We start from the raw sequence: 141,118 nt of genomic DNA, 5'->3' as shown, positions 1-141,118 counted from the left end.
AGGAGGAAAGAGAAGAGGCCACACAGTGAGTAGAACTCATATGAAACTGGTATGAGCTAAGACACACGGTCTTGCCCCGAGAGAGAAGACACAGCCACTTTTTGGAAAAGGTCTGAGGGAAGAGACATTGATCTTCTCTGAAAAGTAAGTTAGTGTGATGAGGAAATCATGATACTTCCCTGGGAGCTGTGACCGGAGGGGATATGTAGTCCTACTCTGAGGCCCCATTTATCAGGCTTCCCCAAGAGGGTCTGAGGCCATGAGCCTGGGTCCCAAGTCATCTTCACCTCTAGGGTACTAAGCTGTGGCACAAGCCTGCATATATTTGCAGGAAGCCAATGCCCAGACAATTCCATGGCCAGGACCCTAAATCACTCAGCATGGGCTTTCCCCATAGCTGGTGCTCAGAGTTGTCAAATGACTACATGAGAAAGGATTAGTCATTCATTCTGCTGTGTGTGCAGAGTTGGTGCACCTGCCTCCTCCCCTGAAGCCATCTTTTCCTATGTCTGGGTCTCTCACAAGTTGGGCTCAGCTCCATCCCAGGCTCTAGGACCAGCTGGACCCTCCCTGAAACAAGGGGGATTTAAGCAATTCCAGATCATCCATCTGGAGCTCCACCTCAAGTCACCCTAGCTCAGGGTATGACTGCATTTTTGATATCTGAGTTCTGGCCTCATTCCCTCAGAGCAGACTTCACCACATACCCTGATTATGATTGTGGCACTTGATCCTTATATGACAGACCTGAATCCCTGTCTGAGCTGCCCATCCAGCCAGTTACCCCTCTCTGGCCTCTGCATCTGGCCCTGAGCTTCCTAGGCCACCTACCCACACACTGAACTCTAAATGTTGTGTGTGAACACTCTGTTATCTCCCATGCGCAAGGCTGAGACCTGCCTTTGGGACTCTCTGCTCTCCTCAAATCTGACCTTCCAGTACCAATCACTTGGTCACCCCCAGCCAGACTCCACCCAGGGCTACTAGTTCCCCAGGCTGCACTCCTAAATCTAGTCCTCAGGCCTACATGCAGCCAAGTTCTTGTCCTCATGGGCCTTGTCGGCCTTGTGGTCCAGACAATCATGGCATGAGGTGGGCACAATGTTTCTCTGAGGCCAATCTCATTCTCAACCCCAATCAACTACAGCATTTGGCTGGAGGTTGGGAAGAATGAGATGGGAGGTGAGACCACAGAGGTATGTTGGATTTCTGTGGTTGGAGCTCCTGAGTCTGGTATAGCAGCCCCCTCAGATTTTCACCTCCACTCTGGTAGACAGCCCCACCGACTCCAAGTGCCCTGCCTCTTGCACAATGCCTGCCCTGGTTTGGGTTTCCAGAAGCAGAACCCGAGTCAAGGATTGGGTGCCATGATTTCCTGAGGGAGGGAAGCAGGATGCGGCCTTAGGGAAACTGTGTTCTTGGCCTGATCACAGGGAAGGCTCCGGAGCATACTGCACACTGCACTACAGTGTTGCCCCCACCCCCTTGAGGCAAGGAGGCCCCCATTTCAGTTGGCCATTGCATGTAGCTTGCTCAACTTCCATCAGCTGAGATCTCTTCTCTGGAGAAGGGGCAGCTGTGAGTCATGAGCTGCTGATGTCCACAGCTCACAGTTGTGTGCGTACACAGCCCGCCAAGGGGGATCTGGAGGAGTGCTACAACGACATCAACCATGGCACCTTTCTCTGTCTCTGAGTTTTTGAGCCTGGGTGCTCTTAGCCTGAGAGCAAGTACAGTCGGGATGTGAGCTGGGGGTTAACTCATTTGACAGCAACCCAGTGAAGGTAAGGAGACTGTCTCCTGTCTCCTGTCTCTCCAACAGACCAGTCTGGATGGTATTCTGTATAGTCCCCAGAGGTTCCAGCGGAATTGTTCCCGCTGCCTACAGAAGACGTTGAGAGCATCTTTAGGTAGCCTTCATGTTTCCCTGCTCCTCCCTCCTGTCTCTTGGAAATATCTCCTAAATACATGCCTTTGCTTAGGCATTGCACTCAAGGTGATCCAGACTAAAATGCCTGGGGCAGAAGTTTGGACTGACTTCTGAGGATAACAGAGACCTGTGGCAGGTGTTGTGCTGGGTCAGGGTGACTGAATCAGGTTTTTACTTTAGAACAGTCCTAAGGGACAGGGAGAAATGGATACTGTCACAGTGGGAGAGAGCGGTCAGCTGGTGAGTGTGAGGGGAAGAAGAGAACAGGAGTCACTGAGAAGGAGAGAGAGCAATAGGATTTGGTTCTGGTTGGAGGGGCATGGAGAGTCTAGAGCCCAAAGCCCTGGCAGCCAGGACCCGGGGCCTGGGGCAGGATAGGGCCATGGAGAGGCGGCACTGGTTTAGGGGCAGCAAACAGATCTGGTTTTCCCAGTGCCCTTCCTCTCAAAAGAAGCAACAATTAGATGAAATGTTCAGAATAGGCAAGTCTATAGAGACAGTTGGTAGATTAATAGCTGCCTAGAGCTGGTGGGAGGTAGGAGTGGGGCCCAGAAGGATTCGGAGTTGTGGGGTGCGGTGTTAATAGCTAAAAGCTATGCGTTTTCTTTTTAGAGTGATGAAATGTTTTAAAATTGACTGTGGAGATGACTACAACTCTGTGGATATACTAAAAACCATTGAATTATACACTTTATTTTTTTAAAATATATTTTTATTGATTTCAGAGAGGAAGGAAGAGAGATAGAGAAACATCAATGATGAGAGAGAATCATTGATCAGCTGCCTCCTGCACACCCCTTACTGGGGATCAAGTCCGCAACCCAGGCATATGCCCTTGACTGGGATCAAACCAGTGACCCTGCAGTCCGCAGGCCAACGCTCTATCCACTGAGCCAAGCTGGCCAGGGCTGAATTATACACTTTAAATGGGCAAATTATATGGTATGTGAATTATATCATAATAAAGCTGTTATATTTTAAAAAGCAATTAGTGCGAAGTTGTGCAAGGGATATGGGTTGGCTGTGGAGGGAAGTTTGCTGACCAATGGAAGGACTTCAAAAGTCCTGTTACTCACCCACCTTATTCACCAGTGGAGAACTGGGCCCTGGTCTTGCCCACGGGACAGGGTGAGTCAGGGGCTTGAACCCAAGTCTCTGAATTCCCTGGTCCATCGTTCCCCCCACCACCTCCAGCCACTTTGCCTGCAGTTTGCTCCCTCCTGGATCCCACTCCATTTGGCAACATTGCCTTCCCTTTGGCCGGTTGCCTGCTGAGAGGTGGGCGACAAATTGGATGAATGCCCTTTCTGCATTCTGCCCCCCACCCTGCCCTGCCTGATGAGTTGGGGAGACTGGCTGCCCCTTCACCCCCAGAGGTCTTCTTGCTGCCAAGGAGGTGGCCTGGGAGGACCTGGCTTGGGTGGAGGGAAAGATGTTTGGTTCTCTGAGCAAGAAGGGTCGGGAAATTGAGTCTGACACCTGGCAAGGCTCTCTCCCCGGGCAGCACGCTAGGGAGGCTGGCCCGCACCCTGGCCAGGCTCTTCCAGGCCAGCCCCTCGCTGGGGTCCTGGCAGAAGCCAGAAGTGGGTGCGCCGCGGGACTGTGCTCGGGGTGGAAGGTGGGCAGGCCGCCCGCCGGTAATGGAAAAGCTCAGACATTGGTCATGGCGGGCCTGCTGTGTTTGTGTATTGATGTCAACAATAGAAGAGGAATTTGTAACTTTTTGCCAAAGATGCTGAGATTCCCAGTGACCGCCTCAGAATGCGTGCTCGAACCACTCCTGGAACCTTCTTGTCACCATTGCCTCACCCTCGCTTCCAGCGAGCCCCGGGCCCCTCTGCCTCAGATACCTTCGTCAGACTCGCCGTTCTCACTCCTGACAGCGTTCTCCAGGTGCCCCTTCCACCTTTCCAGTGTCCCTCTCCGCAGACTCTGCCGGGCCCAGCCTCCCTGCCTGGATAGCTCCAGGCTGCTCCACACCCACCCGTAGAGCCTTTGCTGCCCTGCGTGAATGAGGCCAGGGCCTTGCTTCCTTGCTGGAAGAGGAGGGCCTTTCCCCAGTCCACATCCCAACTATCTGGTACCCCAGTCACTAGGCCTCTCCCTGAATTGGAAACCCCTACATTGTCAGTTGCCTAAGTCATGCCTGATACTTCACTTACATTAGTTAATGCCAGGGAGGCAACTGGGCCCCCTTCCTGTCCATTATCTTACCTGAAGCTAAATGCTCCTCAGTGACACTCACTAGTCAGAGGGGGCTTCTGTGACTGGAAGTCATGGCTGAAGGAGCTTCCATGTTTGCTGGAGGGGCTTGGGTCAAGAGCTGCTCTCAGCAACTCCTCTCTGGCTGTTATTTTCACCATCGCTGTTGCCTCCAGTTTCACTAGTCACAGCAGCATCCCTATCACCACCACCATCACCACCACCAATATCTCCATTGGCCCCATCACTTCCTCCTTCCTCACTATCAGTCTAATCCCATCCCCACCATCTTCAGCAGGTCTGCCATCATCACCACCATTGTCACTGCCAATGTCTCAATCATCTCTCTAATTTCTTCCACCCTCACCTCCAACCTCACCTCCATTCCCACCTCTACCTTCACCATCTCTACCATCACCACCACTGCCACCACTTAGCTCCCAGGTTGGACCTCTGACATCACTAGACATTTCTTAACAACTAGGCGTGTGTCTGGTTGGCGAGGTGACACCGGATGTGGGGGGCGCCAGACTGCAGGGCCTGGCTGTCTCATAGCCTATGTCTGCTCATGTGTTGGGACTCTGGCCGTGCACGGTGATGGTAGCCCAGTGGTGGAGTTCTGGGCTGACGGACTTGGCATCCATGCAGCCAATGCCTGAGAATCAGTGGGCAGCCCACAATCAGGCCCAGTTGGTTCATGTACTGTGGGGCTGAGAAGCTTTGTTGTTAGATGTGGTCTCAAAGAAATCAGAAAACCCAGGGGTGGGGGAGCAGCTTGAAGCAGGAGTCAGCCCCCTGGCTGTGCCATGGACTCGGTATGGCCTCTAAAGTCACTGCCTCTTTCCAGGCCTCCCTTTCTCATCTTAAAGTGGCAGTAGACGCAACCTCTTAAGATTGGCGTGAGGATTAACTAAGATCATCCGTGGAGAGCACTTAGTTCAAATTTTTACCTGTGAGCCAGGAATGCAGCGGTGGTGCCTCCCCACTTTACAGGGGGTGACACAGAGCTGGCGGGGGGGGGGGGGGCTGGAGTCAGTGGTGAGAATTGCCTGAGGTCACCCTGTTAGAAGTGACAGAGCAGGGATTGGAAGTCAGGCCACGAGCTTACTGGTTCCTTTTCTAAGTCCCATTGACTTACGAGCATGTGCCCAGACTTTGAGGGGCACACAGGGATGCTGAGGGCTAGCTCCTTCCCTGGAGCCCATGGTCTGAACCAGGGAGAGGAGAAGATTGGGCTCCTGGCCGCAGAGCTGGGCTGAGGAAGAATGTGCCGTCCAGGTCTGGCTGCGGGACTCAGTAAGAAGTACTTGGATTGCTCAGGGCCAAGGGTCTGGGAAAGGCTGGGCTGGGCGGGGGTGGGTGTTAGAGAACCAGCGGGGCTGGGAACACCAGAGAAGAAGATGAGCATTCCAGTCAAGGGAACCTGAGCAAGCAAGTGTTGCAGACTGAGGTCAAAGAGGGCAGATGCCCAGCCACTGGGTGTGAAGGACCTGCATCCTAAAAGCCAAGCGCTGAAAGGGTCCTTGGAGGCCGCCAGCACATCCAACTTGTTCAAATGACAGCTACAGCCAGAGAAAGGCCAGGCAAAGGCAAAACCAGAGCTGTAACTGGGCTCCCCACTGCCTCTGCCCTGAGCTGGTGGTGTTTCTCTGACCATCAGCAAAACTGTCCAGCATCATGAAGACCGGTGTCCAGGGTGGCTGTGAAGTCCTGGACTTTCCTCCTGTCTTGTCCTTCTTGTACAAGGCCCTACTTCAGAGGAGGCCTCAATGAGACAACAATCAAGAGAGGGATGGAACGTTAGGATTTCCGGCCACAGATCTACCGGGAGACTGTCTCTCCTGTGTAACAGTCATGTGGGGTTGCTGCCTGCTCCGCCGTCATTAGAGCTGCCCTTCGGCGAGTACCCACTAGAGACCAGGCACTGGATGTTAGTATCTCCATTTAAGTGGAGAAACTGCTTAGCTAGAGCAGAGCTGGGGTTGGATGCAAGGCCCGCCTGATGCTCCCTTGGACGACACACACTAAAGCCTAGTCTCTATCCACTTGACCAGGGACCGTAGGGGAAAGTGATGAGCTGGATGATGAGCTGGGGAGGAGTGGAAAACAAGATGAGCAGCTGCTGCCCCTGCCAGTTGCCTGCGGGCCAGGGCTCCCTGCCACCTACAGTCCAGCCTGTTCCCTGCCAGGGCCTGCTGCCTATTGCACTGAGGGTGGCTGGAACACCCAAGCTCCTGGGGCCATTACCCTCTCTCCTCATGGCCTGGCACAGCTCCCCATGCCAGTGGGCTTCGATGCTTGGAGCACTATCCACAGGCAAGCCCGGCCCTGTGGCCCACCACGGCCAGTCATGGGTCTGAGCATGGGGGCTAGGGTCTGCCAATGGGCACAGCCCCATTGAACAGGAGGTGTGAGGCCTCTGAGCCTGTCCTTCCTTCCTTCCTTCCTTCCTTCCTTCCTTCCTTCCTTCCTTCCTTCCTTCCTTCCTTCCATAATGTTGAGGTGTTCTTTGAAGGCTGGACAACATTCTCAAGCAGGACAGCCATTGGCAGCCACGCTCAAAATCGCAGGGTTTGGGGCAGCAGATGGGAGCTGGGAGGCAAGGAGAGGCATGGGTTATTGGTGTTCGATGGGGAAGCCCTTTCTGAGCCTACAATGACATTTTCCTCTAGGGTTTTGTAAGCAATGAGATGGTGCTGGGAAAGCATATAGCGGGCATTTGGTAGATGGTTATTCTTCCCGCCTTCCTTTTTCAGGGAGCTCTGTTCAACGTGGGTCACTTGGGACCCATCCTCAAGAAGCAGAGAGTTGGGATCCTGCAGCCCATACAAGCATCCTGATGTGGGAAGTGAGGGCAGCAGAGAGGTCCCGAGGTCTCTGCCCTGGGAGGTGGACTGCCTGAGTCGGGTGCACAGGGGTGCCTGTCTGTCCTTCCTGCTCATAAGCCAGCACAGGCCCCTTCCCCTGCACTCCTCACAGCCCAGCAGGGCCAGTATTGGGTGCGCCCAGTATTGGCTCTGCAGCCGGAGTTAGGGCCAACCCCATCATCGAGCGTGGCTCTGTGCCTCACATCCCTCTGGCATTGCCTGGGCACCGGCTTCCTGCAGGCGGATGCAGGCTTGTGCCCTGTGCTGGCAGGCCCTCCCCAGAGCCAAAGGGGCCTTCGAGCCAGACCCACACCCGCTGACCCACCCTGGGGAGACCTGATGAATGGGGACTTGTAAGAAAAGGGTCACATCTCCACTCAGGTCATAGCACCAGGGGCCTTTCCCCTGTGGCTGGGTCTTCTCAGAGGAGGCCTTGTACCCCACTCCGACTAGACCTTCTGGGCCAGGACTGTGTCTCCCACCTCAGACCCTTTCCAGAGCATGATTGTGTCTTTCCCCTCAGACTCGCTTACTTTTTATGGCAAGTCCATGTCTCCTCCTTCAGACCAGCTTCCTGGGGCAGAGCCATGACTCCCGCTCAGACTAGGGGAGGAGATGAGTTACAAGAACATTCTAGAAGCACCTGGTGGTGAGGAAATCATGGCGAAGTCAAGGCCCTAGCAAAGGTTTCCTCTGTGGGTGTCAAGTGGTAGAGGAGGGAAAATAATGGCTAAAGAGTGAGGAGCCAGGTGGGCCCTGTGGCACCCTAAGAATGGGCTTTTGTCCTGAAGATTATGGGGAACCAGGGAGGGGAGCAAGAAAGTCAGATGCATTCTCCCAGACCCCTCTGGCTGCTGTGCAGGCTGAGGGATGAAAGCCTGGCTGCCAAGTGGTGGTGGGAGGATGGGAGGGAACAGGTGAAGGAAGAATTGATGGGCCTGGGGGAGGGGGAAAGACAGGGGACTCAGGCCCAGCTCCCCGGTCTCTGGCTGAGGTAGTAAAGGTGGGTCCACAGAAGAAGGGGAGCCATGAAGAGGGCCTGCACCTGCTAGGTGCCCAGGGGCGTGGAGGTGGAAGTATCCAGAATGCAGCCCAGGGAGAAGGTTTGCATCAGAAGTAGAGTTGGAGGAGTGGGGTCAGCAGGTAGAATTGCTAGGCATGAGGTCACTTAGGGAAAGGGGGGACTCTGAGACTGGATTGGGGGGCACAGGAAGGAGGCACCGAAGAGAACCCCCTGACCTGCCTGTTTCCTTTTCTGGAAGAGGGGATAACACGTGCTGCTTGGCCTGTATCCCTGGTGGGGTGCGGGTCGGGGCCAAAGCAGCGGATGCCGGCTGGGTCTGTGGGCTCCCTGATGGCCCATCGGCCTGGGCTGGGGACTCCAGCCCCGCCCTCCAGCCTTTCCACTCGGTACAGAGCCCTTGCGCTCCTTTGGAATTTTCCAGGTGGAAATTCCCCTCAAAGGCCCTCTTTGGCTCCACATGCTCAATACATCTTGTCTCTGGTCCCACCACCCTGACCCCCAGCGGTCCTGGGCTCCAAGACTGAACCCCCTGGAGAGCTGAGCCCTCCTATTAGGGGGGGCAGCGGAGTGGCCAAGGAAGGAAACAGGTCCCCTGGTGACCCCCTCATACCTCTCCCCGCTCCCCACCAGTTCCAGACACATTTGCGATTTATCTTTCTCTGTTGTTTATTGTGTGGAGGCCAGGCCTTCCAGCCAACTCAGAGCTGGACCGGCCAGCCGCGGCCCGAGACAGCCGTCCCAGCCAAGCACAGAGCAGCCCCCGCCTGCCGTCCCCTCAGCCGCCCCTGAGCCAAGCAGGCCCTAAGCTCTGGCCTGGCTGGACGCTCGTTATGGAGCCCCAGGGCCTGTCTCCCCTATTGTCTGCCCATGTTTACAGCCTTGCTCATGTTTGCCTCATGATTTTATTCCGGGTGACGCCCCAGTCTGGATGCGGCCTGCGTGCCATCCTGCTGAGGCCTCTCTCATTGCCCAGGCCCTGGGCCCCTGGGCTCCTCATCCATCATTTCACTGAACAGCAGCGGTGGGAAGGGAACCTGTGCTCTTTCTGCTGCATGCTGAGTGGGCGTGTCCCCTCACGTGCATGTGTATGCATGTGTGTTTGTGCATACTCGTGTGTATACATACACCCATGTGTTTGTTCATGTGTGCATGTGTATGTGTATTGATGTGTGTGCTTGTGCAGACATGCTTGTGTGTATGCATATGCACACATGTATGCTTGTGTGTATACATACATGCTCATGCATGTGTGTCTGTGTATACATGTGCATGTATACTCTGTGTCCCTGTGTGTGCATGCATGTGTGTGCATTTTGGGATTTGAAGAGGTGCACGTGTACACACACACACACACACACACACACCCCAGAGCCTGTCAGTTTTTGCTTGGTCTCTGCTGAAGAGACGGAGCCTGGAGAGCTAAGCATCTGACCTCCAGGCCAGGCTTCCAGGCTGGTTCACACCTTCATAGATGTGTGACCTTGGACAAGTCATTCACCTCCCTGGGTTTCAGTTTCCTTTTGGGTAAAGGAAGGCTGTGCTGATGCTGGCCTCACAGCATCAGCACAGCCTTAGGGCATCTAGAAGGGCTGTGCTGGGCTCTGGCTACAGACCCAGGGCCTAGATTGTTTGATGACAAAAGTTGGTACCCCCATCTCTAGAAATTAGGGGGTTGGAGTGCTCTTGTATCGTGTGGTCCTGGGTGAGGTGGCCAGGGGAGACCACAGCCAGAGGGGCTTGATCTCTGGGGCAGGAAGAGGGAGTGTGGGTTAGGACACAGCCTGGCGGTGGAGCCGGGTGGTGTGTAAGATGGCAGGGGCTTTGTTGATCTTGCTCATTCTTTATGGTGTGCTGACAGCCAGGCAGTGCTGTACAACTCTTCCCAAGCACATCCTGTCCCTCGGGACTGGAGCTCCAGCAGCCGACAGTGACAGTCAGTTGACCACAGCTTGGGGCTCCCAAAGGCAGGTCTGGACGTTGTAAACTCCCTGTGGCATCAATTCCCCAGGGCCGCCTGCCTGGGATTCCTGCCCCAGGGTCTCCCTTCCTGAGAGCTGCAGCCTCTGTGCTCCTGTGGCCTCGGGGCTTCCCCTGGCACCAGGCGTGGTTAGGACCAACGCAGGAGTAGCTCAGGGGTGTCCTGGGAGGAAGAAGGGTCACCCCAAGGACATGGAGCCCCCTAGGAGGCAGCTCTCTTCTGGCCCTTCTGACCCTGACGAACCCATCACCACTGACCCAGGTAGGCAACTGCCTTCTCCAGGGACCCTCAGAGCCTGAGATGACCAGGCCCTGCTGGCCTCTGCCCCGCCCACCTCCTAAGGCTGCCTTGGACCCTGAGCAGCTTCCACCTGGTCCACACCAGTCGAGGGCATTTGAGGAGCTGGCACAGCATATTCCTGGATTGTGGGGGAAGGTACAGGGAGGGTAGGTGGCTCCCCAGTGGGTCAGGAAACCCTGCTCCCACAAATGAGCCGATCCCTCAGGGAGGCTGGAGGGGAGATGGTTCTCGTTTCTCCCTACAATAAAGCCTGGCACTCAGTAAAGCTCAAGTGTGCACGTGTGTGTGTGGTTGCACACTCGAAGCCTCAGAGTCTGTCCAGAGTCTGTAACCAGAATTAGACACGCCCCGTGACTCCGAGACAGGCCATGCGGCTACATCTGGGAGTCCGCAGTCCTGGCCAAGGACGGGCTCGCAGCCCACCCGGCCCCATCACACACAGAGGCCAACATCCCTCTCCAAAGGCCCCTTTCAGAGAACAGAGGATCAGGGGTTGAAGGTCTTGGGAGAGCCCATAAAAGTGCCGATAAATGCATTTATGTTTCTCCAAATGACACCACAACAAACCACACTAAAGAAAGAGACAGTGTTTCACGCATCTTAAATCATGGTCCTGGGGACGGTGCAATTAATTCCCATTTATCATCTTTCCTGTGCACGAGAGACGTCCCTGTCTCAGACCAGCCCCCATCGCTCACCCCGCCCGCGCACAGCTCCGTTTCAACCAGACGCTCATAAATCTGTTGTGCTTGTTCCACACGAGCTGCCTGGGAAAAGGCCCCATTTGCCGCGTCTGCTCCTCTGTCCAAACGTTCAACGCCTTCGATAGTTTATGGTTTCACGTTATTGACTTGGCTTCCCAGGTCCCCTGTGGTAGGCGGCTGTTTGAGAAAGCGGCGAGAGGCGTGGGGTGACCTCAGGTTCACCCCCCTTGCCTTGCCGGAGCAGGGAGAGCCATGCAAAAGCCCTGTAGTTGCCCAGGGGCCCCTGGCCTCCCGTGGCAGCTCCTGGGGGACCACAGACCCTGACCAGAGGCTGCCCTCGGTGCCCTGAGTTCACCCCGTCCTGTGGACCCAGGCTTGTTTATCAGCTTCCGGAACCTGCACCCCAACACCTCAGCTTCTGCTTCCCTCTCCTTCCCTCTCCAGCCCAGCCCTGCTTCTCCCAAGGACATCGCCTCCCACCGCCTCCAAGGGAACAGACATGAGGCCAGTGTGTCCTGGAAGCAAAATGTCCAGGTGGAGGGAAAGGTGTGCAGGGCAAGTGCCCAGGCTGGTGTACTCCTCACCGAGGACACAGATAAAGGCCAGGCTGATCTTCAGATGGCACGTCCTGGAGAGGGGATCTCGGTTGTTAAATGTTTTGACTGAGACCTGCCCTTGCCCGGAAGGAATTGCTGCCAGGAAACAGACAGGTAACTAGGTAACTATGATTCCAGTGGTCAGCGGTGTCAGCAGGACATGGGGCTCCGGGCATCACCTGCCTCTGTCCGAGGCTCCTGGAGAAGACACTATCTTAGTTAATCCCCGAAGGACTCACAAGAAACACCAAAAGTTTCCGGTGACAGTTGGGAGGGGAGCGGGGGTGGAACCTCCAGGCAGAAGGAACAGCATGTGCAAAACGGCTAGTGTTGTTCACGGAACAGGGGGATGGAGGCTGGATGTTGACTGGGGCCAGCTGTGGGCTTGAGGCATCTACCTTAGGGAGGTTGAGGTATGCCTTGAGGGTGGCACTTTAAGCCCAGGAGTGACATGGAAAGGTTTACATGTTTCCCAAAGCATCCTTTAGTGCGGAGAGTGGATTGGAGGAGGAGTAATATTGGTGGAAGTCACCCTCCCTCACACCATACACAAAAATTAATTCAACATAGATCTAGACCTACCTGTAAGAGCTAAAACTATGAAACTTCCAGAAGAAAACATAGGGGAAAAGCCTTAATTACCTTGGGTTTGGCAAATATTTCTGAAATACAAAAAGAACAAACAATAAAAGAAAAAAAATCAACAAATTGGATTTCATTAAAGTGAAAAACTTCAGCTCCTCGAAGACACTATTAAGAAAGTGATAAAGGGATGCCAGAACCGGTTTGGCTCAGTGGATGGAGCGTCGGCCTTCAGACTGAAGGGTCCCAGGTTCGATTCTGGTCAAGGGCATGTACCATGGTTGCGGGCACGTCCCCGGTGGGGGGTGTGCAGGAGGCAGCTAGCTGATCGGTGTTTCTCTCTCATCGATGTTTCTAACTCTCTATCCCTCTCCCTTCCTCTCTGTAAAAAGTCAATAAAAAAAAATATATATATATATAAAAAGAAAGTGATAAAGGGGGAGAAAATGGAAGATATCTGTAATATCAGCAATAAAAATATATTTTAAAAAAGAACATGATAAGGCAAGGCATAGACTGGAATTTTTGTAAAACACAAATCCAACAAAGGAATTGTATCTGGAATATATGAAGAAATTTTAGACCTAAAAAAAAAAAAAAAAGCAAAAACCGGAACTCTCAGTCACAGCTGGTGGAGTGTAAAATGGGGCAACCACTTTGGAAAACAGTGTGGCAGTTCCTTAAAATGCTACCACACCTACCACATGACCCAGCCATTCCACTTCTAGGTGCTGCCCAAACGAACTGAAAGTGTCTATCCACACACACAAAATGATGCGTGAATATTCATAGCATCTTTATTTGTAAGAGCTCAAAACTGAAAACAACCCAAATGTCCATCAGTGGGTGAATGGATAAACAAATTGAAGAATATCATACAGTGGACTATGATTCAGCGATAAAATAAAAAAAAAGAACCATTGATACATGTCACAGTATAGATGCATCTCAAAATAATCATTCTGAGTGAAAGAAGCCACCACCACCACCCCAAAAAAAAGTATATAAAATCCTAGAAAATGCAACGGATCTATAGTGAGTTGTTTGGGAGACATCATGGGAGGCCAGAGGGAGGGATTACCAAGAAGCAGGAGGAAACTTTTGGGGATGATGAATGATGTGTTCATTATCTTAAAAGTGATGATGATTTCCTGGGTGTATACACATGTCAAGACCTACCAAATTGTACATTTGAGATAATTGCTATTAATGTATTTCAATTGAACCTCAATAAATCTGTAAAAAACAAGCCAACATACAAATTACAGCAGGCAACCAGAGAGGCCTGGGGTGATTGATGTCCAAGACCATAGCTGAGAGATTAAATACATGATCATTTGTTCACTCACTCACTCCCACACCCACTGATCCTTTGCTAAATTGTAAGCCCCATAAAGGCAGCAGTGAGGTCTGTCTTGCTCACCCCTGTGTCCCTGATGCCCACCCAGCTTGTCGTAGGCCCTGGGTCAGAGAAAAGTGGATTATCTCAGGAAGAACTTGGCCAGATCTGAGAATGTGTGAGGAGGCTGAGGAACCAAAAATAACTCTGGTGTTTCCAGCTCAAGTATGTACTGCTGGGGTTCTGGTTTGGAAAGTAGGGACAGGTGGGGATGCTTCAGTCTTGGGGATGCTGAGTTTGTGGTACTGGGGGACAGAGTGTGGGGAAAGATGCTGGAGTGAAGAATTTGGGAGTCACCAGCATCTCTCCAAGTGGTTCTCAACATTGGCTGCATATTAGAATGAAAACTGAAAGTTTAAAAAAATACTGATGCTTGTGCCCCACCCCTAGACCAATAGAATCTCTGAGGATGCTTAGCTCTGGAATTTTTCTAAATCTCCCACGGCATTCTACCATGCAGACAGAGTTGATAAGCCTCACTATGGATGGTAATTGTCATCATGGGATGACAAGCCTCACTATGGATGGTAATTGTCAGCTGAGCTCCCCAGAGCAGGGAGTGGGGCATGAGAGAGAAGAGGATTTGGGACTAAACCTCAAGGAGCCCCAACTTTAGGAGATGGAAAAGGGAAAGTAGTGAGAGATTGGGAGTAGCTGGAGAGAGAGGCAGAAAATCAAGAGAGTGGTCATAGAATAAAAGGGAAAAGGGATTCGTGGAGTGGGAAGTTGAAACTAGTGTCAAGTACTGTAGCAAAATGGAATAAAAGGAAGAATATAAAGGATCCATTGGATTTACCAACAAAAAGGTATCAGGAACACGGAGGGAACTGTTTTGGTGGAAGAGGGATGACAGAAGCCAGACTGGAGGGGATGGTGGAGAAAGTGGGAGGTAAGGAGTGGAAACAGTGAACTCTTAAAACAACTTTGCTTTGAAGTGGAGCAAAGTGTGGAGTTAAGCCAGGGTTGGGGGTTGTCAGGCAGGGAGTGACTTAGCCATGTTTAATCGCCGATAGAAAGGAATCCAAATGGAATAGAATAGAGTCTAGAAACGGAAGTTGCCCATGCAAGTCACTCGATTTATGACAAAGGCACAGATACAATTCTATGCAATAAATGCTGGCACACAAACGTTAGTTCAAGATGGATTATAAAGCTACATATGAAAGCTAAAACTGTGAAGAAGTTGTAGGAGAATATCTTTATAACTTTGGGATAGGCGAAAATTTATACTTAAAAAACATGACACAAAAAGCACTAGCTACGAAAGAAAAAATAATAATTTCATAAAAATTAAATTGCATATCAAATGACACCACTGAAGACAAAATTATATCAGGGGTTCTGAGTAACTGGGAAAGGGCACCAGGGAACTTTCTGGAGTGATAGAAATGTTCTGTGTCCTGAGAGGGGTGAGGGTTACATAAGTGTATGCATTTTTCTTTTCTTTAAAAAAAGATTTTAAAATTTAAATCTATCTATAATAATAAAAGCGTAATATGCTAATTAGACTAGACAGCTGAACGACCTCCCGGACATCATTCTGGACATCCTTCTTGACAAAGCTGTGGTGGCAGGGGACCAAGGCAGAGGTTGTTAGGGGCAATCAGGCAGGCAGGCAGAGGGGTTAGGGGTGATCAAGCAGGCAGGCGAGTGGTTACGGACGATCAGGAAGGCAAGCAGAGTGGTTAGGGGCGATCAGGCATACAGGTGAGTGGTTAGGGACAATCAGGCAGGCAGGCGAGTGGTTAGAAGCCAGTGGTCCTGGATTGCGAGAGGGTGCAGGCCAGGTTGAGGGACCCCCCCTGCCCCCGCGTGAATTTCATGCCTCGGGCCTCTAGTTACACTATAACATCTTATAAATGTAAGGTGTATAACATGTTGATATGATACATGTATATATTGCAATATGATTGCCATTGTATGAATAGTTAGCGCCTCCATTACATCACATAATTATCATTTCTTTTTTGTGGTTGGAATATTAAGATCTAGATTCTTAGCAAGTTTGATGATTATAATACAATGCTGTTGTCTATATTCACTATGCTGTGCATTAGATCTCCTGAACCTATTTATTGTAAGTTTGTAACATATGCATTTTTCAAAACAAAGATTAAACTGTATAATTGAGATTTGTGCATTTAATTGTTTTCAATATAAAAAGATAGAAAAGAAGAAAAACACACCATTAAGAAAGCGAAAGGCAAGCCATAGTCCAGGAGAAGATATTTGCAATACATATATGTGATTTTTTAAAAACTTACATCAATTCTATATAATAAAAGCCTAATATGCAAATCGACCGAACTGCAGAACGACCAGTGGAATGACCAGTTGCTATGATGTGCACTGACCACCAGGGGGCAGACTGTCAATGCAGGAGCTGCCCCTAGCCCACAGGCCTTAGGCCAGCCGAGGCGGGTGCCAGTGGGGCCCCTGATCGCCCTGACAGTTGCCCCGCAGAGGGAGGCGACCGGTGGTGGCAGTGGGGGGCGGGGCCAGTGAGCAGGCGGCACCAAGCCAGCCTGTGCCAGTGGGGGCCTCCCAATCACCCTGCTGGGCACCATCCTGTGGTGGATTCTGTGTCAGGAGGGTCTTGACAGGAGGTCAGTGATACATCCAAAGGAATGAACAGAAGCGACTTTAAGGAAGGGAGTGTGTGCAGAAGCCGGGGAGGGGAGGCAAGGGAGGCAAGAAGAGGTGCTGAGGTCCAGCTGTGATCAGCCTGCCCCCAGGCCTGGAGGGGCACAGAAAAGGAAGGTGGTACCAGGGTCCAGCAAGAGGTGGGACCATGCAGCAGGACCCCCAACCCCACCACAGCAGCTGAGATCCTGAGGAACAGCCACTGGCAGACCTATGACGAGGCATGAAGAGAGCCGGGGATGAACACCCCATTTCTCCCTCCTGCCCTGCTCTCACGAGCACCTCATATGCATCCCTCGGTCATCATTCTTCATTTTTAGTCCATTTTATGAGGAAGGAAAGTGAAGGACAGCAGTGAGGGGACCTGCCCACAGCCACTGCACAGTTGGTAAGTGGCCAAGTCACTTGTCTGGGACCTTGACCTTGGCACTCAGGGCAAACCTCTAAGGCATTCCTTGCTCAGAGGATGCAGAAGGTGTGGCAGCCCCGGGTTGTGCATGGGCCGTGGTTAAAGCTAGCTCCGAGGACCCAGAGTTAGCAAGGTGATTCCCTCAGGATGGTGACCTCAGCCCTCTCCTGACTCTGAGCCAGGGCCCTGAATACCCAGGGCCCTGAATAGCGTCTGGACCCCCTCTGGCGGCTCCCCTCGAGGCCATGGCTGGACACCAGCCCATCACGTGGCCTGTGCTGACAGATGGGGTGTCTCTGGTGCGCCAGCGGCTGCCGCTAAGTGGCTTCCTGGCAGGGAGTCAGGGGTCACCTCATCGCTGCTCTGCTCAAACAGCACTGGCCTCTTTGGGGCGCCTCCCACGTCTGTCTGCTAGGATCGGGTGTGTTTAGTATCAACTCTGGGATCCAGTCTCTGCCTGGCAACTCTCTGGGGAGTGGCCTTAGGAACCTGTGGCCCCTGGGGCAGATGGACTGTTGGCTAGAGGGGCCCAGGGTGAAAGCCGGAGAGTCTTGCCCCCATGTTCATGGTGTACCCCACATACAGGGCCACTCTGTGTCCTGGGCTCCTATGTCCCCCACTCTGGCCAGTGGTATCCAGGCCCCTGGCTCTGAGCCTCTGCTCTGGACAAACCCTTGATCTCAGTATTTTTCTTTTTCTTTTTGCAATGTGACCCATCAAGGCCCATCTAGGGCCTGGGGACTGGGTGAGCCTGTGTCCAAGCCACTGTCCAAGACTACGGTCCCAGTCAGTGAGGCCACTGGTGCAGGCGGTGATCAGGGGTCAGTTCTAGGGCCAGCACCACCACCTCAGCTGAGGAATCCTGGGCAAGTCCATTCCCCTGCCTAGGGCTCCATTGTCTTTGGAAAAAGTGAGGAGAGAGCCGAGTACATAGCAGGATTTCGGCAGCCCCTGAGATATCTGAGTCTGGATGTGCGTGTCACTGCGAAGCTGCTCTGCCCTGCTCTCCCAGCAGCCCTTGGCTGGCCCCGTGCTGGGGGGTCACACACAGCCCAGCCAGGAGGGGAGGGAAGTTTGGTGCAGAGTGATGAATGCAACTAGAAGACATGTCCGGACGAAGGGGAAGCAGGGACAAGGTGGGGGTCAGGGAAGGAGTTTTGGAGTGACGTTGGAGCTGGTCCATGAGACGAGCAGGGATATCTCAGGTAGAAAGGAGGCCATTGAACAAGCATTCCAGATGGACGGACCAGCACACTGGACAGGGAGGGTTGTTGTGTGCTCGGGAAACAGCTGTGGCTCTCCAAGGTCAGAGCAAAGGGTGTACGGGGTCGGGTGGCAGAAAGTCTGCTGGAAAAGTGGGAGCCTGAGGACCAGGGAGCCAGCGTGGTGAGTGGAGCTCAGTAGGCAGTACAGAACATTCTGGAAACCAGGAGGGGATGGCTAACTGGGAAGGGACAGGAGTATCTTCTCTCTAGGTATAGCCTGGATCACCCGAGCAGCTGTTCAAATGCAGATTCCAGGCCTGTAGCTCCATAGCTGCAGCGGGTGGGCTGCGGAGAAATGGGGGGGAGGTGGGATACAGCCTGGTCAGGACCTGGGGAAGTTTGGGGGCCATTTGCAGAGAGCAGCTGAGCCCGGGGTGAGCCAGGCAGGCAGGCCCTGGGGGGGCCACCACAGGCCCCATTCTGTTAGGCTCCTGGCTCAGGGTACAGGTGGGCATCCTGCATGTTTCCCAGCAGGCAGAGGGCCCATTTACCTCCCCTTCTTCCTCCCAAGGTAAGGAAGGGACGGGTCTGAGTTTCTGGGGTCCCTGATCTGGGCTGGGGCCCTGAATCCCTTCAGTGAGAAGCTTGTCCCACAGCCGGTTGGCAGAGCCCTGTTCAGGTGACACTCGCTCTTTGTCTGCTTCTCAGCAGGGGAAGGTGCCTGGGTTGGTGTCCAGCTTGGTTGATATCCAAGCTGGGTCAGCAGTGCCAGCCACCCATCTGGGCCCAGAGACACGCCCAGAGTTCCAGGGCTCCTCTGAGAGAGGCCAGGATGGCCAAAGGCTCAGGGGCAAGGAGCTGGCACTGTGGTTGGCAGGGCCTTGGGAATAAATAGCTTGTCCACCTCTTGTAGGCAGAGGCTCATCTAATGTCCAGAGGTGTGGATGGGTTGTGCTGGGCCAAACCCAAGACCCAACTGAGCCAGGGTGGCAAACCCCATGCTGCTCCAGACAGTCAGGGGCTGGGTGACTTTGCATATGGAAATGAGGCGTTCCCCAGGTCACCCAGGCTTGGATTTGAAATAATCCCAGCGCATGGATGGCTGGGGGGCTGAGGAGGCCAAGGAGGAGGGTGGGGCGCAGGGACGGGACCCAGGGAGGGTCTGGGAGCTCTGAGAGGGGCTTGCATCCTGAGCCTGGGGATCAGCCAAAGCTTGGCCCCGACCTGAGCTCCCTGGGTGCCTGGCACCAGCTGAGGCTGGGGGGCCTGGCCTCTTCCAAAGCCCTCCTTGTCCACAGCGGGTGGGCGGGCGGGCGGGCCGGGGGGCTGGGCGCGGCAGCTCATATCTTCCCCGTTACTTCATTCATTTTGCTCCCACTGATCCCTTGTTTATCTCACTGGGAACGCAGCCGCGGTGGAAGCTGGGGCCAAGGGAAGGGCCTGAGCCTGGGCCACCTCCAAGAAAGGCCAGCCCCACTCACCCACCTCCCTTACCTGGGTCTCTGGGCTGACCATGCCCAGGGTCGGCCATCTCAGCACCAGTCCTACAGGGAGAGGCCAGCTCTGAGAACCCCTGACATGGAGCCCAGAGGCCACGTTCTGCACCAGGCCGAGAACTGACCATCTCTTTGCCTTGCTTTCTCTATCTGTGAGTTGAAGGTTGTTCTAAATGACCTTTGAAAATGCTCGTTGTCATCAGCAATAAAGCTCCCGTCTCATAAGCACCCACCCCTTGTCTAGCCTGTGCTGGCCTGGAGGTCCCTATTTTCACTTGAGGCTCACATGTCTCCATGGATTAGCAGGACCGCACCTTAGAGAGGAGACTGGATTCAGGGGGCATCCTTGGGTAGGGCTGAAGGTAGAGACCAGGCTGGGAGAAGACCCTGTGAGACGGGTGGGGGTACAGCAACATAAGAAGGCGGAGCTGCCATGGGCAGGGGTGTGAGAGCCAGCAGGGCCAGTATATGAAAATGATCTTCAAAAACTGGCCAGAAGTATATTCTAGGTCCCTACCATATGTTCCTGTTGCTGGTCTTGATCCCATCACCAAACCTGTCTGCCTCAGAAAATCACCCCCTCAGGTCAGTGGGTGGGCACTTGGGCTTCAAGCAGGCTGGTCTGAGCCCTTGTCCTTGGTCAATGATGCCCAAGGACACCACTGCCAGGCAGGGGCTGGTCAGATGTGAAAACTTAGGCCCAGAGAAGCTGATTGAGTGTTTAGGATACACAGCTGTGAGTGGCAGGGCTGGGGTCCAATCACAGCTGGTCTGACCCAGAAGCTTGCCCACCATCTGTCTGGCTCCCCCATCCAGAAGGGTGTGAATTCAGGCCTGGTACTAGGCCCAGAGCCTCAGTGCCCTCTTGTCTTCTTTCCCCCAGTGACTTGGTTTCCAGTCTGTGAAATGGGGTGGGTGGGTCCCACTCCAGGCCTGTTTCTGCCCCCTGCCCTGGAGCCTTGAGGAGGAATGAGGTCATATTTGTCTAGGGGCTGGAGCGTCTTGGAAGGAGAACGCTCTCGGCAAAGACAAGGGCCCATTGTCCCCCCTTCTCCGGACCCCTGCCAGTTCCCGCCCCACTCACCAGACAAAGCCAGCCCTGCCTGCAGGCTCCAGAGGCCACCGCGTGCCAACAAGGGGTGACTCAGTACACCCTCCCTTCCCATTGATTGACACTGTCTGGAATCCCCACCATCACAGTTTTGTTGTGGTGCCACAGAGGAGAAGGCAGGAAAAGAAGGAAGGCTCGGGGGTCCCGGCTTGGGGATTTCACACTAGGGGGTTACAGTGAGTTTGAGAGAGGGGTCGGACAGTAATAAGCAAGAACTTCCAGCAGCCTTGGTATGAAGCTCTTATAAACATTAGCTCAGTGGATGCTCACAGCACCTAAGGGGACATTGCTGTCATTGCCCCCATTTTACAGATACAGAACACTTACCCTAGGCCACCCAACTCATAACTAGTAGATATGGATGGAACAGGTGGCTCTTGAGCTGGTGTTTGTGTGGTTCTCAAGAATTCTGCAGGAGGGTCCAGGGTGAGCAAGTGGAGGCTGGACTAGGGAACAGAGAAGAAGAAGGTCAGATCCTGAAGCTCACAGTGGATGGATGGCAGTGGGCGGGGGGGGGGGGGGGAAGGGGGCAGTTCCAACAGGGATGTGGACGCCTCCCCTCTGAGTCCATGGACCAGGTCACAGTCCTTCTTCGTTGTAGAATAAAGAGGTTGGGGAACTCTGTTCTTCCCCAGCTAAGGCTTGGGAAGGCTCCTTGGCCTCTGGCATTGTGAAGGCAGGATAAAGGATACTCAAGCAATGTCAATGCTTTGAAACACCTAATGGGGCCACACATGGGCAGAGCGGTTTCTGGCCTAGAGACACCCCTCTTTCTGGCTTCCCTGCAGCTCTGAGGCCCATGGAGCTCTGTCAGCAATTAGCCAGGCAAGACAAATAACAGCTCAAGTTTAACATGTCCAAGAGTAAACTCTTGATTTCCTCCCCAACCTGTTCCTCCCTGTGTCTTCTCCATCTCAGGAAATGGCACCATCGTCTGCCCAGTTGCTCAGGCCAGAAAACTGGGAGGCATCCTTGGATCCTCCCTCCGCTCACCATCCACATCGATCCATTGCCAAGACTTGTCAATTCTACCTCCAAAATAAATCCCAAATCCACTTCCCTCACTTCCCACTGCCACCACTGTGTTCAAGCCACCACTGGCTCTCCCCTGGACAGCAATGTCAGCTTCCTGCCTGCCCCCCTCTGCCCGCCCCAGCCCAATCCCCCACAGAGCCAGAGGAATTGGCTTAAAATGTACATCAGATCCCACCCTTCTCCTGCTTAAACTGCCCCTTCTCCCATCGGTTTCCTATTGCATTTGAAGCAAAATTGACACCCCTCAATGGCTATGAAGTCCTCTGTGACCTGGCACTACCTCAACTTCTTCAACTGTCTCAGCACTCTCTTCTCTTTACATCAGTGCCTTTGCCTGGAAGGTCTTCCCTGCAGTTCTTTACCCAGCTGGTTTGTTCTTGTCCTTCAGGTCTTGGCGTGTATCTCACTTTCTTTGCCACCCCAAACTAGGTCTCCCCCAGGCCATTACCTTAGAGCCTCTTGTTTGTCTCCCAGGAATTTATCTTAATTTATAATTATGTATTTGCCCTTTTCCTCTGAAACCAAACTGTAAAATCCATGAGGGCAGAACCTTGCTCACCACTGTCTTCCTGGATGGCACTCAAATCTCTGTTGAATGAATTAACCACTAAAATAATAGCAGCAGCTATTGTACACTGAGCATGTCCAATTCTCTCTCATTTTGAATATAATCACCTCAACCATCCAGAGAGGTAGGTAGTATCAGTGTTCCCCATTTTTCAGATGTGGAAACCGAGGCTCAGAAGCTAGGATTACACAGTATCACACAGTACACCCAGTATCACACAGCCAGAACATGGCAGAGCCAGGTTCAGAACCCAGGTCAGTCAAATCAGAGGTCTGACCTGCCAGCCACGATGAGGTCTCAGTGACACACTGTAATCCATGCCATTACTATACTCCAGCAAGTCTCAGAGGTCACTCAATGAAAGATGCACCATTGTTTCGTGGCCCTTTAAGGAAGGCTAAAAACATGCCATGCCATACCAACTTCAAAGATGTGAAAAGAGTGGTTTGGGGGTATTGATGAGGTAAGGTATTTGGGGAACAAAACCCCTTCAATCCTTAGGACCCAAAGGACAAAAGAATAGGTGGATTTCTCAGCAGTGCTGAGGAATTTAGCCACCTGGGAGCTAGTTGGCCCTGGAGAGTTCAAGGTGATACGTGTGCTGGATGCTGTGATGAGGGTGCTTAGGACTTCCCGGGTATTTGAGGGGGAGACCCCAGCCCTGCTGGGAAGGCGGTGAGGGGGAGGAGCACCGCGGACTTCCTGGAGGAGGGGGCATCTAAGGCAGATCCCAGAGGAGGAGCAGAGGTTAAGCAGGCTGATAGGGTGGGAAGTGCCCCAGGCAGAGGGAAGAGCCCGTACAAAGGCCTGGAGCGCATCTTCCCTCGTGGGAAATGGCGTGTAGCTCACTGTGGCCAAAATGGAGAAAGAGAGAGTAGGCTGGGGATGTCTCGGTGGATGGTGATGGTCTTTTTGGGGCTGGAGAAAGAGTTGAGGCTTCATCCTGCAGAGAAGGAAACCCATGAAGTCATTAGGCAGCTGAGTGACAAGGCCACCTTTGTAAGTTGGAAGGAAGGAGTGAGGGATGACAGGAAGCTGAAGGCAGTGTGGAGGCCTGGGAATGTCTAGGGAGATGCTGTCAGGGATCCCCAGTCACCTTGGGCTGGATGGGGCAGTGAGGGCACCGGGAGGAGGCTGGGCGGGGGGTATCTTCTCCCCAGGCCTGGGAATGTCCGGGACGGCAGAGAGCCCGCCGGAGCTGGTGAAAGGCCCACTTACCATGACAGATGGGGGCCCCGTCAGGCCGCGCCAATTAGGCAAGATGGAATGCCAGGGCAGTGCTATAAATAACTTGGCCGCCGACCGGCCCAGGAATGTAAATGGTGGTGTTGAACAAGCAGGAGAAAATGTTCAGTACAGACAGGATGGGCTTTTTGTGTGTTTAAAAAACACGTTCTTCCCGCCACGAAGGATTAAAATTGAGCAGCAAGGAGACTGGGTTCCCAAGAGCTGGCTACTTGTCCAGTCAGAGACCGGAGCGAAGGCTCATAAAGTCAAAGTTTGGGGGCAAATCCCTGGAAAAGTCAGTACACGAGGAGCTCAGAAAAAGCCTGAACCTCACTTGTAGCCTTGTCCCTGGTCAGAGGGGCGTCTGGATGAGGCCGTGCACTAACCATCCAGTTTGAGGACACACAGGCTGCTTCCCTGAGCTCTCCATTCTATTTCGGGTGTAGCCCGACAGGGTGTCATGTGCTGGGGTGAGGGCTCAGCTGCTCTTCAAGGTCAGAGACAGGAAAGCCTGGCTTTCATTTGGGGTCCTCAATGAGTGAAGCTGGGAGGCCCTCAGAGGTACATCTGGAGATGTGGGTCCCACCTGCCTTAACATTCTTCGTAAATTTCAGAGCAACATTGACCCACATGATTAACCATCTGCCTCAGGGCCTCATTTATTTTGAACCACAAGATTTCGGGATGACATGCAGGAGAAGAGGGCCAGTAGACAAGGGATGGGATGGGGGGGGGGGGGAGGGGGCGGGGTACCCTGCAGTGTTAGTACATCTCTCACCGCTCAGAGAGGCCACCTGTGTAGGGGCTTTGAGCAGCCCAGAAGCCCCCAGTCAAGCCCTGAGAGTGGAATACACACACTTAGAGGGGACATGAGGATGCCCAACACGGGAGGGACCAGGTGGGAGGTTCCAGGCTGGTTAATGGAATGGAGTGCCTGCAGCCCAGGGTGAGCCAGGCCTGCAGAACACCCCAGAAAACTTCAAGACAACAGAAAAGTACCCTGTGGTGGGACCCTGCTCTGTGTGTCCAGGAGGAGGAGCTCAGAATTGGAAAGGACACGCCCTCTCTGGGGAAGGAAGAGGCAGACGGGCAGCCTATGTGAATGAGGGAATGGGCGGCAGGAGCAGAGTTGCAACAAGCAAATTCTCCTCCCCTGGCCCAATGCAGCCCACTCAGGGACAAGGCAGAGAGGGTGGGTCAAGGAGCTTACTGGACTGTGTGAGGGGATTGTTGAGGAACTGATCCATCTGGCAAATATTGATTGCCATCCTGTTCTGTGCCAGGTGCTGTGCTCAGCCCTGGCCAGACGAGTCGCTGGAGGTGGGGAAGGGGTTCTGGCCTCCAGATGGGATGAGGGCTCAGCCAAGCTCCAGACAGCGCTTGGGACAGAACTCAAGCTCTAGGCTGAAGTTCTGAGTCTGGGAGGGTGAACTCAGGCAGATGTTGAGGGGTGAGGTGGGGCTAGACCAATTGCAGGAGGGTAAGGGCAAGAACAGACCCAGGGAGCAGAGGTAAAGGTCAGCACTGCTCCCTGGAGACCCCTGAGCAGGTAGGTGGTGGAGCCTGGGAAACAGGGCTGAACCTGCAGGTGAAGGGATGACAAGACCCGCATCCTTGCCATTCATCTTTCAGGGCCTGCAGACCGGGCTCAGAGTGGGTGCAGATGCGCGGTATGGCTTGGGGTGAAGAGATGTCTAGGGTGGGGATATGGGAGGCAGCAGGAGCTGCAGCAGAGCAGAGGGTGAGCCAGGCCCTGGGCTCCTCCTGGGCCAGTCTGGTCAGCCTCAGGCCTCACTGCCTGGTGAGTTCTGGCAGGGCCCTCGGCTGCCACACTCTGGAGTAAGTTGGCCACCCAAAGAGGCCCAGGCTGTGCAGGCAGATGGTGTCCTGGCCTGTGCTCAGCTGCTGGCTATATCTGCCCAGTGAGTTTGCACGTGCCTACGTGTGTGCAAACATCTCAGCAACCCCCCAAGGGAGCACTTTTTCAGGAGAACAATGGGGTGTGTGACGTCAAGAGAAGATGTGCCAGTGGACATGCAAGAGTGTGTGAGTGCAAACCAGGGATCTAGTGAGCAACTAAGGATGTAAGTGTGCCCTGGGGGCGTGGCCTGTGTGAGCACCCAAGGGCTGCCAGGGGCAACGTGGCAGCAGTGTGTTGGTATCTATTTCTTGGTCCTCAAAGATCATTTCCACTGCTGGTCACTGTGACTTCGTCCCCAATGGTCACTGCTAGGGGAATGCCACTCTTGCCCCTCCCCCCTCCCCCGACACCAATACCCGCCTCTTAGCCAAAAACATCCATCTTTTCCTTGTGTTTTCTCTATGGTTTGGAAACTTATAAACCTCTCAGGAAGTTTTAGAAACATTAACGAAAACTTATAAATGCTTTTCCAGAGGGTAAGATAGACCTCACTATTTTCTACTAGCTACTGTAGAATTTTATTACTTATTTACGTAAGTTTTAACTCTGTCATCTGCCTAGCGGTAATTTTAGTATTAAATAGAAAATGTTAGCTCATTTCCTCCCACCCTGAATTACTGACTCTTCAATTCATTTTATAATGCTTGCTTTACCATGTGTTGCATTTTATAAGTAATTGCCCTTGTATCTATTCCAATGATATGTATTTTTGATCTTATTCTAGTACCACACTGTTAAATTATTGTTCTTTTAGAACATGTTTTATTGAAGGCTTTATAGTACAGTAGTTAAGATTATGGCCTTTGAAGTCAAACTGACTGGGATTTATATGGGAACTTTGCCACTTAATAAATGTGTGACCTTTTACCTCACAGTTCTTCATCGGTAAAATGGAGTATTAGGAAATTCTAAAAGGTATCTCCTCACAAGTTCAGAATTAACTAAGAGAGAATAGGAATCAGACAGAGATAAACATTAGCTTTATTACTGTGTATTTCTGTCCACGGCCTCCACTAGTATTCAACATTGTGCTGGAGGGCATAACCACTGTAATAAGGCAAGAAAAGGGAATAAAAGGTATGATGGGGGGAAAAAAAGTATGATGATTGGAAAAATAAACAAGAAACACAAGACCTCTGACCTCAGCCCCAGGTCTCCCCTCTACCTAGCCAAGCAGAGCCTTCCCCAATAAAGTTACTACAGAGCACAACATAAAATACAGGTGTCTGGCGGCGGGGGGTAGTGGGGGGGGGGGCAGAAACAGCAGTGGAGAGAGGACAGGAATGTCCTCTAGTTGAGGTGCCCTCACATAGAAATATGAGGTGGAGCCCTAACCGGTTTGGCTCAGTGGATGGAGCATCAGCCTGTGGACTGAAGGGTCCTGGGTTCGATTCTGGTCAAGGGCATGTGCCTTGGTTGCAGGCACATCCCCAGTGGGGTGTGTGCAGGGGGCAGCTGGTCGATGTTTCTCTCTCATCGATGTTTCTGACTCTCTGTCCTTCTCCCTTCCTCTCTGTAAAAAAATCAATAAAATATATTTTTTTAAAAGAAATATGAGGTAGAGGTGGTGGTGGAGACTCCCCCAGTGACAACCTCACATAGTAGTGAGCATTTGGTGAGATAATGCCCATGAGGCACCCAGAGTGGGCCCAACATAGCAGGCGCACAGTAAATGCTGCTCTTGTTACCAATATATGGAGGGTCTTGTTCCATTTCAATTCTCCTCTTTCCTGAATATCTAAAAAAAATTATCACTTCTTTCCTGAATTTCTAAAAAGAAAAATTATCCAGAAGAAATATAGGATCATTTGGTGGAGTTCTAAGAAAAAGCCTTCCAATCCCATTTCAGGTAAAAGGGTGTATTAGTGGTGCAATTGGTGAAATTTGAAGAAGGTCTGCAAATTAATGTTAATTTTCTGGTTTTGATCATTATGTGATGGATATATAAGATAATCACATTAATGTAAGTCTAACCTTATTTTTTACAAACAGGAGTACTGCTAGAGCTTAATTTCTAGCTCCTCTTTTTAAAAAGGGAGAGAGAGAGAGAGAGAGAGAGAGAGAGAGAGAGAGAGAGAGAGAGAGAGAAAGCCCTGTTCCCTGCCCTCTCTGCCCACACTGCAATAGGTGGGGTGGGGGAGACTGAGAGTCAATCCCGGGACACAGTGACAGTGAGACCCAGAGAAATGGAAGCTAATGCTACCGAGCGGCTGAGAGTCAAGTGCATGATGAGGGTGGCAGGGTCTGGTTAGGGTGGGTGGAAAGGCCACCAGATTCAGGAGAATGTGAGTCTGAGATAGAGTCATCTGTGAAGGACTGAGGTGGGTTGGAGGGGGATTGTGAGCAGGTGGTGGAGGGGAAAAGAGGTTCCAAGAAAGCCGTGTGGGCTTCCAGGAGTGGTGGCATGAGCACAGGACGTGAAGACCAAAGCCTAGGGAGGTGCAGTCTTCTGGGGGCTGAGCCTAGGACCTGCGGTGAGGGTCCTGGTCCGGGGCGTAGCTCCGCCACCAGCCACTGTGTGAGCCTGGGAAAGCGGCCAAACTCCTCCGGGCCTCCGAGCCCCTAGGTCAAGCGAGGGCCCTCTCCACGCCATGCTGCTGCGAAGCTCTTCCCCGGCTGGAGTGTCCCCAGGCCCCTAGCCCACTCCTCCTCCCGCAGACAGCCGCGGGCCTGCTTCCGTTTCCCATGTCACCTCCTGGGCTCTGCAGAAGAGGAAGGCTCAGTGTCCGGGCCCCCTCCCTCCCTGCACACCACCCTGTGTCCACCAGGCCCCACTGCTGGGAGAGCCGCTCCTCTCCGCTCTGGCCCACTGCCCCCTCTGCTTTTCATTAGTGCCTTGTTCAGCCAGCCCTCACATCCCCTGGCTGCACCTGGTCCTCTCCCAGGCCCTGGGAACACAAAGGGAAATAAGCCAGGGACCCACTCGCCTGGAGGGAAATCTGTGCACAGTCAGGCCCTCTCTTTCATCCTAAAAATGTTCTGAGTGTCCACTATGGGCCTGACACCGAAAAAGACAGTGGTGGGCACCCAGTCTCTGCTCCTGGGGGCTTCCAGGCTTGAGGTCAGAGAGCCAGGAAATCATGGTTCATGTGATTTGTGCTCCTCTGGTCCCATGGTAGCCCAATGGGGGACCCCAGGCCAGTCCTGGGATTGAGGGAAGGCTTCTTGGGGGAGGTGACGTGGGCGCTAAGCCGGTGGATGAATAGACCTATGGCTGAAGGGAGACGAGGCAGCGAGGCCTCTGGGGAGAGGGTTGCCAAATCCCGGCTGAGAGGGGAGCACGGTACACTCAGGTGCACCAGGACGGCTGGGGCCGAGTTGGAAGGAGAGACCACTGCGAGGTCCGTGCAGGAGGCTGGAGCCAGAAAACACGGGGCCCTGTGGGCACGGAAAGGATTTCTTATGTTATCCTACAGGGACTGGGAAGGTATTGTGGGTTTTATGGAAGTGACATGATAAGATTGGGATTTTTTAAAGATGAAGCTGAATGAAGGGGGCCGGAGTGGATGGGGGTAGAAGAGCTGGAGAGCTAGCCCAGACAATCAGATGAAAAGCGACAGCAGCTTGAAGTGGAGTGGGAGGCCATCGGGACGGGGGGGGGGGGGGGGAAAGAGGGTGGTAGCAATGGGGTTGGGGGTAGGATGATGTGCAGGGTGATGGGGCGATAGTGATTTGGGAGGGTAATGAGATATGGTGGGGTGGGAGGATGGGTGGGGGTAACAAGACGGTGCTGGGGTGGTGATGGAGGTGGCAATGGGGTTAAATAGAGAAGTGGGCACAGAGGAGAGATACTCATGAGGTAAGGTTTCCAGGGCATGGAGGTGGGTTGGACCTGGGACGGAGGAAGAGGGAAGTGTGGAAGGTGACCTGGGGTTTGAGCAACAGGGATGGTGCGATTCGCTGGGCCACAAGTACCGCAGGGCGAGCAGTTTGAGGAGGAGAGGAGTCTAGGTTTGAACCGCTGAGATTGTGATGCTCGAGGAACAGCCGGGCGGAGATGGCACTGCCAGTCTGGACGGAGGCGGACAGAGTGAGGTCCTAGGACCCTGGAAAGAGCCATCTTGGGGAGTGGGTGGTCCAGGGTTGAAGGCTGCTGAGATGATGAATAAGTTAAAGAATGCAACAGCGCCCATTGGGCTGGACTCTGGGGTCACCGCCGACGTCAGTGAGGGCCCTTTGGGCAGCGTGGGGAGGGGCGCTGACAGGACTGGCTGAGCAGTGAGAGGGAGGTGAGGAGTGGAAACAACCGTGCAGACAGGGTTTTGGAGATCTGACTGTGACAGGGAGGTGAGAGGTGGGGGCAGCCAGAGGTGGAAGTGGGGTTCAAGGAGGGTTTTCTTTTCCTTGTGTCAATGGAATGTTTAAATGCTAATGAGAAGGGATCGAAAACAATGAGAAGTGCTGGAAACAAAGCTGGTGGATGGGCTGAGATGTCAAGCAGGTTGCAGGGGGGGCGGGGCGGGGGGAGGGGGCCAGGTCCAGGTGGGGTGTACCTTGGTCAAAGTGGCGTCTCTTCTGCCTGGACCGGGAGGAGGGGAGCAGGCAGATGGCCAGAGGCTTGGCCTGTGACGTTCAGGACAGTCCCATCGAACTAGCCTCCGGCTGGGCTGAGGGCTCAGAGCTCGGGGACAGTGAAGGAGGATGAAGGGTTTCTGTGTGTGAGCTCAGTGACCGGGGAAAGCCCAGGTCGACCTGAGGCTGAGGTCAGAGGTCATTGCAGACCCTGGGCCAGGTCAGAGTCTGGAGTTAAGGCCAAGATTCAATCTGGGGTCAGAGAGGGCTCTGTCCAGAGTGGGTAGCAGATAGTTAAAACAGGTCAGAGCCACACACCGCTGGGGTTCATCCCGAGGTCAGGGTACATACAGCCTCTGGAGCCACTGAGGTCAAAGGTGAGCTCAGCCAGGCACTCAGTCTCTGGTATCTGACCTGGCCTGGCTCCCATTCAAGAACCCTCACTCTGCCTTCAAGCCAGAAGGGCCTCCAGCCCAGGCCCCCCCACCCCCCACCCCCCAGCTGGGCACGAGCCGCAGTCTTACCCCGCCTGTTCAGGGTGAGAATTCCGGCCACACGTCTCTGTGATGTGGTCACGTTGGAAAAATGTTAATCAAATATTCTCCTCCGTGTTTCCTTTCTTTCCCAGGCTGGATTCCTAGAAGACAGGAATTTATGGTGTGAGAGCTCCAGCCCCCGCAAACCCGCAGCCAAGGTCAACAGCGCGAGGCGGGGAGTGCTGCCAAGCCAGGAGGGGAGCAGCAACTTTGGGAGCTGATATCACAGAAAATCAAAGTACATGCATTTAAAAAATCCTTCCTCTCCCTCACATTCCCCACCCGGGGGCTCATACAGGTCCCCCAGGCGGGCCCCTTGTCTGGGAAGAATGCCCCACTCGGAGGCAGGGTCTGTGAAGCAGCCAGGCGAGTCCCTTGGCCGTGCAGAGGGTCGGAAAATGGCCCCATCGCTGAGACCCAAGTGTGGCAGCCCCTATCTGGCCTCGGGGAGGCAGGCAGCTTGTCCATGGTGCCCCCATCCTTTTGGCCAACCAGGGGCAGCTGTGATGGAAAGAGGCACCCGGGGCCCTGTCACAAAGCCCCCCGAGGTGGCAGCCTGACTCACCCCAGGCTCCCCTCTGCCTTCTGGGACCTGGAGTCTTGACTGTCCCTGTCGCCCAGGCCCCTGGGTCTCTGGCAGCAGGGAATAGCTTATTCCAGCCTCCTGGGTTAGCTGAGGAGAGGTGAGGAGGAGAGGGGCCTGGAGACCACCTCAATTCAAACCCCACTGACTCAGTGCTGGGAACACAGCCCTGCCCTGGCCTGAGCCCCCGCCGGGGTGATAAACACCCACGGGTCACCCAAGCACCTGACGTTTGCTGAGCCTCATGGGTACCGGGCACCTGGGAGAGAAGAAGGAGGCAGCCTCGTGCCTGCAGAAACCCCTCCTAGTGGGGTGGAGGGAAGACTGACATGGAAATGGAGGGTGAACTTTAAGTGAGGGGCTGTGGGTCCCCCCAGGAGAGAGCGACTGCCCCTGGGTGTGGGGAGGACATTGGTCAGGGAACGCTTCCTGAAGGAGGTGCCCTGAAGGGTGCTGCCGGCCACCAGGCGGACACAGAGCAGGAGGTGGGCTTGGAGGGCACATTCCAGCTAAGTCTGCAGCGTGTGCAAAGGCCCAGATGTTTATACCTTGGTAAGACTTTTCATATAAATAAATTCTCAAATCCAAGAACATAAAATAAAATAAAAGGCCTCTGGCAAACCACGTGTCTGGTTTTCTTGCTCAGAACATTAGGCTCTGCTCTGCCCTGCCCTGGAGCCAGGGACCAGCGGAGAGTGTGGCCTGACACAGCCCTCGGGTTCCTGCCCCTTCCACTCGGCCCCTCAACTGCACCCCACCACTCCCTGTACCCCCAAGCGGTCTGCCTCTGCGGCCGCCCCCGGCCCCTGCTCCCACCTCACACTGCCTACTTCCTCCCGTCGGTACCCATTTCTCTCCCCCTACGGGCAACCCTTCCAATGCACGTCCTTTCACGCGTGTGTGTTCTTGTAAAACGTGGACAGGGAGTGACTGCTTCGTGGGTAGGGTTTCCTTTTGGGGGGATGACAAGTCTTGAAACTAGATAGAGGGGGTGGTTGCACAACATGGTGAATGTATTAAATACGGCTGGATTCCACCCTTTAAAATGGTTAATAGTTAATGTTAGGTTTTGGGGGGAGGGGTATTCTCATGGGTGGCATTGGGCTGTGGGCCATATTTCTTCCTCACATTTTCCACTCGGTGCCCTGTGTTTAAGATCTAACAACACAGTCTCATCTCCACCAGGCTTGCTGCTCTGCACTGTGACATGGTGTCCCAAGTGGGCGTGGCCACATTTTTGCACCCACACCCCAGTGCTGGTCACCTAGGAAGCCCCTCTCCCTGCCCCCACAAACAGTGCTGCCAGGGACGTCCCTGTGGGCCTAGGGGGTAGTGCTCTGAGGAGAAAGCCAGGCGAGCAGGGTTTAAGGCAACCAAGCACTTCCAGATGGCACCGTAGCGGGGCCGCTCCTGCCCACCTCGCGGCCAGCACGTGGAGTTACCCGGCTCTCTCAAGCCCGGCCGCCTGGTGGGTGTTACCCAACAGCTCATCATGGTTTCAGTTTGCATTTCTCTGGTCATAAATGAGATTGAGTCTTCCTATGCTCTCTAATGGTGTAATTTTTCCTCTGCAAATTGTCGCTTCATACTCCAGCTCAATTTTCTGCTGGCTTTGCTGTCTTTTTCTCCTTGCTTCGCAGGCATCCCCTGTATATTCCAGGTTGAAGCTCCTTGTTGCTTTAAAATCACCAATAGCATCCTCCTCCTCTCTGTCACTTTGGCCATGGCCCTTTCATTGAACCGAAACCCCTAATTCCAGCTGGATATTTTTGAGGAACTTGATCAACTTACTCTAAAATATATGGAAGAATACAGATTCATGAATGGTTAGGTGAGTGAGCCCGACGTTAGCACATACTACAAAGCCGCTGCAAGGGAAACAACGTGGTACGGGGGCAAGAACAGACCAACGGGCCACGAGCAGACGAGCAAGCACCAAGGCAGAGCCTAACGCGCCGCAGGCTCGGTGGCAGCAGGGTTGAGGAAATGGGCTCATTTCACGGAAACGATGACACTGGACCCCTACTTAACGCCTCGTAAAGTCCAGATGGATTAAAGTCAGACCCTAGACATGAAAAAAAAGGACCGAATTTGTTTGAACAAACTGTTGGAGAATATCTTTGTAACATAGGAGTGGGGAAGGACTTCTTAAAACAAAACCCCAAACGCAATGCAAAACCGGCGGGCCTCTGGGCCTCTGGCCTTATCCACAGGAAGTGGCTTTTCCTCCCGGACACCAGCCTGGGCCCTGCCCACCTGGTGAGTCATGGGTCTTTCGAGGCTGGCGGCCCGCCCTTCCCGTCGGTACCCAGGAGGCAGGCGGGTGCAATGCCCGCCTTATCTCCCCCTAGCCCAGGCCCGGCAGACATGAGGTCAGGGCTGGGGAGGTGATGAGGGTGGAGGGCAGGAGGGATACAGCAGAGGTCAGGGAGAGGCCAGGGGTAACTGGCAAAGCTGCTGCTGCCCTTTCGAGGTGGGGGTGGGAGGCAAACCGGGCCCCTGGGGGACCCGAGCAAGCCTCCAGGGCTGGGGGTGGTGAAAAAAAAGGCTCAAGTCAGCAAGGGGTGTCTGGGGTGAGGGGAACAGGGACCTGTGAGCCAGCCTAGTGGAGCAGAGGGCTCCAGATTAAGATCTCATATCTGGGACTCGATCCGCACACCCTGCCCCTCCCAGAATCCTCTCGGGTTTCTCTAAGGGCTCTTTGGAGCCAGCCCCTTCCAGCCAAGACACACCAGACTGAGACACGGAGAACAATCGAGGGTGTGTCTGCCTCTCCCAGAGTGTGTCTGCGCTCCACCTGGGTGTCTCCCTGGGGCGCTTTGGGTATCTGTGTCGTCCCTGGGGTCACCCGGCAGAGGGTCACCCAGCTCCAGCGCCAGCCCTGCCCTGGAGGCACTTTGGGTCCAGGGTGGGAGAGTCCCTCTCAACAGCAGGATAAGTGCGAGTCTTTGTTTCTGAGTCCCGTGGCTTGGCCCTTCTGGTTGCCTGACACCCAGATCCAAGCCTGGTGTGTGAGGGTGCCCATGTGTGTGTGGCCATGTGAGTGCAAATGTCCGACCGTCTGTCTGTCCCTCCTGCTTTGTCCCTGGATCCATGCTGGCTATTCCAACTGCTCTTTTTCCAGAGGCCCTAATAACTGGGACAAGACAGCGTGTCCTCCACCCTGTCTCTGGGCATCCTGACCAGTGTGGGACACGGTCTGTGAGTTAGGCGGGCAATTGGTCAACAAATATTTATTCAGGGGTGTGTAGGTCAGCCTGAGGGCCGACAGCCTGGTCTGCCGCCATGTGCCAACTCTTAGGGACTGAGAAGGGGAGGTCGTCGTCCCCTCTGGCCAGCACCATTGTCCCCTTCCCCAGGGTGCAGGTTCGTGGGGGGGGGGGGGGGTACTCCATAGTCTGTATCTCCCTCCACCCTGTCCCAGCAGAGAACCCAACTATATTTCAAGAAAAACACATTAGCCAGATTATCCTAAATATACAGATATGCAGACATTGGTGACAGATAGATAGATAGAGACAGGCATAGATTTGTATATACACACACATATAAACATCTATTAAAATATTGCCACTAAATTTTGAACTTTTAAATCACAGGATCATATTATTTATATAGAGAGGTGCACAAATCATATGTGAATGTTCATCAAATCAAATGTGAATTTTCACAAACTGAACACATTTGTGCTGACAGCACCCAGATCAACATACAGAACTCTGCCAGGACCCCCCGAAGCTCCCTTACACCCCTTCCAGTCACTATTCTCCCACCCACGATAACCACTCTTCTGATTTCTCTCACCTTGGACTGGTTTTGCCCATTCCTGTACTTGATGGAAATTGAACCCCAGAGTGTGTAGCCTTACGACTGACACTCTCTGCAGCTGTTGCCTGTAGTGACAGTGTGTGTGTTTGACGCAGACAACACCTGTGCCTCCTGCATTCTGCCCCCGTCCCACCGGAGTTCTCAGGAGCACACCACTGGGAAAATTCTAGAATGAGCCCTTTTGAGAGAACAGATACCTCGGGCCTGTGTCCTCCCAGAGATGGGGGTAACCTCAGGGCTTCTGTTGAGCTCCCAGACACTGGGGGCAGGGAATGGACCCCAGGCCTTCCCTGGGCCTTTCTAGAAACATGCAGTGGGACAGCAAGCCTGGTGCCGGTGCTGGGGGCAAACCGCCGCCTTCCAGGCAAGACGGGGAGCCTTCTCAGGAGGGGCTCTGAGGCGTGGGCGAGGGGAGCTGGGCGGATGCGGACGGAGCACATCCTAAGCACAGTGAGGACTCAAACCTCCCACTGCCTGTCTCCAAGAGAGGACGCCTTTGTAGGCCACTCAACCAAGCCCTGTACCTGTGCCAGGCGCAGGGACAAATGGGGGCCAGACATCCCTTTGCTCCTCCTTTGAGGCCCAGACTGAGCAACACCTCCTCTGTGAAGCTACCGTGACCTCTGTCCTGACCCCTGCTGGGCCCCGCAGCCCTTTCCTCAGTGCCCCTGGTGTGGTGTTCCCCACGCAGGAGGCAATGCCTCAGGGTCATTCTAGGGTGCAAATCTGATCCCATAGCCTCTCGGTTTTGAACCTCCCTTGGCTCCCATGTCCTCCTGTTGAGCTGTTCAAACTCCGTCTGACATTTCACGCCTGGCAGGATCTGGCCCCACCAGCCTCCCCACCTCGTTCCTCTCCACTATCCTCTCTCAAGCACCCCACCCGAAGTCTAGCCTCTGTCTTGCTTTGTGTTTCTGAATTGTGGTTGCCCTAATTGCCATGCCCACTGTGTCCCTTTCAGCTAGCCAATTTCTCCTTGTCCCCTAAGACTCTGCCGGAACCCCCTCCCCCACCCCAAGAAGGCTTCTCTGACTGCACAGGCAGCGTCAGCACCTCTTCTGGGCTCCCACAGCCTTATGCTCCCCTCAGGGCACCCCATTCCTCCATTGTAATAGCTTCCCCACTGGACTTTGGGCCACTGAGGAGGGGCACTGTGTGGGCGCCTGAGGGCATCCTGGGGAGGCATCCAGCAGGCAACTGGCCATGTGGCCCAACAAGTGTGGCCCAACAGACAGATTTGGGACAGTCACTGGTATGAATGCTGGCACGGGGCCCTGCGTGGTGCTGTCCTGGGAAGATGTTAGAGTCCTAAGGAGGACCGTCCTCCCAGGGATGAGCCAGCCTCCCCTCCAAGCTGGCCAGGCGGCCGTGAAAGCGGCGCGACCCTTTGGACCGGAAGCCGATCTAGGAGAGCACCTCTGATTTGAACCTCACTGACTCCTCCAGCTGCCCCTCAGGATCCCACAGCCCCTAACAAGGCCCGTTCTCCACATGGCAGTCCGAGGGTACATGCAGACCTGACTGTGACAGCCCCTGCCTCAGACACTCCATGGCTCCTCAGTGCCTCAGGGCAGACTTCTGGCCTGATTCCCACGGTCAGCTGACCTTTTCAACCTCGTCTCAGCACCGCATCCCCAGTACTTTACCTCATCAGAGTAAACCATGGGCAGGTCCTCAGTCTGTTCCCCCTGAGCCTCTGCCTCTGCCTGGAGCCCTCCCTCCATGCACCCCCCTGCCCCCCCCCCCCCCCCCCCCAGCCCCAGGTCCTCTACAAATGATCCTGCTTTCTCAAGAGAGGACTGACTTCTCCATCTCAGTCCTCCTGCTGCACCTCGCCATCTGTCCTGGATCATGAGACACTCTAGGCACTCCTCTGTCCACCTCTACTGTCCCCACTAGACTGTGGACTCGGCCACGGCTCTCCTTGGGGCATCTCCATGCCTGGGGCCTGGCACACAGTATAGTTGTCCCCTCTTATCCACGGGGATACATTCCAAGACCCCCAGGGGATGCCCCAAACCACCAATAGCACCAAACAACATATACAATGGATGGAGAAGAACAGTGCAAGATTTCAGCACACACTCAGAATGACGTGCAATTTAAAACTTATGAATTGTTTATTCTGGATTTTCCCATTTCATATTTTCGGACCATGGTTACTGAAAACCTCGGAAAGCAAAATGGAGAAAAGTGGGGGACTACTGTAAATGTCTGTTGAATGTGAGTGCATGCACCCATTTTACAGACAAGGGATGTGAGGCTCAGAAGAGCAGTGATGGTGGCTCAAACCCACTGTGGAGTACAGACACAGCGCTTCGAGTTTCTAAAAGGGTGTAGGCTAGTTTCCAGCCTCTGGGGTCTGCCTGGGCGTCACCCTACCCGAGTCAGTCCTCTGTAGGGAGCAACAGTCCCCTGCAGGGGCCACCCCTCCAGGAGCCAGGGAGGGGGGTGGCCACTGGAGAAGTCTTTGGGGACCTTTGGGGGTGCTTCCTGAGAACCAGGTCACTCAGGACAGCTGCTCTGCAGAGCCAAGAGCTGCTGGACAGGCCCTAGGCTTGCCTCTGGGCTCCTCTCTGCCTCCCAAGCAGGGTGGGACTCAGGGCGGGGCGGGCAGCACTGGAAGGGTGTGGCATGAGCAGGGAGACAAGGGGAGAGGCAGGCCTGATTTATGAGCAAGCAGTGATGGGACCACTTGGCAAGGTGGGCACGCACGACAGACCCTTGGAGATAAGAGCCCACAAGTATGTGAGCGATGTAAACAGCGGGGGGGTGGACACCCCAACTCCCAGTACCAGCCGGAGACATCGAGACCAGAGCAGGACGAGGCAGCCATCCTGGACAGAAGGAAGCGTCAGGACCTTCCCTGGCTGGGCTGGGCTCTGCCCACCAGCAGATCGGGACCCCTCTTTCTTCCCCACATTGCCACCTCCTCACCACTGCTCACACTGTCCCTTCCACGGAGATCCTACCTCATCACGAACCCTGCCCAACTTGGCATTCTCTCTCAAGGCAAACCTGCTCCAGAATTTTTCCTGAATTCCTCAGTCTCTCCTTCATCACTGACTGGTCAAGTCGGTCTCTCCTTCTTCGTGGATCATCATGGCCCTTCTCAAGCTCAGCCTTCCAGACCTCCTGCACTTCCCTGAGGGTGTACTTACCACCTTGGGGACTCTGCACACATGCTGGCTTAGCTCTAAAGTTCTTCTCCACTCTGATCTACTGGCAAACTCCTACTCAACCTTCAAAACCCATCTCCTAGTTTCCTTCCTCCAGAGTCATTCATGCCTCTCTAATGGATGACCTCAGCTCCCACATTCCCCACCCCAGCCCAGCCTTCTCAGTCACAGTACTCAGCACTCTTTCCAGCCTTTGATGGGAGCTCCCTCGAATAGAGGTCTCACATGTGCCCTCTCTGTGCTCCTGACTTCCACCTGTGGCTCTTGAGGACACAGGATCTTCAAGGTCAAGACTGGAGGCTCCCTCCTTTTGTGAAGATGCCAAAAGATCAGGCCTCCAGCATGATGCCCACCCAACCCAGTCCTGGCCTAGGGACAAAAGGTGTTCTGGACATTGCCCTTTATCATGATCACAGTGGTCATGTGAAGGGTATGACTAGGCCCAATTAAAGAGGAGAGAATTGAGGCTGAGGCCTGGGAGAACATATCTATCCAAGCCATACTCGAACAGTGGTAGAGCCCACGCTGGTTGACTTAAATGACCTGATGTCCAAAGTAGGTTGAAGACATGCCCAGTTTAAGTACAGTGCAGGGCACATACCAGCTGGTGTCTGGGCAGGACACAGGGACAGGGGAAACAGTGGTGTGTGCAAGGGCAGGGACTATATGGGCTGCCTGCTCAGGGCTAAGGACACGTGTGGGCAGGGCCATGCCATGTCCATGTGGGGCAGAGATAGGTACGAGCTGAGTGCCCAGGGCAGGAAACAGAAGAAGCAGGGCATCAGCCTTGTGCACAGGGCCGGTGTCTGCTGACTGCCTGTGAGGGCAGGAACACAGCTGTGTGCCATGGCACAGCCACCCGGTAGTGCATCCAGCAGACGCCCTTGGCTGTGGGCACAGCCCAGGGACCCACGTCTGCAGACAGGACGGATGGTGCCAAAGCAGAGCCCCCGCCCCTGCAGACAGCCTCGACCCCTCCTCACTGCCCTCCCACAGGAATGCATGACTTTGGATGAAGACTGTGTCATCCAAGAAACATTCCATGTTTTCCTTGGTGCATGCTCTGGGAACGTGGCGAGAACGGCTGTCCACCCTGCCGTCCACATACTTGGGCAGCTGCCGGAATTCCGCTGGGCTGCCCAGGCCAGCCATGTCCTCAGTCTAGAAGGGCCTGGAACCCTGGGAAGGGCCCCGCCCCACCACTCCACCACCACCACCTGCCTGGGAACGCAGGCGGGCTATTCTGGGGCTGGGGTCTCGGTGGCTGGGGGAGGGTAGTTTTCAGAGAACAGAGGTCAACTGCCCTCCACCCAGGCCCAGGCCCAGGCCCTGCTGGTCAGGCACTGTCTTTGAGTCTGGGAGACAGGGACCTGGCTGCCAGCTCCCATAGAGGCCACACCCATGTGATGTGGGGCAAGCCACAGCTCTCTGAGCCTCAGTCTTACCCTCCATACAGTGGGCTATCCCAAGGCCTTCCCAATTCTGAGGGGTCAGCAGTTAGAAACTTTGGGTCTTGACCTGGGCAGCTCATACCAACAGGATAGAAAGGGACCCACAGGTATCCCCACGCCCATACCCCACAAAGGCAGGGACACATCAGCCTTTGTTCCTGATGGCGTCTTGTCGCCCAAAGCGTCTCTCCTTCCGCCCACTTTGAGCACAGAAGCCAAGGTGCATCTGGACCCTGCCTGGGACGCCCGCTCTGATCACTCACTCATCTCCTTCCTCTCATCTCTCTCACCTGTCCCTGCCCTTGTGCTGCAAGTGACCAAGCAAGGTGGGGGCAGTGGGGACTGCTGTCTGTATTCCTCCCTCTCTAGTGGGGAACCCCGCACAGCACAGCCCTCGGGTGGCTCTGAAACAGTGCTGTGATGGGCGTGCTCCCCTGGGCCCCTGGGGAGGGGGGGACAGGAGAGTCAGTGGCTCACAGTTCTGCAGCAGCTATCCCTTCCCTCCCTTCAAAAAGGCCTCTTACCACGGCAGCAGGCCTGGGTGTCACTGGGCCCAGGTGAGGTTGGCTGACACCAAGCACCCACCTGGCAGTCCTGTACAAGCCAGTGATGGAGTCGCAGAGGGGGCGGCCCCAGAGGTGCAGCTGGGCCCCGCCCCCGCCCTAGGCCCGGTGCCTGCTCTGCAGGAGTTTGCGGTAGTGCTTCAGCCCCTTGTTTTTGATTTGGACGTGGTGGACAGACCTTAAGGGTTTTCATGTTTCCTTGATTATTTGGGGGCTGGAACCTGGGGCAGGGGCTGAGGCCACACTGAACAGCAGACTGGGGTTGTCCTGGTCCTCACGGGGCACCCAGGTCCAAAGGGGGGTAGAGCCCAAATAGCTTCTTTCACAAACGAGGAAACTGAGGCCCACGGAGGGGAGAAGCTTTCCCAGGGCCCACAGTGCACGGGGCCCGGGGCCCAGATGGGAGCGCAAGGCACCCGCCCTGGGCCTTCGACTGAGCAGCTTCTGAGGTGGCAGCTCTCAGGAGGCCTCTCGACCCTGGGGTCCGGAGACCCTGGGGTCCGGAGACCCTGCTGAAAGGGGCCTCTCCATATCAGCTGGGCCTGCTCCTCCGTCTCTGGGCTCAGGCCCCGCCACTGGACACAGGTGTGTGTCTGGGCGAGGCACGTCGAGGCGATGCCCTCTGACTGGTGTTCTAACGGGGAGGTCCTGGGACTGTAAATCTACCAGAGGATGACCTCTCGGGGCCGAGTGCCAGCTCCCAGGCTCAGGGCCTCAGCTGGGACCCCAGAGCCAAGAGCCAGGCCCGCGTGGGCAGGGCCTTGGTCAGTCCTTGGAGCCCTTGACCTGCCAGGCCCATCCTCCCCGCCTGCCCCTGTCCAGTCGGCGTTTGCCTTGGCCTGCCTCTCACCCAGCCCTGTGGAGACCCAAGCGCCTGGATTCGGTCACATCCGGCCCAGCCGTCTAAACAGGCCTTAGGGCCTAGAGCTCGCTGAGCCCAAGGGGTGCCCAAAATAACATCTGACTCAGCGTCCCTACAGACACCCCCACCCGCCTGGGCCCACAGGGCGGGGCCTAGAGGCAGCCCAGACAGGGGACTGGGCCAGGTCAGATGGCCACCTGCTCCAGTGAGGCCCTGCCAGTGACGGGCCCAGCCCAGAGGGCAGCGAGACTCTCAGGGTCAAGAGAGCGAGGCTGGGAGCAGAGGGAGGAGGGGGCCCTGCCCTGGGGTTCCTGAGGGAGACAGGTGTCTGCAGATGGTGGCAGTGCGGTGCGGTCAATGTCATAGCAGACGGAGAAGGGCAGGGGGAGAAGGAGGAAGCCGGAGACCCAGCCTAGGTCGAGGCAAGCACATCTGGAAGGATGGGTTGGATCTGGACAGGACAGGGACCGAGGAAACACAGTCCAGACAGGGGAGTAAAATGAGCAGAGGCCAGGCACTCGGGCCTCATACCAGAACAAGGTGGGTACCTCCACCCCTCCGCTGCCGACACTGACAGCCCAGGACAGCTCCCACTGACAGCCCAGGACAGCTCCCGCTCCAGCTCCTAACAGCAATCCACCCCTCAGCAGCCTCACACCATGACTCAGGGCTCGGCCTAGGAACAGGGACAGGAGGGAGGCCGCTGTCATCCAGGGTTTAGTCTGGAGTGGGGTCAGGGCTTGGCCTGTGGTGGTGGTGGTGGTGGGGGGGGGGGGGTGCTCTAAGTTGTGAGACTTAGGCCTATTGGGGGCAGGGGGCACATGGCCTTATCTCCCTGAAATGTGGTCCCCCATCGATCCTGCCCAGGGGGTGCGGTGTTCCCACGTCCCTGGGTGGGTGGCTGGTGTCAGCCCCTTTGTTTCACAGCCCTTGGCTGCTGTGAGGTCATCCTGCCCCTCATCTCCAGGCTGGGGCAGGAGGCGGACACCTGAGTCCCCTCAGGCCTGTGGCTTAATCCCCCAGCTTTCCTGAGAACGGCTCTGCTGTTCTTGGCCAAGGGCCTCCACTGAGCCTGGCACGGCCCTGGCTTGGCCCTCACCAGCGAGTGAGGGCTTGGCAGGGGCCCAGCCAGGGCGTTGGACATGAAAAAAGCACAGAACGTGGGTCCCGGGCGGGCAGCAGGGGCCCAGCGCAGCTCTGGTCAGAGGCTCTGTGGCAGGATGAGGGCTCACCTCCTGGGCCCCTCTAGTCCAGTGGAGGCCCCAGCAGCCTTCTCCCAGCTTACTTGGTCCAGAAAACATTCAGACCCTGCTCCTCATGCCTCTGGAACAAATTAGGGCTTCCCAGCGGGAAAAATGGAAGATTGAGGGCAAAACCCTGGTCCTCCCTGCATAATGAGTCTTGATTGTATCTTTCCATGTCCCCAGCTCAGTGCCAAGCTCTGGGTGGGGCATGGAGATACATTTTCTAAGGGTCCCTGAGGCCAGTCTGCACACCTCCTCACTGCCCCGCTTTCTTGGTATAACCCGAAGCCAGTGACCTCAGTGGGGCCACAGGAGGGCTGTAGCTGACATTAGTTGGGCAGCTACCCTATGCCCAACATGTGGAATGTGCTCCTTAACTCCCCCTACACCTCTCTCTCAGAAACGGGGAAACTGACGCTCAGGGAGGATAACTGCCCAAGGTCAAATGGCTCAAAGTAGGACAATAGGAACTTGAACCTTAGATGGTGAGCCCAGAACCTGGTGGTAGCAAGGGGGACAGGGCAGAGAGAGAGAGGGAGGGAGGGAGAGAGAGACTTGACATATGTTTGTGTCTATGTGTATTGTCCATGTCCGTGTTTGCATGTATGTGTGTGTCCTTTTGTGGGTGTGTGTGTTGTGTGTCTGTGTGTGTGTGTCTGTGTGTGTGTGTCTGTGCGTGTCTGTGTGTCTGTGTGCGTGTGTGTATGTGTGCGTGTCTGTGCCTGTGTGTGTGTCTGTATGTGTGTGTGTCTGTGTGCATGTGTGTCTGTGTGCATGTGTGTCTGTGTGTGTCTGTGTCTGTGTGTGTCTGTATGTATGTGTATGTGTGTGTGCCTGTGCCTGTGTGTATGTATGTGTCTGTGTGTGTCTGTGTGTGTCTGTGTGTGTCTGTGTGTGTGTCTCTGTGTGTGTCTATGTGTGTGTGTGTCTGTGTGTGTGTCTGTGTGTGTCTGTGTCTGTGTGTGTGTATGTCTGTGTGTGTGTGTGTCTGTGTCTGTGTGTGTGTCTGTGTGTGTGTGTGTCTGTGTGTGTGTGTGTGTGTCTGTGTCTGTGTCTGTGTCTGTGTCTGTGTGTCTGTGTGTGTGTGTGTGTCTGTGTCTGTGTGTGTGTGTGTGTGTGTGTCTGTGTCTGTGTCTGTGTCTGTGTCTGTGTCTGTGTCTGTGTGTGTGTGTCTGTGTCTGTGTGTCTGTGTCTGTGTCTGTGTCTATGTGTGTGTGTGTCTGTGTGTGTGTGTGTGTCTGTGTCTGTGTGTGTGTGTCTGTGTCTGTGTGTGTCTGTGTCTGTGTGCAGGAAGGAGCAGGGAGAAAGGCCCGAGTGTGTGGAGCAGCCCCTGCGCTGTCCCCTTTTATTTATTTATTTATTTATTTATTTATTTATTTATTTATTTTTTTCGCTGTCCCCTTTTAGAAACCCCAGAGCCCCCTGGTCCGTTTCATCAGCAATTAGGGTTTTCACATCCTTTGTTTACAGACCTCATTTGTGACCCTCTTTCCTGAAAATTACTTGGAGAGAAACATTTCAACTATGAAACCCCAGGTATCTACCAAGTTCTCTGTGCTTTTAAATTGTACAATAACCCCACTCCAGGGGCTGGGGCTGGAGGTGGAATGAGCAACAGCAAGCTCAGCAGATGGCAAACGACCATTACATGAGACCCCCGATTCATTCATTATATATGTTGAATATTGGCAGCAAGGAAGTCCTGCGGAACTCGGGATAGACCAGACTAGGCTTCATTCACCATTGCACCTCTGTGCCCAGTGCTGAAATACACTATGACTGAAATGCAATAGGTGCTCCGTCCATATTTGCTGAATAAATGAGTAAGTGCCTCTGCTGAATGGATAACACCTGAGCTTCTAAACCACCTCAATTAATTAATAGCTGAGTGCCCTTGAATGAATCATTTAAACTCTACTTTGGATTAATGCTAATGAGGGACCTAGACTAGATCAGAAGCATTAAAGACACAACATGCAGGGCACAACGCCCACCTCTGCTCCCAGGCAGACATTACCAAGCACCCGCTGTACCTGGAGATCCTCAGACTCCTTTCTAACACCACTTTAGGCAGCCATTGCTAGTCAAATGTGGTGGTGATAGAACTTGTTTGCCATCCTGGGAGGGGACAAGATCCTCCAGACCGTAAATCTATGAACAAATGGACAGAAGTGAGGAGTGGGGAAGGATGGGGTGAGGAGGCTCCTTGGAGATTCCTTGTCCCAGTCTGAGGACCCTCAGAGTTGTATGAATGGAAGAGCTGGTCCCAAACAGGTGGGAAAAGAAGTACATATGGAGAGGGGATGGGGACCCCACTTGTTGCCTGAATCCTGACAGATTGGAACCAGCACAGCCTGAAAACCACAGGTAGCCTGGAGCTTTTTACTAATTCTGGGGCTGGGAGGAAGGGCTGGGGCCAATGAAAGAGTCAGGACAGCTGGCAATTCGGAAAGGAGTTCCCCACCAAGCTTGGGGAGGGGTTGGGTGGCAGGCTGAAGCCTGGCTCTGTTGAGATTTAAAGTGCTCCTGTATCGCCCAGCCGGCGTGGCTCAGTGGTTGAGCATCAATCTATGAACCAGGAGGTCACAGTTCAATTCCCAGTCAGGGCACATGCCCTGGTTGCAGGCTCAATCCCCAGTAGGGGGCATGCCAGAGGCAGCTGATCAATTATTCTTTCTCATCACTGATGTTTTTTCTCTCTCTCTCCCTCTCCCTTCCTCTCTGAAATCAATAAAAATACATTTTAAAAAATAATAAAGTGCTCTTGTATCAAAGTAGATCAGAAACTTAAAAGTGAAAGGTAAAACTACAAAGCTTCTAGAAGAATGTCTACCTGACCTTTTAGTAGACGAAGATGTCTTAAACAGGACAGAAAATAAAACACTCACCACTAGAGAAAAGATTGATAACTTTGACTTTATTATTAAAATAAAGGATTTCTGTTCATCAAAAGACAACATTAAAAGAAAGACAAACCACAGAGCAAGAGAAGATCTTTCTAATACATATAACTGATCACAGGATTGTAACAGCATAAAAAAGAACTGCAACAGCCCTAGCTGGTTTGGCTCAGTGGATAGGGCATCAGCCTGCAGACTGAAGGGTCTCGGGTTCGATTCCAGTCAAGGGCACATGCCTGGTTTGCTGGCTCGATCCCTAGCAGGGGGTGTGCAGGAGGCAGCTGATCAATGATTCTTTCACATCATTGATGCTTCTATTTCTTTCTCCCTCTCCTTTCCTCTCTGAAATCAATAAAAATACATTTGGAGAAGGGAAAAGAAGAACTGCTACAATACAATAGGAAAATATCAAACAACCAATGGACAGAAGACTTAAATCAGCACTTCACAAAGACATTCAAATGCCCAAGAGGCATAGGAAAAGGTGTTCACCATCATTATTCATCAAGGAAATGAAAGTCAAAACAAAATGAGAAACCCCTGTGTACCCACCAGCATGGCTAAAATTTAAAGACTGGCAGTTCTAAATGTCAACAGGATGTGGAGCAACTGGAACGCTCATCCACTGCTGGTGGGGATGTAAAACGGTGCAACCACTGTAGAAACTGTCTGGAAGTTCCTCAAAAGTTTAAACACATACTTATCATAAAACCTAGCAATTTCACTCCTGGCTCTATACCCATGAGAAATGAGATTATATGTCCACAAAAAGAACTATTCCTAGTAGCATTACTCATAAGAACAACAAAAGAAGAAACAACCCAAATGTACATTAACATTAGAATGGGTAAGTAAATGGTGGCACCTTTCTAAGATGGAATATTACACAGCAATGAAAAAGAATGAATACACAACATAATTACATTTCACAGACACAATATGAGTAAAAGAAACCAGACACAAAAGAGTACATATATTGGAATTCCATTTATATGAAGTTTGTCTTAGTTTCCTGGTGCTACCCTAACAAAGTATTACAAACTTGATGTTCAAATAAAAGAAATATATTCTCTTCCAGTTCTGGAAGCCAGAGTCCAAAGCCAAGGTGTTGGAAAGACTATGCTCCTTCTGGAGGCTCTTCAGGAGAATTCTTCTGTGCTTCTTTCTAGCTTTTGGTGGTTCATGGTCACCGTTGGTGTTCCTTGGCTTATAGGTGATTCACTCCCATCTCTGCCTTCATCTTCACCTGGCCATCTTCTCCCTGTGTGTCTCGGTGTCCCTAGGTCTTCACATGGCCTTCTGATGATGACACCACTCATGGGATTTAGGACCCACTTTAATCCAATATGATGCCATCTTAATTGGATTATATCTTCAAAGACTCTATTTTCAAATGAGGCCGCATTCACAGGTACTAGGATTTAGGACCTGAACGTATATCTTGGAAGACACAGTTTAACCCACGACAGAGTTCAAGAATAAGGCAACACTAATCTGTGGTGAGAGACATCAGCTGAGGGGTCATCTCCAGCAGGTGCTGACTGGGAGGGGGACACCGAGGAGCCTTCAGGGCTGGAAATGTTCTCTGTGTTGGTGTGGGTGTGATGCTACGGGTTACAGACTTGTAAAACTCAAACTGCACACCTAAGCTTTGTGCACTTTACTCGTGTGTGTTCTTCTTACTTTAAAATGCTCTTGTGGAGTTGAGTTAGCTGTTGGGTAAGCAGATTTCACTGTGCAAATCAATATGATAACACACACACACACACACACAGACCCACTTGCCCTCACCGACACCCCCTCACCAACACCTCCCCACAGCCTCAGTCTCCTCCTCTCCTCCTCTGTGATCAGCAGGGGTGGGAAGGAGGGCCATCCAGGCTGCCTGGTGATTTCGAGTGTGGAGTACGAGGCAGAGGAAGGATGCGTCTCCCCCAGAGTTGAAAGCTAAAACCCGTGTGGGGGACATGGAGACCACTCCGCCTGTCCCACTCCTCCTCTGAGGCCTGGAATGAGAGTTCGGGCAGCTGGGTCTGCTTAGGATAAACAACTGAATGCAAACCCCAGGGACAGATCGCCTCAGGCCCTGCAGGACTCCATTCCGAGAGGCAGAGAAAGATGCCAGCGGAGAGAGTGGGGGGAGAAAGAGACACACAGAAAAAGAGACAGAGACACACAGAGAAAGACAGAGAGAAGGGGACAGAGAGCAGGGAACATCTATCCATTCACTTTCTTCCTACCCCGCCCCCGGGTGTGTGTTCTGGGCCAGGCCATGGTGGTGCTGGGAACACAGAGGGGCTGGGTCACAGCACCAACCCGCAAGGAGCCCCTGGAAGTAGGAAACAGAGACCCCAGCTATCCAGAAGGAGGGAGCCAGGCTTAGGGCAGGTCTGCCTCCTCCTCTTTCAAGGGGGTTTGTGTCTCATTTGCTTCCAAGCCCCCTCAAGAATCCAGAGATAGAACAGAGCCCAGAGGACAGAAGTGATGGGCCAACCCAGAGCGGGCCACGGGCTCAGCGTGGGGATGACCCCCAGTGCAGTGGCCCAGCTCCAGGAGATGTGCCTCGGCGCCCTCTGAACCCCCACTTTTCTTCCTCCCAGGCCTGCTCTGTCTGAGGGTTGGGGCGAGGCAGATGGTGGACTTCGGATACGATTCAAACCCTGACTCTGCTGATACTGGCTGAGGGACCTTGGGTAAATCACTTAACTTCTCTGGGCCTATATTTACTCTTTGAAAATGGGAGAAGAATGTTTTAAAATACAGGTTTTATTATACGAGAATGGTGAAGCCAACCGATCAGGAGACACCTGCCATTGAAGAGATAGCTTGTTGCCCACAGATCCCAAGTGAAGGTGGTAGCCACGCCACAACGGGCCCCACGGGGAAGCACAAGGATCGGTCAGGAGGCAGAGGGAGGGGAAACATGGGCAAGAGCCTTTGTTGTTGCTTCTGTGGGAAGGAACGGGCGAGGCAGGGTAAGCAGATTTAGGATTGGCGAGTTTGGATAATTTCAAACCCAGCAGGCTCTTTGGCATAGGGGTTATACTGGCTGTCTGATACCTGGCCGTGGGGTGATTAGGGCAAGTGGGAAGAGTCCCCGAGTGTGAGAGCCCATAAAGGAGGTGGTTTGGGTGTGGTCCCTGGGGTGGTTGGGTTATATATGAAAGGCATGCTCCCGGGCAAGTTGTCTGCTTTCTCCAGGGATCAGCTAGCCCTGAGAGGGGCAGTCCCTCCAGAGTCAGCCAGACCCCAAGACATCAAGTCATCAAAACCACAGCACAAGAAGCTATGGCTGGTGCAGGGGAACAAAAGCACCTCTGCATTTGTTTGGAGGTTAAACCCGTTGTTTTCACGGAAGCCCCAGGATGGTGAGCAGGTGGCAGGAGCACACTACAGTCTGGACTCCAAAGCCACATCTCACCTCCTCTGAGAAGCCTTCCCAGACTGACCCCACCGGGCACCTCTTCTGCTTAAGGCCCGTCAGGCTTTTTTTTTTTTTTTTCCAACACCAGTGAATTCTCACACACATGTTTCTGGGGGACCAGGGGTCTCACCAGTTTGAGCTGATAGGGAGAGAGTGGGCAGCTCCGTGTGACTCAAAGAATATTTTGAAAGAAAGAGATGAGAACAGTCATACACCCGCTCGGATACTCAGACCATCTGGTAACAGAGTGTGACCAGGAAAGGCCCTCAAAGAAGTCAGTGCAGAGGAGGGGCCTTCTCCTCTCTATGGGACGTTTACTTTGTTTCAGGAAGTGCACACACCTCTGAAGCCCACCCCTCAGTAATCAGTACAGAGGGTCTCCTTTCAGCTGAGCAACGAGCGTGTTGAGGGTCAGGAAAGAAACCAGAGAATCTGGAGGGCTTACCTCCAGAATGTTCCCTCTCCCAGGCCCTCACCAGCCCTTGGTTATGGGCTGATTTGTGTCCCGCCCTAAAAAATTAATATGATGAGGCTCTCACCCCCAGTATCTCAGAATGAGACGGTATTTGGAAATCGTCTCCTAAAAAGATGCTTAAGTTAAAACAAGGATCTTAGGGTGGGGCCTAAACTAATACGACTGGTGTCCTCGTGAGAAGAGGAGATTAGGACAGAGACACAGAAAGGAAAAACCACATGAGGACACAGGGAGAAGGTGGCCGTCTGCAAGCCAAGGAGAGAGGCCTCAGGAGAAACCAGCCTTGCAGCCTCTGAAAACATGAGACAATAAATTCCTGCTATTTAAGTCACCCCATCCACGGAACTTCGTTATGGCAGCCTGAGAAACCTCTGGTGGCTCCGTCTTTTTTCCGGAAGCAGCAGCTGTGGTTGGGGGACACAGGTGACCTTCCTGCCTAGGAGTCTGATGGCCAAGGTTAGGCCAGTGGTTCTCGCACGCGAGTGTGCGTCAGCATCCCCCGGTGGGCGTGTTAAAGCGCAGGTCACTGGTCCCACCCCAGAGTTTCTGAGCCAGAAGATCTGGGTGGGACTGAGAGTCTGCATTTCTAACAAGTTTGTCTCATGTGGAGCTGGTGCTGAGGGTCCAGGGACCACACTTTGAGAACCAATGATCACAATGCTCGTTAAATTCTGAGAAGCGGCCGAAACCGGTTTGGCTCAATGGATAGAGCGTTGGTCTGCGGACTGAAAGGTCCCAGGTTCGATTCCGGTCAAGGGCATGTACATTGGCTGCGGGCACATCCCTGGTAGGGGGTGTGCAGGAGGCAGCTGGTCGCTGATTCTCTCTCATCGATGTTTCTAGCTCTCTATCCATCTCCCTTCCTCTCTGTAAAAAATCAATAAAATATATTTAAAAAAAAAAATTCTGAGAAGCGCTGGCCCAACAGCCCGATTCCCCTGTGGGGGGTCACTTGTAGAGACGGGCCATCTAGCCCAGTGTTTTTCAAGCTCTGCTATGCATGGGAAACTCCTGGGAAGCTGCAAAAATACTAACACCTGGGCCTGCCCCAGAGCTTTTGGTCTGAGAAGTGGAACTGAGGTAGTGGAACCCCAGGGCTTCTAGTGCACGGTCCGGGGTCAGAACCTCTGCTCCAATCTGTACCCCCACTGTTCAGAGGTAGCTCCAGGCCCAGAGAATGGAAGAAGTTGCCCAGCATCACACAGCAATTGGGGCAGAGCAGGGAATGGAACCCCAGTCTCCTGAGGACCCTGACTTCCCAGAAGAGAAGTGGTTTGGGGGATTTTTCAAGCCCCAGAAGCCTTTCTCCAAAGGTCCCACAACAAACCAGTGGGACCAGGCCGGCTGTGGTAGCAGTTGGGTGGGACCTGGAGCCCTGCCCCACCCAGCAGCCCCTCCTCTGTCCTCGGGTTTCTGAGGAGCATGCCCTGAAACCCCTGACCTCCCCCAAGATGTCCTCTCAGGAGCCCCTGGGGAGTCTGAAGGGCTTTGGGGCTAGGGGCAGGCACACGCTCCTCTCCAGAACAATGGCAGCCAGAGCTTGGATGCCAGCACCCTAGTTCTTATCAGCTTGGCAGGAGCACGACCCTGCGGCCAAGCCAAGGCAGGGGTCCGGGAACGCCCAGCAAAGGAGTCTCCCTTTCCCCAGTTCGCTTGTAATGGACTCAGCCACACTGTGGGCGCCTACTTTAGAGCAGGCCTCCTTCCCACGAGCAGGACAACAGCCCCCGTGGAAAGGTGAAAATCAATTCATGCGGAGTCGTTGCAATAGTGTCTTTCAGACTTTCTGTGACGTGCAGAAAGAAAAAGTCATCATAACCCAGTGCTCACATGCAAATACATGTAACTCAGACAAAAGATTCAAGGCACAAGGCTCATTTGGTCACATGTATTCCATCTGCATCTATTTTATTCTGTTCCCTCATTTTTAAATGCTGTTCCTTACCCAAACCAATTTCGCACCCACCGATGGACCCTATCCCGCAGTATGGAAAATGCTCGCGGCATGTGGAAGGCCGGGCAGGAAGGGCCCACGTCCTCCCAGAGTCAGTTACTGGCGGGCTTTAAGCAGGGCGGGGACCGCGGGATCTGTGCTCTCGGGAGCTTGACAAGGAGCAGGCAGCCTGTGGGTGGCCCGAAGAGCAAAGGCCAGCCCGGCCAGAGCGGCTTCAGCCTTCCTCCTTTTGCAAACACCGCCCGGACACATCTTCCTTTGAAAGAAGAGAACAGGATTCAGCTGTGGCATCCTCTCCTCCGGGAAGCCTTCCTGACTGCCCTCTCCTGCCCAGAACACTGCAGGTGCCAGTGTCCTGTCTGTACCCCCTCCCAAGGCTAGATTCCAAGCCAGACCAGGCAGCTCAGAAATGTGCAGAGTTGAATAAATGAGGGAGTAGATAACCCAGGCCCCGTGGGAGCCCCTGGCCCCGGCCTCGCCTGCCTCCCACCCTGCATCCTGGCAGCTGCCCTGCCCGCCCGGTGGGACCCGCCCGGCGCCACAGGGATCAGGCCAGCTGAGGGTTCCGGGCATGGGTGGAGGGGTCTATCCAGGGCAGGGAGTGGCCAAACGTGGTGTAGGGATGGAGACCGGCTGAACCCTGGAGGAAGAGAGCTCCCTGCCCAGCAGTGTTCCCGGTTCAGGCTCTTGGAAGGGCTCCTGGGCACGGCCGGCTGGGGGAGGTGAGGTGATAAGAGAGAGCAGGAGGTTGCATGGCTGTGAACAAGGCAGAGGGAGCACGGGCCAGGGTGGGGGGAGGGGGAGCATGGACAGCTCTGCCCATCAGGTCCCAGAGCCAGCGCAGAAACCCCTGGGGTGCCTGCTCTCCGGGTGTTAGTGCACCTGAAGCTGGGGCTACTGCCCCCTAGGAGAGCATTGTGGTTGGCCAGGGTGAAATACCCCAAAACCCTCAGCTCCAGCCACCGTGTCTCAGGGTGACCCTGGGTCAGTGTGTGTATTTCTACAAGACTCTGTTCCCTCACCCGGGTAGCAGGGTGGTTTGTTAAGTCATGAATACCTGTGTGCATCCATTCTGTATCCTGCTCCTCCTATAGCTCACCCGGCTGCAAGCCCAAGCGTCTGAAGCCTTTTTCCTTTGAGAGACTATCCTAAAGGGACAGGAGACTCAGAGGGACGATGTTCCCCCCCCCCCCCCCGGGGATGGGAGAATGCTCTGTGGTCCCGCAAGCGGATCTCCCCTGACAAGCACCCGCAGAGGCAGCCCAGGCTCCAGGCTCCCTAGCCCCAGCCCGGTCTCAGGGTACACAAAGGCACAGAGGCTCCAGCAAGGGGATCATCGAGGCCAGGGCCCTTCTGGCTCCAGACCCCACACTCTCGAGACGCCTGTATTTTGGTCAGAGGTGGAGGCAGGGCCCCAGTAAACTGGGAGAGAATTTACTGCTGCCCGCCCATGTGACAGGGGCCCAGAGTTAAGATTAAATAGATCTAAAGGAGATACCGAGAGTGCTCTTTCTGGCGGCCAGAGTTTGTAGACAGGGCTCCTAACCCTGTGTTTATAAACTGGGATAATAATATCTGTGATCGCAAAGGGAGATGTGCTTTGTAAACTGTCAAGTGTCAAAGGAGAGGCGTGTTCTGGCCTCCTCGTCCCAAGTCCCCTGGGGAGGGGTGGTCCGAGCCCCCGGCTCGCAATGTTCCCCCGAGACCGCAGCGGACAGCCCGAGAGGCGATGTGGGAACAGCACAGGGCAGAACGACCGGTCCAGGACACCCACCCCCCACCCTGGCTTGCACCCGCCAAGGACCCAGACTGACAAATGACTCAGACACGCAAACACCAGGGCCTGAGCAGAGGCAGTGACTGCACAGAGGTCGCTGGATCAGAGGCAGCTCAGGGCAGGGGATCCCAGGGTGGTAGTGGGGCTGGTACTTGTGGGAGGGGCTTCCTCCCCCCTCCCCTGGCCACAGTGGTTCGCTTCGGTTGCCTGAGATGGTGTCGTGGTCCTCATCCCACCTTTGAGTACTTGCTGTGTACCAGACTTTTAAGACATGAGCCTTCAGTCTTGAAAAGCTTGTGCAAACCCCTGTCTCCATTAGAGGAGACCGGGGCTTCCCTGGGTTAATGACTCTTTACACCACCATTATCAGGAATGACTAGGTGACCTGCTAATTACGTCAATCAGTGTTAATCCCGGTCACATCTCCGGCCACTGGCGCCACGCACCCCTTGCCCCACTCTGCTCCCAGCACCCTAGCCTGGGGTTGCAGAAGCAGCCTGTCCTGGAATCCCAGCCCCCATCCCACCTGCTGAACCCCCTCTCCAAGTACAGCCTGTTCTCCCCTCGAGCCACTCCTGCATGGAGTGAGAATCGGTGGCCCAGACCAGCAGTGCCCCGTCTCCTTTCGGCTGCAGACCCTTTACCTCCAATGCAGTCTGACACCTGTCCTGTTGCAGGTCCCTTCTGTTCCTGGCTTTTTGCTGTCAGAGGGGTCCCGGCTGCCGCTGGGGAGACAAGAGCTACGCAGGCCTTTCTCATTTTCTAGCCCAAGTGTTGGCTCTGGGCCGATGCTGCTTGGTACCCTCCAGTAGGCGGTACCCGCTCTGGCTCGGTCACCAGCATGAGGGCAGGGCCTCTCCCCTGGGGCTGCCTGTCGTGGGTGCGCCCAGGTCTTTCCCTGCCAGCCCTCCAGGCCGTCCCTCCTGCCCTGGCTCCCTCCCTCCTCCGCACACCCATCTACCTGTGAACGCTGAGCAGCAGAAGCCACCGTTTAGTTTCCCCTCCTCTCTTGTCCTAAGTCAGGTTCATTCCCACGAGTCCCCTCATAGTCTCAACCTGTGCCGTCCACTCCGGCGGCCACTGGCCACGTGTGCCTCCTGGCCACTTGAAATGCAGCTAGTCCCAACTGAGATGTGTTCTAAGGGAGTACAACACGAACACAAAACATCTTATTAATATTTTTTCCTATCAATGACATTTCAAATGATAGTACTTTAGATGTATTGGATTAAATATAACTTATTACTAAAATTAATTTTACGTGTCTTTTACGTTATATGACTGCTAGACAATTTTAAATCAGAGGATGAGAAGGTTCTGGCCATCTTCTTAATGTCTGCAGTTGGGTCTCAGGGACGAGGGCAGGTGGTTGGGGGAAGGTGTGAAAGGATCCTTCACTTTACCTTGCTGCGGATTCTCTCTTGGAGTATGTACTCTTGAACCCAGGATACCCAATCCACATTCTTTTCTGTGGCAAACCTCACTTGGGTCCATATGAGAAAATCACATTCCTCCCTCCCTCACACAGAGATGTAAATGACTGATAGCAGAGACTTTCACCTTGTAGGGAATATAGCATAGTCCTGGGTCTGGCTGACTCCAAGCTCTTCCCAGACTAGCCAGGCAGCCCGCGCTGATCTCTCTCTCTCTGGTTCAAGGTTTCATGCAGACAGAGCATCCTGCACTCAGTGGATAAGGGAAAAAACAAAAACTGCACCCCAGCATTCTGGAGGTCTGTCCCCATCTTCTAAAGAGCACATCTTTGCTTATTATCAGACACTCTTGGACGACAGGGGAGACAGAAATGATTCCATCCTCTAGCTAGCTCCACTGTTGGCCAGGCCAGTAGGGGATAAGGTGAAGTACTGAGTACCTATGGACCCTCATAGAGATCCAAGGGGCAAGGATGCTGAGGGCACAGACCTGCAGAGAGGGAAGCTGAGACCAGGGAACGTCGGCAACAATGGTCCAGTGTCCAGCCTCTAGGACAAGCCTGGCAGCTGGGAGCAGCTGCATCAACCAGAAGGGAGGCTGGCCGGTCAGGGGGAAGGAGAGTGACAGAGAAGTTGAGCTGGTAGGGCAAAAGCCTTGAAGGCCATTCTCAGAAGTCTGGACTTTATCCGCAAGGCAACTGAGGGTTTCTGAGCAAAGCAATGGCATGCCCAGAACTGTGTGGAGGCTGGCGGCTCTGTTCTTCCTAAAGGGGTGAACCTGGAGGGGCTGAGGACAGAGATGGCCTGTCAGTGACTCGCCTGGATGCCCAGCAGATGTGGTTCGTCAAGGATAATGGTGAAGCCAGGCTTACCCAGCATTTGGTGAGCCCTCTGTGGGAAGTTCATGACCTTATTTAATCCTTATAGCTATGCAGGGAGGTGGCACAGAGCAGCTGAGGACTGTTGGCTTTCTTGAATGTATGAGTGAATGAATGAATGGAAGTTGTTTGATAACTGTAACCCCTAGTCCTTACATTATATATTGAATGCATTGGGCTAAATTGCACTGGATAATCCAGTTAATGGATTGGATTCTGAACTAAGGCTCCCCTTTGGAGGTGCACAGAGCCTTGTTGGATATGAGTTCATGGAGCTCCTGCAGTGAGCATGGGATGCTAAGAAGAAGAGGGAACACGGAGGGGGGGGGGGGTAGGGGTCAGGAGACAGGGCCCTGGTCCTGCAGAGAGAGGCCTGGCCCAGCAGCCACAAGTCTATCCCTGCAAGCGCCCCTCCACACCTCTCCTGGATCCCCCCACAGCAAGCTCTCTCCAGCTGGCTCCAGCTTCTCTCCCGGTCCTGGAATTAATAAAGACTCTGAGCAGACTGCGGTTTGTAAGTCTGAAAGCCGGTTCCTGCCCACGTCATTGCCCTGAAAAGAGTGGGGCCCAGCTCCTCACCAGCACCCCATCCTTCCCCCTCCTGGGAAGGGGCAAGCATACAGAGGCACCCTCTGGTCTCCCCACCAGCGGGCACATCCCGGCACTGAGCCTCAGACCCTGACCCTGAGCAGCCCCTACCTCCCCAAGGACTCATAATCTCCATCAGCTACCCTCAAAGCACCCCCAAATAACACACCCTGGAAGTAAGAGCTGCACATTTGCTGTGCAAACACAGCTGCAAGACAATTCTGCTGGCACACGCACCCCTTCCAAACTCCTGGAGCGCCACCACCTGAGAGCGGGATGGCCCAGGGTCCCGAGGTGGCCCAGCAGAGAGCCAGCCCAATAGTTACTCTACAGACAGGAGTGGTGCTTGCAGCACCTGTGGCAGTAACCATGGCATTATTACCAGGACTAGCATCAGGTGAGTAGAGAGCATTTGGGATCTAGCAGGCACAGTACATAAATATAGGACCACATTTTATTTATCTTTGCAATAGCCCTCCTAGGTAGCCATATTAATAACCATTTGACATGTGAGGAAACTGAAGCTCTATGAAGAGGTGAGCCGTCCACTAGGAAGTGCTAGAGCCAGATTTGAGGCCTAGGTCCCCCCGGAGCCCAGTGCCTGCCTCTGGCATCTCCACTCTTGGCCACCCCTGGTGCCCTGCAGACTGCCGGGGCGCTCCTGGCTGGAGGGGGTGTCGTTTACCTCCTTCCCTGGAAGCTGTGGTTGTGTCTGCCCCTCACTCTCCACCTGGGCGAGGGAAAGTGGGGAGAAGCTCTCAGACTTTGTGACCTCGACTTTTCCCCTCCAGGCTGTGATGAGGGTAAGTACCAGTGCCCCTCTCCTACCCTCTGGCTTTCAAATCCCCCCTACCCCTACCCTCACCCCCCCCCCACTCCTGTCCCCCCAATCCCCAGGGTCCTCATTCTGCCCATTTAGGCAGGAATAGTCCCAGTCCTTCTGGAAATGCTGGTCCCAGCTGTTTCAGCGCAGGGTCGCCCCCTCCTGGCCACCCGAGGAATGTCAGTCCTGGGTGTTCTAGGGCAGGGAGAAAACCAGCAATCTGGAAGCTCCTGTGTCTGGTCTGGGTGCTCCAGTGCTTAGTGTTGGGACAGGTGGGGGCCAAGTGATTAAACGGGGGCTGGGCCACCTATCAGTCTTGGGGGGCTCCCTAAACCCCTGTGCACACACAGGGCACCTTGGGGGTCCAGACTGTCCTTTGCCAGACCCTTGGACCTGCACTAGCCTACTGTGACCTTGATCCATGTAAATGGGACCCCTGTGGTGTGCCAGGGTCTCCCACGTGCCCCCCAGATGCCCCAAGAAACAACACCAACATGGTCTTAACTCCCAGGACATTCCCCCGGTGCAGCCCCTCGGCCTCTGCAGACATGGATCAAAGACCTGCCAACCCCTCCCCCCCACCACATCCCCCAGCTTCAGGCAGGAGGTTGTGACCTTAGCCCCTGCAGAATGGAGCTGTGTAGTATGTCAGGGTCCCCCTTCCAGCTCCCAGGTGTCTCAGGGGACAACAACAACGTGACTTTACCTTCCAGGCCATTCTGCCTGTAGCAACCTCAACCTCTGTAGACACGGGCCCTGGCCCCAGCTCCCAGACCAGCCCAAAACCCCACTTCCCCAGGTTTAAGCAGGGCCTGTCTGTGGCCAGGTCTGGGGGTGTTGGGGAAGTCTGGAGGGCCAGGGTGGGGGCAGAGGCGCGGGACAGCTGGCCTGTGTCCCCACACTGGGCCCGGGGCCCAGCCGGAGGGGCGGGGGCCTGGCCACTCAGGACTTGGCTAGGACTGGATTTTTGGCCGGGCTGCAGGGCCCTCCCTCCTGCTTCCTCTCCCGAGGGCTGTCCTGGCAGAGGCCCCCCTCACACTTTCTGGCGGGAACAGGGCCAGCAGTGAGAGAACAGCCACAGAGGGAAAGCGGGAGAGAGATGGGGAAAACTGTGTGTGTGTGTGTGTGTGTGTGTGTGTGTGTGTGTGTGTGTGTGTATGCGCACGCGTGAGCGACTATGTGTTTTAAGGAAAAAAGCCCACAGTCCAGTCCACTCAGACCCAGCCTGGGAGGATTGTGAGCCGGCCTTTCGTAATTGCCCCCCTCCCTGCGGCCCCCTCCCCCAGGCCTCCCCCTTCTCAGGCCCTCCTGCCCGCCCTCTCTCCCTCCCTTCTTCCCTCGCAGCCGAGGAGGCAGCAATTACGCTTTGGGGATAAAACGAGGCGCGGAGAGCAGGCTGGGGCATTTCTCCCTGAGATGGCGGGTCCGACAGCTACAACCCTGTGGCCTGGAGTCCTCCTGCTCCTGCTGTCCATCATCCACCCCTCGCAGCCTGGAGGTAGGCCTCACCCTGTTCCCGGAGCCGCCCGCAGCCCTCCATCCTTCCAGCCAGGTGTCTGGGCTAATAGATGAGAGGGTGCCGGCCCTTCATCCCCAGCATCCTCCAGGGGTTCCCCAGCAGGAGCCCGGCAGTCACTGGATCCTTGGAGCTGCCCTTCCCCGGACCCAGCCCATGCTGAGGGGAACCTGTCACATAGATACCCCACGATTTGGGATGGTCCCCAGAGTGTCCAGATTCTGCTGCCCTGGGTGCATGGAGGGCCCCCTGCTCCGTCCCCAGTGCTCTCCCAGTGGGGTGTTGGACGCATGCTGGGGAAGGACCGTTCCCGTTGGGTCTGCAGGCACCTGCAGTTCGCACACCTGCGGACCCAGCCCAGTGGCACGCGTGCCCTGCAGGTAGGGGACCCGAACTGGAAAGTGAACTGTGTGACTTCAGCAGGTTCCTTGTCCCCGCGGAAGTCAGGAACCCCTCTGCGGAAGGTCAGGGTTAGCTGATCATGGGGTTGTGGTTGGAAAGCTGCTACTGTGGTTTGTCCCTGGTGAGAAGGACTGGGACTTCTGAGTGTGTGTGTGAAGTGTGTGTGTGTGTGTGTGTGTGTGTGTGTGCACATGCATACATGAATGAGTGTGTTGCATGCTATTGCACAGGTGGGCATGAGTGTGTATGCCAAATATGTCATCAAATAGTGGAGAAGGTGTCTGGGATAAATGTCTGTTCACAAGTTCATCCCTGGACAGGTGTATGTGTATGTGTGTGTGTGTGTGTATGTGTGTATTTGTGTGTTGTGGGGGGAGGAGGTTGTAGGGTATGTGAAAGTGCCTGTTGGCATATGCAAAAGTCTGCCACCTGACAGGCTTATACACATGGGAGATCTGGTATCCAGGTGTGCATGTGGATGTGCATGTGTGTGTGTGCATGTGCGTGTGCGTGTGTGTGTGTGTGTGTGTGTGTGTGTGTAACACAAGGGAGGACAGGGAAGCTGGGTAAAGTGTCCATCTCCTGGCAGAGGGAGTGTGACCATGGCAGAGGCTGGAGTAGACCTCAGGGCAGTCCTGGACCATCTAGGGTGTGTCCTGCACAGGTCCCAAGGGTACCCCTGTGGGGCGGCTACACACCCTGGGGACCCTGGGAGTGACCCGCCGCGGTGCTCCTGGCTCTGGGAAAAGGGAAGTGAAGGTTCACAAGGCATTTGGTGGGGTGTGCTGGGTGGGGTAAGGTTCCTGTAAGAGTCTTTCTTGCCATGAGAACCAGACCTTCAGTGGGGACCAGCACGGGGGTGCACAGGGTGGAGCAGGGCCAGGCAGGAGGGCTGGAGTGGGGGACTGGGCAGGAGCGGCAGCTGTTTCCGTGAGATTGACTTTCTGGACCAGCACTGCTGGGAACAGGAGCTTCCTGCACAGAGGTCATCGGCCCCTGGACCTGAACGGGGCTATGGGACGTGCGCGCCATCAGGTGGAGCCCAGCGGGGGGAGCGAGAGAGCCCAGGGGACCTGCCACCCAGCTGTCTGAGAGCAGCAGCTCTGGACCTGTCTGGGCCTCCCCTCTCCAAGGTGTGGCCCCTGAACACTTACCTGCCTTCCCAGAGCTCCGCCTAGAGCGAGGCAGTTAATCCCCACAGGATCACCTTAACCCTGAGAGTTAAGAATTACTGTCTTCACTTTACGAATGGGGAACTTGAGGTTCAGACAGGCTGAGGCAGCCCCAGGGGCTTTAGTACCAGCCAGCTCTCTGCCCTGGGCCAAAGGATAAGGGGGCGGGGGCCAGGGGCCAGGCAGCACTTGGGGAAGATCAGGCCTGGGACTGAGCCCTCTAGGGTGGGCACGCCTAGGGCAGCATGCACCTTCTCCTGTCCCCTCAGTGACACTGCGAAATGCTCAGCTGGCCTTGTTCTTTCCTTGCAAACATAAATCACAGCTCCGTCCCAGGTGGTGGAGCACTGGGTCCAAATAAGGGCTGTGCAAATTGATGAGGTATTTAGGGGCTTGTGCCCAGAGCCTACCAGAATCTAGAGAGGTCAAGCAATAGGGAGGCTGAAGACACACACACACACACACACACACACACACACTCAGCCATCAGACTCTGGCTACGCTGGGGGAGCCCAGCTCCCCCCACCCCAAGACAGTGTCACCCCACGAGTTCCCAGATCCAAAGAACCACGTTGTCAGTGGAGGCAAGAAGCAGAGGCTCCCCAGGATGACTGTGTAATGGAAAGCTTTGTCTAGACCCAGTTAGGATGGGTCAAAAGTAGCTTTGAGGTCCAGCTGTCTCAGACCCCTAAGAGAGTGGGGGCGTGGGGGGGAGAAATCAGGCATCTCCCCATCCCCCAGAAATATTATCACTTTTTTTCTGATTCCAGGACTGGGGACAATTTGGAAAAGGGGCTTTCTTTTTTTTCTTTTCTTTTTTGTGGGGGGGGGGTGGTGGAGAGGGGGTATTCAACCCCTAGCCGCACATTGGAGTTACCCGGGGAACGATGAACAATTCTGATGTGGAGGTCCCACCCAAGAATTCCTGCTTTATTTGGTCTGTGGATGGACCCTGACATGGAGATGTTGTCAAGGGTGACTTTAGTGAGCCTCCAGGGCCCAGGACCTCTGGCTTAGGGGTTAATCCTGCTCTCTGTGTCCACCAAGGCCAAGGCAGGAGGGCAGACGTGCCCAGCGAGGGATCGAGTCACCCACTGGAGGACAGATTGTTTTTGAAAAGCCCTTGGCAGCCCTTCTCCATGCCAACAACAAACAGCTTCGTGTGGTCTTATCTGCTCTCCAGGCTGGCCCTCTGGGCTTGGGCTTGGCAAAGCCCCTACTGAGGACCGCTGGCTCACTGCTTGCTCCTAAACAACCTTCTCCCAGATCTTTGAACTTGGATCCCAGGGCCCAGACAGAAGGCCCTGCGTGTGACTGGGTTCAGCTGTAGGTCCCAGGCCAGGCACTTAATGTCACTGGCTCTTGGTTTCCCTGGCTGGAAAATGGGGAGAAGCATCCCGGCCCCACTATCTCCTAGGGCTGGTGGGAGGCTCCAGCAATGAAACAAATGCCAAGAATGTATCAAGGAAGAGGGCTGTGGAAATGTGAACTTTTAAAAGGATGTATCTTCTTATTCAGAATTGGCCAACTTGAGCTGATCCACCCTTGTAATTAGCGCACATTGATAAGCTTATTTTCCCTCTTGCTACTCATGCCATGGTTTGTCTAGTGGGGAGCAGAGTTCAATGGTGGAGAAAGCAGACAGGACTAAGGCTGGGGGTGCCTGGAGGAGTCGCAGGAAACCGAGGAGGGCTTCACAGCGGAAGTGACATTTGAGTTAGACCTTTAAAGAAAGGTCAATGTTTGAGGAGCTATCCTTGGATGACAGGTGAGCCTCGATCTCTAGGGCCGTGGGAGGCAGAATTAGAGAGATAGATGGTCAGAGTCTAAATTGATAGGAGGGAGATCTCTCTGCAGGTAGAGCTGACAGCATCAGAGGTGGTGATTTTCCTGTCACGGGAGGCATGCAAGCAGGAGCACCAGGGGATGCTTGCAGAAGGAACTTCAGCCCAGACCCGAAGACCGTTATGATCCCTGAGAGTCTAGGATCATGACTCTAAGATGCAAGAGACGAGTTCACCCTGGACTAGCCGGTGAAACATTCAAACCCACATGAAACATGACAAGCGTGCTGCCGGCCAGCTGCTTTGGGCCAGCTAAGCAATGAGAATCAAAGGCTGAGAGAAGGCAGGAGGGAGAATCTGAGCTCAGTGTTGGTGGAAGGGTAGACTTGGAGAGAGGAGGCGGCTTTTCTGGCAGGAGGGACTGCTCAGGCCAAGGAGTGAAGATGACCTACCGAAGCATGAGCGGTGACTGCCGCCTTTTTGAAGGCCCTCCTGTCTTATCATGTTCTCCCTCTCCTGCACTTGAAGAGAGAAGGCAGGCCAGGGCACCCTTTACACCCACTAAGTGTTCTCCATTTCCTCAGTGCAAGATGGGGATCAAAATCCACAGCTCCCCAGGCTGTCATGGTTCAGGCACGGAGTTTGGCACATGCTGTTGGGATTTGAATCATGGGGGTGGGGACTGGGAAGAGGAGATGGGTAGGCGCTGGGGAGAGAGGAAGCAGAGGAGGAGCTGGCAGGCCCGGGAGGGGCTTGGTCACAAGCAGGTGTGGGAGAGCAGAACCCCAAGAGAGGAAGTAGGAGGTCAGCCAGGCCCAAGGTGGGAGACCCCCAGGTTGGTTGGGGATAGAACGGGATGAACTCAGACCCACAGGCAGCATCCTTGCCTCCCCTCCACCTAATTCACACATCATGTATTGGACAGATCCTGTTTACCTGACCCCAAGCCGTGTGCTGTGCAGCGACGTGGACATGAGGGGTCACCATCCTTTGTTTGAGCAATTACTGTGTGCCAGGTCCAGGGCAGGACAGGCCTCTACTTGAACCCGCTGACAAGTTGCAACAACTTTGCAAGGCAGCAGTTATCGGCCCCACCTGGCTGGAAAGGAAACTGAGGCTCAGAGGGGTTAAGTGACTTGCCCCAGGTCACCCAGATGTGGCATAGCCAGGAGTGGAGGCAGATGGGTCCGTCCTGAGCCCCTTGTTCCCTCCACCCCCGGCCCTGCTCCCGCCATCGCTCTGGAGCTGGACAGGAGGGAGAGAGGCCGAGGCGGAGAAAGGCCTGGGGTGCACCGGGGAGGGCACATAAGAAACAGTGCTCAGAGCTGGGGACCAGAGCCAGGGAAGGCATCAAAGGCTCGAGACAGGCCATGTGTGTGCTTGGCAACAGATGACAGGGCCAAAGCTCTCGTTCCCAGCCGGCCCACCCTCCTTAGGCCACCACTTAGAGCCCGCGAGGCTTTGACCAGATTGCTTGCACGCTCTAGGCTTGGATTGCAGTTCCTGGGGGACTGCAGGCCCTGGGGGAGGGGGGTGGCGCCAGGACTTCGGCACGGAGTGGCTGTGACAGCTTGGCATCCCCTACCCTGCCGGGCTGTGGCTGAGGCTGACAGGGCCCTGGGGCCAACAGACCCAGCTGTGCAGCATCACCAGGCCACAGAGGCCAGATGTCTGCCCACGAGGCCTCTGGTCACACTGCAGAACTGACCGACACTGTCCCCCAGCCCTGCCCTTTTCAGTGGGTGGTGCTGGTGCTGGTGCTGGTGCTGGTGCTGGGGCTGGGGCATTGGCAAGGCGGCGTGTCAGGGTTGGGGCCATTCTGTGGTGGTGGAGTGAGGGCCTGGTCTGCACCAGGATCCTCTGTTGCCATGGCCAGGCATGGATCTGGGCCCAGCACCACAGCGTTCCCCAGTGAGAGCTTCACCCGGCGGTGGGGACTGAACTCGTGATCTTGGCTGGGCAGACAGCCCCCAGCCTGGCCAGTGAATTCGCTTTTCCTTAGGAAACTATTCACTTTGCTCATTCATGGTGTCCCCCTCTGGGGCCCGGCGCCTCCTAAGACAGCCCTGTGTCAGACAGCCAGAGCCCCACCCATCCACTGTTGCCCAGTGGCTGAGGACGCTGACCTCACGCCGTCCTATCAGTGTGGGAATGGCTGCATTTTTACTGGCAGGGGCCGCGTTTCCTTACCGCTTGCTTACAGCTCCGCCACAACCCTGGCCCCGGCCCATGCTGCTCGGGGCTGGAGACAGTTGGCTGTCCACCGAAAGGCGCTCAGACCCAGCCTCATGCCAGGCCCTCTCCAGGGAGAGGAATTGCCTGAGTTTGAACCCAGGCTCCATCTCCTTCCAGCTGTGTGACCCCAGGCACGTCCCTCAACTTCTTTGAGCCTGATTTCACATCTGTTAAGATGAAAATAATAATCCTAGCCCTTCCCACCTCGCAGGGCCACTTTGCAGAGCATAAATGGGGGGGAAAAATGCTTCGAAAACAAAAATTGCTTTGTGGATTTACATCATTATCATCATCATCATCATCATCACATTGTTATCATGTTTTTATTAGTTCTGGCTAATAGAGGACTCTACCTACTTCCTTCCAGGGGTCCCAGGAGCTATTCCTGGAGGAGTTCCCGGAGGACTTCCTGGAGGACTTCCCGGAGGAGGCTTTTTCCCAGGTAATGTACATGAAGCTTCCCCATACCCAGGAGAGGAAGCCTGTGAGTACATCCGTGAGAGATGCACATTTTGGTATTGCAGAAGGGAAGAACATTGGCATGCCTACCACAGAAGACCCACAAGTCACTGCTACTTAGAAAAGCAGTTTACACAACACCGTTTTACAACTCTTAAGAGCATAAATCTTCTGAAAGATGAAACAATGCTTTTGAGGCTCTAGGAAAGTGAGTGCTTTCACGCACTCCTGCCATTCACAGTCTTCCAAACATTAACCCCGCGTTGGAAGTCCATTTAGAGGAAATAATTGCAAAGAAGAGGAAAAGAATGATCTGCAATGAGGTTCATAGGTGTGGTGTTTGCAAAACTGTAAAACAAGAAACCCACCCGACTGGAGGGTGTGATTAAGTAAACTCTGAAATACTACCCAGTTACTAAAAAGTATGAATATGTTATCTGTTGTGCAATATGGTGAAGTGTTTTTCAAGTAAAAACAATATAAAAGCAACGACCATGTGTAGGTGGAGACTGGGAGCCCCTCCCCACCACCCCCAAAAGAAAATGGGGAAAACGTTGGAGCAATGCCATTTAGAAAAAAGCATAATGTTTTAAAGTAGATTGAAAGATCAAAGTAATATTTTCGATACTAAAAAAGTATTTGAGTGTTCAGAACTGACATGGAAGTGAGGGCGGCTACCAGCACACGCTCAGGCACAAACTAGCTCAGGGCTATTGGCCCTATGAGACAAATGAGGAAACTGAGGTTTGCAAAAGTTAAGGCTTGCCTGAGGAAATGTAGCTAAGCAGGGATGGATTTGACCATGGGTTGAAGGGTGGCTTTCTGGCAGGGGCACTGATCTGACAGGGGCACTGATGTTTCTCTTTCTCTCCTCCCCCACCCCCTCACCCCCTCAGGGGCTGGTCTCGGAGGCCTGGGAGGAGGAGGTGAGTGCAGAAACCACATCTGTTTCCTCACTGATGGGGTCTAAGTGTCACTCTAGCCCACACAGGTCCTTAAACCTCAGAACCCCAGCAAGTCCAAGCATCAAGGGTCCCTTGTTTTATAGACCGAGTGCCTCTTGGGGAGAGACTTGTCTGAGAGCTGGAACCCACTGGCATCCCAAGCCCCGCCCCCAGGCTTTCTCCCTGGTGGCCCCTGCCTTCTCCCGCGTTTCTTTTGATCCTCCACAACACCCCTAAAATGCTGTTGTTCCCTCAGAGGCTGAGAAACTGAGTCTGAGAGTAAAAACCACAAATCAGGGCTGGAGTTGGGCTTCCCGCCAGATGTCTAGACACTGGGCTCCCAGCAGCTCCCTGTCCGGAGGGAGGGCTGCCCCTGACCGCCCTTTTAGGACTTGGAGAGTAAGACCCCACAGTGCTCTTGCTTTGCCCTGAGGGTATAAATAATAAGACAGGGGTGCTGGGGCTCCCCATTCACTGCCATCTCTTCCTTCGGCAGGGCTGGGACCTGGAGGCAAACCACCCAAGCCAGGTAAGACCTGAGGTCTTAGGGCACTGATAGTGAGCCAGGGGGCCGGGGAGGGGAGGCCCACCTAGCAAGGGCAAGAGGCAGGAAGGAAGTGGTGGGCGGTACCAGTCCCCCGGTATGAGCAGGCTGGGGCCGGACCACAGGGCTCCAGGGACAGGAAGCTGGCAGCAGCTTGTGCGAGGAGTGTCCAACATCTATTCTATAAGTGCCTATGTGCCCAGCTGCCCTGCTCCTATGCACATGGTCTCAGAAACAGCCCTGGGGCTCAGGACAAAGGTAGGGGTTGATGTTCCAGAGGCCACCATGCTGTGAATGTCATTCTGGGACTCAGGCACAGAGGGTAGGCTCCAGACTCCACGTGGATGGTCCCTTGACTCAGACCAAGCCCTCTCTAACCCCAGGCCAAGACCCTCCATATCCCTGACCCTTGATGACAATCTGAGCCCCTGTCCTAGTGCCAGGCTGAACCCTGACTCCAGACCAAGCCCGAAACTAAACCCCAGGTTGGACCCTGACCCTGGCCCCAGATGAGCATCCTTCTTGATCCCAGGCCCCTTCTGGCTGACCAGACCATGGAGTTTTCCAGGAAGGAGATGTGACTAGATTGTCCTGGCCCTGCAGATCTGACACCAGGGTCCACCACCAGTTCCAAAGAACACACCCCCAGGAAAGAGGGAGGGCGTGTCCTTCCAGGAAGCACTGGTGGATAAGGAGCAGGTGGAGGAAATGGTGTCTCTGTCCAGATGTATGACCCCACTGGCGTGAGATGCTCCACATGTGGCCTTGGCACCACCACCACCTCCCCCCCACCCCCACCCCCGCCTGCTCTGTGTCTCCCTGGCTCGGAAGTCCGAGGCTCCAGGACAGTTTGGGTGTCCAGCAGCTCTTATGAAACCCGCCGCTGGATGATCCAATTGCAGATGAATCTGCAAGACCCACATTCCCCCTCCCTGCCAGCCATCTGGGTTGTGAAACACCAGGGCTGGGCCGGGCCGGGGAGAGGCAGAAGGGCAGGCAGCCAGGGCAAGGGGTTTCCTGGGATTTGGGGGTCGACAAGGCCGGAGCCCTGGGAATTCACTGCTTATCCTGCCAGAACCTGCATCCTGCCTCCTTGGAGGGACCTTCACAGGGTCTTTGCTGGTAGAAAGAATGTCGAGAAGGACTAGATAAGCCAAGATGTGGAAATAGGTCCGTGCTTAGCTGAGAAGCACCAAATTGTGGAGGTTGTGACTGCAAAGCTAGAGGGGGGTTGGCTGATCTCACTGGGGACACAGGGCAGGCTGTGATTAAGCAGAGGAGGGAAGACTGAGAAAACTGCATAGAGCCCCATAATGGGTGGTCCCTAAAGTGAAGCTTTTATTAATGATTTGGTCTAGACTTCCGAAAGCACTTTCAGGGCAGGGTGAAGGAGTAGACCCCAAAAAAGTCAGGCTATCTCCTTCTGATGAAAAGGGGCTGGATCCCACAACCTCCCTGAGGTCATTGGGACTCAGCTGCAAAAGCCAGGTCAAAGCCACAGTCCCCCTCCTTCCCTCGGGCAGTTCCTCGCTTCCATCCGGGCCAGGGGGATGTCCGGGCCTGCCCGGGCAAGATGGAACGGGGCATGGGCAGTGTGTGTCATGCTGAGGAACAATTAATCCCTTGGCAAGTAGAGGGTGGGTGGCCTGGCAGCTGCTCCATGTGGGCCTCAGCACGCTGGCCCTGCCTGGGCTCTCAGCGGGGGACCAGGCAGCTGGGAGCCAGCAACACCCACACCCTTAGCACCAGCTGGAGGCCAGCCACCCACACAAGAGGACTGGAAGGAACGGGTCACACCCACTGGACACCCTGGCATACTGCACACACTAGGTGCTTTCTGCTCATGATCTTACTGGTCCCAGGAAGGTCAGGGAAACTGAGTCTCAGAAAGGTGAAGAGACTTGCTCCTACACGCATGGAGTCAGCAGGAGTAGCAGTATTTGAATCCAGGGCTCTCTGATTCCAGGAAGAGAGGGGGTTGGGCTGGCCAGGCCCCTGAGCTCCCTGCTGTGGCCAGCATCTCACCCCTCCTTCCCTCCTTTCCAGGGGCTGGACTCGGGGCATTTGGACCAGGTGAGTCCAAAGGAAGGAGGGCAAACAGGAGTGGGGCTGGTCATGCTGGAGGGCGGCCTTGGGACCAGGCACCTAGGGAGGAGGGTGGTAAAGGACAGATGGTGCCAGAGAGGTTGCCTGCTCCCACCCCCACCTGTCCCAGCCTCTTCTCACTTCCTGTTCAGTTCCCATCTTCTCTTCCAGCCCCTCTGTGCTCAGGAAAGGTCCCAGCCCTGTTGGAGCTCAGGAAACAGGCCTGGCTTGAAAGAAGCCCCAGCAGAGCTGGGGAGGGGCAGGGCCCACAGTGCTGGGAAGTGAACTCCCTGCCCCCAGGCCGGGCCTGACCCACACCCGGCAAGCCTGGAAGGGAGATTAGCCAGAGATCGAGACCCATCTTACAGAGGGGCTGGCTGAGTTTCAGATGGGGCCAACTCACACAAGGAGGAAATAGTGGGGGGAAGGGAGACCACACCCAGTGAAAGCCAGGTAGACTCTCCAGGCTTGGCAGTTCCCCATGTTTGGGGTCAGTCCCCAGAGAGGGCTTCCCTGGGCTCAGGACCCTGGCAGCCAGGCAGCCAGACTGGTGCTTGCAGCAGAGATTCTCACATAATTGGAAACAAACCCGGCACGCTTGTGAACTCCAACCTGATTGCCCATCAGTCCTGGCCGAAGCCATGGAATGTCTCCTGGAGGGGGAGAAGGAGCGATTGGGCCCAGATGTGAGAAGGAGAGAGCCAGAGGGACCATTTGACTTCTCATAAACATTTTAGCATCCGTCTGAATTCGAGGAGGCTCCTGGACTGCAGGCAGGCTGGATGGACACATAGACAGATGCTGGGAACTGGAGGGTCTCCAGATACAAGGGAGAGAGGATGGGCTGAGCCAGGAGACACCTGCAAGGAAGTAGAAAAGCGGTCTGGGGTGGGGGCTAATGTGGGAGCCGGGCAGGGCCTGGCCTGGGTCAGGTCATGCTGACAGACTCTACTCAGCTTCCACCCTCAGAGAAAGCCCTGCCGAGTCTCCCATTCGCTGGCAGGCCTTCTAGGGGAAGCTAGGCCTGGCCGAGGTGCATTATGGGGGGAGGGGAGTGGTCAATGCAATTACATCTACACGGCACATAGTAGCTGGTCACTAAATGGTAGCTGCTGTTTTATCAGCATCAGCCCCTGAGTACCAAAGGCATGAGTCCAGCTTAGGGGCCTGAGTGGCTGCACACTGACCACAGCCCTGCCTGGTTCCTGCCTGCCCATCATGAGACCCTTCCCACCCAGGATCCAGGGATGATGCCCACACACCGGTCTCTCCTCTCCTCACTGGCTCTGTCTCCTTCTCCCTGCAGGTGCTGGAGGGCTGGCCGGAGGTGGCCTTGGGGCAGGTTAGTATTGACACTCAAGCAAGATGCCCATTTGGGGCCAGAGCCAAGCCCAGGGTATCTGCCCGGTATGTGGGCCAGGCCAGCCCTGGGCGCTGGTGTGAGGGTGATGCTGAGACCGCTTGCCCTAAGCAGCTGCCCAGGACACAAGGAAGTAGCCGCTGCATCCTGAGTGCTAGTATAATGCAGTGCCAAGAGGCTGCAGGGGCCAGTGGAGCCCAGAGGAGTTGCTCAGCTCCGTGGGGCTTCAGGAAGGCTTCCTGGAGGAGGGGGTGTGGAAGTTTGATCCCAAGCGATCCTGCAGTTTTGTCAGGCTGGGCAGAACCATCTGGCACATGTTGCTCTCCGACACTGATCCTGGTCCTGGGGGCAGAGGCCACTGCTTGGCGTGGAAGTCCTGCAGAGAATAGGAGAGCCACCTCCATGTGCCTCCTGGGCAGGGCCGGGCGGGCTCAGGACCTCACCCTATCCCCCCCTCTACAGGGCTCGGCGCCTTTCCTGGGGGCGCCTTCCCGGGGGCTTTGGGGCCTGGCGGAGCGGGTGTCTCTCCTGCAGCCTATAAAGCTGCCGCCAAGGCTGGTGAGTGTGACTGTTTGGGACATGCCATTGACCCTCTCGCCTCCGCGGGCTCTACACTTTGCAAAGAACATTTCCTGGGAGGCAGGCGGGATTCTCATCTCTCATCTCCTGGGGCTCAGGGAGGCAACCAGGCTCCAAGTGAGGTGGTGGCCCGATCAGATATCAGCTCTGGGCTCTCCACATGCACCAGGTCCCTCCCACCTCCCACTGCGCCTGGCATGACTCCTCGCCTCTCCCACTCCTGGCTCTGTAGGTGCTGGGCTCGGCGGTGTCGGCGGGCTCGGTGGTGTCGGCGGGCTTGGCGGTGTTGGCGGGCTTGGCGGTGTCGGCGGCTTAGGAGTGTCTACAGGTATGGTGGCTAGCCCTGAGTTGCCCAGGTGAAGGCTGAAGGCTGGTGACACCGACTCTGACACGGTCCCTTCCATGCCAGGTGCAGCGGTGCCTCAGCCCGGAGCGGGAGTCGGAGTCGGAGCTGGAGGGAAGCCTGGGAAAGTGCCGGGTCAGTGTGGAGTCCCTGGGGCTGGACAGCGGGTTCAGGGAGGGGCTGAGGCCCTCACCTCTGTACTGGGTGGGACAGGTGGGGCCTGGCTGCAGTGGGGCAGGGAAGAGTGACCGGCCCAACGTGTGGGGCCCTGTTCAAAATGGGGAGAGGGAATCCAGCCCACATTCTGGGCCCTTCTTCCAGGATCTTGGAACACACAAAGGGACCTCAGAGCCAGGCTTGTGGCAGACACCAGGGGACAGATGGGGACACTGAGGCTCAGCATGGAGAGTCAGTGCAGAGGGCCCTTGGTGGTCACAGCAGAGCCAGGGTGGCCAGAGGAGCCTTGACTCCCCATCTGGTGCTCATTCCTCTGCACCAAGCCCTTGAGGAAGTGACTTCAGGTTAAACAAAGGCCTGCCTGAGTCTGCACAGCAGGAAAGGAACATCTGGAAGCTGTTAGCCCAGAGGTGGGCTGGGCCGGCCATGTAAACAGGCTCCAGAAGACAAGATAAATCCATGCACAGAAGGGTTTGCAGATGACTTCTGAAACTCAGGGGAGGAAGGCTGTGGCCACAACACATGTCCCTGGCTGTCCTTGCCAGGCACTGGGGTGGCTGGTTTGCTAGCCCGGAGCTGTGGAGGGGAGGCCAGGGAGGGGCTGCTGGAGGCAGGGGTGTTGCTCATGGCTTGTCTGTCTTTTGGCCACAGGTGTGGGCCTACCAGGTGTATACCCAGGTGGAGTGCTCCCAGGCACAGGTAAAATCACAGAGAAGAAGGGGACCCTCCCTATAGTATGGAGACCATCTCCTGGCAGCCTCCTTGGGGGCCCCTCAACTCCCTGTAAGCTGAGGCCACCAGAGCATCAAAGCTCAGGCTAAGGGACACAGGGGCCCTGTCTTCTTTCCCCATTAGGCCAGTCAGCTTCCCCTCATCCTACCAAGCTCTGACCCCAGGCCCTGACCCAGATCATTGTTACAGCCCGAGGTGGGCCCCTGGGGACACACCAAGTCCCCAGCGTAGCCAGCTGATTCCCAAAAGCCATGAGTCACCAGGGAGCCCGCCCAGAGCATCCGCCCTGTAGGAGACCCTCAGAGCTGCCCTCTCACCCTCCTCTCCCTGCCAGGCCTGGCCACCCCACGCAACATGTGACCTCTTGAATTCCCCTAAAAGCCCAGACGTGGGCTGCTCTGGGAGATTTGCTGACAGTGTCCCTCCCTCTGTCCCAGGTGGCCCAGTCCCGGGGGAGACAGGAGAGGTGGGAGGGCCAGACATTGGCAAGTGCGGAGTTCCCGGCCACAGCAGATGGCTGTGAGCTTGGTGGTGGGCACAGGCTTCCCACCTCGTGCTGGCTTGTACTGTCTGCCTTCCCTGGTAAGGGTGGACAGGGTGGCTGGAAATTCACCCCAGCTCAGAGACAAGGCCAGCTGAGGCACAAGGTCATATAGCTAGGAAATGGCATTAAAAGTCAGATCTTCCGAGTCAGACAGGAAAGAGAAGCCACCACCAAACCACCCCCATGCCACATGAGTTATGACATCACTGACGGTCAGTGCAGAAGGAGGTCAGCTTCGTGACCCAGGGGTGGGGTGGGAGCCAGGTTGTGCCTTCTAGGCCTGCCTTCCCACCCTCACTGCCAGACCCCCTTTGCTCTCGCAGGAGCTCGGTTCCCAGGTGTGGGGGTGCTCCCTGGGGTTCCCACTGGAACAGGAGTCAAGGCCAAGACCCCAGGTAGGTGACCAGTGGGCTGGAATCTGGTGGGAACTGAGGCCACCAGAGCATCAAGTATGGTGGGAATCTGTATCTACCCTCAGGCCCCTATGGAGGGGAACAGGAGTGGGGCTGGGGAGCCTGGGCTCAGGGCCCTCTGGGTGGGCACCCCGGTGCTCCAGCCTTGGTACTGGTGGCTGAGAGGACCAGAACACCTCTCAGAAATCCCAAGTGTGTGTGAGGCAGCATAAACCTGGAAATCTGGGCAGAATTGGCCATTCCCCAGCCCTCTGTGCTGCCTGGCACCAGCCATAGGTGCCTCGGAGCCCTGCACCCGTGGTGGACTACAGTGATGACTCCTTGTCATTGCAGGTGGAGGGGGAGCTTTTGCTGGAATCCCAGGTGAGACAAGGCGAGAGTCCCCGGTGGGTGGGCAGGCCAGTAGGGTGGCCAGCCAAGGAGAGGCACTCACCCTGGGAGGGGCTGGGCATTCAGAATCCCATCAGGCCTGTCCAATGTCCCTCATGCCCATTGCTCCAGGGCTTGGACTGGCTCCAGACAAAGTGGTATCGATCACAGTTCTGCTTCCCAGTCCAACCCCTCCTGTGCAGCAGCCCACATGAGTCCAGAAAACCTACCAGTCTGAGCCAAATGCTGCAAGGACTGCAGGTCCCAACTGTAGCCCAAGCCCCAGGAGGGGGAGAGTTCTGCAGCTTTCTGTAGGCAATGGCCCAGCACTGGAAGGGCTCAGCTGATCAGTGACAGCAGGCAGGAATGCCCTCTGGGCAGGGTGGTTTCTGGATGTGCTGGGGCTCATTCTATCTGAGCAGAAAGTGGAGAGTGAGGCTGGGGGCTCAGCAGGAGCTGCTGGCTCAAGTTGCTAGGACCTGATTTTGTCCTCCTTGTTCTCACAGGAGTTGGACCCTTTGGGGGTCAGCAGCCTGGAGTCCCACTGGGGTACCCAATCAAGGCACCCAAGCTGCCAGGTAAGTCAGAAGGAGGATTCAAGAGGCACTTCTCCCCGGGTCTCACCACTGAGGAGGCATCTTGTGGGGCACATTTTTGGTCACCAGTGTCTCTTATGGGGGTTGTCAAGAAACCTGTGTACCGAACCCCACTTCTGGTCACCAGCAAAGGAAAGCATGGGGAAGCCATCCTGCAGGTGTTGGCCTCACTCACATGCACACCTGTACACACACACATGCACACACAGGCACAGAGACCACAGCCCTGATAGGAAACCATCGGTGTTGATGGTAAGAAACACTGTTCGTTGGAAAGACCCCTCTGACGTCACACAATGAGCTGTTTCTTGTTGGGGAAGGGAGTAAGGAAACTACTCAGACTCTAGGGAGCTGGTGGGGTGCCCCCTCTCCCTCTTCCACCCAGGGCTTCTGCTCTCCTGAGAGCAACCGTGGGCTGCTCATGACCCCGGGGAGGTTCTCAGGCCTCAGCCTCTGTGGGAATAGATCTGTCCACCAAGATAGTGGGAGCCCAGCAAGGCATGGGGCTGCTTTGGGGCAGCACCTGAGCCTCCCCTCCCCTCCCCTCAGGTGGCTATGGACTGCCCTACAGCACGGGGAAACTGCCCTATGGTGAGTAAGGCCTTCCCAGACCAGTGGGCTTCCGGCTCTTTCCAGATGCAGGGTCCTGGCAAGAGAGCTGCAGCCCCAGCCCAGGGCGAGGAGAGCACCCCGCTGGCGGGAGGGGCGGGCGGGGGGGGGGGGGGGGAGTCTTGGAAAGGGAATTCCCTAAGGAAGGAACATGGAACTTGGACTCAGACAGCTTGGTTCTCAAGCCTGGCCCTCACACTTGCGAGAACCGGCCTCTTCCCTGAGCCTCAGTGTTTTAGTCTGTGCAGTGGGAGTTACCATCCCCCACACATATTTGAATTTGTTTTAACTCTGACTGGGGGTGACATGGTAGAGACTCTGAATGGGTAGGGCAGGGCGGCAGCTGCAGTGAGATCTGCACGGATGCCCAGTGAGCCGCTCTGTTTTACAGGGTATGGGCCTGGAGGAGCAGCAGGAGCCGGGGCCAAGGCTGGGTACCCAACGGGGACAGGTAAGGGGCCAGCCAAAGGGGCACTGATCACCCTGGCTCCAGGGCTCTGGGGCTGGCTATGATCTGTCCGGAAGTCAGGCCAGCCCACCCTGCACTCAGATCCCCGTCTGAGCCGGAAGAAGGATCCTGGGTGGGACCGCTCTACCAGCCTCTGATGGCTGTGATGTCCCCAACCCACACCCACATGTGAACAGGTGGTTCTCCTAGGGCTAGAATGGAGGCCTCTGGAGATGCAGGGCCACATTTTTCAGTCTCTCCCCTTCCCCTCCCCCAGGGGTTGGTCCCCAGGCTGCAGCAGCAGCAGCTAAAGCAGCAAAGTATGGTGAGTACCTCTGAAGTCCCTAGCTGCTGGCTCCAGCCTCCCAACCTCTCCATCCATCTAATTATCACTGAGAGCCTGCCTCACCGATAACTAACCAAGGCAGCCCACCCGCCTTTGTCCAACTTTTTCAACCCCACTTATTCCTCCTTCCTTCCATCCATTCATCTACTCTTCCCTCCATCCCTCTCTCCATCATCCATCCATCCATCCCTTCATTCCTCCATCCATCCTTTCATTCCTCCATCCATCCCTTCATTCCTCCATCCATTCATTCCACCCCCCCTCCATTCTTTCATCCATCCATCCATCCATTCACCCATCTAATTATCCTTCACTCCCTCCCTCATTCCCTCACTCCCTCTATCCATCCATTAGAGACCAGGCAGGGACAGATAAGAGCTCTGCTGGAGGCTGGAGGCACTGTTGTGGGACTCGAGAAGAGGGAGATATTATTTCTACTGGAGGAAGAAAATCAGGAAGGCTCCTCAGAGAAAATGACATTTGATTGAGGCCTTAAAATATAGGTGGAGTTTGCCATGTGGTTAAAACAGGAAGAAGGAGCCCATGCAGAGGGAATGGGTACTATGGTGGTTAGAATAAGCATTTTAAAAATTTAACAGTTTAGTATCAATTTAGTGTGTACTATAAAAATTTTAACTGGCTCCTCAAGCTCATGATCCCTTGGCTGGCAGGCATGGCATGGCCTTCCCTGTGCCCATGCTGTGAGCAGAACGGGCATCTGTCCCCCTGTCCCAGGCGGTCCCAGTTCAGAGTCAGATCACTGGGGCTAAAGTCCTCACCTTCATCGCCAGTGCCAGGGGAGCCCTGCGTGTAGCCATGGTGGGACAGAAAACATCTGCCCCCCAGCCAAGGGGGCGAAAATGTGGAGGGCAGCATTGAGCTGGAGGCCCGCCCCTAGGAGGCCCCACAGGCTCTCCCTCTAGGCCCCTAAGGGTGGAATGTGGGAGCAGGAGATCGGGACAGCAAGGGACTGCCAGAGCCAGGCAGCCAGGCGCTTGGATTACAAACTTGGCCGAGCCTTTGGAACACAAGGAGAGGAAGCCTTGAACATTCCTACAGGGGCCCCTCTGGCCCAGGGAGTGGCCGCTTGTGGTTTCTCAGTATGTGGCAGTGATTAGAATGGGATTTGTCTGAAAACATACAAGTCCCTTAATGAGCGTGTTGAAATGGACACTTTGGGGGTGAGTCAATGAACAGTGGGGTGGGGGCCTTCTCAAGCAGGCCCAGCCAGAGTTGCCTGGGCTTCATTCCCAGAGGAGACTGTGCTAGTGAAAATGCCAGCATCCAAGTGGCCTTCCTTCCCAGCCTCAGGAGGGGCCCTGGGAGCTACATCTGCACTGTCCCCATCCCCACAGGTGCCGGAGGAGCCGGAGTTCTCCCTGGTGTTGGTGTTGGAGGTGCCGGCATTCCTGGTGGGGCTGGTGGAATTCCTGGGATTGGAGGCATTGCAGGTAGTGTCTGTTCCAGCAGGGGTGGGGGTGTCCTGGAGAAGGCCGCGGGGAAAGGCCTCACCCTCTGCGGCTGTCTCTCCAGGGGTCGGGACTCCAGCTGCTGCTGCGAAGGCGGCTGCAAAGGCAGCTAAATATGGTGAGTGCCCTCAGGGGAGGAAGGCCCGGGACTCTGGCCTGCCCTCAGGCCCTGGGAGCCTGCCCAGGCCTCTACTAGGCCTTGGAGACCTCAGTTCTCTAAGGCTGAATGGACTTGGCCTTTGTCCATCTGTGGAAACCTCCCTTCCACCTCCCCAAACATGCCTGTCTGGCCACTCTGCCTGGCCCTGCCTGTTGTTCTTCACTGATTGGCCCAGCAACGGGGGACCCCTGTGGAGCATCTGGCTCCTCCCACCCTACTCCAAGGCCAACCCATAGCTACTGCACCAACTGCCTGGGTGCTAGTGGTATGCTCTGAATTTGCTTTAGCCATAGACCATGTTCTTCCCACCCACAGACCCAAACCCTTAGAACTCCAAAGGCAATGTCAGCCCACCTGGGATCCCACACTCAGGACCTGCCCCCGCCCCCCCCCCCACCCCCCACCCCCACAGCTCCCCAGAACCATGCCTTGGAGGCCCTTTAAGGTTCCCACAGGGTTTAGGCCAGAATAATTATTTTTTTCCACAGGAGCTGCTGGAGGTTTGGTACCTGGTGGCCCAGGAGTTGGAATCCCTGGTGTTGGAGTCCCTGGTGTTGGGGGAATCCCAGGTGTTGGGGGAATCCCAGGTGTTGGGGGAGTCCCAGGTGCTGGAATCCCAGGTGTTGGAGGAGTGCCAGGTGTTGGAGTCCCAGGTATTGTGGGTAGACCAAATAAGCTGTGTGTGTGTATGTGTGTGTGTTGTAAGAGAGAAATATTGACACTATTGCCAAGACTTTTGGATTCTCCCTAACACTTCACCCATCTATCCTCTTCTCCCATACCCTTGACCATGACTCACCTTCTCTCCCTTGGGCTGTAACAACCTCCTAACTAGTTACTGCCAGCATCATCTTCTCCAACTCACCTTATCATTGCCACTGTGCTCCTGAGGGAAGGAACCATGTCTTTTTCATCTCTATGTCCCCAGTCCTTGGCTGAATAGATAGATGCTCAGTAAATGGTAGATATATGGGTGGTGGATGGATGGATGGATGGATGGATGGATGGATGGATGGATGGGTGGATGGGCAAATGGACAGCTGGTTATGTGGGTGAATGGTCATGTGGATAAGTAGAGGTTGATGGACAAGTGGATGAATGGACAGAAAAAGGATGAATGAATACATGAATGAATAGATATATGGGTAAAATGGTGGCTGAAGAGATGAACGGGTAGATGGAAAGACAGATGGAAAAGTAGATGAGGGACTAAATAAATGATTAGACTGATAAATGGATGGATGGATGGATGGATGGATGGATGGATGGATGGATGGATGGATGGATGAACACATGGTTGGGTGAGCAGATGAATAGATGGGTGGGTTGGAGGCAAATGCAAAATAGATGGTTAGATTTGTAAATAGATGAATGGGTAGATGAGTTAATATATGGATGGATAGATGGGTTAATGGATGAACAGAGAGATAAGTGGTTGAGCAGTTGTATTGAAGTCTAAGGATAGAGAGGCAAATGGACAGACACCTGGGTAGGTAAGTGGGTGGGTGAATGAGTGGTTAAGTACACAGAGAGCTAGATGGAGATGTGACTGGGTAGATAGATAACTAAACATCCATTGGGTTGGCTTGATAGATAGAAAGGAGATAGACTGGACAGATGGATGGACAGTAGGATATATATATTGACCATCTTTCCTCAATTCTCCCCTGATTATTTGTGTCCCCTTGGTCTCTCCAGGGGCTGTGTCACCAGCTGCAGCTGCTAAAGCAGCCGCCAAAGCAGCCAAATATGGTGAGTGTGTTGATAGCTCTGCCCCACCCTGTTCTGGCCAGAGAAAGGGGGTGACTTGCCCAGGGTTACACAGCAGGTCACTGGCTGAGCTGGACCTGTTGGGCCCCAGGATGAGGCCATGAGGCTGAGTGATAGGAGAGTCCTGTTATGGCAGTGGGGACAGTGTCCCTGCCCCTCCGCACCCTAGACAGTGCCCCTCTCAGAGGAGCCCAAGCCTGGCTGGGGAAATGGGACCTGCCCACTGTCTCTCCATAACCAACAACAAGGCCCTATCCCAATCGAAGAAGAGATGGGTTGCAGAAATGCTAGTGGAAGGGTTTCAATAAAGGTTTCCTGGAAAAGGCTGGAGGGGGGCCAGGCATTCTATGGTTTCCTGTCCTTCAAGGACCAGACTTGAGGGGGGCTTGCTCCTACTTTCTTAGTCCACCAGCATCCCCCAGGGCCCTCGCTCACTGATGTCCTTTTCTATCCATTCTCCTCTCTCCGCAGGGGGCAGAGCCGGAGTGGGAGTTGGAGGTGTTCCCACTTTCGGGGTTGGTGCTGGGGGCTTTCCGGGCTACGGTGGTCTTGGAGCTGGAGTCGGTGGTCTTGGAGCTGGAGTCGGAGGTGTCCCTGGAGCTGGTATTTCCCATGAGCCCTAGTCCCATCTGGGGAAACAGGGAGAAGGCATGGGGGCTTCTCTTCTGTAGAGCTCAAGGGGGTGGGGGGAGTGTTGATTGGGTTGCATGTGCTCAGGGAGAAGTTGGGGAGCGTGCACGGAGGGCCTGCAGCGCCGTTCAGGGTAGGAGAGTGTCAGCACAGCCCCACTGAGACCCAGCAAGGTTTCTGAGGGTCTCTCTCTTTCTCATTCCGCCACAGCTGCAGCCCAGGCAGCCGCCGCCAAGGCCGCTAAGTATGGTAAGTGCCCTGGCCCAGCCTGCCCCCATGCCCAGGGCAGTGTCCTTCCCTCCTGGGCAGCGCCCTCCCCTCCTCTCAGAGCCTGGACCCCAGCCCTGCTCTGCCCTCGGGCCCAGGCTCTGAGCTCAGAGCAGTTCTCCAGCATGAGGACAGAGCAAGCTTGCGCTCAGGCCTCCAGGGCCGAATTGGCCTGGGCCAAGATCGGAAGCCCCTGACCCCATCTTCCAAAGCCACACTGAACTTTCCTGCCCTTTTCAATCACCCATCGTTAGGGTTACTGGTGCCCAGCTTATCACCCACCCCAAACCAGCGAGTTGAAAGTGCTCACTGCAGCCATTCTGTTCCCCACCCCACCTTCACCCTCTGCTCCCTCCCGGAGGGGAGTTTCGAGGGGCAGCGCTGATGCTCTTTACTACTCTAGGTGCTGGAGGAGCAGGAGGCCTGGGAGGGCTGGTGCCAGGTGCCAGAGGCATTGTACCAGGTGTGCCGGGAGCTGGAGGGGTGCCAGGTGAGCTGTGTTCCCAACCCAGAGATGGGTTTGGTTTGCCTCGTGGAAGGGGCCCTGGAGTTGACCCAGGTCAAGTGCACCATTTTATAGATGGCAAGACTGAGCCCAGAGATGGGGAGGAGGAAAAGCAATGCCCCCTAGTTTGGAAGGAAGACCTTTTATGGGATTCCAGTCTGCTGAACAAACCTGGCAATCCTCCCTCGGGGGTGTCAGCCGGCTGGGTGCTGGAGCTCTGCCCTGTCAGGGCTGGTGGCCTCCTGTACTTTAGGGTCCTTTCTGTTCCTGATCAGGTGGAAGGTCACTCTTTGGTTCCCCTGCACTCTTCCTCCTCCACCAATCAGAGGCCAAAGGGAAGAAATTCAGAGTTACAATGAGATTAAGTTACAACCTTCCTTGTTGTTTTTTTCCCCCACAGATTTCTATTTTCCTTCTTCTTTCTGGGAGAAAATTCCCCTTTTGAGTTTCTCTCCAAAATGAGACATTTCCTCCAATAGTTTTAAAAATTAACATGGCCTTTAGCAGGAAGCTTCACAAATCCTTTAACAGAGCTTTGGAGACGATCTAGGCCTTGGCCAATCACAGCTTTAGGCTCCCACCACGATAGTCCGAGCTAGACTGTCACAGTCCCTGAGCTGCTTGCAGGGAAGGACATGCCCAGGGCGGCTAGCGGGCCATCCTCACAGCAGGCCTGGAGCCCCTCCTTCTCTGGCTCCAGCGAAAGGAGGCAGCACAGAGCACAGAGCGGGCCTTCTGGAGACATCCCTGGAGCTGGGGGCGTTGGGGGAGAGTGAGGAGGGGTGCAGAGAGCCCCTCCCCAACCCCCTCTCTTTACCTCTCCAGGAGCTGGAACCCCAGCAGCTGCAGCCGCCAAAGCAGCCGCCAAAGCTGCTCAGTATGGTATGTGCCCCACCCCAATTCTGTTCCCTGTGCTCATCCTATAGCCCCGCTCTCCTGTCCTCTGCTCTGGGGTCTGGCAGCCCCCTCAGCGGTCACATTCTCACTGTGGGCCTTTTGACCCATCTGACCACTTCCAGGTGTGGGTAAAGTCTCTGCTTAGGAAAGCAAAGTGAGAACAGGCCCTGGTGAGACCCCAGAACCAACCTCCGCACCCTTCCCAAAGCCCCTACTGCCACCAAGTCTAGCTGGGGCCCCCCGCCCCCATTCTGGACCTCAAGCTGGGTTCCTCTGGGTTCCCACCACCCTCCGTGGCAGTATTTCTTGCTCCCTGACAAGGTTCTCCATTTCTCAGTAGATCTGAGGGCCACCCTGGCAGCCCCAAGCACCCACACCTTCCTGAACATCGCCAGTGGCAGTAGCCCCACCTTAGAGCTTAAATGTCTACCAGGCCTGGGCCAGGGCATCTATGCGCCTTGGCTTTAGGGACCTGTGGGCAGCAAGATTCAGATCAGAAAATCTAGAGCTGTCTAGGCCAGAGAAATCTTAATTTTAGGCCCACTGACCCCCCCCCCCCAAACTCACATATGACAAACAACCCCTTTTTAGATAAAGCTGCCATTTGCTGAATTAATCCTTACAGAAACTTTATGAAGTTGGTAGCATCATTCCCATTTTAGAGATGTGGAAACTGAGGTTCTCAGGGCTTCAGTAACTGGCTCACAGCCACACAGCTAAATGGTGGCTGAGCTGAGCTTTGAACCCATGTCTGCCTGCCTTGTAGAGCACCCTTGACTACATAACTCTGCTTCCACCACCCTCGGAAGTCTCAAACAGGCCCTTGTCCCTCCAAAGGTTAAGAACTCCCGACCCTACACATGCCTCATATTAGGGATGAGGGAGCTGAGACGCATGCAGAGAAAATGACTTGTCCAAGGTCACACAGCAATCCTGTGCCCTAGCGGGGATGAAAGCCCAAGGCTCCTGATTCCCAGCTCGCTGCTCTCTCCATTGGCTTCCGTCCTCCTTGGTGGAGACTGGGTTAAGGATTAGTTCTTCTCACTCTTGTAGGGTTAGGCCCTGGTGTTGGCGGTGTTCCCGGCCTTGGCATTGGCCCCGGCGTTGGTGGGGTTCCCGGCCTTGGCATTGGCCCCGGCGGTGTTATAGGTAAGTTGTGTGAGAAAGTGGGCCTGAGGAGCCTCGGAGTCCTCCGTGGCTGACACCCTGACGCCCCCTCCCTCTCCATCCAGGAGCAGGGACCCCGGGGGCAGGCAAATCTGCTGCTCAGTTGGCTGCCAAAGCCCAGCTCCGTGAGTGCCCTGCCTGGCTTTCCCCTCCTCGCCCCACCAAGTGCAGGCTGGCCCAGCACGACCCAGGCGGGAGCTGGGCCCCACAATATGCAGGCTCTCAGGCCCACTGCAGGCTGGGAGGTCCCCAAAGCAGCAGGCAAGGGGTTGGAAAAGCAGATTTAGCAAAGGCGAGGCCCAGGTTCCAATCCTGGGCCCCACACTAGGCGAGTGACCTCTGAGTTTCCTGTCCCCGTGCAGGACGTGGGGGTGCTGATGGCACCTGCTGCAGAAGGTTGTTGGGAGAATTCAATGAGTTCATCCAAGAGGGAAGAGTGGAGGTTGGGCTGGAAAGGAGAGCGGTGTAGTCAGTGCGCAGCCCTGAATGCCAGCTGGGGGAGGGGCTGGACTTGGTGGTCAGTGGGAGTTCTAGGAAGCCCATGCTGGTGGCAGCATAGAGGGGGGATTAAGGGATGGAGGGGTGTGGCCCCTTCTCTTGGGGCCTGTCTCGGCTCCCTGGGTAGGACACCCCACAGGGACATGCTTCCTGCCTGCTGTCGCCATCCCACTGCCCATCTTTCCCAGGGGCGGCCGCTGGCCTTCCTGCTGGCGTTCCCGGATTTGGAGCTGGTGCTGGTGTTCCTGGATTTGGAGCTGGTGCTGGTGTTCCCGGATTTGGGGCTGGTGCTGGTGTTCCTGGCTTTGGGGCAGGTGCAGGTGAGAGGCCTTCTAGCCTTGGGCGGAAATGACCCCTGAGCTCAGAGAAGGGAGACCTCTCCCTCCCAGCACATCCCCCAGCACCTCATCTAAGGGCTCATAGTGAATTCCCCGTTAGGTTCTCCTGAGCAGTCCGATGACTAGGGTAACAGAGGGCGGCAGGCCAGGCAAGGAAGCCCCAGGCTGCATGGGTGGGCCCACCGGCTCGCCCTCAGCAGTACGCTGTGGCCACTGGGCACTCCAGTTTTTCACCTGGTGGTTACTGAGCCTGAAGGGGCTGGGAGGGGCAGGTGGAAGGAGGGGGCAGTCCAGCCCTCAAGTGCTCCCAGACCAGACTGGCAGAGACATGGTTAGTGACTGGAGTTCTACCCGGGCAGGGTGAGCTCCTGGCTGGGGAGCCACAGCTTCGGGGCTCTGAGAGGAGCAAAGAAGGCCAAGGAAGGCAGGGAGGGCTCCCAGGAGGAAGCAGTACCCCCCCAGCACAGAGCTCAGCTGCTGACCACCCCACATTTCCTTTTTCTTTTTTCTGCAGGACCTGGATCCTTGGCTGCTGCTAAAGCAGCCAAATATGGTGAGTGCCCCCACACTGACCACCATGGCCGGTTCCACTGCTGCTCACCGTCCCTGATGCACTGGTCACCCATCTCCCCTCCTCTGGGCCGGGCCCCGTGCCCGGCGCCTGCAGCACAGGGCTGGGATGGTCAGGATGGAAAAAGGCAGTTTCTAGGACACATTCACGACAGCTTAGCAGACCTGGCTCCTGCCCACGAAACGCCTATCGAGCCTCCAGCCCTGGGACGACCAGAGAGGCCCCTCACATTTCCGGCCTCTCTGGGAGCAATCCCACCTTGGTGAAAACCATGGCCCCCATGGTCCCGCTCTGGCCCTCAGCTTTGTGGGCCCAGGGCAGGGTTGCTGTCAGCTAGGCAGCTTCTGCCTCCTGGACAGCAGAGCCCCGGCCCGGGCCCCCCCCCTACCCCGCCCACCTCCCAGTCAGCATGACTGCGCCTGCCACGAGCCACGAGGACGTGGCAGACATGCCTGCCCCTCCACTTGGCGCTCAGCAGCCCTGGCTGGCCAGACCCACACTGTCTGTGGCCCCTGAATTCTTGGCCTTCTGAGAGCCAGGCCAGGGCCTCTGCCAGGGAAACACCAACCAGCCCGGCCAGTCCACTTGGGGCCAGTTTCCACCTCGGAAAATCCCGGTTTCCTCAGTCCCGCCCCTGGCGGGCCTGGTGACCCACAAGCCTTCTCCTGTTCCTCGCCGGCTGCTCTGCCTGCCTGGGCCTAGCACATTTTTGCCAGGGAAACAACGCAGTTAAGGGGACAGGCTCCAAAGCCACTTCCCGCCTGTGGGACCTTGAGCATCCTGCTTCACCTCTGCTGTGCCTCAATGTTCTCATCTGCAAAATGGGGATGACAATAGCACCCACCTTTCCTGTTGCAATGAATAAAAAGCAGGCGAATCTGGGAGAAGCCCTGAGAACTGTGGAACTCCTGCTGCTGCTCTTCGTAGCAGCTCTGCTCTGGACAGCAGTTCAAAACTCAGAGTCCCTTCCCCGGCGGTGTGCTCTTTTGCTCTCCAAACACTGTAGGGTGAGTGGAGTAAGGATCATCATCTCCTTTAGGGAGAGGTGACAGCTCAGAGAGGTGACAGCTCTAATGAGTGGAGAAAGCAGGATTGGAACCCAGGACTGTCAGTACCGGAGACTCCTCTTCCCCGCTCGGCAGCTTGCGGCCACCTGTGGCTCCAGTGCTAGCCCAAAGGGCTGGAGAAGAGATTGGCAGGCCAAGGCTCAAGGAAGCTCGCTCTTTTCTTTTTTAATAGAATTTTATTGATTTCAGAGAAGAAGGGAGAGGGGGAGAGAGAGAGAAAAACATCAATGATGAGAATCATCCATTAGCTGCCTCCTGCACGCCCCCTACTGGGGACCGAGCCCACAACCTGGGCATGTGCCCCAACCAGGAATCGAACCGTGACCTCCCAGTTCATAGGTCGACACTCAACCACTGAGCTACACTGGCCGGGCAAGGAAGCTCACTCTTGACTGATTGGTCAGGGACACGGGCCAGGTGTCTGGGAATGGACTTCTGTCCAGTGCTCCTTCCACGGGGTCACATGGCCTCGACCACCTGTCTGCTTGCCTAAAGCCCCTGGGTCAGGGAGACCCTGTCCTTTCAGAAATGGGGGATTGACTCTCTGCCCCTCTCCTCAGGAGCAGGCGGGCCTGGGGGCCTTGGAGGGGTTGGAGGTCTTGGTGGAGCAGGTGTCCCAGGCGGTGTGGCAGGTGAGTTGATACCCCAGGACGGGCTGGGCAGGGAGGGAGGCTGACCCGTGGAGAATTGCTCCCTGAGCTCCCTCTGTGTCCTCAGGAGCCGGACCTGCTGCCGCGGCTGCTGCCGCCAAGGCTGCTGCCAAAGCCGGCCAATTTGGTGAGCACTGTGCGGAGGTGGGGGCTGCCAATAGTGCCCAGGGTTTGGGGGGCCTCGGACCATGCGCCATGGAGCACTATTCCCTGACCTGCCCCTGAGGCCCAGCCCACCTCCTGGCCCCACAGCGTCCACAAAGGCTCTGGAAGCTCAGGCTCCACCTGGGAACTGGGATGAAAGCTTCAGCTCTTCACAGACGAGCAGCAGGGGTCTCGCCAATGGGGTTTTAACACCCGGCTCTCTCCGCAGGCCTCGGGGGAGCCGGTGGGCTCGGAGCTGGTGGGCTTGGAGCTGGAGGACTGGGACTTGGAGGGCTTGGGGCTGGTGGAGCTGTCCCAGGGGCTGGGGGCTTTGGAGGTAAGAGGCTGCTCTAGAATCTGTTCGTTTATTGTGTGTGTGTCATCTCTGTGCCCACCCCAACCCCACTTCATCTGCCTCTCGGGGTTGTGGTGGGCCTGCCCCTTCTCTGGGTTCCTCCAGCACTTAGAGGGGCCTGAGCAAGCAGGAGCTAGGGCTGCTTCTAGCAGCTGGGATCCGACCCTCTCCCTCTCCCTCTCCCTCTCCCTCTCCCTCTCCCTCTCCCTCTCCCTCTCCTCTCCTTCAACCCACATGACCACATCAAGCGGGAGTTCGTTAGGACAGTGATGGCTATGCCCATTTTCTGGGGAAGAAAACCAACGCTCGGATGGAATTACTTTCCCAAAGTCTCTGCCATCCTGGCCGGCCTTGTGTTGACATGCCACTCTTTCTCGGGTCCTCACTGTATCTCCCTGCCTGAACCCGCCTGAAATCTCTTCCTGTGTGCGCCGCAAGACTGGACACACAGTAGGCGCTTAATAAAGACTTTTGGAAAGATGGATCAAGGAGGGGTGGATGGAGGGTGGAAGGATGAGTCGGTGGACAGATGGTAAACAGTGAACAGGTCAGAAGGGGGACATGACTGGGAGGGAAGGGATATTTCTGAGCTCTCATGTTCCCCATCTCCCCAGGTGTGTCCCCAGCTGCAGCTGCTAAAGCAGCCAAATATGGTGAGTGGCTCCCTGCTGCCCTCCTCCTGCCCAGGACTATAGGCTGCTAATACTCCCCATCCTGACCATCCCATCTCACCCACCTCAGGCCTCAGTCCCGCTCAGTCCTAACAGCCTGTCCGGGATCTCCCTGACCCCAGAACCCAGAGGGGAGGCTCATGATTCCTTAGACTGTACCTTGTCGCAAACCCCATCTGCCCTCTTCTCAGGTGCCGCTGGCCTTGGAGGTGTCCTAGGAGCTGCCAGGCCATTCCCAGGAGGTAAGGCCATCTCTGCTGTGAAATCCTCAGCTCTGCCAGGCTAACAGAGGAAACCCTGGGGCTGCAGCTAGCACAGGGACACGAGGGAGAGGGGAGATGGGAGAAGGGACAGTCCAGGAAAGGAAACACCCTGGGCAGAGGGGCAGGCCTCGGTGTCAGGGGCACCGTGGGCCTTGGGCACCAGGCTGGCAAGCTGAGGCGATGGGGCCCCCCACCAGGATGCCAGGCAGGGACAAGGTTTGTGAAGAAAGCCACTCTGGCCATGGAGAAGGGGCGGGAGAGAAGTGGGCAGAGAGAAAGAGGGGACGAGGCCGGAGTGGGTCCTGCCCCATGCCAACCCCAAGTCCCTCCTGCAGGAGTTGCAAGACCGGGCTTCGGATTGTCTCCTATTTTCCCAGGTATGCCCCGGCTTCCTACCCTGTGCCCTGTGCTGCAGCTCTGGCCCCAACCTTCCCCCTCCCCTGCTTCATCTCCTGCTCAGGAGGGCTAGGTCAAGCCCCAGGATGGGTCCCATAGCCTCAGGTTACACCACGCCAGGCTCCCCTGTCTTCTTCTCTTCCTCCCTTGCAAGGCCAGAGAGCATCAGCTTTTCTAAAACACCATGTTCCAGATGGGGTAAACTGAGGCTCATAGAGTACCAGGGACTTACCCAAGGTCACACAGTGAGTGAGGCAGAGCCAGGGCTCCCAAGCCCAGAACCTGGCCCCTCTCAAGCGAGGCCCCTGCCGCCAGGAGGCCTTGGCCACTCCCAGAAGTGGCACACTCACCGCCCCTCCCCTGTGTTGCAGGTGGCGGAGCCGGAGCCGGGGTCGGAGCTGGGGGCCTGGGAGTTGGTGGTGAGTCTGCAAGAAGGAGAGGCCCCACTTCAAGCAATGCTCTGAGCTCCTTTCCTGGGGTTGGGGGCGGGGGGTGGTGAGGAAGAGTCCTGTTGAGGGAGTGGCTAGTATGACCGCAACCCTTGGCTGGGCCTCTGGTGTGGGGGCTTGAGGAGACTCACAGAAGCTGACCGTTCAGCCCTGGGATGTGGGGATAGGAGGCAAGGATTCTGATTCCTAGAGTTCCCAGCCTGGCCCTTGACTAGGTACCAGGACGGAGACAGGCACCTGGGTCACCCTGGAGCTTGGGGTCTAAGTGGTGAAACTGACAAGCTCCCATAGAAAAAGAAAGAAACTGTAAGGGAAGAGCAAGGTCCATCCAGCAGGTAGCCAGGGGGTCAAAACCTCTCTGATACCAGCATGTTAGCTGGCAAGGCTGGGGTCTGGCTCTGGTGAAAGGGGGCACCCGCCAAGCTGCTCAGACCTCTGTATGCGGGATATGATCCGCAAGGCCTTCAGAACCTGCTGTGAAAGGATCGAGGCCCCACATGGTGGGGGTTCTGAAAGAGGCGGGAAAGCCTGGTCCCCTCCCCAATCCCTACCTCTCCTTCCACAGGCAAACCTCCCAAGCCCTACGGAGGTGCCCTGGGAGCTCTAGGATACCCAGGTGAGTAGAGCCCCACCCCCGGAAGAGAGCATGGAGGGAGGGGCAGAGATGGAGGCAGAGGCTGGGGCCCATCAGTCTGGGAGCCGGGGGAGCACCTTCGGACTAAGCCTGGCAGCAGTGGGGAGGCTGGAGGAGCTGCACACCTCACTCCTCCCTTCTCCCGCCTCCAGCACAGATGGTCAGAGCTGGGAGTAGGCCCAGGACCCTCCATACTCACCCAGCCTGGCCCGGCCTAGCAGTCCCTGCCTCCCTGCTGCCCACACGCCCCCCGCCTCCCCCCCCCCCCCGCCCCCGCCTTCAGGAAGGAGCCAAGAGAAAGAGAAGGGGTGGGGGGGGGGGAGAACTCAGAGGAGCAGACACAGAGGGAGAAAATGGATGAGATGATGGGGGCCATAGGGTTAGGGAAATCTGAAGGGTGGGCAGGGGGACCCAAGGTGCCCAGGCTGGGCAGAGTGGGCAGAGGCCACTACCTGGCACTGAGCCACACCCTTGCTCAAAATGCATACATGCTTCTGGAAGTGTGTGGGGTGGGTCCTGATCACCACCACCTCCCGAGCTCCTCCCAACAATGCCCAAGGGAGACCCAAAGGAGCCGCAGCTCCACCCCTATGGTTGCTCAGACTGGATTCCCTTCCACCCCCACCTGCTTCCCGCCGCACAGATGAGGCAGCTGAGGCAAGGCCAGGGCTGGGAGAGGGTGAGGCAAGACCAGCCTGACCTTTCCAGGGTGCCTAGTGATGCCTGTGGCCATACCCCATTGCTTGCCAAACACCCGGGGTGAGCTTCGCACAGATGCCTGTCCCTGCCCCACTTGGCTTCTCACTGCCACCAGGTGGCGATAACAAGCCATGTCTATCTCCCACAGGGGTGGGAACTACTCCAGGCCCTCCAACCAGAACATGGTGCCTGGTGATTAGAAACAAGGTTTACCAATCAGACCCTCCCCAGGAGAGGGCAGGCGTCCTGGGGTCCAGTCCCAAGTTAGCCTCAGTTTACTTATTTGAGGCCTGTTTGTCACACTACCTCCCTTGTTGGGGGGTGCTCTGAGTCCCTCACTAAAGGCTCCCCAGATGTAGTGGATTCAGAGTATAGAGACCTTGCCCAGGCCAGTCCTTCTCAGACCTGGACCCATGGCCTGGCCTCTTCCCTTCCCTGAGACTTGGTTTCATCAACCACATCTTGAGCCCTGGTCCCACCCACCTGTCCAGTGGGAGTTTGTACGATGAGAGTTAGGCCTGGGGTGGAGCCCAGGCTTCTGGAGGCTTCTTGGAGCCTCTGTTCCCCACTGTGATGATGCTGGAGTTGGTCAGTGGGCAGTGGCTTGAGCAGCAATGGGGAGGGGCCAGACTAACCTTGTGTGTGCCCCCCTCCCACCCAGGTGGAGCCTGCCTGGGGAAATCCTGTGGCCGGAAGAGAAAGTGAGCTTCCCAGGACCCCTGACTCACGACCTCATCAACGTTGGTGCTACTGCTTGGTGGAGAATGTAAACCCTTTGTGACCCTCCCCTCTACGCCCCCTCCTAAGTCCCCACCTCTGGAGGGGACAGGGCTGGCCGGGCGGACTTGGAAATCCACAGGACAAGGAAACAAGAGAACGGTGGCCAAGTGGGCCCTGGGAAGCCCCTACTTCAGAGGCGAGGGGTGGGTGGGCTTGGCCCCCTGCCCCCACCCCCTTCCCACCCAGGAGCTCCCCCTCCATACACGCTCCATCTCCAGGGGAACTTGGTGCTAAGTGCTGGTGCTCTCATCTTCCCCGGGGAGGGAGGAGGGAAGGGCGGCCCCTCTGGAAGTCCCCTCCCTGGGGCTCCTCGGAAAATGGTGCAGACACTTCCTGGGCAGTCCCACCTCCCCCTGCCCACCAGGACCCACCCCTGGCTGCGGTCCAGTTGGTACCCAAGCATCACGAACCTCAAGCTGGATTCGGTCACACCATCTCTTGGCCCCGTTGGCCCCCTTCTCCTCCACCAATCACTATTCCCCACATCTGGGGCCCCTCCGATCAGAAGAACGCCAATGGGAATAGCCCTCTTTCTCTTGTGGAATTCATCCGCCCATCTGTCCATCCATCCATCCATCCATCCATCCATCCATCCTTGCCCTCAGTTGTCCGCCTGGCACCACTAGCTGGCTGGGCACCCCAACCACCCACCTGGTTAACCTGTCATGGCAGCATGTGCCCTGCCTTTGCCCCACCACACACACCCCTACAAAGGGGCCCAGGGTGTGAGGGGCTGTGCCAGCGGGGGCGGCAGGAATCTCCTCCCTAACCTGGGTCCCCCCACGCAGTACTGTATCCCCCATCCCTCCCTCGAGCCACTGTACTTCACAGCATCTCCCACCCCTGCCCCGCCCATCTCTTTGTGTCTCGCTGTGATAGATCAATAAATATTTTATTTTTTGTCCTGGATATTTGGGGATTATTTTTGATGGTTGATGTTTTCTCTTGATTTTATTTTTGTGATTAATTGAAAAAAAAATTTTTTTTTTCTGATCTGGGGAGCTATATCCCCAGAAGAAAATTCATTTTAATCACTTTGGTATAACTCTGGATGAAACACACATTTTTTAAAATAAGAAAAGAGGATTAACTGCTTCAAAAAAAGACTAATAAATGAAAATATTTTAAAGGAAACTGTGTCTTGGCCTCCTTTGTAATCCCCTCGTCTGCCGTCAGCTCCTAGCCCAGGTAGGGAACAGGGCTCGACCTTGGGAAACCTCCACTGTTCAAGGTGTATTTGGGGGGCTGTTTACCAGAATCCCCTGCTGTTGGCTTCTGAGGTATGATCCTTCTCCAAGTTTGGATTGTCCTTTAACAATTAAAACCCCTTTGAAGGGGAAACAGGGCCAGCCAGTCCTCCCCTCAACACCCCCCCATACACACACACACACACACCTGCCCACGGTGGGTCTCCTCTGGAGATGGGCTCACCTACCCAGCCACACCGTCCCCAGCCCTTGCCCCATAGAACTAAGACGAGCACAGGGACTGGTGGTGGCCTCTGAGCACTGAGGGTGCAGCTGGAGGGGAGGAGTAAACAAAAGTGACCCTTCTATCCAGACCAAATCCTTGGCCTTGGTGAACAGCAGTACAGAAAGAATAAAATGGCCCTACCTACGAAAACTAGAAGACATGTTTTCCTCCGAAACATCCATTCTCACACATGACCAAGTAAGGTTCCACTTCACTTCCTTATAAAACATAACAGCCCTGGCCAGTTTGGCTCAGTGGATAGAGCATCAACCTGCGGACTGAAGGGTCCCAGGTTCGATTCCAGTCAAGGGCACATGCCCAGGTTGAGGGCTCGATCCCCAGTGGGGAGCGTGCAGGAGGCGGCCAATCAATGATTCTCTCGCATCATTGATGTTTCTATCTCTCTCTCCCTCTCCTTTCCTCTCTGAAATCAATAAAAATATATTTTTTTAAAAAGCTAAAACTTTCATTTAAAAATAAAATATAACAAATGTCACCTGCAGGTGGCACTGGGAGACTCAGTATCACTCTTAGCTGCACCCATCCGCAGAGACATCCCCCTCCCTTTGGGGTCAGAAATCCATGGGGCCTGGGGCCATGCCTACAACTCCCTTCTAGACTACGCTCTGGATACCAGATTCCGGAATTCCTTCCCCAAACCACCAAGTCCACTTCCAGGGACCACATGGCCTCATGCCTGCATCTGACCTCCTGGGGCAGACCCCAGGGCCAGTGACACACCCCTAAGTCAGAAGGGTGGCTAGGGAGCTATTTGTTGGGAGTGTGGATGGAGTAGGCAGACTGGACTATCTTGCATTTGTCCGAAAGGACCTCTGCAGTGCCAGAAGGAGTTGGGATGAAAAGAGAAAGAGGATGGGATGATGCTCAGAGATAGCTTCCTGGAGGCTAGTAGAGTGCAAAAAGCAGTTTATCAGACAAAGAATAAATCAGGGCAGAGGGTCGTGCCTTTCGAGCAGGGAGAGCAGCCCGTGTAAAGGCCTAGAGGGCAGGACAGTGAGAGTGCCCTAGTGAGACAGGGCGGAGCTAAGAAAAGATGGAAGGTGAATCTGAAGTTGGTAGGGGGTGGGTTCATGGAGACCCACAGGGGGCTGCTGTGGCAATCAGTGAGGAGTGACAGCCTGCCCAAGAATAGTGGCAAAGGAGATTCATTCATTCATTCATTCATTCATTCATTCCACAAAAATATCCCTATGGTCCCTCTTCAGTTCTCTGGCCTCCGAAAGTTGGCCAGCCCCAGCTGGGGGCAGCATGGCTGCTTTGGTTTCTTATGGTTCATGGCTTTAAACACAACCCATGAACTGGCAACTCCCCAGGTGATAACCTCCAGCATAGACCTCTCCCATAAGCTGCAGGCTTGCACACCCAAGGCCAGTTCTTACATCTCTACCTGGAAGTCTCAAAGGCATCAGTGCATAGCATGGTTCCCCCACCTCACACACCACCCCTCCTTCCCCAGCTCAGTAAATAGCAACTCCAGTGGATCAGGCTGGCAGCTTGGAGCCATCTCCGGGTCCTCTCCTCCCACTCCCCATAGCAGATCCGCCAGCAGATTCTGCGATGAAACTATCTTCAGAAGATATCCAGAGTCCAGCCACTTCTCACAACCTCCAGGGGCCATGCCCTGGTCCGCCAGCAGCCAGTGCCTGGATTACTACACAGCTTCCTAACTGGTTCCCCGATTCTGCCCTGGCTCTCCAAGCAGCCTTCTCTCCACACAGCAGCCAAAACAATTCTCTTACAATGTAAGTCAGTTCAGGTCATGTGTCTGCTCAAAATCCTGCAATGGCTCTCATCTCACTCAGGCGCAAAGCCAGCAGCCTTTCAGTGGCTTAGAAGCCCCTACCTGAGTTGCACCAGCTGTTCTGACCTCACATCCTGCTACTCAGCCCTCCACCAGGCCATGCGGTTACACGGGCCTTCTTGTTCTTTCTGTGGGCAGCCGGCCCCCCACTGCAGGCCTCCACGTCTGCTGTCTCTCCTGCCCAGAAGGCACTGTCCTCAGCTATCAATGTGCTTGGCTCCCTCATCTCCTTCAGGTCTTGACTCAAATGTCACCTTCTCAGAAGGTCCTTCCCTATCCTCTAAAATTGCAAACTCTACCCTCCCCTGTGCAGCATTCTCACCCTGCCCCTGCCTTCTTTTTCTCTAGATTTTCCTTCTTTTTTTTATTAACTCTCCATAGCAGAATATAAACTCCTTAAGGATAGACACTGTTTTAAGAACAAAATCTATAAACTCCCTGCTTTCCCTAGTTATACACTGTGGTAGACAGATGGCAAGCAAGTGTACTGATAATAGCCCCAAAGATATCCAGGTCCTAATCCCTGGAGCCTTATAAATATTACTGTATTAGACTGATTGGGCTGCCATAACAAAGTACCACAGACCGGGGGTGTGAGGGGGGGGGGGCCTTTAACAACAGAAATTTATTTCCGCACAGTTCTGGAGGCTGGAAGTCCAAGATCAAGGTGTTGGCAGGGTTGGTTCCTTCTCAGGCCTCGCTCCTTCACTTGCAGATGGCCATCTTCTCCCTCTATCCTCACATGGTCTTCCCTCTGTGCATTTCTGTGACCTAATTTCCTCTTCCTATAAGGACACTGGTTTTATTGGCCCAGGTTCCACCCTAGTGACCTCATTTTAACCTAGTTGCCTCTTTAAAGACTTCGTCAACAAACATAGTAACATTCTGAGGTACTGGAGTTAGGACTTCAATGTATGAATTTGGGTGGGACATAATTCAGCCCAAATGTGATTAAGAGTCTTGAGCTGAGAAGATTATCCTATATCATCAGGGTGGGCCCCAAGTGCAATCATATGTATTATTATAAGAAACTGAAAGAATTGCATGGCAACAACTTGGATAACCTACAAGAAATTGGTAAATTCCAAAAAACATACAACCTACCACCTGACCAGCTTGGCTCAGAGGTTGAGCATCAACCTATGAACCAGGAGATCACAGTTCGATTCCCAGTCAGGGCACATGCCTGGGTTGCTGGCTTAGTCCCAGTGGGAGGCATGCAGGAGGTAGCCAGTCAATGATTCTCTCTCATCATTGATGTTTCTATCTTTCTTTCCCTCTTCCTTCCTCTCTGAAATCAATAAAAATATATTACTTAAAAAAAACATACAACCTACCAAGACTCAATCAAGACTGAAGAAATAGAAAATCTGAACAGACCAATAACAAGTAAGGAGATTAAATCAGTAATCAAACATTTCCCAATTAAAAAAAAAAAAAGCCAGGATCAGATTTCTTCACTAAAGAATCCTACCAAACATTTAAAGACAAACTTAGACCAATCCTCTTGAAACTCTTACAAAAATTAAAAAGGAGAAAACACTTTCAAATTCATTCTAAGAGGCCAGCATTACCCTGATACCAAAGCCAGACAAAGAAACCACAAGAAGAAAAACCTACAGAGAAGTGACATCAGCAAAATGGCTGAACAGGAGGTCTTCAGCCCACGTTCCCTTACAGAAACAATTCTAAAATTCATATGGAACTACAAAAGACCTCAAACAGCTAAAAGCATGAAGAACAAAGCTAGAGACATCACACTTCCTGCTATCACAAAGCTATAGTAATAAAAACAGACATATAGACCAATGGAACAGAACAGAGTACAGGCCCTAGCTTGTTTGGTTCAGTGGATTGAGCATCAGCCTGTGGACTGAAAGGTTCCGGGTTCAATTCCAGTCAAGGGCACATGCCTGGGTTGCGGGCTTGATCCCCAGTAGGGGGCATGCAGGAGGCAACCAATCAATGATTCTCTCTCATCATTGATGTTTCTGTCGCTCCCTCTCCCTTCTTCTACGAAATCAATAAAAATATATTTTAAAATAAATAAAATAAAATTTCTTCAAAAAAAAGAAAAAGAATAGAAAGTGCAGAAATAAACCCATGCATTTATAATCAACTGATCTTCAATGAGGGTGCCAAAATCACACAACGGGTAAAGATAGTCTCTGCATACTAGTAACTGGTGTTGAAAAAATTGGATACTGGATATTCAGATACAGAAGAATGAAAATGGACCTTTATCTCACACCATATGCAACAGTCAAGTCGAAATGGATTAAAGACAAACAGAAGACCTAAAAATATAAAATACTAAAAGAAAATATAGGGGAAAACTTCTTGGCATTGGTCAGAGCAATGTTTGTTTGTTTTAATATGACTCCAGAAGCACAGATAAAGCAAAAATAGACAAGTAGAATTGCATCAAACTAAAAAGTTTCTGCACAGCAAAGGAAACAATCAACAGAGTGAAGAAACAAACTGTGGATATTCTTCTGCGTCTGAATATCTAGAATCCAATTTTTCCAGCAACCTATGGAATGGGAGAAAATATTTCCAAGCCACACATTGTATATAGGCTAATATCCAATACACATAAGGAATTCAAACAACTCAATAGCAAAAACAAAAAAATCATAAAACCTGATTTTAAAATGGGCAAAAAACTAAAATAGACTTTTCTCAAAAGAAGACATACAAATGGCTAGCAGGTATTTGAAAATGTGCTTAGCATCATCAATCACCAGGTAATGTAAATGCAAATCATAACCACAATGAGATATCACCTTCACACCTGTTAAAATGACTATTATTTAAGAAAAAAAAAAAGGTAACAAGTGTTGTAGAGGATGTGGAGAAAAGAGCACTCTTGGACACTGGTGGTGGGAATGTAAATTGGATCAGCCACTACAGAAAATGGTGTGGAGATTCCTCAAAAAAATTAAAAATTAACTCCTATCACCCAACAATCCCACTTCTGGGTATACATGCAAAGAAAATTAAATCTAGAAGAGATATATGCACTTTTGTGTTTATTGCAGCATTACTTAACACAGCTAAGATATGGAAACAACCTAAGTATCCATCAACAGATGAATGGATAAAGGAAACATGTTGTATATATACAATTATAATAGAATATTATTCAGCCCTAAGAAAAAGAATGAAATCCTGCCATTTGCAACAACATGGACAAACCTACAGGACATTATGCTAAGTAGAATAAGCCAGACACAGAAAGACAACTATTGCATGATATCACTTACATGTGGAATTTTAAAAAATCGAAGTCATAGAATCAGAGAATAGAATCGTGGTTGTCAGGGGTTAGGGAGTAGGGGAAATAGGGAGATGTTGTTTAATGGGTCCAAAGTTTCAGTTATGAAGTATGAATAAGTTCTGGAGATCTAATGTACAGCATGATGACTATACCCAATGATGCTATATTGTATACTTAAAATTTTCTAAGAGAGTGGACCTTAAGTGTTCTCACCACACACACACAAAAAAAGCAACTATGTCATGTGATGAAAATAGTTACAATTAACATGTTAAAATGTTAATTAGTTTGATCGTGGAAATCATTTCACGATGCATAGGTATATAAAAACATCCTATTATATAACAAATAAAATATGCAAACTTTGTCAATTATACCTCAATAAAGCTAGATATTTTAACACTGATTGATTGATTGATTTTTGAGGGGAAAGAAAGAAAACTACAGACCAATATCTCTGATGAATATTGATGCAAAAATTCTCAATAAAATACTAGGAAACTGAATTTAACAGCATCTTAAAAGGATGATATACCATGACCATGTGGGATTTATTCCTGGAAGGCAAGTATGGTTCAACATATAAAAATCAAACAATATAACACAACATATTAACAGAATGAAGAATAAAAATCACATGATTATTTCAATGGATGCAGAAAAAAAATTGGACAAAATTCAATAACCTTTCATGATAAAAACCACTCAACAAACTAGGAATAGAAGGAAATGACCTCAACATAATAAAGTCCATAAATGATAAGTTCAGAGCTAACATCATACTCTCTGAAGAAAGGCTGAAAGTTTCTCCTCTAAGATCAGAAATATAACAAGGATGCCTGTTCTCACCACTTTTACTACAGAATATTATCCAGAACATTAGGCAAGAAAAAGAAATAAAAGGAATCCAAATTGGAAAGAAACAAAATTATCTCTGATCATGGACGACATGATCTTATATGTAGAAAATCCTAAAGATTACACACACACACACACCCAACCTGTTAGAACTAATAAATGAATCCAGCAAATTTGTAAGATACAAACTTAACACACAAAAAAAGCAGATGCCAAAAAATTTGGGGGAAATGTTTAATTAAATAAAATAATTAAAAATAAATCAGTTGTACCCTAGCAGGTTTGGCTCAGTGAATAGACCTGTTGACTGAAGAGTCCCAGGTTCAATTCCGGTCAAGGGCATGTACCTTGGTTGCAGGCTCCTCCCTGGACCGGGCCCTGGTCGGGGTGTGTGCAGGAGGCAACCAATTGATGTGTTTCTCTCACATAGATATTTCTCTCTGTCTTCCCTCTCTCTTCCACTCTCTCTAAAAATCGATGGAAAATATCCTCAGGTGAGGATTAAAATAAATAAATAAATAAATAAATAAATAAATAAATAAATAAATGTGGTTTTGTACACCTACAATGAACAATCCAAAAGGATATTAAGAAAACAATTCTATTTGCAATAATGTCAAAAAGAATAAAATTCTTAAGAATTCAACTATGGAAATGAGACTTATACATCAAAAACTACAAAACATTGCTGAAAAAATTAAATAAGACACAAATATATGGAAAGATCCCATATTCATATATTGAAAGACTTAATTTTGTTAAGATGTTCATACTACCCAAAGCAATCTACCAATTCAATGCAATCTCAATCAAAATCCCAATGGTATCTTTTGCAGAAATAGAAAAATTAATCCTAAAATTCATATAAAATCTCAAGGACCAAACAATTTTGAAAAATAAGAATAAAGTTGGAGGACTCACATTTCCTGATTTCAAAACATATTACAAAGCTATAGTAATCAAAATAATGTGGTATTGGTATAAAGATAGATAAATGGGCCAAATGGAATAGAATACAGAGCCCTGAGAAATTTTTGGTCAAATTATTTTCAACAAGGATGCCCAGAACATTCAATGGAGAAAGGACATTCCCTTCAGCAAATGGTGTTGGAAAAACTGGATATCCACTTGCAAAAGGAGTTGAACTCTTTATCTTATCCAGTGGTCGGCAAACTGCGGCTCGCGAGCCACATGCGGCTCTTTGGCCCCTTGTGTGTGGCTCTTCCACAAAATACCATGGCCTGGGCGAGTCTATTTTGAAGAAGTGGCGTTAGAAGAAGTTTAAGTTTAAAAAATTTGGCTCTCAAAAGAAATTTCAATCGTTGTACTGTTGATATTTGGCTCTGTTGACTAATGAGTTTGCCGACCACTCTCTTATACCACAGACAAAAATTAACCCAAAACGAACTTAAACATAAGACTCAAAACTATAAGTTCCCTCTAGGAAAAGTCTATGTTTCCTATAAAAAACATAGGGGAAAAGCTTCATGATATTGGACTTGGCAATGATTTTTTAGATAAGACACCAACAGCACAAGCAACAACAACAAAAAAAGACAAATGCGAATACATCAAACTTAAAACATTTGTGCATCAAAGGATCAACAGAGTGAAAAAAACAACCCCTAGTGGGAGAAAATATTTGCAGATCATATACGGAGGTGAATAAAAGTAGTGTACAGTTGTTCATATGGAAAATAATACAATAATTAATCAATAACAATACAAGAATAAAGTCTGTGTTTCGCATACTCACAACTGTAAATCTACTTTGCCCACCTCTGTATTTGATAAAGGGTTAATATTCAGAATATACAAAGAACTACAACTCAATAACAATAAGTCAAACAACCCGGCTAAAAAATGGGCAAATACCTGGCTGTTATGGCTCAGTGGTTGGCATCAACCCATGATCCAGGAGGTCACAGTTTGATTCCCAGTCAGGGTACATGCCTAAGTAGCAAATGCCTGCTTGATCCCAGGAAGCGGGCATGCAGGAGGCAGCCAATCAATGTTTTCTCTCTCATCATTGATGTTTTTATCTCTCTCCCTCTCCCTTCCTCTCTGAAATCAATAAAAATACATACTTTTTAAATGGGCAAAGGGCCTCGCTGTGGTAGCTCAGTGGCTGAGCATCAACCTATGAACCAGGAGGTCACAGTTCGATTCCCTGTCAGGGCTATGCCAAGGTTGCAGGCTAGATTCCCAATCATGCTCGATTATATACCCAATGATACTATATTGTATACTTAATATAGTATCATTGGGTATATAATCGAGAGGCAGCCAATCAATGATTCTCTCTCATCATCAATGCCTCTCTCTCTCTCTCTCCCTCTCTCTTCCTCTCTGAGATTAATAAAGACTTTTTTTTTTTAATGGGCTAAGGACCTGAATAGACATTTCTCCAAAGATGATATACAATTGACTAACAAACATATGAAAAGATGCCTAACATCACTAGTCAGTAGAGAAATGCAAATTAAAAGCACAAAGCACTAATTGACATCTCAAAAAAATAGCCTAAATATTGCAGAGGAAAATTAAAACTTATCAGATATATCTATGGAATCTCTACAGGTCAAGATAAAAAAGATGAAAAGAAGTTTTCTAAATTGACAACCTATCTCCATTAAACCTTTCCCTCTGTTAAACATCCTTATTTACTTTTCCTCTCATAAAAGACTTATGAATTAATTAATCGATTTACTATTTTTTCTGATGTGAATACTTAAATTACATCACATTCCCAAATGTACATTGTGATTATATGAGAATAAAAATTCTGAACCAGTCTCTCAAAAAAAATACCCACAATGAAATATCACTTCACATCAATTAGGATGGCTACTATCAAAAAATCAAAAGATAATTGTTGACGGGGATGTAGAGAAGTTGGAACTCCTGTGCACTGTTGGTAGGGATGTAAAATGGTGAAGCCACTATGGAAAATGGTGTGGAGATTCCTCAAAAAATTAAAAATAGAACTATCATATGATCCAGCATTCCTACCTCTAAGTATATATACCCAAAAGAATTGAAAGCAAGCCCTAGCTGGTTTGGCTCAGTGGATAGAGCGTCGGCTTGCAGACTGAAGAGTCCCAGGTTTGATGCCTGTCAAGGGCACATGCCCCTATATAACCCCCAGTAGGGGGTGTGCAAGAGGCAGCCGATCAATAATCCTCCCTCATCATTGATGTTTCTATCTCTCTTTCCCTCTCCCTTCCTCTCTGAAATCAATAAAAATATATTTTTTAAAAAGAATTGAAAGCAAGATCTCTAAGAAATATTTGCATGTCCATGTTCATAACAGCATTATTCACAATAGCCAAGAAGTGGAAGCAACCTTAATGTCTACAGACGAACGAATAAACAAAATGTGATACACTGGGATATTATTCAGCCTTAAAAGGGAAGGAAATGTTGCATGCCAAAACCTGGATGAACCTAGAGGATATTATACTAAGTGAAATAAGCCAGTCACGAGACAAATATTGTGTGATTCCATTGATATGTGGTATCTAAAATAGCCAAATTCATAGAAACAGGCAGTAGAATGGTGGTTACCATGGGCTAGAGGGGAAGGAGAGAAGGGAGTTTTTGTTTAATGTGTGCTGAGTTTTAGATTGGCAAGATGAAAAAGTTTTGGAGATCTCTTTCACAACAGTGTGAATATACAGTACTTAACACTATTGACATGTACACTTAAAAATGGTTAAAATAGTACATTTATATTATGTGATCTTTATCGCATTTTTTTTTTAAAGAAGAAGCTAGAAGAGGAAAAGAACTGATTTTCTGCTAGAGCCCCTGGAAGGATTGTGGCCCTTGGCTTTGACCCAGGAAAACTGATTTGAGACTTCTGGCCTCCAAAAATGGGAGAAAGTTAATTCCTGTTGCTTTAAGCTTCCAAGTTTGTGGTGATTTCTTGTGGCAGCCACAGGAAACTAATACATTGAATAAATTATTAACTGTAATGTCAAGTGAATCCATGCTATGAAGATTAAAAGCCAGGGAAGGAGACAAAGAATGACAAAGAATGTTAAGATACTTGGAACGGTTGAGGACACCTGACCTCAGGCCAAAACCCCTGTGATAAGTACATACCTAGGAAGTCAGAAGAGCAGAGAGGTGCACCTTGGTTAACAAAAATGAGGAAGAATAAAAAATAATAATAATTATTATAATAAGGGCAAAGAAGTAGCCAGGTGCTACATCCCATAAGGGTTCAAGGGCTTTGGATTTAAAAGCAAGGAAATGTCAGGTTTTCACCCATTTGTTCAGAGGCTCTGAAGGGTAACAGGGGAAACAGACTTGGGGCTGTTACACTGAAAGTCCAGCTAGAGCAGAGAGGTGGGGAGAACTGGCAGATTTCTGGATATATTTTGTCCAGAGAGCCAATAAGATTTGCTGATGGGTCAGACGCAAGGAGTAGGGAGAGAGAATGAGTCAAGTCAAGGGCACCTGCAAGTTTTGGCCTGCACCACGCTGGATGACGGTGGTGGCATTTACTGAGACAAGAAACACCTGGGGAGGAGCAGGCCCAGACACAAATTAAGAGCTCTGGCCTGGATGCATTAAGTTTGATAGGCCCATTTGCCACTCAAATGAAGATGCCACGTAGACATTTGGGTCCTTGTGTCTGCAGTTCAAGGAGAGAGTGAGGGAGTCACTGAGCCATGTGTGTGGGTGAGGAGGAGGCAGACTGAGTCGGACAGCATGGATCCCATGATGCCAGCTCTCTTTTCTTCCCTAGGCTAGGACAACTCAGGCTCCGGATTCTGACCTGGGTAACAGTCTTAGGCTCCACCTGTGACAGTGTCCTCACGGGGCCTCTCACTTATCACCAGTTTGTGTTCAGCCGGGCACCAGTTTACACAAATCCTAATCACTGATCTGGAGTAATACAACTTTTCCCACAGGACTCTTAGTCCTTGTCTAGAAAATTTTTATCGTGAATCCCATCAATAAAAGATTTTTTAGCAAATATTACTATATATATTTGCCACCTGGATTGCAAATGGGCACCTAAAACCTAACACATTGAAGCCAGAGCTCTTAATTTGCACCCAAATTAAGATCTATACCCTATCACACACATGTACACATATTCACTTATAAATTATATACACACTTGACTATACAAATAATAAAAGATGTTCACATATCAATGCAAAAAGAGTTTAAGAGGAATGCTCTAAAGATGAGATAAACAATTTTTGAATTGTTTCCTTTGTTAAAAGTACAAAATTCCTTTTTGCTTTCAGTTTTAAAAAGGCAATGCATTGAATGAGCAATGTGACTGAATGTGTCAGATCTGATGAGCCGGTTACTGGTTTCACCAGGAAATGTTTCTGACAAGGAGCTCCAACTAGGATGGAAATGCCAGCTCTATTTTGTCAGTCTTCTTTCAGTATTAGCATTGTTGTCTATCTCTGCTTTCTTTTCAGCAATCTTTTGCAGACACAAGTCCATTCTGTGTGGGTTAGTTTTGTTAAGACTAGGTAATATCACTCAGCTAACCGAGGACAGGCCCGTCGCCCCTCCAGGTCCACTCTGAGCACTCCCTTCACCCTGCACTGCGGCCCTCTCCTAAGCCCCTCCTCCCTGGGGCAGTGCCTGCTGCCACCCCCTGGGAGTGTGCCTGTCTCATTGGTTTCCCTTAACCCTGCCCGATTGTAAAACCTCCTTTATTAAACTCTGCTCAATAATCCCCACTGAATGCTCCTGTTTCCTGCCAGGATCTTATCTGAGACATGCCCTATAGAAACGCAAAAACATTGTACAGCCTCTGAGGACCTCAATGTCTCCTTGGGGGGACACTTTCCTGTAAGTGCTCTGGGACCATCTGACCAGAAGGCAGTGGGGGCACTAGTGTCTGTCTAAATATTAAGTATTTTTAAAGCCCAGCTTCTTTATGATTAGAAATCAAGATTTGAATACCCCCCAAGGTAATAGTTTTGCACCAGGGCTGAGTGCCTGGCCTTACAGGCCACTGGCCAGGGCCCTGGCAAGAGAAGTCTAGCAAATGTGATGGCTGAAGCCAGAGTCTGGGTACCTCTGCCTTTATTCACTTGGGCACATGGCTCAACCTCTCTGCTCATAGCTTCCTGGGCAATCGGATAAAGGGGGAGGGCGGGCCTAGGGGGAGATAGGGTCGCTCCTCCCCAGGGAGCATTCTAGGATTCTCCACTTCTAGGCACGCTGCTACACCCTTCTAGTGCTGAACTGGGCACCTGTGCTTTGGGAACCAACCAATTCCTCTGGCCACTTCCCTCGGCCAAAACCCTGTTCATCTGTTCCTCCTCCTGAACCCTGGGCAGGGCAGCGCCAGCATCAAGTCTCCAGCGCTGGAAAGAGCACAGCCCCGAGCACATCTGTCACGGTCCGACAGAAGGTCACCCCTCCCCCAGGTCCTGCTCCCTTAGCTCCCTGCCTAGCTGGTGAGGGCCTGAGCCTTTGGGCCATCGCCTTCCCTCCCCAAGGCGGCCACCACGGTCCTCAAGGTCCACAAAGTCTCCTCCAGCTCAAGTCCCAGTTCTTGGCCTCCATCCAGCTGCCTCGGGTCAGAAGGGGGTTCCTGCCGGGAAACTGAGGCCCCTTCTTGGGGCTTCTAAACGCGCCTAGGTGGCCCCGCGTAAGCCTCAGTTCTCGGTTGACGTATCTCCGCCTCCGGGCGCTGGGAGGGAGCAGCCGCTCGGAAAGATGAATGAAGGGGCGGAGGAGTTGGTAGGGGCGGGGCGCCGCGGGGGCGCGGGGCGGGGCCGCGCAGGGCAGTTCGCCGCCTCCCCGCCCCTCTCCGCCCCGCCCCGCCTCCTGCCGCAGCTCGGAGGCCCCGCCCCGGCCCGCCCCTCCGCTCCATCCCCAGGCCGCCGTGGCGCGGAGCCGGTGCGGGAGCCGGTGTCCGAGAGGCGGCTGCGGCGCCGCAAGCCGGAGCCCACCCCGGCCGGGCCCGCTCTCTCCGCCTCCGCCTCCCGGGCCGGCGGCGGCTGCGGGCCAGCTCGCGGGGCCCGGGTCGCCCCCAGCCCCAGCGCCGCCGGGCCCCGCCTCCCGCCGAGTGCATGAGGTTGACGCTACTTTGTTGCACCTGGAGGGAAGAACGTATGGGAGAGGAAGGTGCGCGGGGTGCGGGCCGGGCTGGGCGCCCACCTGGGGCCGGGCGGGCGGAGGCGCCTTCTGGAGGGAGCCGGGGGCTCGGGAGGGGGCCGGGCCCGGCCGCTACGGAGGCCGGGTCTGCCGCGAGGCCGCGCCCCTGCCTCCTTGGGGATGTTGAGCTCGACCTTCCGAAGCCCGCAGGCCCCTCCCTGACACGCTCCCACCCGGCTTCCCCTCTTCCGCCCTGGGTGGGCTGCCCTCCCGTGGGGAGAGCCCCTCCTCCCTTTCTTCCCGCCTTCCCCTGTCCCCCGACCGACGACCACCCGGTAAGAGTCTCAGGCACTGCCCCCCACCCCCAGCCCGGCCGTCAGCTGCGTGCTCTGCCCACCCGGGGCCTGCCTCAGGCCCCCCTTACCCAGTCTGACCCTGTCTGGGAAGAAAGCGGTTCCAGGGAAGCCGCAGCCCTGGGTCCGAGTTGCCGTCTGGCGCCTGCTTGGCTCAGTGACCTTGAGCCAGGCGCTAGCTGTTGGGCCTCAGTTTCCCCGTCTGTACAGGTGGGGCCGCATAGTTGCCTCCCCCGCCCCCTCCCGGTACCGGTGGTTGGGGGCCGAGTGGGCAGAGTCCAGATGAACCTCCAGGGAGTCCTTGGCAGTTTGTTGAGGGCCCGCACTCCCGCGCTCCCTGCCAGCAGTGTTGGCGGGAGGATGACTAATCCCAGCCTCCTCTTCAGCCCCTTCCCCTTACTGGGGCTCCAGACTTGGGACTCCACCGCAGTTAGGGTATGAAGACCAGGCTCCCCCAAAACTCCCCCAGCCCAGAGCAGGGTCAGGTCTCCTTCCCAGGGTTTCCTCAGCTGCACCATCACATAGGCCCACCGGGTCCTGACTAGGCAGCCCTGCCATCCACCTGGCTGCCCGCCAGGCCCCTGAAGGCCTACTTGGAACAAGGGCCCACCTCACCATCGCCCTTCTGCCCCTACCGTAGGTCCCTGGGTCCTCGTGGAGGCACAGGCCGAGGCCTGGGAGCCTGCTGTGTGACCCAGCAAGCCTTAACCTCTCCAGGCCTCAGTCTCCCCATCCGTACAATGAGGAAGGGCAGGCTTGGGGGATCTTCCAGGGCCCACCCCAGTTCTAACCATGCCAGGCTCCAAGGATGACTAAGCATGCCTAGTGGCTAGCTTGTGGAGGTGCCAGGCTCCCTGGAGCAGGTGTCTGGGAGTGCCCAGCCCTGCAGTCCCAGCCTCTGGTCAGGCCAGGACATAGCCAAAGCTCATTTGGGGCTGGCCCCTCTGGGCTTCCTGCCCTTCCCCTCCCAGGGGTTTCGACCCAGGATGCACCCGTCCAGCCCTATCTAATCCCTACCTGGACTTGAAGGGTCTTAGTACCTTTTTCTGGGCAGGCAGGGGAGAAAAGGAGTTGTGACAAGAATGTCACCCCTGCCTTATTTCTAAATCCTGCAGCTTTCTTACTCCCCATTTACCTTGAGTTGAAGAATGCTGTTGCTGGAGAGTGGACATCTGATCCTCTTCAGTTTACAGTCAGTTTATAGATAGGGAAATTGAGATCTAGAGAGTCTTGGTAATTTCACCAAGGCCTCAGCAAGACTCAAACCTGCCTCCTTTCTCCTTCGGCACAGTGACTGCCTAGCCTGGGTGCTGTGTGTGCGCGCGCAGGAGGATTTGGGCAGGTGCATGTGGGGTCGACAGGGCAGGCTAGGCCTGCACCAAACCGGGCCTCCGCTAAGCATGGTTCCTGGCTCCCTTACCGCCCCTGCAGGAAGCGAGTTGCCCGTGTGTGCAAGCTGCGGCCAGAGGATCTATGATGGCCAGTACCTCCAGGCCCTGAACACTGACTGGCACGCAGATTGCTTCAGGTAAGGTGGGCTGGCCAGGGGTGGGGTGCCCTAAGCAAGACCTACCAAAGACAGGTGGCTAGGCAAGCATTCTGGGAGAGCTGCCTACTCCCCCTGGTGCTGTCTCTTGACTTCCAGCAAGTCTTTGGCCTCAGTTTCCCCATCTGTTAAATAGGCACTTGGACTAGAGATCCCTAAAGGCCTCTGTTTTGTCATTCTAGACCTCTTAGGAGAGGAGAGGAGAAACCTGTCTTTCCACCAGTATTACTAAGCCCTGCAGCAACCTAGGCAGGGGGCGGGGGGAAAGCAGTGCACCCTTGCCTTCCGAGTGCTCATGCTCCAGGGGAGGAAGGGAGACAAACCCAGCCTTGGGGAAAGTTGGGCCTCCTTCACCGGGCCGAAGGCTGGTTGTGAAGATGCATAGCCCAGACACTAACTCCCATGTGTTGGAGACAGGGGCCAGGACTGTGACTGAGCACATGGGCAACCCAATAGGACCATAATTAGAAGCAGGATCAGGGATAGCCTTAGAGTTGGCGTTAGAGCCAGAGTTGGGGTCTCAAAGGATGTGAGGTTTCCCACATGGGAAGGAATTCCAGGCAGGAAGGAATTCCAGGCAGAGGACCCAACAGGTGCAAAGGGTGGAATGGTTACAGGGCCTGGCTCAGTCAGTGAACAGCCAGTCAGGTGGAAATGCATTGCAAAGGAAGGAAAGTGAAGTTGGGAACCCCAGCTAGGGTCAGAGTATTGACCACCAGCTGATGGAGTTTATTTCAGTCAGTGGGAACCTCTGACAAAAATTTTTTTTCATTTTTAAGAATGTCTAACGTTTTCTACAGTTTAGTAAGGGCCAGGCACTGGTGTAAGGACAGTTAGATATTTTGTTGTCTCCATTAATTAAGACACAGAGGGGTTAATCCTTTTGACCAAAGTCACCCAGCCAGTGAGTGAAATGAATACCCACCACCCACACCACTGGCTAGTGAGGCCAGAAGAGAGGCAGGCACCATGCCTGTTCCCAGGCAGGTGTTCAGAAGGAGGTCTTCAGGGCAGCAAGGGATTCTCAGTAGGCAGAGAAACCACAGGCACTGAGACAGGGAGGTGGGGCAGCGTGGGCAGTGGAGGGAACTGGAACAGCTCATTTGGTTGGCATAGATTGAGTGGAGGGATGCAGTGAGGAGGCAAACTTGTGATTGATTTGTGAAGGGCCCTGAACGCCAAGATAAGCACCTTCTGAGGGTGTAGGGAGCCAGCAGAGGGATTCAGAGAGCAGAAAGCACGGGAGGGACGTGGGCAGAAGTGCTATTGAAAAGTGCCATCCCAGTAGCAGATGGAAACTTGGCAGAGAATGAACCATCACAGTAGTTCAGGGGTCTTAAGGCCTGATGTAAGACAGTGACTAGGAGCGGAGAGAATTGGAGATTTCGAAGGGACAAGGTATGGCAAGTTTTAGTCATACTAGCCACCACTTATGAGCACTCTTTTAATGTCATGTCATTAGACCTTCAACATAAGGTTTGAATGAAGTACCGTTATTTGCCCAGCTTGTATGTGAGAAATGGAGGCTCAGAAAGACCAAGTAACTCACTGAACGTTGCAACAGCTAGAGCTGGGACTTGAACCTATGTCTGTCTCATCCCAGATCACTGCAGAGTTGAAGCGGTGAGGGGTCTTGGGTTGGGGCTGGGGGCTGGTGAGTGGCAGGCGCTGAATTTAAAGTGGTCTGGTTTTTACCCTGGTGCTGGGGAGGGGAGGGGTCTGTTGGCTCTGGTGGAGTCAGGGGCTGGGTTGGTGATGAGTTGTGCCCTGTCCCTGTTGAATTAGAGGTGTGGTGGACTATCCAGGGTGGCAGTGCCCTGCCCAGAGCTGGCTGAGGTGGTCTGACGCCAGTCAGAGGTGAGAGGGCCAGAGAGAACAGCCTGCTTAGGGCTGGCACTGAGATGGCCGGGGCAGGGAGGCGGGGGGAGGGTTAAGATGGGGCCAAGAGAAATCAGGGGAAGAACTTTAGGAGCCTCTGTACCTCTGGTGGGGAGGGAGACGGAGCCTTGGGAGACATGGGGAAGGGCCGTGAGTACAGCTATGGAAGCCACAGAGTCGAGGAGTGGGACAGAATGCATGGAACCTGGCTTTGAAGGGCCACAGCCCTGCATAACCAGGAGAGGGGTGAAGCCCCTGGTGGGGGCAGCAGGAAGGAGGCATGTTTGGGCTATCCCTGGCATGACAGGCACAGAGAAGGCTCCCACAGTGAGGCGAGCCCGTAGGTAGTAAGAGCCACAGGTTCCATAGTGTGGCGTGCATGAGTGTTCTGACCCTGTGGTGTGGTTCTCCCAGCAGCCCCTAAAACCGGTGATGCCAACAGTGTCCGCATCCCATGACAGCTGGAAAGCAGTTCAGACAGGAGTCACTGCTTGCCTGGCCCCCATGGCCAATAGGCAGCCAATCTGGCTCTCAGTGGGATGCCCAAGGCTCTGATTCTGTTTGGTTTCTCTCTGGAAGCTTCTCAGTGCCATGAGCTCTGAGGCCTTGCCGTGGGAGAGTTCCTGTGGGCACACAGGATGCCCTCCGGCATTAATACTGGGGGGTCATTGTCACCCCAGGCCCCCCCTTTCTCTGTTCCAGGCACCCCATCCCTTGTGGGGCCCCACCTTCTGGAAGGTGATAGCCACGCCTGGAGTGGTCCAGGCTTCCCTTTGGCCCAGCTGCTGCCTTTGGGAGGTCCCTTCCCAGCAGCCTGCGCTCATGAGCCGTGGGGCTGCTGTAGCTCTGGTAACGTCCCCCCGGAGGCTGGGTGAGGAGGGTGAGCACGCAGCTGGCACTGGGGCTGGAGCCTGGGTCAGAATGCAGCCTCCCCCTCTTTGGGGGACCTTTCAGGCAAGGAGGACAGAGTGTCCGTGAAAGTCGACCTCTGTTCTCTTGGGGGCAGCACCGGAAGAAGCAGCTGCTTTGAGCTTGTCCCTGTCCCCAGAGAGCCCCGAGCCCTCACTGCCTTTAAGTGGAGGCCGAAGAGCATGGAGGACGCCTCTCTCGGTGTGTAGCTGCTGCCACAGCCCCCCTGCCTGCACCAGAGTGCCAGCAGACGGCCCTTCCACTGCTTCCTGTTGCGGGCTCAGACCAAGTCCGCCGGCACCCACACTGCTGCATTCTCCTCCCAGGCTGGTGGCCACGCTGGCCCCACCCTCTGCAAGCCTCCAATCCTGAGTGCCTGGAGTAGGATGGGGAAGCGGCCGGTCGGCCCACCCTGCCTGTGCACTCCCCATAGGCCTCCAGAGCCCCTGGAGCTGTGGGGAGCTGCACAGGATGCTGACCTCCGCCCCGAGAAGAAGGCACTTCTTTCGAGGGGCCAAGTAAGTGGAAAGCCCCTTCCCCACCTGCCCATACCTCAGGCAGGTCCCTGGTGTAAGGTCTGGGACGAGAGGCAACTGTGGTTCAAACCGACCTGGGTCCAGGCTGAGGGGCAGGAGAACTGAAACTCCTGGTCACTGTTGGCCGCCTGTTGAGGGGAAGCAGGCCGCTGCTGAAGCTTCTGGCCTTTCTGGTACAGTCTCTCCATGAGGCTGATCCTCCAGCTGCCCTTCCTTCACCTCTGATGTCTGGGGATGTGGCCCTGGGTGGAGTGTACTCACGGGAGGGATGGGCCGGTCCTTGCAGAGGTTGCCACTGCCTCTCAGCCCAGCCTTCTCGTGCCCTCCCCAGTGGCTGAGCCTAGCTTTGTCTTCTGCTCTCAGGGAGAGGTACCCTGTTTGGGGCAGACAGACAGCTGTCCTCTAGGACTTCCTCTCTGTCTGACCCTGGGCCATCTCTGTACACCCTTAGTACCTGGCACTCCTCTCTTGACATCCTTTGTGGGAGCAGGGGCATGTGTAGGGCACCCCTAAGAGCCAGGCCTGCCTGCCCCACCTGCCTCCTCTGGCTCCTGGCTGGATGTGGACCTGAGGGGTGAAGAGATGGACAGGGTTAGGGGCTCCTGAGTACCTTCCTTTAGCAAAGGTCCACTGAGGCCACAAGTGCCAGCCACCCAGCTGCTGCGTGAGCCTGGGCTAGATCCCCTATCTGAGATGGAGGTCCCCTGCCCCCTGTCTGAGATAAGAGGCCCAGCTGGGGTGCCCTGGAGCAGTTCTGAGGATGCTGGGGGTGGAAACTGCTCCAGATGGAGTGCACAGAGCAGGTCTCTCTGGTGGGAACCACTTATGTTCTCTTTGGGGCTCAGTGTTTGTGGGTGCCTGGCCGGGGACCTCAGAGCCCCTGCAGGTTAATGGTGGGCCAACAAAGGCTGGCTGTGCAGGCTGGGGTGGGGGTGAGGGGCACCGAGCAGGTTTCACGGAAGCGGTGACCAGGTTGCGATTACACTTACGGGGCCCTTGGATGCCCACGTGGCCCTAGTCTGTGAGGTCGGGTCTTCCAGGGCTGCCACGTAGGAGTTTGTGAAGGAGTAGGAGTCTGTGGGAGGGGGAAGAGCATTCTCTCCCCTGGAGGAAGGCAGCTGCTCCGGACCAACCCACCCACCCGAAGTCAGGCAGCCCCCACTTCCTGAATCCTGGCAGCCTGGGAGTGAGGGGGAGACTCCTGTGGTGACACTCCTGTTACATCGTGATGTGCCTGCTCCGCGGCAGGGTGAGGTGAATCACTGATCAGTGCAGCGCGTGGGGGGCCTCCCGGTGGTCGTGGTGCAGTGTCTGCACCGCCTCTTTGCAGAACCGCTTCTCCAGCACCTCCCCCCCACCCCTTCCGCCTCCCCCGCCACCCCTTCCGCAGTGAGATGCCCGCCCCCTGCGGGGCCCAGGGCAGGAAGGGGGGGTGCGGATGACGTCATGGCTCTGGTCCAGATGCTGCTTCCGCTGCCTCCTCTCTTGTCCCAGGGAGGTCTCCCGAGTCCCTCCCTCCCCACTCCCCTCTTTCATAGGGAAATGGCATCAGACCCCTCTTCTGCATGCATCTCACTCCCCACCCTGTTTCTGAATCCAGGCATTTTGTGCCTTCCTTGCCCTGACCTCTCCCCACCAATCACCCCTCCCTCTGGCTCCCAGACAATGGAGAACAGGCTGGGTCCCTTAAAGGGACAGTGTCCCACAGCACTCTTGGCTGCTGCTCTCTCCCTCTTCATCCCCAGTTGCCTAGTTAAGGAGCAGTCAATGAAAGCAGACTGTGTAGAGTGGAGGGTTCCCTGGGGTCGGGGCTGGCTCACTCAGGACCCCGTCTTTCCTGCCCCCTCTCTTCCCAATTGTTTCCCTGCTGAGCCATAAGCGCTGAGCCTGGGTCCTTCTGTACGGTGTGACCTTGGCACATCACCCAGAGGGCGCAAAGAGCCGCCAGACTGGATGGATTCTCTGCATGGTGTGTCCTCTGGCCCCTAGGACCCTGGGTCAGTCTTTTGAAAACATGCCCCTGAGGGCTCACTGGGATCCACATTTCTGCATTTGCTCCTCCTGATTTAGCTGGGCTGTGGGTGCCTACTCCACTGGGACAGACACTTGGGGGGAAAGAAGTTTAGCTCCAGGCCTGTGGGATGACACCAAGAAGCTAGTACATCATTCCTCCCCATCGGCTCTTCAGGGGCCCCACCAGCTGGGCTTCCCTAGTAGCCCCTGGTGATGGGGCAGGGGGATTGTGGCCCTGATGATCCTCCATACAGCAGGACTGCTCTTCTGAAGGAAGGTGTGGGGCCTAAGGCTCTGGTTGAGGTCGAGGGAGGGACGATGCTGCGCTGCCCCTTAAGTCCCCTTGTGACTGGCAGCACCTGTAGGCCTGATGGGTCTAGAAAACCAGCAGATCCTCTGTCTAAACCAATCCTGCCTGGTCTCTGCTGACCTGAACTCCTGCTTCATACCTTAGTAGAACCCAGAGTAGCTTTATGTGACGAGCAGTTCCGATGCTCTGAAGCTCATCTGCCTTCTCTAAAATGAGGATGTCCATGCCTGCCTCACGGTGGCCTGTGAGGATTAAGTAAGTTTAACCAAGACAGTGAGAAGGTGCTAGCTTAGTAGGTCTTCACAGCTCCAACAGGTCACTTTTATATACGTCAGTTGGCTCAAGCTGCCTCCAACATTGCTTGGGTGGGGGCAGAGGAGAGGGAGAGGAAGCTGTCTAGAGAAGTGGGCCCATGGTTTGTTAGGATCCCCAACTCAGTCCTGGGCTCCCTGGTTCCATTACGCTCTCCATGACCAAGAGCTAGTCACTTGCCCTCTCTTAGCCATCTTTCTTACATGACAAGGGACAGGGGCTCAGATGAGCCAGATACTTGGGGTGCAGAACTGCTCTGGGTGGTTGTGCAGGCTGTGCACTGCACAGAGACTTCTGGCCAAGGGGGCCGAATCCCTCCCTGACTCCACCTGGTAAGTAAGCCCTGTGCTCCAGTGCAGGCTGTCTCTGCCCAGAGGGCACACCTTTTTGTAATTCTCACAAGGTGCCTATAGACTGACTAGACCCAGCTGTGGGAGAGGGTTGGGAGTGGGCCATGCTAAGCCCCGGCTCCTCTCCCGTCCAGGTGTTGTGAATGCAGCGCTCCCCTCTCACACCAGTACTATGAGAAGGATGGGCAGCTCTTCTGCAAGAAAGACTATTGGGCCCGCTATGGCGAATCTTGCCACGGATGCTCGGAACACATCACCAAGGGGCTGGTCATGGTGAGCACCCCCTGCCCCGCTCGCATGTCTCACCTGGTCTGTATGTGTGTGTCCGTCCGTGTCCTCACAGGTTTCCCTGCTCGAGATCTCTCTCCCATCATCACTCTCGTTCTTCTTTTCACTGGTTCTCTAATTCCCTCATGCCTTCTTAGCCTGTTTGTCTGTCTGTATCCCTCAGCCCCCTACCTTTACTAGTAGAACCAGCTCTGTCCAGGAGCTCAGCAGCTGGCCAGCCAGACCCTCAAGGTTTGTTTGGGGTTGCCCTTCTAAGAGAAGGTCAAGGGGAGGAGATATGGGAGTTGAAGGGACTACTAAGTTGGGTTGTCCCCCCACCCTCCTTCCAGGTGGCGGGGGAGCTGAAGTACCACCCAGAGTGCTTCATCTGCCTCACGTGTGGGACCTTCATTGGTGACGGGGACACCTACACGCTGGTGGAACACTCCAAGCTGTACTGGTGAGTGTGCTGGCCCCTGTCCCAGTCTGCCGTGCCCACCTGTAGCACAGGTCTCCCATACCAGGGCCCTTTCCCTACCCAATGGGGCAGTCGTTAATAAAAGTGCTTCGTAGGAGTGACTGGGAAATATGACATGAGAGTCACACTGAGAAAGCCTCAGATTTCTTATTATTGTATTACTGGCACCAACTACTGACCCTCCAAGTTTAGGGCCCAGTCCGCACGCAACAAGACCACCTTCACTTCAGACAAGTTGAGGAGTCCCTAGGCCACTCCCACTTCAGACCAGCTGGTTACAGATCAGGAATTCCCACAACCCCCTCAGGTTTGATAATTCACTAAATGACTCACAGAATTCAGGAAAGTTCTATAATTAGGATTCAGTTTTTTATAAAGGATACAAATCAGAACCAGCCGGATGAAATAACACAAAGGGGAAGGTCCAAGAGGGTCCAGAAAGCAAAGGTTCTATGCATTCCCCCCAGTGGGAGCAGGACGTGTGACCCCCACGCCCCACCGCAGCATCACCAGAGTTCTTATTGAGGTTCCGTTATGTGGGCAGAATTGATAGAATCATTGGACACGTGATTGGACTCAGTCTCCAGACCCCCTCCCCTTCTCGGAAGTTGAACTGGGTCAAAGCACCAACCTTTTAATCACTAGGTTGGTCTTTTTGGTGACCAGCCCCCATCCTGAATCATCTTGTTAACATAAACTTGGGTGTAGCCTGAGGGGCTCCGGAAAAACTAAGACACTCTGATTCCAAGGCTTTAGAGCCTCTTTCCCAGAAACCAGGGACAAAGACCAGAGAAATTTTTTATTATGTAACTGATAAAACTGGATTCAAGGGCAGCATGGCTTGATCCCAAATGGACTTTTAATGACTTACTCCTGAACTGGACTTAACCCCAGGCCTCTTTCTGGTCAGCTTATACTGCGACAAGCGAGTAGGCAAAGCCAGACTGAATGAGCATCAAAGAGAGGCAAGGGCAGGGCTGCGCATGCTCAGTTTCTGCTCCCGGTCTCATCAGGCAGCTAAGCTCCTCCCCCTCCCATGGGAAGCAGTCAGGGTGGTAGAACTGGGACTTGGGGGTGGGGAGATGCTGGTGACTGCTGATGCTCTTTTCTTCCCACTCTTTGGGTTCCCACTGCCTGTGACTCTTGCAGCGGGCACTGCTACTACCAGACTGTGGTGACCCCTGTCATCGAGCAGATCCTGCCCGACTCCCCCGGCTCTCACCTGCCCCACACCGTCACCCTAGTCTCCATCCCAGCCACAGCTCATGGCAAACGTGGCCTCTCAGTCTCCATCGACCCACCTCATGGCCCACCAGGTTGTGGCACGGAGCACTCCCACACCGTCCGCGTCCAAGGGTGAGTGGCTGGCCTGCTGAGGCTGCAGGTGGTGTGGCTGTAGCCATGGATGTTTTAGATGGGGAGCCAACTCTGGGACTGGGGGCTCTGAAAACGGTAGCATGTAGGCCCATATAGAGCCCAGCTCTGACAGCCTGGTATACCAGATGCCTAGTTCCTCTAAAAACCACTACACAGCCCTAGCTGGTTTGGCTCAGTGGCCAGAGCGTCAGCCTGTGGACTGAAGGGTCCCAGGTTCGATTCCAGTCAAGGGCACATGCCTGGGTTGCGTGCTCAATCCCCAGTGCTGGGGGCGTGCAGGATGCAGCCAATCAATGATACGCTGTCATCATTGATGTTTCTATCTATCTTTCCCTCTCCCTTTCTCTCTGAAATCAATAAAAATATATTTCAAAAAATAAGTAATAATTTCTTATTGGATCCACATCTGATCCAATAAGAAAGAAAAGTAATCAGGTCAAGATTAAGTGAAGGAGGGAGCCCAGGGATATCAGCAGAATACTAAAGGTAGCCATGCCTTGAGGGCAGATCTAAATTGGGTGAACTTAAGCTTCAATTTTCTTGATTCTTTTTTTTTTTTTAATATGTTGTTATTGATTTTAGAGAGAGAGGAAGGGAGAGAGATAGAAACATCGATGAGAGAGATACAGTGATCAGCTGCCTCCTGCACACCCCAAACTAGGGATCGAGACTGCAACCCGGGTGTGTGCCCTGATCAGGAATTGAACCAGGACCTCTTGGTTCATGGGTTGATACTCAACCACTGAGCAGCACCAGCCGGGCCTTAAGCTTCAATTTTCAAGTCCTTTCATGGCTGGGTCTTTCAAAGCCTTGACTTGCTAAGGAAGCTAGTCTAATAAGAAAACTGCTCCCTCCCCTATTAAACTTTGGACCCCAAAAGGGCTCTCAAGGTAAGGATGAATGAGAAATAAACCACACCTTCCATCAGCTCACACTCCACCCACACACCCCCAACTCCGAGAACTGTAAAATAAACTGATTTGAACCTGAATGGAAGGGGAGAGGGAATCTAAGAATTTATACACTTGGGATTGCAAACCAAATTCCTATGTCTGGGTGGTTCAAAAAGCCTTAAGACAAAATTGTAAAAGTTTAAAATGCTTCTTCCCTGCTGATGGTGCTCCCAAGCCCTTTACAGAATCAGATGCAGATCCTTTCTGAAGAAACCCACTTCCAGGCTTCTTTGAATTTACTTAGATAAGTGTCTCAAGGATGATGAGCAATTCAGTCAAATCAGAACCAGCCAGATGAAGTAACACAAATCACTGAACAAATATATAAGAAAGCAAGGCATTGTGAGCAAGAGTCAGCAGAAACAACAGGACCAGACCTATAAAACCTTCTGATATTGGAATGACCAGAAATGGTATAAAATAATTACGCTCAATATGTTTCCATAAAAAGATGCCTGAAAAATGAGTAAAGTAATAAATTTGTAAAGGAACCAAATATACCTCTAGAAATGAAATATAAAATTATTAAAACAAAAATATTAATTCAAGCATTTAACAATAGAGTACAGTTTAAAATAGAAGAGAGAAGCAGATACACAAAAAGATGAAAACTGGGAAAGAGAGGTTAAGACATATGGAGGACAGTGAGGGGATCAGATCATCCATTTGGAATCCCAGAAGAAGAGAGAACTAATGGGAAAGAGGCACTATTTGAAGATGTAATGGCTGAGAACTTCGTAGAACTGATAAAAGACGCCAATCCACAGACTCATGTCCAGTAAATCCCAAACAGCAAAATAAAAATAAATCCACCATGGATCACCCCATCTAGGGAAATTAGTACCCTAAAGGAAAAAGAAAAGACTTTCAAAGTGGCCATAGAAAATAGAGAAATTACCTTCAAAAAAGTTCAGTTGGACTGACAGCTGATTTCTCAATAGAAAACATGTAAGCCAGAAATCAGTGAAATGATATATTTAATGCACTGAGCAAAAAATAACCACCAACCTAGAATTCTATATTTGAAATATCCTTCAAGAATGAAGGTGAAATAGACATGGTAAGGCAGGCAAAACCAAGATTTGGTACTAGCAGCTCATCCCTAAAGAAAATTCTAAAGGATGCAGAAAAGGTCTGCGATGCCAGGAGGAATAAAGATTAGGGAGCCAGCTCACTTACAGCTCACTGTGACGTTGAGCAGCTAGCTCCCTGTCCTCGATGGGCTTTGGGGTCTTCGAACAATAAGGAAGTTGGACACTTGGGAGCCTTGTAAGATTTCTCTGAGGAGTTCATTGGCTCCTGGAGAAGTAGTTTTAAATGTCTCCCATGTCCCCACGTCTGGACCTGAGAACCAAGTGCCAGCTTCCATTGGATTCAGTGAACTTCCTCACACACCTGCTGGGTTCCAGGCACCAGGCCTAAGAAGTGAAGGTAGTCCTGGGGAGGGAGGATGCTGGCAGGCTTGCCTTTCCATCTCCACCCCCACCTTGAGCATCAGCCAGGCCAGCAGCTGCCTTACATACACAAGTAAGCAGACAGACTGGTGAGAGAGATGGGGGAACTCCCAGACCAGCTGGTCCCTGACAACCAGGCAGGATTTTAGAAATGGAGAGCCACGGGCACCTCCCCCGTCTCCCTTGCTGGCTGAGCATTCTTTCCAGACAACATCTGCTTTCCAGTTTCTGCAGAGCTGCCCCGTCTCAGAAGCTCCCAGCTTGCCCAAAGGCTGCTGACCGGATTTACTTGTTTTAAGCGAGTCTTAGTTGACCACTTTTCATTTTGTTTATAGCAGCATTTTAAGGAAAGTTTATCTCCAACCTAGCCCCCTGCTGCCTTAACAGGAGACTGAAGGAAGGGAGATGAGAAGTCTAAAGAATATATTTTTCAGGCTCTATCCATGAGAAGCTTATATTAATGGAAATGTATTCATTGGTGTGTGTGTGTTTTTTTCAACTTTTTATCTTGACATTTATAAATTTACAGAAAATTTGCTAAAATAATAAGTATATTGAACACTTATACAACCTTCACCTAGATTCATCCATTTTAATTTTTTGCCACATTTGGGGTGTATGTGTGTGTCTCCCTCTACATTTATGTATGTGTATACATATGTACTGATTTATATATACACATATATGTACATATTGTCATTTACTAAATCATTTGAAAGTAAGTTACAGATATCATTGACCCTTCCTCCCTGCCAAAAAAAACTTAGACATTCTCCTAAAAGTAAGGATATTCTCTTACATAATTATCAGTTGTAATTATATGTAATCATGCCACTTAGGAAGTTTAATATTGATACAGTACTTTTATCCAGTATGCAATCCATGTTCAGATGTTGCCAGGTGTCTCAGTCCTGTTCTTTGTAACAGTTTCCTGATCAGGATCTAGTCCATGATCATGCATTTCACTGAGTCCTCATGTCTCTTCAGTCTCTTAATTTGTGACAGTGTCTCAGCTTTTCATTGTCCTCCATGACGTTTATGAAGAGTGCAGGTCAGTTGTTAAGTGGGATGTCCCTCCATTGGGTTTGACTGATGTCTCCTCTTTATTAGATTTAGCTTATGCATTTTGGCCTGATACCACATAAGTGCTGCTGTGTCCTTCTCTGTGCATCGTCACATGATGCCCTTTATTGGGGATGTCAGCTCTGATAAACCTCTCTGCTGTAAAGGATTTTTCCCCCCTTTGTAATGTAATCAATAAGTCATTTATGAGATTTGACTCTGCAAATATCCTGTTCCCAAGAACCTTTCACCGAATGGTGCTGGCATCCGTAGGTGATTCTTATCTGTATTAATTATTACCATGATGGTTCCCCTTCTGCATTTATTACCTGGCTTTCCAATATAAAGAAAAGCTCCCCTAGGTATGAATATGCTCTTGATAATGAAATTTTTTTATGAATCTCTTTTCCTTAAAGTCTTCAGTTCCCTCTCTATCCTGTCACCTACCCTTCCCCATCTCAGGGCAGAGGTAAAGTGGGCATTCCTTAAAAAGCTTTTATGCAGACAAAAGGAAAACCAGATAACACCAAAGAGTTAAAAGAAGCGATTAAATTTGGCAAATTGGCCATTCCATGAGTTAGCTTATGGCCAACTAATTGAGGGCGTCATCCCATCTCCACTCCGTAATTGTGGCTCAGGGCAGGCCTCGAGCTCCTTCCTGCTTGATTCCGGAGGAATGGGAGCCTTCACCTCATCTTGCAGGGCAAGTTTGGGAGTGAGGTAGGAATCCAGACCCTTTTAACATTCATGACATTCGTCTGCTCCAATCAAACCAGGAGGTTCGGAGGATTGGTGTGTTGAATGGCAGCCCCTGAGCATCTGGTGTGGGGCAGCAAATAGCTAAGGGAGTGCCTCCTTTCTCCAGTTTCACACAGCAGAGACATCAGTAATTAATGACAGAATTCTCACCAAACCAGAACTCCAAGTTCTAGACCATTGCCATCTACTGATCACACAAGTTAGAGCCAGATCACCTTGGTTTCCTCTCAGTGCTCTAGGGGACAGGTGGGCGGGCAGGAGTCTGACCACTGCTCTTGCTCTGCCCACAGAGTGGACCCAGGCTGCATGAGCCCAGATGTGAAGAATTCCATCCATGTTGGAGACCGGATCCTGGAGATCAATGGCACACCCATTCGGAACGTGCCCCTGGATGAGGTATGGGTCCTGAGTCTGGGAAGCAGGATTGGAGGTGGTGCCTTCATGCCTGCCCCCACCACCTGGGACTCACCTGTCCACACACCTGCTCTCCCCAGATTGATCTGCTGATCCAGGAAACCAGCCGCTTGCTCCAGCTGACTCTTGAGCACGACCCTCACGACACGCTGGGCCATGTGGCGGGCCCGGAGCCCAGCCCCCTGGGCTCCCCAGCTCACACTCCCAGTGGAGAGGCTGGCAGCTCTGCCCGGCAGAAACCTGTCCTGTAAGTCAGCCCTGTACCTTGGTGTATCTGGGTACTTTCACTGATGTTGGGCCTCGAAATGGGACCTGATTCCCACCCTCCAGTCACTCAGTCTGTGAGGGAGTCAGCCCTGCAGAAAAGCAGGCCAGCAAAAGGTGCTGGGGACTATGAGAGGAAGGACGGGTAGTGAGAAGTAGGAAAATAGGTGGAAGCATCTCCCCCAGCTGGAATTACAGAGCTTTCCAGGGTGTACCAGCGCCTTGGTTGCAAGGAGCAGCCCACGAGTAACTCAGGATGATGGGAGCGTTGGGTGTGGTTTGGGAGGGGTGGGCTCCAGGCAGAAGCTAACTGCAGGGCTTCAGATGTGGCAGGGGTCCTTGGACCTTGTCCACCCGTCACAGGGCCTCACTGAGGGGTGTGGCAACAAAGGGATGTGTTTCACAGAGACCACTCTGGTCCCCCGTGTGGGAGGGCACCCACGACCAGAGGTAGCTAGGGGGCTGTTGCAGTGGTCCAGGTTAGGGGTGCCCTGTACTCTCCTGCAGGGGGTTGGAGGACATGAGGAAGAAACCAGAAGCAGCCTGGTCCTCACTGCACTTACTGTGGGCCTGCTCGGGACTCCTGATAAAGACTTGGGGAAGGGGCGGGGAGACCGCCTTTACTCTTGAGAAATACTGATGCTGAGGTTATGTATTTTTTCCCCACTTGTGTTTGTCTGGAGCTCAAGCCACCCTCTAAGGCCACCAATGTGGCAGGGCTGTGGGCTTCTTGGGAAGGTCGTCTGCATCTGCACCCCAGGACCCAAATGCTGGGAGACAAAGTATCTGACCCAGCGCCACCAAGCAGAGAAGCCCAAGGACAAACGTTCCTACCAAGGGCACCTGAACAATAGTGGGCCTCAAACAGGAAGGCCAAACAGGATGGGACACCAGGTGCTGGCATCAGGATGGGGTGAGAGTCTGGTGACCGCCCCAGGAGAGCTGCCCTGTGCTGCCCGCTCAGAACGGATGATTATGCAGAGACTGACATACATGGGAACATGACAGGCAAGAGGAAGGGGGCAGGCCGAGGCCTAGCCTCCCCCAGGGGGCCTCAGCCAGGTGTCCACCTGCCCCCTGGTGGCACTGGGCATGTGTGTGTGTCCCCAGGAGGAGCTACAGCATCGACAGATCTCCGGGTGCCAGCTCACTGGGCTCCCCTGCCTCCCAGTGCAGGGACCTGGGGCGCTCTGAGTCCCTTCGCGTGGTTTGCCGGCCACACCGCATCTTCCGGCCATCGGACCTCATCCACGGGGAGGTGTTGGGCAAGGGCTGCTTCGGCCAGGCCATCAAGGTACAGGGCACGCCGGGCATGGACAGGCCAAGAGTGGGAGCAGGCAGGCAGGCGGGTGCAGCCTATCAGTCCTACCTCCTCCCACCAGTGTCTCCAGGAAGCCACAGGGAAGGGGCTTCCAGACTCCCTAGCCAGTCTCCTCCACCTGGGCCTCCTTGAGCTAGTGAGGGGAAGGGTACCTACTCCAGATAGACCCAGAACTTTATATGGAGGCGGTTGTTGGGAGGTGGCAGCTGGGAGGGCAGCCCAGCCACACCCTGAAGGCCTCATACTGAGCTTGATGCCAACCCACTCGGGCTCGGGACTGCTTTCCCCTTCACACTCTCCCCAGCAGAGACGTGAGCCCTTCCCTGGCTCTCTTGTCACGGGCTATGACTAGGCTAGAGGATTCAGGATTATACAAAAGGTACTGGTCAGGTTGCCCACATGCTCTTGTCCAGATAGGCCCTGGCCCCCAGCCCTTATCCCTGGTCCCATTGCCAGGGGAGGAGTCCCTGGCAAAGCCACTATTCCACCTCCAGGAGACAGCCCAGCAGAGCAAAGACAGCTGGCCTCTGGGTCAGGCGGTCCTGGACCCAAGCCCAGCCACCTCCTTCCCTGACAACTGGGTGACCTGGAGCCCTGCTAGGAAACCTCCCTGAGCCTCAGTTTCCTCATCTGTAACGTATTAAGTTCTGCCACCCTTGAGGGCCAGGACATCACATGAAATGTCTGTGAAGATCTTGAAGCTGACTATTTATCTCCCTGACAGTCCTGGGGTAGGGATGGGGCCTCGGCAAGTTGGGCTTAGAGCAGAGCTTCTGTCTGTCTATCTCCATGCCTCGGTGTCCCCACGCAGGTGACACACCGGGAGACAGGTGAGGTGATGGTGATGAAGGAGCTGATCCGGTTCGACGAGGAGACACAGAGGACATTTCTCAAGGAGGTCAGTGAGTGGAACTGCCACACTCGCTTCACCAGACTTCGGGTACCTGCTGTGGCCCCCACCCCTTTCCACCATTGAGAGGGGTGGCAGAGGGTCCCAAGAGGATGACACTCAAGTCAAACAACGAAAGCAGAAAAAGTATCTGCCAGGAGGGCAAGAAAGGCAGGGCCACCCTGGGGTGAGGAGCAGCTCCAACAAAGAGCGTAGTGGCAGTGGGTGCGGCAGGAGCCCCATGGGCGGGGAGGGTCCCCTGTCTTTGGCCTTGTCTGTGGCCTCTGGTGGGACAGTGGAGGGAGAAGGAGATGTGTGCGCAGCCTGTTTGTTCCCCGCCAGGTGAAGGTCATGCGATGCCTGGAGCATCCCAATGTGCTCAAGTTCATCGGGGTGCTCTACAAGGACAAGAGGCTCAACTTCATCACCGAGTACATCAAGGGGGGCACACTCCGGGGCATCATCAAGAGCATGGTGAGTTCTGGGCTGCCCCGTGAAAGGCACCTCCCTCTTTGGTGGCGTGGGCCTCTGGTCTCAAAAGACCCTCCAAACCCTGGTTCGGAATCCAGTAGGGTTGCTCTAACTCCATCTGAAGCCGGGGGGAAGCTGAGGCTCAGAGAAGGGTGGCAGCTATGCTGAGGGGACACAGGCTGTTTTGAATTGGTCATCCTGCAGGGCCGCAGGCCAGCCCCAGCCCACCTGCCCCAGGTCAAACACCTGAGAGGCCCCTCCCGTTACCTCTTCACGCGGACCTTTGTTTTGCTTCTGGTGAAAGCAAATCATTTGTACTGTTTGTCCTGTTCCATAAAATCCAGAACTAAGGGCTGGGAAAGAATTGCAAAGCCACCTTTAGAAGCAAAGTGCTTGGAGGGGTACTTCCATCGCTCTTGTGCTGCTGGCAGGGCCCCTGGGGTCCAGTGTGAGGGCTGTCAGTGTCACCCTGAGACCCTGAGTTCCTGTCCCCTCCCGCGCCCGCCGCTGATTCCTCCCTCCTCGGCCAAATTACCTGGTGTTGCCGGAGTGTCACTTTGTGGGCTCCTAACAGATATGACTTCTCAGAGAGGATTCTGTGGTCAAGTACCACTTAGGCTTCCTAACTGCGCTCTGAGTCTTTAATATGCTCCGATGTCCTCACCCTCCCTCTGGAGGTCTCCAGGGGATGAGGTGAGAGAAGAAGTTATTTCCCCAAATGACAGCCCAAAGCCCTGCTCTCCTGAGCGATATGGCTGGCCCGTGGCAGGTGACCTCACCAGGCCCATCTATGATGGTCCATGAAAGTCAGTTCAGATTTTTAAAAAACTTGGAAGGATGGGATTTTGTAGAAGATAAAATAGCTTTTCTCTCAGAGTTGGCACATCAGGAACTACAGAGGAATATCTCTCTCCTCCCCACCCCCACTTTAGTGTTCGAAATCAGTTCTGCTAGAAAATTGTTTTGAATTACACACCCACACCCATTAGAAGGAACAGTGTGGGTGCAGATGAGAGTGGGTTCATCAGACCCTCTAGGACACTTGCACCCTGCCTCTCTCTCACCCCTTTGCCCCACCACTGTGGCCCTGTTTTGGCCCTTCCTGGCCATTGTCTCTCCGCCCCCAGGACAGCCAGTACCCATGGAGTCAGAGGGTGAGCTTTGCCAAGGACATTGCCTCGGGGATGGTGAGTAAGCTTTGGTTCTGACTTACGGGGTGTGAGCTGGTGATCCAACCCCACTTATAAAAACATTCTCTCTGCTAATCTGAAATTCCACAAGGGATTTAGACATGAAAGCCACGAGGAAGCTTTGAGAGTGAACAGAGAGGACCGAGTGGGGAGAACACCCCCAACCGGCCTGATGGGGGCGGGGTGGGAGGTGGGAGCCTCTGGGGCCAGGGCTGGGGTCCTTCAGCGCAGCCGCCTCCTGACCTTTGTGCCCCCCTCCCCCAGGCCTACCTCCACTCCATGAACATCATCCACCGGGACCTCAACTCCCACAACTGCCTGGTCCGTGAGGTGAGCAGCCTGGGCCTGGGTGGGAGGGGACAGCAGGAGCCCTGCCCACCACACTCAGTCTCAAGGCCTTTTCTGAACAGGGGTCCCTGGGTAGGTGCCCCTACTCCAGTTTAGCCCGGGGGTCGGGGGGGGTGGCGGAGGGGAACAGCTCAAGGCCAGGAGGCAAACAGACCTCACTGTGCCATTTAAGCCACTGACATTGCAGGTTGTAGGTGGGTCTGACAAGTCAATGAAGGAAAAATGGATGTGTAAACCATAAAGGTCCAGGCGTGTGGCATTCATAGAGAACAGCCTACAGCAGAGTGGCCAGGCCTACACCAGGCCGCTCTCCCGGCTGTGGGTCTAGAGTGGGGCCTGGGCATGTGGGCTGGGTCGTCAGGGCAGGCTTCCTGAAAGAGGCTTTGAGGGGACATACTTAAGAGGAGTAGTGATTAGGCTGTCTGCAGGAAACAGAGGAGGGAGTGACTGGCCGCCCAACTGGAGAGGCCTCCTGGGGCTGCCGTAACAACGTGCCACAGACTGGATGGCTTAAAGTAACAGCAGTGTGTCCTCAGGGTTCAGGAAGACAAAAGCCCAAAATCAAGGTGTTGGCCTGGTTAGTTCTAAGGGAAAATCTGGCCCCTCCTCTCTCCTAGCTTCTGGTGGCTGCTGGCACTCCTTGGGGTTCCTTGGCTTGTAGCTACATCACTCCAGTCTCTGCCTCCATCTTCACGTGGCCTTCTTCCCTCTGTTCTCTATGTCTTCTTAAAGGACACCAGTCATTGGGTTTAGGGCCCACCCTAATCCCGTGTAACCTCATGCTAACTAAGTGTGTCTGCAGAGACCCTGTTTCCATGTTAGTTCACATTGAGGTTTCGGGAGGACATGAATTTGCTGGGGACATGATTCATCACACTACAGGCAGGATGAGCACCCGTCCCTGAGAGGCGGAGCTCTCCAGCAAGCTGTCTGTCCAGTGAATTCAGTACAGGAAGAGTGTCTGATGGTGGCAGCGGGACATGCAAAGACACAGCAGTATGACATCCAGGAAGCCATGAGTTGCTCACTGTCAAGTGGGGTCTCAGCCCCTGGGGATGTTCAGGCAACGCAGGGATTTTCTAGGCTGTGGGAAACAGTGGGCAGTGAGCCCAGAGAGGTTGGTGAGGCTAGATCCACTCCATGGACCTTCCAGGGAGCCGGCTTAGGCTGCCCCTGCTGGCAATGGGTATCACTGCTAGGTCCAGCCAGTGTGCTGGGCACAGTGAGAACAGGGTGACCTGTCACAGCCTCAGTCCCACAGCACAGCCCATCCTTTAAGAATCTGCTGAGAGTTGTGAGCCTCCTGTCCCCAGAATCTATCTGTGCACAACCAAACTCTTTGTCTACAATTTGGGGCCTCTGAGAATCGGTGATGGCCCTCACTGGTTTCCCTAGAGCTGTTCCTATAGCAGGATCTGCAGAACCCTGCACCATTTGATCCTGCGAGACTTACGAAAGTGCACTGTCCTGAGCCCCCCACCAGGCCTTCTGAAAGGGATGGGGCAGGAACCAGCACTTGAACAATCCTAATGGACCCTGGCTTTCAAGAACCCTGCCCAGGAGTCTGAGGAACCCAGGTCAAGACCCTTCAACTAATTCCCACCTGATATTACACCTGAGGAGATGGAGCCCTGAGAGGGACTGTGTCCCCTGAGGCCTCATCGAGGTGGGCCCAGGATGCACTTCATCCCTTCGCCCATACGCCATCTCTGTAGAGTTTTCTCTAGGTGACTGTTCACATTCATGTTACCCCCAAAGGCAGCACATAGTCCTTCCCTTCAGAGTAAGCCTGGCTCTAACTCACCTGCCTGGGGCCCTGCCCCTCAGCCTTGCTGTGCCCATTCCTCGGTGTCCACCCAGCAGTGGCCAATCCTGGGCCTGGCAAATAGGTTCCAGAATTCCAGGGCCCCAGACACCAAGCCTAAGAGGCTGGGCCTTGGGGCACTCGGAGGATCTCCCCAGCCCCCTGACTTGGCACTGTGCCCTAGGGTCCCTGCCTGTCCCTCCTCGCTCAGGAGACCCCATCCCTGATTTTACCATCTTGGCTGAACACAGCAGTCAGCATCTCAGCGCTGCCAGGGTCCAGGCTGGGCCCTGGGAGGGGCTCCTACAAACCTAACACAGCAGAGCCAGGGGCTCTGGAGCCCTGGGTTTGAATCCAGTCCTATCATTGACCAGCTGGGTGGCCTTAAGCAATTTTCTTAACCTCTCTCGGCCTCAGTCACCTCATCTGCAAAGTAACATGTACCAGATTGTTGGAGAATTAAGAGATAAATAATAAATAGGGGAGTGGGGCCACACTGGTATTTTCTGAAGCTTTGGGCAGCTCCATTTGCAAAGAGCAGAGGGGTTTGGGGAAGGAAGGCAGTCCCAGCCCTGCACACGAGCCCCTCTGAACAATGGGGTTACACCCCCACCAGCAGCCCCCAGGTGTCAGAGGTATGTTCTCTGGCTGTCTGTGGATTGGTGTGGGGTCCAGGCTAGGAGCAGGTGGCTGGTGGTGGCAGGAACATGCTCAGTGTGTCCCTGCTTCCTCATCACCCCAGAACAAGAACGTGGTGGTGGCTGACTTTGGGTTGGCGCGGCTCATGGTGGATGAGAAGACTCAGCCTGAAGACCTGCGAAGCCTCAAGAAGCCAGACCGGAGAAAGCGTTACACAGTGGTAGGCAACCCCTACTGGATGGCGCCCGAGATGATCAATGGTGAGTGGGCGGCCCCACCTGTCATATCTCCCTGGGACCCAGGGGTCCCAGGCAGAGCTGCAGCCACCCAAGCCCTGGCCTCCTCAGCCCCTCTGCTTCCTCTTTGGGTCCTTTTTCCCATTGCTGGTGTAACAAATTACCACACACTTGGCTTAAAAACACAAGTTTTTGTGTAGTTCTGGAGGTCAGGAGTCCAGTAACTTAAGTCTCACTGGGCTTAAGTTAGTGTCAGTAGGGCTGGTTCCTTGAAGGCTCTAGGGGAGAATCTGTTCCTCCTCTTTCCAGCTCCTAGAGGCTACTCGTTCCTCAGGTGGTGGCCCCTTCTTCCAGCAAGGCCAGGAGCCTGGCATCATCTCTCTGACATCTGTGTCCAGAATCACATTTCTTTCCCTGACCCTGACTCTCCTCGCTCTCATAAGGACCTTTATGACTACATAGAGTTCATCCCAGTAATCCAAAATCTCCCCCCTCCACCCCCCGCCTCAAGATTCTTAACTTAATCACTTCTGCATAGTCCTGTATAAGGCAGTGAATTCACAAGTTCCAGGGCTCAGGACATGGACATCTTTGGGGGCCGTTATTCCGCCTAGGATAGGCCCTCTCTCTCCCACTCCCTTTCTTTTTTAATCAGGCCTGTCACACTGTGGTCCTGTGTATGCCTAGACCAGTGATGGTGAACCTATGACACGCGTGTCAGCACTGACACGCGTAGCCATTTCTGATGACACGCGGCTGCTGAGGCGGCCGCATGCCGAGGATGAAACATTTGCTGCTCCTGAGGATGAAACATTTGCAAAATAATGTTTTTTCCTCTAAGTGACACACTACCCGAGTTATGCTCAGTTTTTTGGCGAAGTTTGACACACCAAGCTCAAAAGGTTGCCCAAGGTTGCCCATCACTGGCCTAGACCATGGATTATAAAGCCCCTCCATAGGCAGGTGGCATGCAAACACAGGGTCAGGATAGGCAGACTAGGGGTCATCTCAGCGCCAGCTCTGACTGAAGTTAACATAGCCCCCCCCCCCCCCCCCGCAAATAACTTCACCTGTAAAGTAAGGCTAACAGTCCCTATCTTTAAGGAGTGGTGTGAGGATTAGATAAGGTTATAAACTAGGTAGCACTCAGTAAATGAGTGTCTATATTGATTGTTTTTAGCATCATGAGGTAGATGGTATTCTTCCCATTGTACAGATGAAGAAACTGAGGCTTAGAGAGTTCTGAAGGTGCTGTAACAAATTACCACAAACTGGGTGACTTAAAACGAAAGAAGTTTATGCTCTTATATAAGGTTCTGGAAGCTGGAAGTCTGAAATCAGTGGAGCTGTGCTCCCTGCAGAGACTGTAGGGGAGAGTTCATTCCTTGCTGCTTCAGGCAGCTGTCTTGGCATTCCCAGGCTTTAGGCCACATCATTCCAATCTCTGCACCCATCTTCCCATGGCCACTGCCTCCTCTTCTGTGTGTCTTCTCTTCTGTCTCTCTTATAAGGACACTTGTGATGGCATTTAGGGCTTCCCTGGATAATCTGGGATTATCTCATCTCAAGAACCTTAATCATATCTGCAAAGACCCTGTTTTCAACAAAGTAGCGTTCACAGGTTCCAGGGGTTTGACATGGTTATCTTTCAGGGCCACAATGAAGTCCATGACTTGTCTGGAATCCTACAGCTTGTCAGTGACCAAGCTGGGCCTGGTACCCCTTACCCAGGGCTCTTGTCCTCACCACCCCCCCCCCACCACCCCCGAAAGTTTTCTCAGCCCTGGTAGGGTCAGGGGCAGAGCATCTTCCTTCTGGTCATGACCTGCTGGCCAGGGCATCCATGAGGTTTGCCAGTCCCTGGCCCAGCATCCCTGCCAGTTGGATCCCTGGCCCTGCCTCACTTGCTAATAGTCAGTTTCTTTGTCTAGGCCGAAGCTATGATGAGAAGGTGGATGTGTTTTCCTTTGGAATCGTCCTGTGCGAGGTAGGTCCAGGGGTGGGCAGCAGTTGGCATCAGGCCCGGTGGCTCCTCTCCACTGCCTACCCTCCTAGGCTGCAGGCTAGGGAGGCTCCTGGGAACTGGGCTGCCCACAGCAATTTGCATCCAGGCCCAGTGTAAACTCCCCTCAAATGCCGCCTGGGTGGTACCCAGCCCCAGGGGCCCCTGGGTAACTGCTGGCCCTGTGCTGGACAGATCATCGGGCGGGTGAACGCTGACCCCGACTACCTGCCCCGCACCATGGACTTTGGCCTCAATGTGCGAGGCTTCCTGGACCGCTATTGCCCCCCAAACTGTCCCCCGAGCTTCTTCCCCATTACCGTGCGCTGCTGTGATCTGGACCCTGAGAAGAGGTGAGTGGGGTAGGGCGCGGCCTGGGCAGCCTTGGGGTGGGCTGGTCCTCAGCAGAGCCAGAACCCACCATCCCTCTCCCCTGACCTGTCATCCCAGGCCCTCCTTCGTGAAGCTGGAGCAATGGTTGGAGACCCTCCGCATGCACTTGGCCGGCCACCTACCACTAGGCTCACAGCTGGAGCAGCTGGACAGGGGCTTCTGGGAGACCTACCGGCGTGGCGAAAGTGGACTGCCTGCCCACCCCGAGGTCCCTGACTGAGCCCAGCCCACCCAGCAGCCCCTGTCCCCACTCCAGAAAATCCACCCTGCACCAGATTCCTCTGCAGGAGGCAGCCGGGTGTGGAGGCTCAGCAGAAGTGGGCACCCAGACCCCTCCCCATCACTAGGCCCTGACTTGCCTCCTACCCTGTGGGCTGTGGCCGTGCGCTGTCTCCGCCCCCAGCCGCAGAGCTGGCCTGGCTGCATACACATCACCTCACCCTGCCTCACCTGTCTCGGTGGGGTTGCCCCCTCTTGCTTCTCCTTGCATGAGCTTGAGGGCCCATGTGAATTGTGCCCCATCCCACACCCCACCGCCCTGGCTATCCTGCACACGCTCCACCTGTCTGCAGCTCCTCCAAGGCCTTGCTGGAGGCCAACTTCAGACCATGCCCTGTCACGGCTGAGTACACAGGAGGGGGTGTGCCAAGGGAGCGGTGTTCCCAGGAGCCATAAGGGTCTGGGGCCTATCACCACCCCCGCCCAGGGGTGTCTAGGTAGTAGCAGGTATTGATAACTATCCAAACCCCCAAAGCAAAGAGTCGTCTGCTCCTGTAGGGGGCATCCCTGTTGGCGGGGCAGCAGCCCTTCTTGCTTTGGGTCTTTTTGTTTCTTTATTAAAGCCACTTTAGTGGGAAGCAGGTACTAGGCCTCAGGGCAAAGGGAGGGTCCCTGGCAGAGCTGCTGGGAGGAGCGGCAGGGGAAGGTTGGGTAGAGCGGACGAGGCAGGTGTCCACCAGCATCCCAGCCCCTGAAGTTCATCTCGGCGCCCCTCCTGGACCTCTCCCTGAGGCTCCTTACCGGTAGCTGGAGCAGCCCCTGCCTCTCCCCGTGCCCCTCTGTCCTCTGGGTTCTTTCTGTGTAATCTATTTTTTAAGAAGAGTTTGTATTATTTTTTCATACGGCTGCAGCAGCAGCTGCTGGGGGCTTGGGGTTTTATTTTATGGGCTGGTGGGGGGAGGGCCATTTTATCACTTTGCCTCAGTTGAGCATCTAGGAAGTATTAAAACTGTGAAGCCTTCTCAGTGCACTTTGAACCTGGAAAATCATCTAAACAGGCCCACAGGACTGCGACTCAGGGAGGTGGGACAGTCACCTCCATCCAGGAAAAATCATGTCCAAGGAACAAAACCCAGACTCAGAACAATAAACTCAATTCCGTGCTCCCCCCGACCCCCCCAGATCCTGCGTCGCAATGTTTGTCTGGGGGCCCTGAGGAAATAGGATGAGAACGGAGCTTTGTGAATAGAAGTCTGGTGGGAAGACAAGAATGGAAGCGGAGTGGAGAAGGGTGGAGGATGCAGAGGGCTGGAGCAGAGGTGGTGGCCAGCCAGACAAGTGAAGACTCCCAAGGCTGGGTTTGGGAAGGGGAAGAGCAGATACCAGGGAATGTATTGCTCTCGTTTCATGTTTTCTTCCTGAAATTTAAAGGGTTCAATCAGGAAAACAAACCACACTAGTTATTTCAAATATAGGGCCTTTAATCTAGGGAACTGTTCACACAGCTGTTGAAACAGTGGCATTTTAAGGAAAGAGGAAGTGACTTCAGTTATCTGATGTTGTACAACAAAATCACCCCTTAAACACGGTGGCTTAAAATCACTGATCACTCATGGCTCACAATTTCTGTCAAGAATTTAGCAGCAATTAGGGGGTGGAGGGGGGGGCATCTGTAATACTTTCAACAACAACAAGATTTAAGTAAAGGATTTGGGAGTAGTGTAGGTGGGTGGTTCTGGTTCGGGGTTTTTCCTGAGGTTGGTTGGGTGGTTTTGGTCTGGGGTCTGTCCTGAGGTTGCCATCAGATACTGCCTGGGGCTTCAATCTTTTGTGGAAGTGGCTGGAACTGGAGGATCCACTCACATGGCTGAAAGTTGGCTCTGGCTGTTGAGGCCTTGGGCTCTTGTCCACAGGGCTCCTTGAGTGTCCTCATGGCATCCTCTAGGGTAGTGGTTCTCAACCTTTCTAATGCCGCGACCCTTTAATACAGTTCCTCATGTTGTGGTGACCCCCAACCGTAAAATTATTTTCGTTGCTACTTCATAACTGTAATTTTGCTACTGTTAATGAATCGTAATGTAAATATCTGTGTTTTCCGATGGTCTTAGGCTCTACAGCAGCAGTTCTCAACCTGTGGGTCGCGACACAGATATTTACATTACGATTCATCAACAGTAGTAAAATTACAGTTATGAAGTAGCAACGAAAATAATTTTACGGTTGGGGGTCACCACAACATGAGGAACTGTATTAAAGGGTCGCGGCATTAGAAAGGTTGAGAACCACTGCTCTAGGGTGAGCATCCCAAGAGAGCAAGGCGGAAGTTCCACTACCTTTTATGACCTAGTCTCAGAACTCACACAGCAACGTTGTCACCATATTCTATTGGTCACACTGGCCAACCCTGATTCCACGTGGGAGGGGCCCACACAGAGTCACTAATACCAAGACCAGAAGGGATCACTGGGGGTCATCTTGGAAGCCGGCCAGAAACCTGCAGGGAGGGGCCCCATGAGACCAGTGCTCAGATTTTGATGTGTACTGGGGAAGGGTTGGATTCTAAGTAGTTGGTGCTGGAACTTACAAGAAGGTAGGTGTCAAAATGGTCAGTGCTGGAGCTAAATGCCTGCTACTGATGACTAGGGTGGAGAGCAGAAGAAAGTCCCTTCCCTTTCACTTTCTGGTCTCCCTCAGCTGGCCCCTACTAGCAGGCTGACCTTAACAGGAAGCCAGCTGGCAAGGAAGTCTGGGAAATGTAGTTTTCAGGAGTCCAGCAGCACAGAACACAAAATGGAGTGGGTTTGGGGCTGAGACACAATTGAGTAACCAGCACGGCCCACCCCGTTTGGCTACTCATCACTGATACACACCCTTCTACCATATTCAATTTCCATCCATCTCTAACAAGTTCATGCTTCTACCTAACACTGCAAGTATCCTTCGTACACAGATGCATCATTCTCTTCCTAAAAGGGAGGGACGACAAAGTTCTGTAGTCACCATATGCATCACTGTTCATTCCAGTCAAAATTCCACTTGAATATTCCGTAACTGAAAGACTTAAATAGTAAGGCTCATCATCAATACTTTTACATAAAACAGTAGAGGGAAGGAAAAATTGGTTGATAGACACATAACAAGCAAAGAAGAAAATATACAGAGTTGCTATAGTCTTCATTGCTGCAACTGATTATGATGTCATAATTGATTTTGTAACATTATAAATGAGATATAATTCATATACAAGTCACCTACTTAAAATGTAAAATTCTATAGTTTCTAATGTATTCAGAGTTGCATAAACACATTTTTTTAAAAATATGTTTTTATTGATTTTTAGAGAGAGGAAGGGCAAGGGATAGGGAAGTAGAAACATTGATCGGCTGCCTCCTGCACACCCCCTACTGGAGATTGAGCCTGGAACTGGGCATGTATATGCCTTGACTGGTAATCAAACAGGTGACCTCTTGGTTCCTGGGTCAATGCTCAACCACTGAGCCATACTGGGCAGGCTACTGAACATATTTTTAAGGTTCACCATGCCATAGCATATTATCAGTATTTCATTCCTTTTTGTCTAGAATAATATTCCACTGTAAGGATATGCCACTATCATTCATAGACGTGTGATCTGTTTTCACTTTTGGGCTCCTATGAATAATGCTACTATGAATGGTGTACAAGTTTTTAGGTGAATGTATGTTTTCATTTCACTTGATTATATTCCTGAGAATAGTAACTATGCTTAACATTTTGAGCAACTTCAAAATTGTTTTCCACACCGGCTATATCATTTTACATTCCTACCAGCAATGTATGAGGGTTTCAATTTCTTCAAGTCTTACTAACACTTATTATTGTCTGTTATTTTTATTATAGACAGCTTGTGAGTGAAGTGGTATCTCATTGTGGTTTTGATTTGCATTTCACTAGTTACTAATGATGCTGAGCATCTTTTCATGTGCTTATTGGCCATTTGTATATCTTTTTTGGAGAAATGTCTATTCAAGTCCTTTACCCATTTTTAATTGGGTTATCTTATTATTATTGAGTTATAAGAGTTCTTTAAATATTCTGGATACAAATCCCTTATCGTATATATAATTTGCAAATATTTCCTCCCATTCTGTGGATTATCTTCTCATTTCTTTGATAGTGTCCTTTGATGCACAAAAATTTTAAATTTTGATGAAACAGACTGATTGCTTAAAAGACCCAAGCAAAACTCACCAAGAAAAAAATAGAAAATGTGACTAATTATTTACTGAATTCATTGAATCTATAATTTAAAATCCTCAGGAAAAGAAAACTTCAGATAGTGTCATTCGCAAATTCAAAGAAGGAAAAACACCAATTCTACCAGTTCTTACCTCTTCCAGAAAATAGAAGCGAAGGGAACACTTGTTAACTCATTTTGAGGTTAGAATTACCCTGATACCAAAATCAGATACAGATTGGGAAAAAGAATTTACCAGTTATCTATCCAACAAAGGATATAAATAACTGCCAGAACATAATAACTGTCAAAAACAACAAAGCAAAGCAACCCAGTTTTCAAAAGATAGGCAAAAGATTGCCCTGGCTGGGAGGCTCAGTTGGTTGGAGCTTTGTCCTATACACCAAAAAGATCATAGGTTCGATTTCTAGTCATGGCACATACCCAGGTTTCGGTTTTGATCCCTGGTCAGGGCATGTATGAGCAGCAACCAATTGATGTTTCTCTCCCTTCCTCTCTCTCAAAATCAACATACATACCCTTGGGGGATGATTAAAAAACAAAAATAGGCAAAAGATTTTAACAACCACTGCACCTAGAAAAATAAACATGCCGAATAAGCACGTGAAAAGATGCTTCACATCACTAGTCATTAGGGGCATGCAAATTAAAACCATTATGACATTCAACTCACACCTATTAGAATAGCTAACATTTTAAACTGTAATACCAAGTGTCAGTGAGGAATGAAGCAACTGGAGCTCTCTATATTGATTGGTATCGAGGAATGCCAGGTGATAGTCACTCAGTAATTCCTACAAAGTTAAACACACTTGCCATACACTTGCCCTATAATTTACCATATAGCCTTGCTATCCCACTCCTAGGTATTTTCCCTGGAGAAATTAAAACTTATGTTTACATACACACACACAAAATTCTCTTAAACCCTGTAAGTAGATGGATGTTCCGAAAGGGTATAATTGCCAAAATCTGGAAACAACCCAAATGTCCTTCAACAAGTGAAAAAAACGAACTGCAGTAAATCCATACAATGGAAACTACTAAATAATAAAAAGGGCCCTAGCCTGTTCGGCTCAGTCATTAGAGTGTCGGCCCGAGGACTGAAGGGTCTTGGGTTCAATTCTGGTCAAGGGCAGGTACCTCAGTTGCAGGCTCCGGCCCTGGTCAGGGCACATGTGGGAAGCAACCAATCGATGCCTCTCTTTCACAGCGATGTATGGCTGTTTCCTTATGTCTCCCTCCCTCCCTTCCACTCTCTATAAAAAAATAAATGGAAAAAATATCCCCAGGTGAGGATTAACAAAAAAATTGATTAAATAATAATAATAAGGAGTGAACCATTGATACATGCAATAATGTGGATAAATCTCAAAAGCACTCGGCTGAGTGAAAGAAGTCAATATCAAAATGTTAAATACAAAAAAGAAAGAAAAGAAAAGCAGAAAAACATGTTACATATGGTGATTTCCTTTATATGACATTCTAGAAAAGGCAAGACTATAGAGATGGAGAACAGATCAATATGGCCAGGAATTAGGGGTTGGGGAAGGATTTGACTACAATGGGGCAACATGAGGGAGTTTTTTTTTTTAGGGTGACAGAACTGTTCTGTATCCTCATTATGGTGGTTATTAAATGAGTCTATAAATTGCTAAAACACATAGAATTGTAAGCAGAAAAAGAAATCAGTTTTACTCTTTGTAAATTTTTAATTTTTTTTAAATCTAATCAAAGTACCTCACACCTGTCAGAATGGCTATCATCAATAAATCAACAAACAAGTGTTGGAGAGGATGTGGAGAAAGGGAACCCTCATGCTCTATTGGTGGGAATGCAGATTGGCACAGCCACTGTGGAATGCAGTATGAAGTTACCTCAAAAAACTAAAAATGGAACTACCTTATGACCCAGCAATTCCACTTCTGGGAATTTATCCAAAGAAACCCAAAACATTAATTTGAAAGAATATATGCACCTCTATGTTCACTGCAGCGTTATTTACAATAGCCAAGGTTTGGAAACAGTCCAGGTGTCCATCAGTAGTGAGTGGATAAAAAGGCTCTGGTACATTTACACAATGAAATACTACTCTACCATACAAAGGAAGAAAATTTTACCCTTTGCGACAGCATGGATGGACCTGGAGAACTTTATGCTAAGTGAAATAAGCCAGTCAGAGAAAGACCAGTACCACATGGTTCTACTCATATGTGGAATTTCATGAACAAACTGAACTACCAAGCAAAATAGAGACAAACTCATAGAGAGCAGGCAGACAGCTCTAGGGGTTGGGGGTAAGGGGGTTAAAGGGGAAGGAGGGGAGGGTTAGGGGAGTGGAGAGACTGAACAAAAAGAGAGAGAGAGAGAGAATGGACACAGAAAACAGTGTGATTGGAGGGGTGGAGGGGGATGGGTGAAGGTGGTAGAGGGCATAGAGGGGATAAAAGGTGATGAGAAAAAATAAATTTTAAAAAGGAAAAAAGAGAACTAATGGACATGGACAACAGTGTGGTGATTATGGGAGGGGGATGGAGGTGACAGAGGCCATAGATGGATAAGTGGTGGTGGAAAAAATAAAATTACTATTTTTTTGTTAATCCTCACCTGAGGATATTTTTTCCATTGATTTTTAGAGTAAGTGAAAGGGAGGGTGAGAGACAGAGAGAAGCATCGATTGGTTGCCTCCCCACACACCCTGACTGGGGTCAGGGATCAAGCCTGCAATGGAGATGCGTGCTTTTGTCCGGAATCAAATCTGGGACCCTCAGTCCTCCGGCCAAGGCTCTAACCACTGAGCAACCGGCTAGGGCAAAATAAAATTAATTTTTTTAAAAGACATGAATGGATAAAGCTAGCACAAAATGTTATTTTAATGTGTATTATACACCAAGTGACCAAATAATATTATACATCAAACTCTTCTTTTCAATGAAAAAAAAATCTAGCCAAAGCAGACAACAGTCAAATAATTCTGTAATATATAAAGTACTTCTACCAAAAAGGAAAAAAAGTAATCAGATTGTATTTAAAAAACAATACCTATTCTGTTTACAAGAAACCAACTTGAAATAGAATGATATAGATAGGTTAAAAGTAAAAGGATGGCCCGGCCAGTGTGGCTCAGTGAACCAGGAGGTCACGGTTCCATTCCCGGTCAGGGCACATGCCCGGGTTTCAGACTCCATCCCCAGTAGGGGGCATGCAGGAGGTAGCAGATCAGTGATGTTTCTCTCTCATCAATGTTTCTATCTATCCCTCTCCTTTCCTCTCTCTAAAAAAAATCAATAAAAACATTTTCTTTTTAAAGTAAAAGGATGGAAAATGATAAAGAACACAAACACTATTTTTTAATGACTGGCTACATTTAGATTAGATTAGATTAATATCAAACAAAGTAAACTTCAGAGCTGCGTAAATTATTAGGAATAAAGATGGAATTACATAATGAAAAAAGAGTCCACTAACCAAAAAGACATAACTATCTGAAATATGTATGCATCTAAAAACAATGTTTTGAAAAACATGAAGTAAAATCTGCTAGAACTGAAAGGAAAAGTAGACATCATACATGCACCAACTTTACAGCCATGTGAAGTAGTACCTTCGAAGTGGATCCTTCAGCTTTCAGCTGACAGCAGCCCAAGCCAATATGAGAAACCCTGAGCCAGAACTATCCAGATAAGCCACTCCTGAATTCCAGACCCTCAGAAACGGAGAAACAAGCCACTAAATTCTAGTATAAGTTGTGTAGCTGATACAGCCACACAAAACCTCTCTGGTTCTTTGACCATGATCTGCGCTGAGAATTTCAAGCCCCAATCTAATCCTTTTCTTTCTGTAACTCTGTAGTGCCATCAGAAATAGCCAGCCCAACCCACCACTCCTAAAGTTTTCCTTAGCCACTTGTTTTCCCCTGGCATTGGATTCAATAGGCACTTCATCTCAAGAAACCATGAGTGGTTATTAGATTACTTGAGATGTCTCTTTATGCCAGGGGATACCAGAAACCCATCTGCATTGGCAAGGTGCTCAGCGCCGAGTTCAAGGTCAAAGACATGACCAAATAAATTTCACAATCTCTCCCATCTATGAAGGCCTATTTATCTTGCCAGCTGTGTTTCTTCTGACAACAGGAAGCACTAAAAGGGACGTCAGAAGATGGAGAAAGGGGGAAAGGACTTCCTCCCACTTTTCCAGGGATTGTCTTAACAGCAGCAAGCATTTGGCTTCTGCCCCTAGCTACTTGCAGCACACATGGCCCATAGCTCCTCTTCAGACGTGAGCACCAGTCACAACACCCCTCCTCCTGCTCCTCGGTCGTCGGGCACCACCCAAGGTTACCCTGTCCTCAGAGTTCCTTCCGGTTCTGAACACCAGCTGCCTGGAGATACAACTTAGAGCTCCTCGGTTCTGGTAAATCATACATTTTAGTTTCTGCTCTCCTGACTGCTCCCTGACTGATACTAGTACTTGGTACCAGGAGTGGGGTTGAAGTATTTGCTGGGTAAATTAATGAATAAAATAATTTATAATTGAACTGACTTACAAAGGTCTAGGAGGCCCAGCTGGCATCTTAATCTCTGAATAAACAGCTAAATTATTCAGTCACTAATTAAATCATTCAACACTTACTCTTAATGTTCTGCTTTCACTTCTTAGCCCTATAAATTTAGAGTCCTGTAAATTTAAACTCAGTCTCTACAACCCTCTGAACAATAAATCCAATAGATTTTGAGTTTTATTAAATTTTCGCAGGTAGGAAAAGGAAAAAAGTGCCAGTGATCCTTTTCCTGGCTTAACAAAATGAACTTTAATTATCTGTATCTTTCAGAGAGCATGTACATCAGATTAAACATCATTCCAAGGGCAACAGATTATTAAATAAGATAACTGGAATGCAGACTTTTAGGGATTATTGGTTACAGTTCACAGAATATAGTTAAAAACCCTGAAGTCTGGGTGTCTTAGAAGACTCATTTGAACAAACACCACTTCTAGAAGAGGAGTATACATTTGCACATTTCACATCAAACAGGAGTGCAGAACTGATACTTTTGTGAATCCTCTCAATTTACTACTTTGTCAGAAATAGCTTTCTGGTACTCAATGATGTCTGCATTTCTGCAACTGTAGGACAAGAGCATGCATTTTATACTTCTCTTTCTAAGCCTCTTATTAGCATTTTCAAACCTACTCAGTAGAATTCCATTAGCACTGAAAAAAAGGAGAGACCTGCCCAGCCAGTGTTGCTCAATGGTTGAGCATTGACCTATGAACTGGGAGGTCACGGTTCGATTCCCGGTCAGGACACACAACCGGGTTGTGGGCTCAATCCCCAGCAGGGGGTATGCAGATCAATGATTCTCTCTCATCACGGATGTTTCTATCTCTGTCTCCCTCTCCCTTCCTCTCTCTGAAATCAATAAAAAAAACATGTTTTTAAAAAGAAAAAAGGAGAGACCTAATGAGCCTAAAACATAAAATATGGAAAAATGAACCACCAAGATAATGTTTAGATAAATTTACATACAATGAAGTGTGTCCTTTTAAAATATATTTTGATTGATTTTTTTAGAGAGAACTATGAAATGTCATTGAAAGAAATTAAATCTTGTACTTCTTTTGTTAAATTTATTCCTAAGTATTTTGTTCTTTTAATGAAATTCTTAATTTCCTTTTGGATTGTTAAGTGAATACAAATATTACTGATTTTTGTATATTAATCTTGGTTCCTGGCTGAACTCTTATTAGTTCTAGTAATTTTTTTTGGATTTCTTAGAATTTTCTATATACAAGATTATGACATCTGCAAATGAGTTTTACTTTTTCTGTTCCAGTCTGGATACCTTATTTGCTTTTCTTCCCTAATTGAACCCTCAATGTTGAATAGAAGTGGTGAGAGTAGACACCTTGATTTATTCCTGGTCTTAACTTTTATTATGAATTTCCATGAATTTTAGGAACAGCCTGTCCATTTCTGGGTGGGGAGTCAGCTGGCTTTTATTTTTTAAATTTACCTGTTTGGTTCAAAGTATTACATATGTCCCCTTTTCCCCTCTTTGACCCCCTCCACCCCATACCTGCTCCTCCCTCCCCCCAGCTGGGGTTTTTAATAGGGACTACAGGTCGCCCTGGCTGGTGTGGCTGTTGGTTGAGCGTCATCCCATGCACCAGAGTCACAGGTTCAATTCCCAGTCACGGCTCTATCTCCAGTAGGGGGCGTGCAGGAGGCAGCCAATTGATGTTTCTCTCACATCTATGTTTTTCTCTCCCTTTCCCTTCCTCTCTCTCTAAAAAATTAATTAAAACATATTTTAAAAAGATAGGGACTGTAGGTCAATTGAGGAGTACTGAAGTATTGACATCTTAACAATAGTAAGTCTTCCCAATCATGTCTTTCCATCTATTTAGGTCTTCTTTAATTTTAGTATGATGTTTGTTATGGGTTTTTCTTTTAAACTTTTTTAAAGTTATTGATTGATTTTTATTGTTCCACTTATTTATACCTTCATTGGTTGGTTCCTGTATATGCCCTGACCAAGGACCCAGGTGTATAGGGAGGATGAACCAACCAACTGAGCTACCTAACCAGAGCAATATGAGTGTTTTTGTAGAAGCCCTTCATCATAAGGAGGAAGCTTCCTTCTATTCCTAGTGTGTTGAGTGTTTTTATCATGAAAGGATGTAGGACTTTGTCAAATGCTTTTTAAAAAAAATCTTTATTGTTGAAAGTATTACGTATGTCCCCTTTTTTCTCCCATTAACCCCTTCCAGCCCACTCCCACCCCCGCCCCAGGCTTTCACCACTGAATAGTCTCTGTCCATATATACATAAGGATTATGCATATATATATATATATACACACACACACACAAGGTCTGTGGTTGATTACCTCCCACCCACCCAACCTCACCCACCTTCCCCCTGAGATTCCGCATCTGTTCCATGCTTCCATGTCTCTGGATCCTCTCTGTTCATCAGTTTATTTTGTTAATTAGATTCCACATATGAGTGCGATCATGTGATACTTGTCTTTCTCTGACTCACTTATTTCAGTTAGCATGATACTATCCAGGTCCCTCCATGCTGTCTCAAAGGGTAAGAGGTTCTTCTTTCTTAGTGCTCTATAGTATTCCATGGTATAAATGTCCACAGCTTTTTTATCCACTCATCTACTGGTGGGCACTTGGGCTGTTTCCAGATTGTAGCTATTGTAAATTGTGCTGCTATGAACATATGGGTGCATACATTCTTTCTGATTGGTGTTTCGGGTTTCCCAGGATATATTACTAGGAGTGGATCACTGAGTCAAATGGTGGTAGTTCCATATTCAAATGCTTTTACTACATCTATTGAGATAATCATATGGGTTTTGTAGGCAATATTTTAATTAGAAAAAAACCACTAATTTTCAAATCATTTCATATACTATTTCTGTGGTTTACATGCATATATTAACTTTCTCTTTTATAGGAAACTTGCCAAGTTAGGCACTTACATTTAACGTCTATATATGTAAAAGGCTAAGCAACTGGCCAACTGGCCAATCGGCACACTGACCACCAAGGGGCAGATGCTCAATGCAGGAGCTGCCAAGCACAGCAACTTTGCAGAGTGCCCTCTCGCACTCCGGGACCCCTCAGGGGATGTTGGACTGCCGGTTTCGGCCCGATCCCCGCAGGCCAGGCTGAGGGACCCCACTCACTCCACAAATGTCCTGTGAGCCCTGGCACCGCCCCAGGTGCTGCTGGCTGGGGAGGGACCTTGGGAAGTTGGCTCCAGGGCGTGTCCAGCCCATCTCGCCCAGTCCCATCTCGCCTGCTACCTTCTAATTAATTTCCTTTCAAAGTGCATGAATCCATGCACCAGGCCTCTAGTTATGAAGTAAGGGCAAAATACTCTGTATACAACAACTGCCCCAGTATTAGCAAAACTATGTAGTGTTTGTAATTACATGCCCTGAAATAGAAACTTTGTGTATTGTTTTTCAGATGACACCTGGCCTCCATTAATTGGAAATAAGGGTTTCCCAGGAATGAAAACCACTGCACTGCATTTAGTGGTTAATGTAAGTCAATTGTTTTTCCCCTTGTGGGCACCATATTATTAGAAGCGTTAAGTACATGGAATTTATGCTGAAGTTGATTTATAAGTCAAATAATTCACAAGTTTTCTTTTAAATACTTTTTAATTGATTTCAGAGAGAGGAAGGAAGAGGGAGAGAAAGAGATAGAAATATCAATGCTGAGAGAGAATCGTTGATCGGCTGCCTCCTACACACTCTCCATTGGGGATCGAGCCTGCAACACGGGCATGTGCCCCCACTGGGAATCAAACCTCGACCTCCTGATTCATAGGTCAACGCTCAACCATGGAGCCACACCAGCCTGGCACAAGTTTCCTTTTAGAAAAATGTTTTGTGGTCACTATTACTTCAAAATATAATTACATTCCAATAAGCTGACATATCATGATTTAGCAATTATACAAGTGTGATTTTTGACACATGGCCCCCTCCAGGCCACCTCCGCCCCAGGGTTTTTTATGTTACATGGAAATTTTATGTTACACAAATATAAAATGCTAAAAGATGTGGGGGGGGGGGGGGAAGAAAACTAAAAGATGTGAACAATTGTTCCTCTGTTTAAGTTTAGAGTGCAGCAAAATGTTGGTAATAGTTTTCAGTTAAAATTATCAGACTATAATATAGCATTCTAAGTCATAAAGACTTGGAAATACAAATCTAAAGAAGGTAATTCCTTCGCCAAATGACAAAATTTTTGGCAAATTAATACAGTACCTTGTAACACAATAAAACTATGTTGGATTTGTTGGAATCATATATCACTTTAATGATAATTTCACTGCAAAAATACATTTAAGTGCAAATCAAATTACTGCCTTTTTGCCAGAGTTTATAGCAGAGCCAGTTGTTTTTACAAATTAATAGGGGCTTTAAAATTATATAACTTCCTTCTTTTAGAGTGCATCCTTCTTGCAAACTGAGGAGTTAACACAGCAGGGCAATTGTGTGTATAGAAAATATGCTGTTTCCTTCTGGGGTTGGCCCCAAACCACTCATGAAAAGCTTTAAAATTCTAATTTAAGAAGCTCAAACATGCCAATAACAAATTAATTTTTTCAAATATTGGTGAGTCTCCCATAAATAGAGAAACCCTCAGTAATAGTCAGATATATAGTTCTTTTTTTGTGAACCAAGCCTATTCCAATTCAAATACACCATCAGTTTATTTTTCCTGTTTTGCTGTACTGGCTAGTACCACCCATACAATGTTGAACAGAAGTGGTGATATGGGGCAAGCTTTTCTTTTTTCCTTATTTTATTTTATTATTTATATATTTTTAT

General features: G+C 52.6%; 2 protein-coding genes across 4 annotated transcripts; both read left to right on the top strand.

Annotated features, from left to right (window-relative positions):
• Positions 1-57,405: 57,405 nt before the first annotated feature.
• On the top strand, positions 57,406-89,153 carry ELN (elastin). Of its 2 annotated transcripts, XM_079793648.1 has the most exons (37): positions 57,406-57,705; positions 63,684-63,758; positions 64,672-64,701; positions 65,216-65,248; positions 67,310-67,336; positions 68,655-68,690; positions 69,171-69,266; positions 69,520-69,615; positions 69,697-69,765; positions 70,459-70,506; positions 71,407-71,478; positions 71,830-71,859; positions 72,372-72,443; positions 73,011-73,052; positions 73,462-73,521; positions 73,796-73,843; positions 75,220-75,315; positions 75,398-75,451; positions 75,982-76,146; positions 77,192-77,245; positions 77,735-77,866; positions 78,104-78,142; positions 78,564-78,650; positions 79,491-79,547; positions 80,616-80,711; positions 80,795-80,854; positions 81,416-81,547; positions 82,080-82,118; positions 83,764-83,835; positions 83,921-83,980; positions 84,227-84,334; positions 84,967-85,005; positions 85,215-85,265; positions 85,622-85,663; positions 86,054-86,101; positions 86,697-86,747; positions 88,126-89,153. In XM_079793648.1, the coding sequence occupies exons 1-37, from the start codon at positions 57,624-57,626 to the stop codon at positions 88,167-88,169; spliced, it is 2,442 nt and encodes an 813-aa protein (XP_079649774.1). In that variant the 5' UTR covers positions 57,406-57,623; the 3' UTR covers positions 88,170-89,153. The 2 variants fall into 2 exon arrangements, with proteins under 2 accessions (XP_079649774.1, XP_079649775.1); XM_079793649.1 differs by lacking the exon at positions 73,796-73,843.
• A 13,381-nt stretch (positions 89,154-102,534) lies between these two features.
• On the top strand, positions 102,535-128,531 carry LIMK1 (LIM domain kinase 1). Of its 2 annotated transcripts, XM_079783438.1 has the most exons (16): positions 102,535-102,793; positions 104,548-104,644; positions 111,105-111,243; positions 111,588-111,697; positions 112,865-113,071; positions 117,611-117,716; positions 117,815-117,981; positions 119,109-119,292; positions 120,131-120,217; positions 120,551-120,682; positions 121,807-121,866; positions 122,134-122,199; positions 124,764-124,920; positions 126,828-126,883; positions 127,094-127,251; positions 127,349-128,531. In XM_079783438.1, exons 1-16 carry the CDS (start codon positions 102,739-102,741, stop codon positions 127,509-127,511), a joined length of 1,944 nt encoding a protein of 647 aa, XP_079639564.1. In that variant the 5' UTR covers positions 102,535-102,738; the 3' UTR covers positions 127,512-128,531. The 2 variants fall into 2 exon arrangements, with proteins under 2 accessions (XP_079639564.1, XP_079639565.1); XM_079783439.1 differs by lacking the exons at positions 102,535-102,793; positions 104,548-104,644 and adding an exon at positions 107,579-107,967.
• The last annotated feature ends 12,587 nt before the right edge of the window (positions 128,532-141,118 follow it).

The sequence above is a fragment of the Cnephaeus nilssonii genome (genome assembly GCF_951640355.1).
Source record: "Cnephaeus nilssonii genome assembly, chromosome: 2".
Taxonomy (NCBI): Eukaryota; Metazoa; Chordata; class Mammalia; order Chiroptera; family Vespertilionidae; genus Cnephaeus; species Cnephaeus nilssonii.
The sequence above is the reverse complement of the archived record's forward strand: the minus strand, read 5'-3'. Positions and strand labels throughout refer to the sequence as shown.

Bases quoted from the DNA above. Each gene is read 5' to 3' on its own strand.
- ELN (XM_079793648.1), top strand. From the start codon at position 57,624: ATGGCGGGTCCGACAGCTACAACCCTGTGGCCTGGAGTCCTCCTGCTC. The intron at 76,147-77,191 runs GTATTGTGGGTA...TGGTCTCTCCAG, and splicing joins GCCAGGTGTTGGAGTCCCAG to GGGCTGTGTCACCAGCTGCA. The intron at 81,548-82,079 runs GTGAGAGGCCTT...TTTTTTCTGCAG, and splicing joins TGGCTTTGGGGCAGGTGCAG to GACCTGGATCCTTGGCTGCT.
- LIMK1 (XM_079783438.1), top strand. From the start codon at position 102,739: ATGAGGTTGACGCTACTTTGTTGCACCTGGAGGGAAGAACGTATGGGA. The intron at 117,982-119,108 runs GTAAGTCAGCCC...GTGTGTCCCCAG, and splicing joins GCCCGGCAGAAACCTGTCCT to GAGGAGCTACAGCATCGACA. The intron at 122,200-124,763 runs GTGAGCAGCCTG...TCATCACCCCAG, and splicing joins ACAACTGCCTGGTCCGTGAG to AACAAGAACGTGGTGGTGGC.